The sequence below is a fragment of the Ovis aries genome, chromosome 11 (genome assembly GCF_016772045.2).
Source record: "Ovis aries strain OAR_USU_Benz2616 breed Rambouillet chromosome 11, ARS-UI_Ramb_v3.0, whole genome shotgun sequence".
Taxonomy (NCBI): Eukaryota; Metazoa; Chordata; class Mammalia; order Artiodactyla; family Bovidae; genus Ovis; species Ovis aries.
This window is the reverse complement of record NC_056064.1, coordinates 32,118,778-32,262,956: the sequence shown is the minus strand read 5'-3', so window position 1 is coordinate 32,262,956 and position 144,179 is coordinate 32,118,778. Positions and strand designations below refer to the sequence as shown.

The window sequence follows — 144,179 nt, the reverse complement described above, 5'->3', positions numbered from 1 at the left end:
AAAAGCCAGATAGGACTGAGTAACTGAACAACAAGAAACAGAAGTGTGATTGTTTGCATTACAAAAGGATTCTTCCACTGATGAGCATGTTCACTGTATTTTTAAAAATTTAACTTGTATGTTATAGAAAGAAAGTAGAAAATACTAGTTTTTAAAAAGTAGAATAAACTCCCTATAACCCACCGCTCAGAGATAAACACTGCAAATGTTACCTTCTTTGGCATAGCCAATGACATACTTACTTTGGACAAGAATGAAATCACATTGAACTATTATTTAATAACCTATTTGTTTTCACTTAACTTAGACATGAACATATGTTCATGTGAAGAATATATTTCTCTGAGATCTTTTTTAAATGGCTGTATGGACTTTCATGAAAAGGGTTTACTGAATACTCTCCCAGGAGATTCATTTAGATTACTTTCAATTTTTCACTCTTATAAAGAATGCTGCAGTGTTCTTTTCTTTGAGTACCTACTCACTTTATTTGTCTCTCTAGAATCAACTTATTCATCTGAAATTCTGTTGGAGAACATAGCCATCTAGAGGCTTGTTCCTTGTAGCCAGACTGCTGTCCCCAAGTCTTCCGTTGAAATGTGCAGTTTTTAATGACCACTAACAAGGAGCACAGCTTTGGAAACTCGGTGGTGGCTCTTATCTTTTTCCTTTTTCTAGCATGCCCTTACCTATTTGCAGGCAGGCTGCCAGGTGGTCCAGATATATCAATGGCGATAAAATGGCATTTTTATCACTAACTGGAAAAGCCTTCAGGAGCAATTTCCTGTTCTTTCAGATTTTGATCTTGTTTTCTTTGTCTTAAAAAAGGGAGAAGGCACTATTTTCCTCTAACACAGGCTGATTTTCAGTTGTCCAGCAGATAAGTCAGCTCCTTGGTTCCTGTAACAATCTGGTGAGTAGTTAGTGTTTTTTCACAATCGTGAAATTGAGTGAAATCATGCCATTTTGGGATTTCCTTGAGAAGACCATGATGATGGATGGTCCAAGCTTTGTGGTGGTCCTCATGGAACAGGCAAGGAAGAATATCTCTCTAGTTTGAGGTCAACCCTTTTCCAAAGCCAGTGAGGTTGGGCTAGCCTTTCCCATTTTGGGGAGGGGTAAAATTCCCATTTCATTATAATGTTTGTACACGCTCAGCCATGTCCAACTGTTGGCAATCCCATGGACGTAGCCTGCCAGGCTCCTTGGTCCATGGGATTTCCCAGGCAAGAATACTGGAGCAGGTTGTCATCTTCTGGACACAGGGAGTGAACCTGTGTCTCGTGTGTTCCCTGCATTGGCAGGCAGATTCTTTACCACTGAGCCACCGGGGAAGCTCTTCTTTATCACAAATCCCCCTTTTAAAGAAAGGTTGGATATATTTTTCCATTATTTGAAACAAAAAACACTCAAGATAGATTTAGCTTGCTTAAGGTTTTGCAAACAAAATGTGACTCTGTCCAGGGAATGAAGCAAAAAAATGACTTACTGAGAAACTGAAATGCAGAAAAGACCCTCAAAATCCTTTATCAAAATGTCAGGTGAGAATTAAAATAAATGTCAGATAAAACTCATTTCATTGCTGTCTCTTTTAAAAAAAAATATCCAAAAGACTCTGTTCTTGCTCTCCCTGTTAAAAATTTGATAAACCGATGTCAACAAAAGCCAAAAAAATTTAGTTCTTTTGCAAAGTCTGAAAAAAAATCTGTCTTAGCTCAAGTTTTCAAAGCAGCAAGGTATTTTTTTAAAGTATGTGTGTGTGTGTAGACCATTTTTAAAGTCTTTATTGAATTTGTTACAATGTGGCTTCTGTCTTATGTTTTGATTTTTTGGTTGAGAGGCATGTGGGATCTTAGCTCCCAGACCAGGGATCCAGCCTGCAGGCTCTGCACTGGAAGGTGGAGTCTTAACCACTAGACTACCAGGGAAGTGCCCAAGCTATTGTTCTGATGGTGTTTCCATTTGACGTTGTGGCCCAAAGTAGAGAATTATTATATATTATAAGGCAGAATTATTTCCCTACTTTTCTTCAATCCGGTCTCGTGCATATCTTTTCATAGAAAAAAAAAAAAAGATGGTGCTTTTTGTCACCTTGATGATAATCTAAATAGGTACAAATTCTAGGCTTAAAATTATGCATTGCTTTTGTCAACATTTCGCAGGATGTCAGCAGCAAGGTTGTTTGCAGAATGCTACTGTTTTGCCTGGATGTTGCCTGCTTGCTCAAAGCAGAGAGGACACACAGTTCTAAGGTGAAGAGGAAGTTCTTGATGAATTAAGCATTTGGTCATCTGAGTTCTCAGGTTACCGAAAGTGAGGTCTGTCTGCTCTAGAGCCAATAAGGAGTGAAGAGGCAAGGTTGGTGGAAAGGAAAGTTTGCTTTATTTTAGATGCCAGCAACAGATGTGGGGGAGGCAGTTAGAGGAAGGGGAGGGTGGACTCCTGTCCAAAGGCTGAAACCCACTGCCTGGCACTGACAACCAGTGGGCAAGAGCGTTTACTGGCAGAGTGGGGGCTTCCATCTAGAAACAGCACAGTCAGCTCGACACTCTTTTTGAAATTGGTCATCAGTAGTCCGATCAGCATCATCTTGATTGTTTTTTAAGTGAGTGAAAGATTCAGTTCAGTTCAGTCGCTCAGTCGTGTCCGACTCTTTGAGACCCCATGAATCGCAGCATACCAGGCCTCCCTGTCCATCACCAACTCCCGGAGTTCACTCAAACTCATGTCCATTGAGTCCGTGATGCCATCCAGCCATCTCATCCTCTATCGCCCCCGTTTCCTCCTGCCCCCAATCCCTCCCAGCATCAGAGTCTTTTCCAATGAGTCAACTCTTCGCATGAGGTGGCCAAAGTACTGGAGTTTCAGCTTTCGCATCATTCCTTCCAAAGAACACCCAGGACTGATCTCCTTCAGAATGGACTGATTGGATCTCCTTGCAGTCCCAGGGACCCTCAAGAGTCTTCTCCAACACCACAGTTCAAAAGCATCAATTCTTCGGCGCTCAGCTCTCTTCACAGTCCAACTCTTGCATCCATACATGACCACAGGAAAAACCATAGAATTGACTAGTCAGACCTTTGTTGGCAAAGTAATGTCTCTGCTTTTCAATATGCTATCTAAGTTGGTCACAACTTTTCTTCCAAAGAGTAAGCGTCTTTTAATTCCATGACTGCAATCACCATCTGCAGTGATTTTGGAGCCCCCCAAAATAAAGTCTGACACTGTTTCCACTGTTTCCCCATTTCCCATGAAGTGATGGGACCAGATGCCATGATCTTCATTTTCTGAATGTTGAGTTTTAAGCCAACTTTTTCACTCTCCACTTTCACTTTCATCAAGAGGCTTTTTAGTTACTCTTCACTTTCTGCCATAAGGGTGGTGTCATCTGCATATCTGAGGTTATTGATATTTCTCTCGGCAATCTTGATTCCAGCTTGTGCTTCTTCCAGCTCAGCGTTTCTCCTGATGTACTCTGCATATAAGTTAAATATGCAGAGTGACAATATACAGCCTTGACGTACTCCTTTTCCTATTTGGAGCCAGTCTGTTGTTCCATGTCCAGTTCTAACTGTTGCTTCCTGACCTGCATATAGGTTTCTCAAGAGGCAGGTCAGGTGGTCTGGTATTCCCGAAAGATTAACTGTACTTAAAACAGTCTTCACTCACTCAATGGACATGAATCTGAGCAGACTCTGGGAGATAGTGAAGGACAAGGAAGCCTAGTGTGCTGCAGTCCATGGGGTTACAAAGAGTCGGACGCAACTTAGTGACTGAGAAACAATAACAAATCTTCAGTTCCGGGGTCAATTTGTTTCCATTGCTTTGAGGTCATTTCTCAGAATTGTGGCAGCTTATGTCATGGCTAAAGTCGGTCATCATGTAGTTAACTTCTACCTGATGAGGGCTTGAGTATCTAGAAGGCACTCATAGGATATGGCTCGGAATGTTATTTATATTATATTATGGAACATAGCTAATTAGATGAGTGAGAAAATGCAGAAACAAAGGAAACAATAAACAGGGCAAAACAGTAACAGTTTAGTCAAGATAAGATAATAATCTATATCCCTATAGATATATTATATTAGCTATAGTTAAGAACATTTAGTGCCTCCTCAAGAGCTACAGATAATATAATATAAAATTATATAATAAAGATCCTTGACTTCGCCTAATGACTAAACTATTACTGTTTTGTCCTATTTGATTGTTTTCTTTGTTTCTGCATTTTCTCATTTCTCTAAGTAAATTGTTTTTTGGCTGAGGTTTTCCACAAACCAAAAGGCAGACAGAGGACACGGTGGGGAAGGACTGCAGAGTCCTGCCCCATTTCACTCATGCGATCATGAAGTGACTTTAACATACCAAGTTCTCATACTATGGGAAGAAATGTAGGTCAAAAAGGATGTAATGGTTTTGAAAATCTTTAGTATTTTTTGTGTTAAAAAATTTGCTTCTACAAATTAGGGTTATAGGATTAAGTGATACAAGGTACTATGTATAAAATAGATAAGCAACAAGGATATATTGTATAGCACAGGGAATTATAGCTATTATCTCGTAATAACTTTTAATAGGGTAAAAATCTGTAAAAATACTGAATCACAATGCTGTACACCTGAAACTCATATAACATTGTAAATCAACTGCACCTCAATTAAAAAAAGAAAGAAAGAAATTTGCTCCCAGTGCATGCAAAAACACATGGAACAAAATATACTCAGATTCTATGAATTTAACATTCATAAATTAAGTTTTTTTTTCTTTTGATGCAGACCATTTTTGAAGTCTTTATTGAATTTGTTACAATGTTGTTTCTGTTTTATGTTTGTTTGTTTGTTTGCTGTAAGGCATGTGGGATCTTCGCTTCCTGACCCAGGATCCAACTAGCACCCCCTGCATTGGAAGGCAAAGTGTTAACCACTGGGCCACCAGGGAAGTCCTCCATTCGTAAAATTTTAAATGTGCAAGATACATCTTGCCTCTTCTGTAGCACGTTTCTTAAAGGAAATTTGTGGTAATATTTACTGCCAAGGGCAGAAGTTAACTGCAAAGGCAGTCAGCTGTCCAACCTTCCAATGGCATGTCAGTGATGATGGTCTTCATCTCCATCTGGGCTACAGACTCTGCAGTGGCCCTGCGTTCACCCAGGAGTCCAACTACCTCAAAAAAAAAAAAATGTTACGAAAAGACTTAAAATGAAGAGTAACCTTCTCTGTCTCCATCTCTGTGGGTCTCCTAGTCTTCATCTCCAGAGCCAATCACTTTAAATCCTTTTCATTTAAGGACTCTGGTGGGTAACTCGACATTTCTCAATGACATATTCATATTCTTTTTTTGTGATCTGCCAGTTTTAGACTGAAGCGACTTGGCAGCAGCAGCAGCAGCTTTAGAGATTCTCCTCTGTCTTGATATTCATAGCTGGAAACTTCACCACTTCCTTTGTCTCCCACCTCTGTTCCTCCTGCGTCGTCGTTTCTAGCTCCATTCACTGACTCTCTGTTTACTATTTTGATGTCTTCAGTATTGAACAAAGTAATTTACTGTGATTACATAGTATTATGTGTAGTAAATAACAGCTCGCTCCTTCCTACCCAATACTCAGTGAGGAGGGAAGGGGGAAGACACCGGGAGAAGAGAAGTGATGAGATGCGTAAGCCAGCTTCCTCCTTCTGAACAAAATCCCAGGGGGAGATGGAGGTTGTGCAGGAGGGCAAGGAAACCCAAAGCAGAAGGATATTCACTCGATTTCCACTGGGTCTCTAGGAAGAGAATACACATATCGATTTGTCGGGATTAGGTCAAGAAAATAGGTACTCTTGTATTAGGGGTATGAAGCACCTTTGTATAGAGATTTAGGGTCTTACACAACCACTGGAGGAGCTGGAAGTGTGAATGAAAGATGAGATAACCCCACTGATTCCAGCCCCAAACGTCAATGAGGGAGTTTCTTGGAGCGGACCAGGAGAACACTGTACATTGTCTGTCCATTTATCTGGCTGCAGCTCCACCTGGAGAGGAATGCCTTCCCTTCTCATCCATCTTCCAAATGTCCCATGAGTGTGTCTCACTAGCAGACTCTCCCCTGGACCACCATGGGAAGAGGGATTTTTAGAGGATGTCGTGCCTAGCGTATGCATCTTCAGATTAAATCTTAGGAAGAAGTGGCAGTGATTCCAAATCCAACACAGACAACCCGGCACTGGGAAAATTTCTTCCAGATGTGTGGACTGGCAGCCATGCAGAGGGTCCTCCTAGGCCTCTGGAGGGAGAGGAATAGGTAAGGTAAGCCTGTTGTTGATGGATGTGGGACAGCCCAGGGTACAATTTCACCAGCTGCAGACATTGGAAGTCACAGGCAAAGGACAGCATCACTGCAGAGGTCATGGGGACTAGCCAGTTCTACAGAAGGTGGATCTGAAATCCATCTCCAGGGTAGTCCAAGTCACAAGCCCTTGCCTCCAACACGTGCCAGCATACACAGTACTTTTCCTTGTGGACATTTTTCACTTACATCTCACCTGTCTATTCTTGTCCCTCTGCAGACCGGGTTCCCTGCTCCTTCATCTGACTGTACGTGATGGCCATGCCCCAGACAGCAGCTTCAACCCCAAGGCTACCAAGCCCTCCAGCCCCCCTAGCCCAACACTAACTTCAGTACCCACCTTTCCCATGAGAGACATTGTTGCACTCTCTGCAACTGTGGCTGGACTAACTCCAAACTGATGGTTATTGCCAGAAGATGCTGAAAGAAGGAAGCCGTTTTCTGAGAGTTCCCAGCCTGTATGGTATTTTCCTTTTCTTGAAACAGAAAACTGCAGACTGAGCTAGTTCTTCCTCAGTTTGAAATCAATTAAACATCCCTTCCCTCCACATTGACAAAGGAATTATTAAAAGATACATTTATCAGAAACTCATTGCCCCAAAATGTCACAAACCGGCAACATTCAGATGAGAGAGAACTGAAAGGCTGTAGTTAACATTTTGCTGAAGGTAATAAAGGGAAGCAAAGACTTTGAGAGAATTTGATTACAAAACATTCTGCATTTTTAGTTAAGTCTTGAAGCAAAGATTAAAGCTTTCCAGTAAGGGCCCTATAGCAAGAAGTGGGCATTCCAGACAAAAGAAAAAAGAATAAGAAGGGTGACTAAGCCAAACCTGCACAAGCCATTGGCTTAGCCACCTGGCTGTGGGTTACCACCAGCTCTTTGTGAGAATAGAACTTAGTCTCTGAACCCACCATCTACCCTTCAGAATTCATTGTATATAAACATATAGTAAACCATGTGCAATTCTTTCCAGCATTTATGCCCACTGGTCATTACCAAATCCTTTGATTGTCTCATAAATCCCTGAGATGCTACATCTTCCATGTATTAGATGCTTAGATACTACAGCTGAATAGACTACAGTCCCTTTACGGAAATCTCTTAATAAGCCTTATTTTTCTCCTGAAAGTACAGCAAATTTTTTATGGTAGTATTTGCACTAGGTAGTCAGCTCTTTCAGGATAGAAGCTAAGTTCTGTTGTATTCATGTTCTAAACATATCAGCTTGTGTTTGGCACACGAGCCTAAGAAATACAGTACTTTGAATGTCGTTAGTTGATGTAATCAATGCAGGAGTCTTTTCAGGTAGGTAAGAGTACTAAATGGTATTGACTCACCTCTATATTTTATCAACATTTCTCAATTCCAAGTTGCCTTGTAGCCCAGGACAGGAGCGAGCAGGCTGGATAAAAACATGAATGGAAATTCTGAGTGCTGCATGCTGCTATCAACTGATCATCGATTGTTAGGTGGATTTCCCAATTTTTCTTAGCTTGAGGGCTTCTTGTTTGAAGATCTCTCTGGGTCTGTCTTATGGATTTACATGATGAAATGTAGGGGTCTGGATAACGCGAAGTGCTAAAATGGCAACAGCAGGATGAATGAATTGAGTGTACGTGCTCATGTGGTTTCTTGACGTTAATCTTTCATTCAATTATTTAACCTTTAATTCAGCAACTATTCACTAGAGCAAGAACAGGCCTGGTGTTGAGGACAAGATGCTCTCTTTTTATTATTCTTTTGATTGAAGAATAGTTGATTTACAGCACTGGATTGATTTCTGCTGTACAGCGTGATTCAGTTATACATGAGCACATATACATACATATATGTGAACGTATACATATATATACACATTCTTTTTCTTTATTCTTTTCCATTATTGTTTGCGTTAGTTGCTCAGTCAAGTCCAACTCTTTGTGACCCCATGGGCTGTATCCTGCCAGGCTCCTCTATCCATGGGATTCTCCAAGCAAGGATACTGAAGGTGATAGCCTTTCCTTTCTCCAGGGGATCCTGGCAACCCAGGGATTGAACACAAGTCTCCTGCATTACAGGCAGATTCTTTACCATCTGAGCCACCAAGAAAGCAGGACACTGAATAGAGTTCCCTGTGCTACACAGTACAACATTGTTTATCCATCCTATATATAATAGCTTGCATCTGCGAATCCCAAACTCCCATTCCTCCCTCCCCCCTCTTCCCTTGGTAACCGTGAGTCTGTTCTCTATGTGAATCTGTTTCTGTTTTGTGCACAAGTTCATTTGCGTCCTAGTTTAGATCCCACATGTAAGTGACATCATATAGCATTTGTCTCTCTGACTTACTTTGCTTCGTATAATCTCTAGGTGCGTCGGTGTTGCTGCAGGTGGCATTATTTCGTTCTTTTTATGGCTGAGTCGTATTCCGCTGCATATATGTGCCACCTCTTTATCTGTTCATCTGTTGATGGACATTTAGGATATTTCCACATCTTCATTATTGTGAACAGTGTTCTATGAACATAGAGGTTCTTGTGTCTTCTCAAATGAGAGTTCTGAGGACATGATGCTCTTAAATATGCCCCAGGATAAATAGAATCCAGAATTCATGTCCAGCAATGGCAGGACATTAGAAAAAAAAAAATCCAATGTGAATGGAGTTATAATCAGCAACTGGACAATTTGCTATCAGCAAGAACTGTCTTGTTTAGTGATAAAACAAGAGGGAACAAGAGGAAGCGGTATGTGCTATTTGATACAGCCTATGCCATCTGTGAATTTCCTGGTTACACTAATTTATACAGGGAATATTCTTCATGATAATTCAGCTAGTCTATGTCTCTTCCATCCCTTGCTTATTGATGCTAAAATAAATGTATTGGGGGGAGAAATGACCTTTAAAGGTCAAATAAGGAGTAAGCTCCTTCAAAGATTAAAGATCTCTCCATTTAAAAAAATCTTTCCCTTTGCAGATATCAGTTCAAAGGAGAGATATGTTAACAAAACAGACTCGTAAGAGATATGATTGAGGTGAAACTGCTTGTTCTGTAGGCAGTGGAGCAAGACGAGGATTTCAGATGAAAGAAATTCAGGGGTATTTTGGCAGGTGAGTTTAAAAGAGAGGAAAAAACCAAATTGTTCCTCATTTTAGAAAATGACAAATCTTTTTTGTCTGAGTCTGTAACCTCATTAAGACGAAGAATGTTTTGAATCCTTTCAGGGTGTAGGGGTGTCAGGTCTGGCTTTGGGGACATTTTTGTGGGTACAACCTCATTGTTTGTAACTTACATCATAATCTCTCCCTAATGGTACAAAAGGGGAGGTTTTCTTAGGGTATGTTTTAAAAAAATTAGTTTCTGCTGTACAGCAAAGTGAATCAGTTATATGTATACATACACCTCCCTTTTCAGATTTCCTTCCCATTTAGGCCACCATAGAGCATTGAGTAGAATACCCTGCACTATGCAGTAAGTTCTCATTTGCTATCTACTTCATACACAGTGTTAGTAATTGACATATATATGGTCAATCCCAATCTCCCAATTCATCCCACCGCCAACTTCCCTCCTTGGTATCTGTAAGTTTGTTCTCTACATCTGTGTCTCTATTTCTTCTTCCTTTGTAGAGGTTTTCCTTATAGAGAAATGGAAATGCTTTCAGCACTACTTTTCAGCCTTGGCAAGCCTAGGAAGTCTATTTATCATTGAGATCTCGGTTCCTGTCCTCTGTCAGCCCTGCTCACCATTCCTCACCCCACTGCAGTGGCACCAGCCCCTCCCCATGCCTCCAGCCTAAGCATTTATTAATGCTACAGCATTTTTGAAATTTCTTGCTGCTCTAGACAAGTGTGGTTCCTTTGGGGTGTTACTTTTCTGGGGTGCATGGTGAATTTGGGGATTTATTGGTGGGGAAGAGGTTATTTTTGATTGTCACAGTGATCTGGAGAGTTGGGAGATGTACCTTCTTGTAATGCAAGAAATGAACCCACAAAAAGGATAGTTCCTCATCTCTCAATTTTTTAATGTTCAGCTGGACATTTACATTTGATGAAAGCCCAGTTTAAACTTCTCTGAACTTAGAATCTAACTCCACATTATATACAAGGTAGATTGCCACACCTGCATATATCCTGAATTCTCTAGGGAAAGAGCTACTAGGTAAGTCAAGGAAAGATCATAATTTTCTTTTAAAGAACTAGTTAACTGTTCACTATTTCAGTGACAGCGGTTTTCATGACAATTGATTTAACAACAAAAACTATGAGCCTACCCTTGTAACTGTCATGGCCAAGGTGATTCTATGCAGAGGGCAGGCATCTGATGACTATATTATGGTGGGTCATGCTTGAGTATTTACATATTGAAATGCATATTTCTCATGCAGCACTTTCAGTTTTTTCATTTCTATTACTAAAAGGTGTTCTATTGATTTCTTTGATACATGGGACGATAGATTTTATTACTTGGATAAATAAAATTCAGGAGAGTAATAGGAGTGATTACAAAATTGTTATGAAGAAGAAAGTGCTGGGTCTGATAGAGGTAAGAACTACTATAGCAGACCATAACTTCCTTGAAGATCTTCCTATCATTCAAGGGGAACATCATATTTACATCTATCACTGGTTCATAACAGAAGGCCTCCTGCTAGGAGACACCAATATATTTTAACGTTATTTCTTGTGTGTAACCTGCACTTCCTGTTTCTTGCTAATGGAAAGCCTTCAAATATTAATACAAAGCTACAGTCCTCTGCAAAATCATTTCCTCTCAGCTATTTCAAGGAGTTATTGGGGAGTGCCTAATGGCAAATAAGATCAGCTTTGTAAGATATCAATCACTTTTATAACAAAAACACAGCTACGTGTATCTGGGAGCTTGGTGTATGAGAGCAGTCGCTTGACAATTGGATAAAGAATAAATGACTTAATAAATGTTGTTGAGAAAATTGGCTCTCCATATTGAAAAAAAGTAGATCCCTGCCTCAGACAAGGCACAAAACCCTCTCCAGATGAATAAAGACAAATCTGTAAAGCAAAACATGAAAACAATGAGAAGAACACATAGAAGCATGTTTTTATGAACTTGGAAGAGGGAAGAATTTCCTAAACAAGACCCAAAAAGTACAAATCACAAAGAAGGGACTGAAAAATTTAACCATATTAAATGTTAAGATCTCTGAATTTCAAGAGATCATCAAGTATTGCATTTCTTAATGAAAAAAAAAATTAGCAGTGTATCTAACTCAAGTGTTCAGAATATATTTTTCAAGTTCCTATAAGTCAAGAAAGGATAAAAAAAATGCAAAAGTAGACAAAAATTGTGAACAAATAAAAAAGAGAAAACTCAAATGGCCGGTAGATCCATGAAAATTTCAACTTTGGTAGCAATCAAAAAGTGAAAATGGTAAGCTGTTTAATGGCAAACTCTTTACCTGGAAAAAATAGCACTTCTGAAAAAAAGGTGTTAATGAATATTCAGATTTTCAAGTGTGGTGATGAGCCTGTAAGTTGATACCCCTACTGCAGAGAAAAGCTTGCCATACTTCCTGAGTCACAGTATGTAACTCATCAAATCCATCACTAGGTACTACTGTCAGTGTAGTGAATTTAAAACTGTTTTTAAAAAACCCACAGTAGAAAGTACCCTTTACAGGACAACTTGCACACATACATGCACAGTTGTAAATAAAATAAGACATCATTTCATACAGCATTCGTGACCCTTAATTACGTGTGATACACATTTGTATTTTTTTACTATAGACTCTATCATGTTTCTGCAAAAATTTTGGTAATGACTTGCTAGATTTCTTTCATAATCCCCTAATGAACTGCGACAAATACTCCCCAAGATTAGCTCTCAAACACACGCAAGGAGATGTGTAAAAGGATGACCAAAGAGAATCTCGTTCTCCTTCTTACAACCAGTTTCCACTTGCCGATTATCTACTCTCCTCTTTGAAAACTAGGAAACCATGAAAACATTGATGGTTGTTTCAAAGCCAAATATGTGACTTTTTGGCTGTAATAAAATACTTTTGCCTTGGAGCCTTTGAAGTTCTTTGAACTCCTTGGAATAAAAGTGTCAGCATAGTGAGGTGACATTGGCCCTTTTAAAGCTGAGCTCCACGTTTTAGGTGATAATCTCTGGTCCAGCTTCATGCGGGTTTCAGATCCTCAGTGTTTCTCTTATCATCCATTAGATGTTCTTTCCTACCATAGAGATCTGAACATGTACCTGAGGCCAAGCTGTAGTTGTCACTATAAATTTCTCTTGCAATAGCTCAGTTGAATCACTGGCTAATAAAATGTCTCAGCTGGCAAACTCTAATGGTGATAGAATTACACCATGAAACCAGGTCATGTGCAGCAGTAAATCCAAAGAATCAGTTGAAGAATCTGGATGAAAAGACACAGACACACAAAGCAGACGATCAGCTCAAAAGGAGGGCTGGAAAATAGGTTCAACATATAGTGTTAGAAGACTTGAAGGTGAGCAATGACTTCCTAAAGTAGAAAAGAGAAGAGAGAAGTCACTCAGTCGTGTCCAACTCTTTGCGACCCCATGGACAGTAGCTGACCAGGTTCCTCTGTCCGTGGGATTTTCCAGACAAGAATACTGGAGTAGGTTGCCTTCTCCAGGGGATCTTCCTGATCCAGGATCGAACCTGGGTCTCCTGCACTGCAGGCAGCCTCTTTACCATCTGAACCACTGAGAAGCCCCAGAGTAGGAGAAAAGTGAAAGCGAAAGTGAAGTCGCTCAGTCGTGTCCGACTCTTTGCGACCCCATAGACTGTAGCCTGCCAGGCTCCTCTGTCCATGAGATTTTCCAGGCAATAGTACGGGAGTGGATTGCCATTTCCTTCTCCAGGGGATCTTCCAACCCAGGGCTCGACAGACGCTTTACCCTCTGAGCCAAAGTAGGAGAGGTGAGTTCCAAATCGTTAGGAGTGCACTTCCCAAACTGCTGGGAAGCGCACCACAAACTATGGTTCTATCTATCTCTCTAGCACAAACCATCTAGCATGTCGCTAGATATCTTAACAATAAAATACATTCTGAGTTCAAATAAGGTGAACTTTGTGAACTTTGATTAAGCATTGTTAAACAGATTGCTTTAATAGCTGAGATTCTTAGAAACTCCACATTTTAAAGTATTTATTGTGGTCCCCCCAGATGACCCCTAAATGTTTTCCTGCCTTGTTTCATCATGGAATGTCTAACATATTTTTTTTTCCCCAGAGCATCCATTAGCTTCCCCTCAAACTGTTATTTTGCCCCAGTTGTTTTTGAAAAACATTATACAAGTTGGGGGAGCAGGGAGTACATAAGTAGGAAAATGAGCAACATAGAAAAAAGAAACATAAACAGTGAAAGCATAAAACAAAATAACAGAAGAGATTATGGTATTTGTAGCATCAAATATAGATGAATAAACATCCATATTGACATGTTTCTCATATTAGATACATAAATTAAACAAATTTTAATTTCAGAAGACCCAAGGGAAAAAATAGTAAGTTAGAACAAAAATGAGAAGTGTCTTTATATTACAAAATATAAACTTTGTAGTTTATAAAGAAACTTTAAATAACATTTGAAAAAGGAGGAGTGGAAAGAAGAAAGGAGAAAGAAAAAAGACTGGCAAAACTGACATCAAGAATAACAGGGTTCATAACAAAACTGCATTTTTAAAAAGGAAGAAAGAAATAAGCCACAATAAAGTAATCATGGTTACAAGCCTATATAATCCAAGGAACGTAGAACTGAAATTTACAAATAAAGCTTATTACTAGCTGTACAAATAATATGTATGATCAAAAGCAGAACTGTGATCATTGGACTAAACTGTTGGATTACAAATACATGACAGACACGATTTAAATAATACAACTAATAAGGTTATTTTATCAAATATGTTTATATATCATTTACACCCAAAAGAACACAATTTGTTTAAAAAATCTGTCAAACACTTTACAAAAAGTTTTAAATTTTGTTGTTGTTCAGTTGCTCAGTTGTGTCCAACTCTTTGAGACCCCATGGACTGTAGCACACTAGGCTTCCCTGTCCTTCATTATCTCCCAGAATTTGTTCAAACTCATGTCCACTGAGTTGGTGATGCCATCCAATCATTTCATCCCCTGTTGTCCCCTTCTCCTCCTGCCCTCAATCTTTCCCAGCGTTAGGGTCTTTTCCAATGAGTTGGCTCTATGCATCAGGTGGACAAAGTATTGGAGCTTCTGCTTTAGCACAGTCCTTCCAATGAATATTCAGGGTTGATCTCCTTTAGGATTGATTGGTTTGATCTTCTTGCAGTTCAAGGGACTCTGAAGTGTCTTCTCCAGCACCACAATTCAAAAGCATCAATTCTTTGGCGTTCAGCCTTCTTTATGGTCCAACTCTCACATCTGTGCTTGACTACTGGAAAAACCATAGCTTTGATTATATGGACCTTTGTCCTGGGAAAAGATAGAAAGTTTGCCAATTCAGTTCATCGGTCAACTTCATCTGTCATTTATTAAGGTGAGTTTCAAGAGAACAGGTGCAAAGAACTGTGGGGACAGCTATTATCTAGAAGGAAGAGAATTGAGACAGCACGGCTGATAAAGAGAGGTTGAAAAAGCACATTGTCTGCCATAAAACTTGACTGTGAAGGGAGCCAGTGGGCTTCCCTCGTGACTCAGACAGTAAAGAATCTACCTGCAATACAGGAGACCTAGGTTAGATCCCTGGTGGGGAAGATCCCCTGGAGTAGGAAATGGCAATCCACTCCAGTATTCTTGCCTAAAAAATCTGATGGACAGAGGAGCCTGGTGGGCTACAGTCCATGGGATTGCAGAGTCGGGCATGACTGAGTGACTAACACACAGACACACAGAGGACCAAAACTTTGGGAAGCCTTTCCTGGGTCATAGTTATCATTCATGGGCCCTGTTGACTTAGAGCATTTAGGTCTCCACACACATTTTCTCATTTATAAAAATGTTCCTATACTGAGTTGCAGAGTGTAACTCTCCCTCAAAGTCATGTCCTCCCAGAACCTTGCAGACATCATTAGTTAAGATGAGGCCATACCAGATTAGGGTCAGCCCTCAACACAATGACTGCTGTCCTTATAAGAAGGCCATGTAAGGACATGGACAGCCATAACTCATCAGGGAGAGGGCCAAGCGGCCAGGGGAGGGTGGTGGGGGGCAGAAATGGGAGGGATGTAGCCACCAGCCAAGGAATGCCAGCAACCCCCAGAATCTAGAAGGAAGCAAAGTAGGACTCTTTCTTAGAATCTTCAGAGGGGGAGTGGTCCTGCCCACACCTTGATTTCAGAATTCTAGCCTCCACAACTGGGAGAGACAACATTTCTGTTGTTTAAAGCCACATCATTTTGATTATGGTAAAAATGTGATCATTTTGAAATGGAACAAGAAGACACTATGGTCCTTCCCCCCACTTCCCTGTCCTCCGAGACTTTTGTCTGTAGAAAAACTTCAGTCAAAGAATAAATTTAATCAGAGGAGTGGGAAAATGCAGATGCAAAGGGAAGCAGTCAAATAGGACAAAATAATAATAGTTTAGTCATTAAGCAAAGTCAAAGACCTTTAATTCCTTCTCAAGAGTGGTAGATAATATTCTGAGCCATATCCTGTGAGCTATCAGTATAGATACTAAGACCCCCACCAGGTGGAAGACGTTAACTACATGATGCCCAGGCTGCAGCTCTGACGTTGTTGTTGTTCACTCGCTAAGTCATGTCCGACTCTTTGCGACCCCATGGACTGCAACACGCCGGGCTTCCATGTCCTTCACTGTCTCCCACAGTTTGCCATGACATAAGCTGCCACAGGAGACCCCAGATGAGTTCCTGGGTTGGGAAGATCCCCTGGAGAAGGGATAGGCTACCCATTCCAGTATTCTTGGGTTTCCTTTGTGGCTCAGCTGGTAAACAATCCACCTGCAATTCAGGAGACCTGGGGTTTGATCCCTGGGTTGGAAAGATCTCCTGGAGAAGGGAAAGGCTACCCACTCCAGTATTCTGGCCTGGAGAATTCTATGGACTGTATAATCCATGGGGTCACAAAGAGTCAGACACGACTGAGTGACTTTCACTTTCAAGATGCCACAATTCTGAGAACAGGCCTCAAGGAAATGGGAATGAACTGACCCTGGAACTGAAGACTAACTGTACCTAAAGCAATCAAGATGATGTTGGTCAGACCGCTGATGATCAATTTCAAGATGACTGGCAGAGCTGTCTGTGCTGCTGCTGCATGGAGCCCCCTCCTTCTGTCTATAAAATCTCTTGCCCCCTTGATTTTCATGGGTGGAGTCGGCTTTTGGGCAGGAGTCCTCCAGGGCCTCTGTGCTTTCAGGTCATAGTGCGCTGTGTTTTATTTTTTCCATTTCTAAGTCAGTGTTCTCAAGTGGTCACTGAACTTATAGAAGAGTGATAAATAGCACAATTCCACAGGTTCAAGCATAAAGTGATGCCAAAAGTAACATTTCCCCCAATTGTTGAAGAATTGTTCTTATAAATGATTTCACACATTTGGACTCAATTGACTTTTTAGAGGAATGAAATTAATTGCTCTTAATAAAATTTCAATTTATAGTCAAGTCTTGCCTAATTCATTAAAGGAGAGTAATTCTTGATCTTCCCCTTCCTTCCTCAGTAATCCTTAAAGAGAGAACTTGAAAAGATAAGTCAGCAGCGTAATGAATCCTCTCAGCTCTCTAACTAGCAAGTGTTGTATCGCTGACTTCTGTATTTACTCTCCTCTATTTACTGAATCAATAAAGTTTTCGGAGCTCTTTTTCCTTGTTCAAACAAAACCCACACATTCTCCACCCTCACACCCTCATTTCACGAAGGAATTTGCTTTAATCATAATTAAATGAAAGCTCCTGAAGTTCTTATTCCACGACCCATGTTACAAGGATTCTGAGCAAATAGTTTGCCAAAGCCTGTAATTTGTGTAGTAATGCCATCAGTTCATCTCTGGGATTTGCAGCAATGACTACTTTTTAGCTCAGCCTCATGCCTAAAAAGCATTTTAATGGGCTCAAAATGACCATAAGTGCTATTTGCAAAGGCCAGAAAATTGTGGATAATAATATTCTGTGCAGGAAATCATTCTCTTAAACTAATCCCCACATTCTGCTCATTCCGTCTGCCTAGGTTTCGCACAACTCTGCTTAGAATTGAATAATGTCTCCTGGGGTCACAAGCCAATGACATTGGTGGAATTCTTTGTGTTTTCCTGGAAGATGCTTAATACCATCTCATCAGGTAAGGCCAAGCGGAGAGTGGAATCTCTTTTCTGAATAACTTGAAACAAATGACCCATATTATTATCCTTATGTCCCACTTCACTTTAGGTGTAAAGAGCAAAAAAGATGCCTGCACATCAAACCAGCTGGATCTTGAGCTTGGCGTTGCCTTTCAGACGAGTCCACGGGTAAGTGTAAGTTGTCGAACAGCTTTGATCAGTTATTCTTCTATTAGTCAATATGACTGTTCATAGACTGTGCCAGCCTGCCATGGGATTTACACAAGGCCCCTCTTCCAGGAGATACTGTCATTGGAAAAGCCAAACCAAGCTGGGGAGTCAGAAATATCCCTGGGTGTTCATGTTCCTGCTAATTACAGACGGCAAGTGTCCTGGGCACAGGGCTTAACCTCTACAGTCTGACATGGTCAATTAATTCAAATGAGGTCCATCCAGGGTCCATGTGAAAATATCTTTTTCTTTAAAAGAGTCAACCAGGGAATGACCTTGAGGGATGAGATGGGGAGGGAGGTGGGAAGGAGGTTCAGGATGGGGAACACATGTACACCCATGGCTGATTCATGTGAATGTATGTCAAAAACCATCACAATATTGTAAAGTAATTAGCCTCCAATTAAAAAAAAAAACCAAATACATAATGCATGCTAAAAAAAAAAAAAAAGTCAACCGGGGAAGATTGTGTGTTTGTGGAGGAGTGGGCGAGCATAGCGTGTGGAAGCAAAACCAGTCGAGTTGAGAGTTGAACTGTGAGTCTGAAAGTCTCATAAACCTAGGAAGCGAATGCAGAGTCATCATTTCCCTGCATGTACCCATAACTTAATTCCCTGATTGTTTCAGAGCCTCTTTAAGCAGAGATTAAACCTACAACTAGCTCTAGCCGCAAGAATCAACGAGTTAATTAACTGATTAGGAGGTATGCCGTTTTCTAATTTTTAGCTCATTTTAAAAGGATAAAGGGATCCCTTGGTAAGCTCTGGGACTGGTGAGCGAAGGGTACCCTCTGGCTTGTTTTATTTATTCTTTGATTTTGGCTCAAGACTCTGCAGAGTGGACAGCGGGGCAGGTCTGTGGGTACTGGGGTGCCCAGCTGACCAGTTGACAGGTATCCCCCCACTTCTAAGGCTGTTACCAAGGAGGGCCCAGGAACTGGAAGATGTCAGTCTTATCAAGTAAAGTTTCTGGTGGGGGATGGGGTAGCAGAGAAGGATGAGAATGAAGTAGCGGCATGGAGGCAACGGGATGCAAGCGGTATAAACCACGCTTCTCTTTCTTTCACCAGATTTCTCTTAGGTGATCTTGAAGTTGAAGAGTCCCTGTGAAAGTCACCAAGCCTCTTGAAGATAATAGATTCTCTCTTTCCTCCACGATCACACCCTCTGGTATGGCCATGCACTCAGTTTGAGCAGTGAGGTACCAGTGGAGGCGAGGCAGGCTACCTCCACTCAGAAGCATGAGGAGCCAGCGCACCGTGGGCCATGGTGCCCTCTCCTCCGCCTCTGCGGTCATCGTGTGTGTGTGTGCGTGCGAAGTCACTTCAGTCGTGTCTGACTCTGCAACCTTGTGGACTGTGGCCTGCATCTCTTATGTCCCCTGCGCTGGCAGGCAGATTCTTTTCCACTGCACACCTGGGAAGCCCTTCTGTGGCTATTACCAATTACCAGCCCCACAGTTGCTCCATTGACCTGGGGCCCAGAGTGGGTAAAGGCATGGAGTAGGGTCCCCAGCCAACTTGTACTGGACATATAACCTGAGACAGAATAACCTTTATTTTTTATCCCTGCCCTTAGGTAAATCAATAGGTAATGGTACATTTCAGCCCTAGTTGATTATGATGAGGTGAACTGAGGTCAGTAAAACAACTAGAACTGGAAAGAGAAACATGTCAAAAAAAAGTTAGATTGGAAAGGCCCATTCCTTCATTTTAATATCCTCTGATTACTTTTAAAATCAAAACATTAAAATGTGTTACCAATGGAAGCAGAAATGTATAAAACATGGAAGGAGCACAGGGTTTGCACTCATTGACCAGTGTTCCTTTTGTGATGGGCTTCCCAGGTAGCATAGTGGTGAAGACTCCATCTACCAACACAGGAGACAGAAGAGATGCGGCTTTGATCCCTGGATCAGGAAGATCCCCTGGAAAAGGAAACGGCAACTCACTCTAGTATTCTTGTCTGGAGAATCCCACGGACGGAGGAGCCTGATGGTCTACAGAACAAAGGGCTGCAAAGAGTGGGATATGACTAAGCAACTGAGCACACCTTTTGTGAAGTGATTCAAGGGGCTTGACCTGGGAGTCCAGTCAATCTTCATCATTTCAAATCTCCATGTAACACTGTCTTTTCAGACCCTGAAAATGCTGAGATGCTGGGAGGCAGCTTCACTAAAACTCATTCATTAAAAATCTGAGGGTGGAGGCAGATTTGGTCACCTGTCTAGTCCCCAGAGCTAGTTAGAAACAGAGTCTGATCCACACACACCTCTTCCGACAGCTCTTCAGTGTGTCCATCAGAATGTGCACTTAGAGTAATGAACTTGTGTCGTTAATATTTTGGGCATGTTCCATGGTTGTAAAGAATCCCACAAGGGGAAAGTCATTGCTGAGGACAGCAGTGTTTTATAGCTGCTGCTGATTTACAGGCCGGTAAAGCCAGTTTTCAGTTGCCCTTGAGGATACAAAAGGCCAAAAAAGACAGTATGTGAAATCACCCAGACACATCTTGATCTACCCTGATATGAGGATGGGATTCAAAGCCAGTGAGCACCTTAGGTACACATATTTCTTTCTTAGGTGTCTTTAGTTTACCCACCTTATTCTTTTTTAAAAAATACTTATTTATTGGGTTGCATCATGCAGGATCTCTCATTGTGGCTCGTCGGCTCCAGAGTGTGTGGGTTCAGTAGTTGCAGCTCTTGGGCTTAGTTGCCCTGTGGCATGTTGGATCCTACTTCCCTGCCCTGGAGTTGAACCTGTAGCCTCTGTATTGCAAGGTGGAGTCTTAACCACTGGACCACCAGGGAAGTCCCAACCCATGCCCTTCTAAGAGCTCATTTCTCCTGGTGCCTGCTAGGTGTGGGGTTCTGAGATAGACACAGGGCAAAAAAGGACAATAAGGACCAACATGGCAGACAGAAGAAGTAAGGGACCAGCTAGGGGCCAATGAAAGCAGTCCCATGTGTGAATAAGGTAGGGCTCTGAAAATGATCCAAAAAGGGGGTCATAAAATAGAAAAAATAGATGTTTTCATGTTAAGATAGTGAGAAGGCATTCAGAAGATGATGTGTCCTTGCTTATGCTTGAAGACGGAAATCTAGGCAGGTAGGAACAGCAGGTTTTACTTGGCGAGCAGGGCGAGAAAGGAGCATCTGAATCCCAGAGTCCAGCTGACTAGGAGAGGTAGGTAGACACACTGCAAGGAGTTTGAATCAGAGAAAAGTCATCCCAAGTTAGCAGGGGACTCAAGTCATTAACCCTCCACCTCCGTTCAAACAGCCTGCTTACTGAGTGTCCAGGGCTGGTGGGAACAGAGTCAAACTGGCGGAGAACAAGAAAACACAGAGGACAGTGATGGGAATTAAGAGACAATTCTTCAATGAAGGGACTACGTTTTTTCCCTTCCAGATTGAGTTGGTATAGTATATTCCTGGTTATCAAGATACTCATAGCTTTGGGACTTTGAAATGGTAAATATTCATGATGTGTGAAAAAGCAGGATACATAACTGTATGGTCCTGTGTGTTAGTCGCTCAGTGTCCAACTCTTTGCGCCCCCATGGACTGTGGCCCGCCAGGCTCCTCTGTCCACTGTGGTAAACAATCCACCTGCAGAAATGGCAAGAGACTTGGGTTCAAACCCTGGATTGGGAAGATCCCCTGGAGGAGGAAATGGCAATCCACTCCAGTGTCCTTGCCTGGAGAATCCCATGGACAGAGGAGCTTGGTGGGCTATGGTCCGTGGGGTTGCAAAAGAATCAATCAGACACGATTTAGTGACTAAACAACAACAATTCATGTTTAATCTATAAGATTGTCTAAATAGCATTTGCTGCGGAATCAAGTAGTGGGTTTAGTTTATGAAGTAAACTCTAATCCAGCGTCATTCTGGGTGCTGCCTAAAGGATATGGAGATTGAGCGGTCAAATTGACCTGGGCATTGCGTGTTTTACAAGGTACTATTACAACATTTTCATCCTTTAAGTGAAATCACCCAGCTTGTTCATTTTAGTTTTCATGGGGAATTAAAGTTCTTTTTGGCATTATTCTCAGAGCCCTCGAACTTTCAGCCAGGTTTGGATTGCTTGTTTTTGCAATCTACTACGAACAATTTTTTCTAGAATTTAAAAAATTGTATCCCTGGATTTGTTTTCCCGTCACAGTTTACCAAACTCTTGATCTTACCAGTCTCCAAATTACTTTTGCCAATCTGATGGGCATGAAATTGTTGATGTTTTAATACCCATTTCCCTGATCACCAGTGAAGCAGAGAACTTTTTCATAGGTTTACAGAATGTTTATTCTCCTATTTTTGTTAATTCCTTGTTAATGTCATTTGACTTTTTTTCTTTTGGAGTATCTACCTTTTCCTTTTTCATTTGTAGGAGTTCTCTGTCCTGAATATGACTCCTTTGCTAAAGATTCTTCCCTGAGACTTGATTTTTTACCTGTTTTTGGAATCTTCTGAAGCACATAAAATTGTTAAACTTGGAATTAACTTATTTATTTTATTTTAAAATAAAAGAAACACTTTTAAAATAATGAAATTTGACAAAATCAGATGTATCAACATTTTCCTGGGTGAGTCAGTTTTTATTTCCTGTTGAAGTAATCCCTTCTTCCTTAGCATACATGTGCTGCTCTCCAAGTATCCTTTTGCAATAACAGGAAACATTCCCCTAGAGAAATTGCTGATTCCATATCCAGGGCTGAAAATGTAGAAGATGTTCTTGGAACATCTTAGACCTGAAAGCAAAGAAATTATCAAAGTATAAAGAGAGTGTGAAAAGGACATAGGAACAAACTCGAAGGGACTCTCAAGCCAAAGTGGAGACAATTTGATGATCACGATAGTACTGTGGAAAATAAAAAGCAGTTTGTTGTTGTTCAGTTGCTAAGTCATGTCTGACTCTGCGACCACATGGATTGCAACAGTTAATAGATATAAAACATATATATAAATAAATATATTATAAAAGCAGTTAAATATATAAAAATCCATGAGCCCTTAATAATACAAGCAAGTAAGTGGAATTCATGATACAATTCTCTCAAATTTTATGTATGCTTGAAAATACCCATAGTCAATATTTTTAAAATATCTAAATGGCACAAAGGACAGAAATTCTTGCAATAAATAAACAATGAATTTTTAAAAATTTATGTTACTGAAGTATAGTTGATTCACAATGTGCAGTTAATTTCTGCTGTACATTGCCTTGTTGTATGGCAGAAATCAACACAACATTGTAAACCAATTTCCCTCCCATTAAAAAATGAATTAAAAAATTTCTACTGTACAGTGAAGTGATTCAGTTATACATATCAACACATTCTTTTTCATGTTCTTTTCCATTACAGTTTATCCCAGGATATTGAATGTAGTTCCCTGTGCTATTCAGCAGGACCTTGTTCATCCATCCCATATATGACAGTTTGCATCTGCTTATCCCAAACTCTCCATCTGTCTATCCCTCTCCCATCCTCCATCCTTCTTGGCAACCACAAGTCTCGCACAACAAATTTTAATAATAAAAAGAAATCCTTTCTGACACCGCACCCCTCCTCCCCGACTGCCAATGTTATTCACTCATCAATTGTTTTACATTTTCACATTTAGAGTTTTGCTACTGAAGGAGGAAACAGACAGAGCTGGACTCCATCTTAGGCCAGGCTGCGAACATTAGGCTACATGCAATGGTCACCCTCCCAGTGGACTCTGAACTTTGTGCCGGGTGTCTATAGGAGTGGCATACCAATGGGAAACCAGACCCTCCAGATAAAACAGCTTCAGGACTTGTACCTGGACTCTCCGTTGCCTAAAAGAATATGCTAATTATCTCTGTAACAGAACAAAGTAGTAAACTCCATTATGTTTATCGGGATATGACCACAGTCCTATCTGTTCATCTAGTCTTGTGACACATGAATCATGAGTTAACTTTGATCGTATCTTTTTCTACCTTGTCCAGATTAGTTTCAAGGAATCTGGGGAGGTGGGTTTGAGCAAGTACACTTAGGGTATATAAGGTTTTCACAAAAACTGGTCGGGTCCTTGGCTAAGAGGAGGCTCTGCCTTGGGCCCGCCAGTATAATAAACTGCATTCCACTATCTGCATTGTCCTTCTGAGTGAGTTTGTTTCCCGGAATGCGTGGCTGCAACATTTGGTGCATTGGCCAGGAAACGCCTCACTTTGAGGAGACAAGTCCCATTTGGGACTACAAGGCCTTGCGGCTTGACTCTTCTAGAGGGGGCAAGGCGCCTCGCCCTTCTGGAAGGATTCTGCATCTCAATGCCCAGACCTTTCACGTTAGCAGGTAGTGGACGGCAGCAGGGGAACTGAGTGCTCAGGTGAGAAGGAACCCACCTGGCAGGGTGGAAGAGCAGGCCTGATCACCCCTCAGGAGCGACTAGAAGGAGCAGGGACCCACAGGAGCCTGGAATAGGCAGGCGGCGATTTCTTGGTACACAGGTCGATGAACATCAGGGTTTAGGAAGGAAATTTGTAAAGGTCATTTAGGAGGTGTGTCCACACCATCTCAGGGAAAATTATTACCAAACGATCACCAGGGGATTTTAGGATAGGAAACTGGTCCTTGTATCCTCGTATTCTGTCCTCCCCCAGGAGGTGTCCCATCTGCTATGAAATTCTTGACCCTCTCAGAATTGTTAGGCTAGAAGGAAGGGGATACATAAGTGAGTATGAGCTGGCTTTCCTGGAGATGGCCTGGGACATGGGATATTTAACCCATCTGTGTTTTCATCTGCACCTGATCAAGCCCACCAAGGCAGAACGGATTTTAAGGGAGAAACAGTTTTGGACGACGTGGTGTTCTGGTTCGGCTGTGCTGACCAGCAGGTGAAGACACACCAATCTCCCTTCTCCCTCTGGGATCTGGCAGGTAAGGCTCTTCTCACCCCAGTTAGGAAGGAGGCAGAATGGCAATTTAAGTGCCATTGAGTGGAAATATCAGAAGTACATAGGGTACCGAGAACTTCATAGAACGAAAAGGAAAAGTAGAAGAAGGTCCAAGAAGGTAAGCAAGATGGGGGGAAGTGAACCTAAGGCAACTGTGTTGGAGTGCATGATTAAAAATTTAAAGAAGAGATTAGGAGGAGACAGTGGGGTGAAGATGAAGCCTAACCGCCTCCACATACTCTGTGAGGTTGAATGGCCCTCTGTGGGAGTAGGATGGCCACCAGAGAACACCATGAACTTAAAACTAGGGGAAGCAGTCTATACAGTAGTCACAGGAGAGCCAGGACACATGGATCAATATCCATATATTGACTCATGGCTAGGGTTAGCTCAAGACCCTCCTACCTGGACAAGGTTCTGTATCCATAAGGGAAAAGGAAAAATATGAATGGCACAAAAATTGACTGATGATAAAAAAGGAAATTCTACAGGATTTGGACGGGGATGACCTGACCCCTCCCCCATATTGGATAACGACACGCCTGCCTCCCAGTGCTCCACCAGGACCGGAGGCCGCCTTAATGCCCGATCCAGGGCCAGGTGAAGTTCCTGCAGCAGCCACTCCTATTCTTCCAGCTCTCCCAGAGTTCGTAGAGCTGCCGTTCTGGTGGACTCTGATCCCGGTGACAGAAGCCTCTGGCCAACACTTCCAGGATCTGGCTCCAGCTGAACCGCCCAAGCTATACCCACCTCTCCTGGTGAGTATTGATGAGAAGGGGAGGGAGACTGGAATTAAGCAGAGACTGCACTCTGCCGGAGAGCTGGAGGGAATGAAAGAGAACAGACAAGAGATTTACAATGCTAGCTGCTGCTCTGGGAAAGTCTATCTCGGGCTCTCCAGAAAACCTCCTCTGCCCCAGGGATAGGACAGTCCTTCAACCAGTCCCAACGGAGGCTCTGGGCCCCATTACAGCCAAACCACTGTGCCCAGTGCCAAGCTTTTGGCCACTGGAAGAATGAATGCCCTAAGGCAAGCAAGGAAGAGGACGCTCCCGCAGTTGTGGGGCTTGCTGACTTGGAAATTAAATAGGGTTGCCGGGGCTCAGAGATATCAGGTCCCCGAGAGCCCATGGTAAACTTAAAAGTAGGGGACCAAAACATTGACTTCATGGTGGATACAGGAGCTGAACTGTTGCTAGTAACAAAACCTGTGGCACCACTCTCCAAAAAGACTACCACTGTAACTGGGGTATCGGGAGAAGACATGATTAAATCATTTTGCCAGCCCAGAAAATGTCAGATGGTGGGGGGCACAAGGTGATTCATGAATTCCTCTAGATTCCTGAGTGTCCAGTAGCCATGTTGGGAAGAGACTTGCTCTCCAAACTAGGAGCACAAGTGACTTTCTCCCCTGAGGGGAGGCCCACCTTCCGGATGGACACTCTGACTTATTTGCTCTCTCTCTCAAATCCCCCCAAGATGAGTGGAGGTTGCATGAGCCTCCGAAGGAAGAACCGGGTGGGCTGGAAGAGCATGAGAGAGAGCTAACTCAATTATTCCCTGAGGTCTGGGTAGAAGACAACCCCCTCTCCCCCTAGGCTGGCTAAACATCAAGCCCCAGTGATAATAGAACTCAAATCAGGCACCATCCCGGTTAGAAAGCACCAATACCTGCTACCGATAGAGGCCTGGGCCGGCATACTGCCCCTCATCAATAGACTGAAACAAGCGGGCACTCTGGTAGCGTGCCAGTCGGCTTGGAATACGCTGATCCTGTCAGTCAAAAAGAAAGGAGGACAGGACTATAGGCCTGTACAAGATCTCAGGCTAGTCAACCAGGCTACTGTGACTTTACACCCCAGTGTTCCAAGCCCCTATACCTTACTTAGGCTCCTCCTGCCGAGGACCAAAGTTTATACTCGCCTAGATCTCAAGGATGTCTTCTGCGTGTGCCTCGCCCCAGCATCACAGCCCATCTTTGCCTTTGAATTGGAAGATCCAGTCGGGGGCACCAAGCAACAGCTCATCTGGACTCCCACGCAAGGGTTTAAGAACTCCCCAGCCACTGGGGAAGCCTTGGCTTCTGACCTGGACTCTTTCCATCTGGAAGAGTATGGATGTTGGCTCCCACAATACGGGGATGACCTGCTGCTGACTGCGGAGACCAAGGGAAAATGCTGGAAAGGGACAAAAGCACTGCTCCAGCTGCTGATGGAAGCAGGTTACTGGGTGTCGAAGAAGAAGGCACAGATCTGCAAGGAGGAGGTAAGGTATCTGGGGTTTGTTTTAAAGAAGGACACAAGGTTCCAGACCCTAATTGGGTCTTATATACTGATGGCACTGGCCTGATAAAACAAGGACAACGGCTGTCACGTTAGCCAAAGCAGAAGGGCCATCAAGACTGAAAAGGGATGGTGGGAATTGCCAAGTGGCAAATTATTGGTACCGGAGGAGCTGGCACACATTCTGCTAAGCCAAACACACTGAGCGGCCCACCTAGGCCATGCTGCCTGCTCACAGGTTAATGCTGCCTCTCAGGTGTTCAGGCAAAAACCTCTGGGTATTCAGCTGAAAGGCATGCTGCTCTTTGAACACCTGGGAGTGGACTTCACTGAAATGAAACCTCACCGACACTACTGTTACCTGCTGGTCATGGTATGTATGTTCTCAGGATGGGTAGAAGCTTTCCTACCTGCACTGAAAGAGCATCAGAAGTAGCTCGGTGCCTGCTTAGGGAAATGGTTTCCAGATTTGGACTTCCTACCAGCATTGGTTCAGACAACGGCCTGGCTTTTGTAGCTGATTTAGTACAACAAGTAAGCAAAACTTTAATCATCAAATGGAAACTGCACGCTGCATACAGGCCCAGAGTTCTGAGATGGTGGAGTGAACCAACAGGACCTTAAAGACTCTCCAAGTGGATCACAGAGACTGACTGCTCCTGGGTGGACTTGCTTCTGGCTGCTCTGCTCAGACTCAGGATGACCCACAGTCCCAAGGCTATTCTCCATAAGAAATTGTGTATGGGAGGCCCCTCCCATAATAAAACAGGTGTCAACAAATTTGCCTCAGGTAAGGGGGGATAGGATTTCACAGCAGATGGAACTGGGTAAGGTAATAAATCGGGTAACTAAGTTTGTACAAGAAAGGGTGCCGTTCCCCCTTGGGGAACAGATTCATGAGCTTACACCTGGTGACCAAGTATGGGTCAAAGATTGGAAACATGATTTGCTAGCCCCTTGGTGAAAGGGCCCTTATGTTATTCTAACTACCCTTCTGCAGTTAAAGTTGCAGGTATTGTCCCTTGGATCCATCATATGAGGGTGAAGAGAACATACAACCCAGACCCAAGAAACACTGAGTGGACTGCACAGAGGGACCCTGCTGACCCTCGAGAGACTAAGACCATCCTTAAAAGAAGAAAAGAAGATTCCGGACGAGTCCTTTCAGGATGAAGCCACACAATCAAGTCCTGCCACTTGGCCTCATCAACGTGATTTTGAATTCAACTTCCGTTCAACTCAGGACAGTGTTTTCATCTCATGAGCACATTCCTATGCGGACTTCCACAGCACTCCCAACTGCTGGGTATGCGGGGCTGTGCCTCTGTCAGTGATGAATGGACTTCCTTGGTGGGTGTCACCGCTCTGCCAAGGAGATTTTAAACCACTCTGCTCTTTTCTGGGATGACAAAAAGAGACTTTCCTCTCTCTTGTCAATCATAACCTCTCCTTGCTCTCTTGGTGTAAGACCTACAGTCAATAGACTCGGGTCATGGGGTTACATTTGATATAAATGCCAGTGTAACAAAAGCCTAACCTACAACAAGCCCTGGTAAGTCTACCTTATTTACACGCTAGGTGGACAAGATCTGTGTTTCAATGGTATGAGTATATTGCTGCCTTATTTGTACCCTCTATAGGGACAACAGATATTATGATTAAAGTAGAGGCCTTGACTAATTTCACAAAACAGGCCCTCCTAGATAGAACAAAAGCCATCCAAGCCTTAAATGAAGAGAAAATCCAAATGAGAAAAGTGGTAATTCATGATAGAATGGCTTTGGACATACTCACAGCTGCTCAAGGAGGGACCTGTGCTATAATTAAGGTTGAATGTTGTGTATACATTCCTGACTTATATGGCAATGTATCGACGGCTTTAGATGACATGAAAAACCAGGTAAAAGCAATGTCAAATGAAAACATTCCTTCCTGGACTTTGGTCCTATCTTGGGTGAAGGGTGGCGATTCGTGGAAAACTACATTTACCAGTGTTATAGTTGCCTTGATAGTCCTGCTTTGTGGACCCTGACTTTTACAATGTATTATGAACTTTGTAACCCGACTGCAGCCATGAAATTAAAAGACGCTTACTCCTTGGAAGAAAAGTTATGACCAACCTAGATAGTATATTCAAAAGCAGAGACATTGCTTGGCCGACTAAGGTCCGTCTAGTCAAGGCTATGGTTTTTCCTGTGGTCAGGTATGGATGTGAGAGTTGGACTGTGAAGAAGGCTGAGCGACAAAGAATTGATGCTTTTGAACTGTGGTGTTGGAGAGGACTGTTGAGAGTCACTTGGACTGCAAGAAGATCCAGCCAGTCCATTCTGAAGGAGATCAGCCCTGGGATTTCTTTGGAAGGAATGATGCTAAAGCTGAAGCTCCAGTACTTTGGCCACCTCATGCGAAGAGTTGACTCACTGGAAAAGACTCTGAGCTGGGAGGGATTGGGGGCAGGAGGAGAAGGGGACGACAGAGGATGAGATGGCTAGATGGTCACTGACTCGATGGATGTGAGGCTGAGTGAACTCCGGGAGATGGTGATGGACAGGGAGACCTGGTGTGCTGTGATTCATGGGGTTGCAAAGAGTTGGACACGACTGAGCGACTGAACTGAACTGAACTGAACCTGAAGGTTGATGTCATTCTCCCAAACTGGTGGTTGGAGAGCCAGGGTGCAATATATCCTTATGAATGATGCTCATAATATGAGTTAGAGCATCAAGAGAGGGGAATGAAGGAGGGAACAGACAGAGCTGGACTCCATCTTAGGCCAGGCTGCGAACATTAGGCTACACGCAATGGTCACCCTCCCAATGGACTCTGAACTTTGTGCCCGGTGTCTATAGAAGTGGCATACCAATGGGAAACCAGACCCCCCAGATAAAAGAGTCTCAGGACTGTACTTGGACTTTCTGTTGCCTAAAAGAATATGCTAATTATCTCTGTAACAGAACAAAATAGTAAACTCCATTATGTTTATCGGGATATGACCACAGTCCTATTGATAAATGTCCACTGTTCATCTAGTCTTGTGACACATGAATCATGAGTTAACTTTGATCGTATCTCTTTCTACCTCGTCCAGATTAGTTTCAAGGAATTTGGGGAGGTGGGTTTGAGCAAGTACACTTAGGGTATATAAGGTTTTCACACAAACTGGTCGGGGTCCTTGGCTAAGAGGAGACTCTGCCTCGGGCCCGCCGGTGTAATAAACTGCACTCCACTATCTGCATTGTCCTTCTGAGTGAGTTTGTCTCCCGGAACGCGTGGCTACAACACTACAACTTCGGTTTATTTCTGAGGCAGGGATATATATCTACAAAACATTTATTGATTTGTCCATCGTTTCCTCCATTTAATTATAACATCTCCTCAATCATACAACAATGTCTCATAAAGGTTTAGATCTATTTTATATGCTATCTTTGGCTCCATCGATCTGTTTATCTATCCCTCTGCTGAAATTATAATAGGTCTTAGTAGGAGGTAAGTCAAGCCTCTTCTTTTCCCCCAAATTTCCAGACTATAAGAAGCAGCACCTGGAGATGGATATAGAGGCTATAGACTCTGGACTTTGCTAAGAAGCACAAATAGTTGAAACTTTGTTTTTACCCCCTTGGGGAGGGATGTGAATGTGTTGCGAGCATCATATAACTTTGGTCCATCAGCCAAAATGCTCAACAATGCCAGGAAATCAGTTTCTGTTCTCTCTTTCTTCCTGAGTTTAAAAACCTCAGATTTTGGCTGCGCTTTCATTTCCCAGTTTTCTTATGGTTATGCATAGCATATTTGAATTCTGGTTGATGATATGTGAGTGAAGCAAGTTTCAAGAAATGTCTCTACATGATTGCTGACATGTGATTTTGCCCTTTTTCTTTTTTGTCTATTCTTCCCTCTTCCGGCCTCCCCGCCTATTAAATTATGCTGTAATACTCTATTTTTTTAAATGTTCAGCTGATTTTTTATTTTTCTTTTATTTTTGTCAGTCTACTTTAAAACAAATTATTTACTGTTTTATTGAAGTATGGTTGATTTTTCTCTTCTTCCATTTTGATACCTGGAGCTCAGATATGATGGTTGGAGTTTGGGCCTTTATGTTTGATCATGAGAGCAAGGTCTCATTGAGACAGGCTGGGATCTGAGATAGATCTGGAACACTTTGCTTCAGTAATTGCACATGGACAAATGTGTCCTTGGAGCAATGAAATACAAAATAACTATGAGGGATGAAAAATAACTGCATGCCTGTGCAGTTGGGGCAAATTAGGGACAAAAGATACAAAAAGACCAAAAACCCAACTACCACTTCTGAAAAGCCCAGAGTAAAAGCAGAGAACTGGACATGCCCCCTGCACCCAACACCACCAAAGGGGTGGACTAACCACCAAAACCACCCCACCCCTGGGCACAGCCCTACCCTCATCTGAGTTTTAAAAAACCAGCTCAATCCCTCTTGGTGAACAAGTGAGCAAGGGAACTCGTTCTCACCCCACCCCACCCCATGGATACAGCTGGGGCTCTAATAAAACATTGCTTGAATTTCTTGTCTGGACTCTTCTCAATTTCTATTGATTAAGGAAGGCCCAAGAACCCTGACCAATAACATGATCATAGAAATTATGGACCAAAAACAGGGTCTACTAGTGACTCCCAGGACCTCTCTCAGAGCCCGGAGCTGACTGCCTCATTTACATAAGAAGCTACCTCATTTACATAAGGGATCCCTGGAGGAGCCCTGCCTTATGCAAAGGTGAGTGGGTGGGGAAGGGAAGAGAGGACTTGGGAAGGCTGAAGTGGTGCTGAGGAGTCATTTAATTTGTCCCTGACACCTCGCATCCCCTTAATTAAATCCAGAAAGCCCGGTGCAGAAACACACAAAGCACACCCTCCTCTGCGTAACAAAGTTTGCCCAGATAGACGCCATCTTCTGGGAAACCCGAGGCCAGATGCTTCGCGAAGGCTCACTCTAGAGAATTGAGCGAGGCAGTGACGTAGCCAGTTAGGACATCCAGCTCCAGAGCTGAGCTCCTTCAGTCTGGGGGGTCTCTGGGTGGGCTGGAAGTCGTTTTCTCCAGATGCTGTCTGGTGTTTCAAAGGCACATTTTGAAGCCTCAGCAAGTGATCAAAATGACTACTGAATATTATTGTCCATGTGTGGAAACTACAGTCGGGTGGAGAGCTGCAGGAAGCGCTCTGTTGACTTCTGAAGTTGGTCTTACACACAGCTTTCCTTCTGGGACTCTCTTTTCTAATTGCAGCCTCCTTCCTTCCTCCTTCCTTATCCACCTAACAACACCACCCCCCTCAACTCTCCCCCGCACCCGCCCCTATCAGTTCTCCCCCAAACTTGAAGCTCTGGTTCTGGTTTCCCTTGGTAGTAAAAGATTCAGAACTTCTCACTGAATACTGGTCAGAGACGGAAACAAATTCAAAATGAATGCTTGTTTGCTGAGTGTTTAAGGGGAAGAAAAACAAAAGCGTGAAAGCAGCTAGCATTGTTTGCCCTGGACTGGTCTGTAAATTATCTAGATTGTTGTCCAATTTAATATGAATTTGAGTCCCAGCTGGAGAAGGGAGACTTGCACAATGAATCCAGTATCATCAGACCATTTCAATGAAGTGTCTGAAGATTCCTCTCATCCCCACACCAGTCCTCATTCTCCAATCCCCTTGTTTATTGACTTTAATGGGAAAGGCCTGAGGATGGAATTCTATTGAGAAAGTACAGAATTTCCCATCAAACTCTCATCCAGTGGCTGAATTGCTAAGAGACCTTCCGAACTGGAGCATTCTCCAGCGTCACCGGACTTTTGGTCCATCCTCCTCAGTTCTGCTGAAATGACCTTTTCAAAATCATATATATGATCAAGTGGTTCCCTAACCTATAAGAGAATCTCTCTGCTGCCTTCTGTGGTCAAAAACACCTTCTAAGGAGTAAACCCCACCTGCTTTGTCAGGGGCATCTCCACCCAAGGAAATCTGCACTGTAATCCACAGAATTTCTTGTCTCTCCTAAAATAAGCATACTTCTTCATGGCTCCATTTTGGAAAAAAATGCTTTCAAAGATCAACTAATGTGTCCAAAGCCACATAGCTTGGAAGGGATAGAGTTGGGATTCAAATACAGGCAATGACAGTAGATCTCACACACTTTTCCACCAGTATTTTTATTTTTTAAGCTGTGTATTGAAATGTCTTCTTTAAAAATTGAGACATTCAAGGAAGGAAATAAATGGACATAAAAGGAAATAAACATCTTCTGACTTTTAGCTTTGATGCCATAGCCATAGACGTGACTCTTCTAACCTACAGTTCCACATTCTTCCTCCACGATCCTGCACAGTTTAATCCCCAACAAAGAATTTCTCGATGATCCTCACCTGGTTTTACCACTTCTCCTTTGAACAGAAATTCCGTTTAAGTAATTCTGTGTTACAATCTTTGGTACCTCTCTTTCTTTGGCTGTGTAAGAAGTAAATGAGGACTAAATCTTGGTTAAATGAATAAAAAGATGAATGTCTTTCATGAATTTCCCCTTTCCTCCCCTCCTATAGGGAAGGCAGCAAATTAATTTTTTTCCTTCCTCCTCACAGTAACTGAGGCTGTAACTAACACTCAATAAATGCTTTTTATCAAACTTGACCCGATCAGTGATGGAAGAGCGTCTAAATAATCCGCAATTCTATCATCAAACTGTCAGGCCCAATAAGTGCCAATAAAATGGGGAAGAGGAATTCAATTCCATGGCTGAGTCCCAATGACATTTTCTCACAAAGATTCATAATAATAATCATCGCTGGGAGCCTTGGCGATTCATTTCCTATTGTTCTTTGTCGGGGGGCTGTTAGCTTTGGGTTTTGCTTTGTTTTGTTTTGTTTTTTCAAAAACAAAGAATAATACTCTGTGACTTTTGAGAAAAGCACAGAGTTAATGAAATGGTACCAAAAAGGATAGAAGAGAGGAACTACAAACGACAAATTAAATTCTGTCCTTTTGAAACTTCAAGGGTGCCAAGTTTTGTATTTTAACAAGCATAAACCATCCTTTGTCATGTCCAAAGCAGGGAGAGGCTCACGGCAGAAGGAAAACAAAGTGATTCTTGTGGCAGAACTGAGCTCCCCTTCTCTCTTAAAAAGAGATCTGTGATCCTTGTGAAATATTAGAAAATGTATATGTGAAAAAGGGAGGAAATTTCCATAATCTTGGACAAATAGGAAAGAGGGGAAATACATATTATTTTAGATTTGGGTGGTCTCTTTTGTATTTGCGGAGAGTGGGGGGAAATGGTCTTAACAGGGGAGAGGGATTTATCCAAGGGGCTAAGAAGTTGGGCAGCTAGGGTGTTCCAGGAAATGTATTACTAAACTGAGTGATATTTAGCTGAGATGATACCATTCGTCTCCCTTTTGAGGGTGTACACTGCCATGTGCCCCTGATTTCTCTGAGCTGGTCCTTATCCTGCCAAGGCTGAAGGTTCTGCCTTCTGACCCAGTGTGCACACAGTGATTAATGCAGATTAATCTTATCAATAGATGCCCTAGGAATGGAGGTGACACAAAGGCTCTCTTAGTGTTGGGGGTCCATGTGCCCACGTTTTTCCTGCCTTCAGAAGAATATCCTTGCTTTCTTACAATTTCATCTTTGAATTTAAAAGGTTCCTAATAAATATTTTCTCTAGAGTTTGTATTTGGCAATGAGAGGATTTCAGGATTGCTCGTCTTTCATATTTCCAAAAACGAAAGCATTACTAGATTTCTAGAAATCACATACTTGATGCTTGAATGTCTGTCTTGTTTCCCTCATGCCTCAGTGGTAAAGAATCTGCCTGCAATGCAGGAGACACAGGAGATGCGGGTTTGGTCCCTGGGTCGACATGATCCCTTGGAGAAGGAAATGGCAACCCACTCCTGTATTCCTTACCTGAAAAATCCCATGGACAGAGGAGCCTGATGGCCTACAGTCCAAAGGGTAGCAAAGAGCCAGACATCCTGAATGACTAAGCACAGCACTTCTTCCCCAACTACTCTCAAAACCAAACAGAGGAGATCGACCCAAAAAATGCCCTTTTGGAGATCAAGACTCTTTACCATTTCCACAAAAGTATCTTTCTTCTGGAAAACAAGTGGATTTATAGACAAGGTTTTGTATTATTATTAAGTGAGCTGGGCAAACTCTGAGTCCCCTTAACAGAAAATGGGCTTCATAGCCGCAACCAAGGAGAAGAATAGGTCGTATCTGTAATTTCCATATTTAAAGTCTTTGGAAATCGTGCTTGCATGGTCTCATGAGCTCTTCCCTGCTCCCAAGTAAGTGAAGAGATGTAATTGTTTATAGCCACAATTTCTGCCCCAAGTAAGAAAATTGAATGAGTCAGAACATCTCCCAACTTTCAGAACAATTGCCCAGTTTCCCCCAGAAAGATCAACTATGTGGTTGCAGGAGAAAGTTCTCTGTGTCTCTGGCCCTGTCACTGAGAACTCCAAACCATCCCCAAAGCCTGATCCATTCCTGTTATGTGGTCTCCCTTTTGGCTGAAAGCTGAACGTGTAGTTGATTTCTGAATTGAATGTTGAGTAGCATTTCACAGGAGTTGACAAAGGGAATTTTAATAAGTAATAAAGGGTACCTGCTGACCAGTTAGAGACTAGTCGATGGTTTTCTCTTAGAATTCTGAATTTTCCCAACTTTTTAAGATGGAAGAGTTTAAAAAAAAAAAAGATTTAATCCTAGAGAGGAGGATTATCCCTAATTTTTAAGGTACTGCATTCACTCCTGTCCTTTAAATAACATGCACGTGACTTTGTGCTTGTTGATTTGTTTGTGTCTGACTCCTTGAGACCCCGTGAATTGTAGCCCACCAGACTCCTATGTCTATGGGGTTTCCCAGGCAAGAATACTAGAGCGGGTTGCCGTTTCTTCTTCAGGGGATCTTCCTGACCCAGGAATCAAACTTGTGTCTCTTCTATCTGCTGCACTGGTAGGCAAGTTCTTTACCACTAAGGCCACTATACACACCAACACAAAGTAATGATCATCAGTTGCCTTATCTTCATGCCGAGATTCGTGACAAAAGGTCCAAACCCACATAAACATGTGTCTCTGGATCTGTTCCACAGCTTATGCTGCTGCTAAGTCGCTTCAGTTGTGTTCAACTCTGTGCGACCCCATAGATGGCAGCCCACCAGGCCCCCTCGTCCCTGGGATTCTCCAGGCAAGAACACTGGAGTGGGTTGCCATTTCCTTCTCCAGTGCATGAAAGTAAAAAGTGAAAGGGAAGTCGCTCAGTTGTGTCCGATTCTTAGCGACCTCATGGACTGCAGCCTACCAGGCTCCTCTGTCCATGGGATTTGCCAGCAAGAGTACTGGAGTGGGGTGCCAAACATGTCTCATATGGTGCATTTTTCTCATTACAAGGGGATAATCCTGTCATTATCATTTCATCTGATCATTATGTGTAGAACATCCATGTTCCCAGTCCCTCTCTTTTCTGCAGATTTGGTTGTTAGGACAAAAGCAGTTCTCAGAATGTTTCCTCTTGTTCACCTCTGACCTGCAGTATTCTCATGTATGTCCTGGGTCCTGAGGTCTCTGCCACTGTCAGTATGCAATGCCATCACTGGCATTTTTATAATAAATGTTCCCATCTGCATGGGATAGTTATTGTTCTCTTTGGCTACCCAACATCCAAACCCCATTCTTGTCTCTATAGAATTTTGCTCCATATGAGTCTTGGTTATAAGTAATTTGCAACTAGGATTCAGATCTATGACTCAGATTCTGTGTCTTAGAAATATGACCTTCTTAGACCAAAGAAAGGATGACCTATCTCTGTAGCCAGCTCAACACTTCACAAGTGTTGGGAGCCTTCCTATTTTGTTTAGTCAAAGGACAAATGCATGTTGAAGTCAGATGTCCGGAGTTGCTTTCTGTATGGCCTTAAAATGACAGATATTCCACAGCTGATCCTTGACATCCACTGGGCTAAGTGGCTGCCATATGCTTCAGCTCAGTTCAGTTCAGTCGCTCAGTTGTGTCCGACTCTTTGTGACCCCATGAATCGCAGCACGCCAGGCCTCCCTGTCCATCACCAACTCCCAGAGTTCACTCAGATTCACGTCCATCAAGTCAGTGATGCCATATATGCTTATCATTCTCCAAAGATCCAATGATTCCAATCCCTCATATCCGTCAACCTTTTTCTTCCTCCTGATACTCAGTTTATCAAGTGATCCATGAAGGGCTTTGTTCCGGAGATATTACAGAGAAGGATAAGAACCAACTGAAATCTTTAGGAAGGTTAGATGTCTTTGAGTGAAGCTGTAAGATGGAAGGATGTGAATTAAAAACAGAAAGAACTGCTGCTTCCAGATCTATCGAACATGAGAAGCTGGGAGGAGTGGTATTCGACAGAGGAGATACTCAGAAATCACTGCATCACTTTGTAAGAGCTGCCTTCCTTCTTTGGGACCTCTGGGTCCACCTAGGAATGATGGCTGAACATTCAGATCTTTCTTAAAGATCCCTGTCCAGCTCTGACACTGCACTTTCAGAAAAAGCAAAAACAAAAGTCAACCCATGATTTGTCTTTCACCCAGTGAAAAATCCTTGAACAGAAACCAAACAACAGGGCACAGGCAAGTATGGAGCCCTGTGATCATGGCTGGGGAGCTGGGCCAAAACCAGCTAAGGATTCAGCTGCTGGAACCCTATTAGCAGCAGCTCAGATTTCCTGGTTCCAATGGTTGCAACACACTCAGGATTAGCTTTGCCCGCAGCCTGTGGTTAATGACTGTTTGTACAGTAACCGTCTGCTGTTATGCCGACAAAATGCCTGTAAAGATGATGCTCGGAGTTTTAGGAGAGGCCACATATTTCCCCATGGATGGCAAAGCCGTATAGAGAATGAAAAGCCTCTGGAATACATCGCCTAGCACCCAATCCCACATCAGGCTCTGAGTATCCATTGTGACAATGCTAGAGGCAGTTGGCACCCAGCACCGTGAAACAGAACGTTCGTACCCACCAGGAAGGCCTGGTTCTACTCTCTCTGCCCATCACTGATCTCTTTTTTAATTTACTATTTTTTGATTGAAGCATAGTTGATTTACAATGTTGTGTAATTTCTGCTGTACAGCAAAGCGATTCAATTATACACACACACACAGAGACACACACACACATGCAAATATAAATATAATATACAGTCTTTTAAAGGTATTATTTTTCACTACGGTTTATCATAGGATGCTGAGTGTAGCTTTCTGCGCTGTACAGTAGGACCTTGTTGTTTAACCATTCTATACGTAATAGTTTCTACCTGCTCATCCTCAACTCTCATTCTACCGCTCCCCCTACTCAAGCTTAAAAAGGCCTCCTCCATCCTCAGAGGGAAGGAGCCAATCATATTCTGACAAGATTCTACACCAGAGGTGATATGGAACCTTTGATTGCCAATGAATTGCTACCAAATTGCTTCTGAAAATTTCAGTGGCTTCTTACTGACAAAACAGAAAGTTCAAAGTACATCATTCGAGTCCCCCTTTAAATGACTCCAAGCTAGGTTTTTAGATTCATCCTTCCCTCCTGGACTTCATTCCAATCTTGCTCCAGTGAAATAGAATGTTTTAACTCTTTTAGACCATGACTGGGATTTTTAGGTCTTGATCATCTTCACATTTCTGCTGCAGCCAGAATGCCTGTCCATCACTTCTGTTCACTGACGTCTCTGTGGTTTCATGTACAGACTAAATCTGCTTTCTTTGCTGAGTTCCCCCCAGTCTTTTACCTATTTCCTTTACATTCTGCTTGGTAACTCAATGATTTGGGTTTCACTGCAAGGAGATCCAACCAGTCCATTCTGAAGGCGATCAGCCCTGGGATTTCTTTGGAAGGAATGATGCTAAAGCTGAAACTCCAGTACTTTGGCCACCTCATGAGAAGAGCTGACTCATTGGAAAAAACTCGGATGCTGGGAGGGATTGGGGGCAGGAGGAGAAGGGGACGACAGAGGATGAGATGGCTGGATGGCATCACGGACTCGATGGACGTGAGTCTGAGTGAACTCCAGGAGATGGTGATGAACAGGGAGGCCTGGTGTGCTGCGATTCATTGGGTCACAAAGAGTCGGACACGACTGAGTGACTGAGGGGATCTTCCTGACCCAGGGACTGAACCTGGGTCTCCCACATTGCAGGCAGCTTCTGAACCACCAGGGAAGGCCTCGAATGTTATTGAACTCTGTTATGTTTACGTTTCTTTTCCTTCTGATGCCAACGACAGGACCTCAGAGAGTTGCACTCAATTTCTGTTGAATCATCACTGTTTGCTTTTTTAAAATATAAAATCTGATACTGATTGAAGAAACCAAAGAGAATTTAATGTAAACCTCTCTTGGCAGATTTGTAACTCAGGGATGCTAAAAATATATGGAATTCACTTTCATTCTTTTGACTGATACTGTGTGGGCAAACACCTCAACTTCCTTTTTTAGTACCTGTATGTATATTCAGACTAAATAAGCTTTAAAAGTAATTATGTTATTGTAGGCTTACAGTTTAGTAAGTTAGTACCTTAACGCGGTTGAGTCAGAAGCAAGTTGTGAATTTTAGAGGGGGCTTAGGTGTAAAGAAAATTACTCCTTTCTGATTGAGAATATAATTATAAATATTCACACACTGATACAGAAAAAAAGACCATGATCTTCAGTCTACTGGGGCTTCTGCCAAGCTCCATGAAAGAGAAAAGCTGACACAGTAGATGGATGCTCCTGAGGAATCAGAGAGGAAAAGAGAACCGGAGAGAGACAACAATATGTGATTCTGACTGAGAGGAACCAGAGGGACCCAGGGTGGCCACAAAAGAATTTTAACACTAATGCAGGCCACTTAAAGATCAAGGAGAAAGCTCCCTATTTGTACCTGGATATCCTCATTTCTCTACAACTGGCCTAGGAATGTGTCTTTTTCAAAACAATGTCCTTTCATTTTTATTGGTAGCCTTCTTACGAATGTTCTTTTTTCTTACCTATTGGAAAATCTCTCCTAAAATTCACCTCCCAAGAATATAAGTTTAAATGACTTGGCTGTTTCTAGAATTTGGATGAATGCAGAAATGAGAAAGGGGCTTCCCTGGTGGCTCGGTGGTAAAGAGACCCAGGTTTGATCTCTGGGTTGGTAAGATCCCCTTTAGAAGGGCATGGCAACGCACTCCAGTATTCTTGCCTGGAAAATTCCATGGACAGAGAAGCCTGGCGGGCTACAGTACACAGAAATGACAAAAGGAGAAGAGCCATCTGTGATAATATTTTGAAGATCTATATTTCCCTTTCCCCTGTAATTATGTATCAAGTGTTTAACGGAAGTGGAATTAGAACTGCCTGGTATATACAAACACATACTGGGAACCCTGTTATGGAAACATGGTGACACCCCTTACTAACAGAGATGTGTAGATGACAAAAACAAAAAAGATTAAAAAAACTCAAAAAATCCTTATGAGCCAAAATAATGATTCTAAAGGTAGAAATACTAAAGGAGGTATGTGGATCCTTTCCAGAATATCAGAAAAGGAAATACACTATGCTTCCAAGTCTTTGAGGTGAACCCAGCTGCTTTAATGTCTAATACACCTCCCAGGATACCATTACACGTGTAGGCAGCCCCTTACATCAGAGCCAATACCTCTCTCTCTCTCTGTGCTCAGTTTCTCGGTTGTGTCCAACTCTTTGTGACCCCAGGGACTGTAGCCCGCCAAGCTCCTCTGTCCATGAGATTATCCAGGCAAAAATGCTGCAGGGAGTTGCTATTTCCTCCTCTAGGGGATCTTCCTGACTCAGGAATCAAACCCAAATCTCCTGCATTGGTAGGCAGGTTCTTTACCACTGGGGTACCTAGGAAGTCTGGCCACCAGGGAAACTCCTCAAATTACCCTCAATCTTTCAGTTCAGTTCAGTTCAGTTCAGTTCAGTTGCTCAGTGGTGTCTGACTCTGCGACCCCATGAATCGCAGCATGCCAGGCCTCCCTGTCCATCACCATCTCCCGGAGTTCACTCAAACTCACATCCATCGAGTTGGTGATACCATCCAGCCATCTCATCCTCTGTCGTCCCCTTCTCCTCCTGCCCCCAATCCCTCCTAGCATCAGAGTCTTTTCCAATAGTTAACTCTTCGCATGAGGTGGCCAAAGTACTGGAGTTTCAGCTGGTGTCCTTCCAAAGAACACCCAGGGCTGATCTCCTTTAGAATGGACTGGTTGGATCTCCTTGCAGTCCAAGGGACTCTCAAGAGTCTTCTCCAACACCACAGTTCAAAAGCATCAATTCTTTGGCGCTCAGCTTTCTTCATAGTCCAACTCTCACATCCATACATGACCACTGGAAAACCATAGCCTTGACTAGACGGACCTTTGTTGGCAAAGTAATGTCTCTGCTTTTCAATATGCTATCTAGGTTGGTCATAACTTTTCTTCCAAGGAGTAAGTGTCTTTTAATTTCATGACTGCAATCACCATCTGCAGTGATTTTGGAGCCCCCCAAAATAAAGTCTGACACTGTTTCCACTGTTTCCCCATCTATTTCCCATGAAGTGATGGGACCAGATGCTATGATCTTCGTTTTCTGAATGTTGAGCTTTAAGCCAACTTTTTCACTCTCCTCTTTCACTTTCATCCAAGAGGCTCTTTAGTTCCTCTTCACTTTCTGCCATAAGGGTGGTATCATCTGCATATCTGAGGTGATTGATATTTCTCCTGGCAATCTTGATTCCAGCTTGTGCTTCTTCCAGCCCAGTGTTTCTCATGATGTATTCTGCATATAAGTTAAATAAGCAGGATGACAATATATAGCCTTGACATACTCCTTTGCCTATTTGAAACCAGTCTGTTGCTCCATGTCCACTTCTAACTGTTGCTTCTTGACCTGCATACAGATTTCTCAAGAGGCAGGTCAGGCGGCCTGGTATTCCCATCTCTTTCAGAATTTTCCACAGTTTATTGTGATCCACACAGTCAAAGGCTTTGGCATAGTCAATAAAGCAGAAATAGACGTTTTTCTGGAACTGTCTTGCTTTTTCCATGATCCAGCAGATGTTGGCAATTTGATCTCTGGTTCCTCTGCCTTTTCTAAAACCAGCTTGAACATCTGGAAGTTCATGTTTCACGTATTGCTGAAGCCTGGCTTGGAGAATTTTGAGCATTACTTTACTAGCGTGTGAGATGAGTGCAATTGTGTGGTAGTTTGAGCATTCTTTGGCATTGCCTTTCTTTGGGATTGGAATGAAAACTGACCTTTTCCAGTCCTGTGGTCACTGCTGAGTTTTCCCAATTTGCTGGCATATTGAGTGCAGCACTTTCACAGCATCATCTTTCAGGATTTGAAATAGCTCAACTGGAATTCCATCACCTCCACTAGCTTTGTTCATAATGATACTTTCTAAGGCCCACTTGACTTCACATTCCAGGATGTCTGGCTCTAGATGAGTAATCAAACCGTCGTGATTATCTTTAGATAAGCACAATAACCTTGCCGATTAGCAGTGATGCTTCTTTAACCAACAGGAGCTCCTTCCAACATTTTCAAATGTCTCAGGATATGGAGGATATACACTTATGATCACATACACCAATTCTTTCAACTGTCTCTGGACCCTCTAGACATCAATTCCCATAACCAGGAATGCCTATAGGGTCAAGTCATGGAAAGATGGCCTGTAGAAGCTTACAGTTGATTTTAAGAAAGGAAGATTTTATTAAGATATTTATTTGGTGTGAAAAGTGAAAGTGAAGTCACTTAGTCCTGCCCGACTCTTTGCGACCCCTTGGACTGTAGCCCACTAGGCTCCTCTGTCCATGGGATTTTCCAGGCAAGAATACTGGAGTGGGTTGCCATTTCCTTCTCCAGGGGATCTTCCCAACCCAGGGATTGAACCCAGGTCTCCCACATTGCAGGCAGATGCTTTTACCTCTGAGCCACCAGAGAAGGCAAGTGTATTCAGTGTAGCAGTTGCTAATTTTACAATGGGAGTGAGAGCCAGGCAGCAATGGTGTTAGAAATGAACCATGAAAAGTTGCATGGAAAAACCACTAGGATTGGACTTCCCTAGTGGTCCAGTGGTTAAGAGTCCACCTGCCAATGCAGAGGACATGGGATCCAATCCTGGTCCAGGAAGAACCCACATGTCACACATGGGGCCACTGAGCCCACGCACCACAACTACTGAGTTTGTGCTCCAGAGCCTGAGAGCTGCAACTGCTGAAGCCCGTGTGCCCTGGAGCCTACACTCTGCAACAAGAGAAGCCACTACCAGGAGAAGCCCTCGAACCACAAAGAAAAGTAGCCCCCATTCGCTGCAACTAGAGAAAGCCTGCATAAAGCAATGAAGACTCAGCACAGCCAAGAAACAAATAAATAAATTAAATTAAAAAACCATGAGGACCACAGCACATCAAGTCAGAGGCTGAGGATGGAGAGCGTCAAGGGAGAGAGCACCCTCATGAGTTAAGAGTGATGTGAAAACGTTGGTGATGAGATCTTTGGTGACCTTGGGGAGAATGGTTTCTGTCAAGAGATGTGGACAGAAACTGGATTTTATGAGATTAGGGAGAAAGTGGGTGGTAAGGAAATGGGGGCTCTGGGGGTGCAGACCACTTAATTAAGAAGTTTATAGTGAAGGGAAGCAAAGAATGGGATAGTAGCTTGAGGGGGACAGCTTAAACTCTTACCGCTTCCATGGATATAGACATTTTAACAGGGATCAACGCCTTAAACTAAAGGGATTAAGTACTGTGGGTGGAATTTCAGGCAGCCAGAGGTGGGGGGGGGGGCAATTTTCTTTTTCGAACTTGGGGCAGTTTTCCAAAATCCCAGGAATCACGCTACCAGTAGGCATCTGCCTGCTCTGCTAAAGGTAAAGCAGATCCTGTAAGCCTGCAGGATTTGGGCTTTCCCCCATTCTCTGTTCTTGTTATTTCACGTCTTCACACCCCTTTGAGAGTACTTCCAGATGCAATGCTTTGCTTGAAATGATGATGCTATGGGGCAGACCCCGCAGGGATGCGAATCAAAGCCCACTGGTCTAAAAGTTCGACTTTGGTTATTTTCAGCTTCCACAAATACAAAACTGTATTAGGAAGTAACAAAAGAAAAGTATTTTGAGTTGTAAATAGCTGTCACCACGTTCACAAAATTTTAGTCCATGAAAAAAAAGAGGTGGCACTTGCCTTCGACCTCTTGGACAAAACATTTTATGTAAAATAAGGCAGTCAGCTTTACTTTCAAGTTCCCTGTAACCTTGGGTCTAGATCACCAAGCAGTACCATCTTCCCTCTGTCTTCATCTGCCCCAATGTCCCCCCTAATGCACACCAGCCCGTTGTCTTCTCTGCACCTGTGGCCACCCTGCCTACCCGGTAATGACTTCTTCAGCCCCTCCCCCACCTGCCCCATCCCATTTTTCTCCATCTGGAAGGCTTGCTTCAATTCTCAGTTACTTGCAAAAGCTGTCTTGCCAACTCTCCCACATCTTCTCTAAAACCCTGCAGGTTAATAGTCTGTGCCATAGAAGTCAGTCTTGACTCACGTAGTGTGTGTGTATACTCAGTCATGGCCAACTTTTGTGACCCCCTGAACTTCTGCAGGGTTTCAGCTGAAATGTCCGAATTGTTTTCTGCCTGGTAGCCTTACTCTTTTTTTCTTTTTAAGATTTTTTTTTTTTCTTGAAGTATAGTTGATTTACAATGCTGTGCTTAATTTCTGCTAGATAACAAAATGACTCAGTTATACACATATGTATTCCTTTTCATATTCTTTTCCATTCTGGCTTATCACAGGATATTAAATATAGTTCCCTGTGCTCTACAGTAGGACCTTGTTGTTTATCCATCTTGTATATAATAGTTTGAATCTGCTAATTCCGAACTCCTAATCCTTGCCTTCCCCACCCATCTTCCCCCTTGGCAGTCACAAGTTGTTCTTTGTATAGGTCACTTCTTACAGCTTTTTATCTCCTACCGTCCTAACTTGTGCGCATTTAGTAACTGCATTTTTATGCATTCATTTAACAATTGAAGGTTAAATTAATTTCACTGTGGTAAATTTAAAGACAGGTTTAAATTAAACACCGGGGCCTCAAGCAAAGTTTCTAAAGGTGTTGACTTGATGACAATGAACTCACTGTCTCCTAAAGATGCCCCTTAGTGACAATGCTTGTCATGGAAGGATTAGCGGGGAGTGTGGCAGGAGGGCGGTGATGGTGACCAAGGACAGGAAGACGGGTTGACAAATAATGAGCAGCAGTGTCACTCTGAATCCGGAGATCTCGGAGAACCTGGCTTGAATCAGGAAGGCTGGAATTGCTTAGTCTGTCTCCTCTCCTGTTGCCTTTCCTGCTGGAAATACTACCTATTGATTTCTGGCATGCAAACCTGTAAAAGGAGTCCGTTGTTTGAAGTGGAACACAGAAATCCTGGGTCCCTCCAGCCTTCCTTGAGAGCCCACTTCTTCCTCCTTCTCCCGCCCCTTCCACTCCTCCCCATAGCCCTGGAGGGAAACTAAAGTTCAAGGCTGCGCATCATGCTTCCTAGTTTTCTACTTGTTTTATAAGGCATAGCATTAGTGGTTCCTTGAGAACACTCCCATTACAAGGTGAGGTGGTGCTCTTAAACCCCTTCCACTTGATGGCTCTGGAAGCAGAGACTCAGAAAGGTTAAGTGGTTTGGCAAGACTGCCCAGCAATTTGCTGACTGAGATGTGCTTTTAACTCCTGGCTGACGGATCTTACAGAGAACGTTTGGTGTCCACGATCCGGGACATTTCAAATAACCCAAGGAGGCAGCACCATGCACGTACTGTGCAACCGGCAATCAGCTATAAATGATTAGTGTTTACATCTCCAATCGAGGAAGGGGATGGAATCATAAGGAAAAGGAAGTTTTAAGTCTGAATTGGAAAGCAGGAAGCTTGTGAATGGGTGGCCCCACAGCCAGCTCTCAATAAATGGCACAGCACTGCAGCAAAGGGCTTCAGAGGGAAAGGTGCATGTTCCCCGTCAGGAGATGTTGGGTCCATGAGGCTTTGCAATGCACCGGCGTTAGACGTGTTAGCATTCTAACGCCATCTCCTCCTTTACGGCTCTTCACGACTCTCTCTGATGACAAAGCAGCTGTTTGCCATTTAAAGGTCGAATGCCAGTAATAGCGGGATGGCATTTTATCATCCGAAGAGCGCAAGCAGACGGGAGATGAAAACTTGGAGGCTTGAGCCAAGTGCAATCAAGTCCCTGGGTTGAGAATCCGTGAAAATATGGAATGTACCTTCAATTAACCTCTCACAAATACCTGGTCACCGGGACCGATTCATCTGAAGGTTGTTGCCTGGGCTAGCGAGCGTGTGCCTCCTGCCGAGAAGGAAGCAGCCTCTGATCTTATTCTCGGTTAGTCCCACAAATTAGAAATCCTCCCCCCGCCAAATCTCCCAGTGATAAAGACCCCTCTGATATTCCTGAGTAAAGAGGCTGCCAGGGAGTCATGGAGGTGCTACTGACAAGCGATTTTCAAAAGGTTTTTAAGTATTAGTCTCTTTAAGGAAATTTAGAGAGAAATGTATGTTGTTGAATAGAGTCTTAATAATGACAACAGCAGAGATAATACAGCTTTATGTTAGAGGCTGCTGTCTACTTTAAAAATCTTTTTCTTTTTTTTTAATGTCTGGCCTCCTTTCAATTCTTTCAACACCAGGAAGGAGGCAGAAAAGGTAGTATTTACATGACTCAGCGGCCAAGTGAACGTCTCAGGGTCACACAGATATTAAGTGGTGGAGTTGAGATTTTGAACCACAAGGATTTTTTTTTTTTTTTTTTTTTAAATCCAGCGTTCTTTCTGCTGTTGTATTTACCTCCCTGGATCATTAACACGGGGCAGGATTTGGCTTTGCAGAAAAAGGAGAGACCTTCCTTCCGCCGCGGAGGAAATTCCAACCTACGCTACCCTGATCTCGGTGAGCCTGTTCTAGCTCTCATCTTTATTCTTTAAAAAAAAAAAAAAAAGTGAGAAATCTAGTTGTTCATTAAGATAAACTCACGTGCTCCCCTGTGGGCTGGGAGCTGGGGTATACCACAAACACAGCCAGGGAGAAGCAACTTGCCTTATGTGAAGGGTGAGGGATGAAAAATTTGAAGTGGGGAATAATCTCTCTTGAGATCATTGCGCTGGGAGATGATCTGGGTTCAAACCTGAATTGGCCACGTCTCAAAAGTCTGCTGAGTCAGCAGGCAGGGCAGGGCAGGAAGGTCTGGGAGGGTGAGCCAAGCTCTGGGGACCCTATTAGCCCCCTTGGCCAGTGGCCTTCCCGGATGCCCAGACTGGCTTGAGCCTCAGGGTGCCTCCTGCCTTCGTGGGCCTGGAGAGTCTTTTTAAAGAGGGGTCTGGAACTATTTTGGCAAGGCTAGGGAATTCTGTCTTTGGAAAATAATAGGAGACACTTGTACCAAGTTCAAGTTGGGAAAAAGAAAGAGTAAATTTATATTCAAGGAACAGAGTGCCTCAGTTTCTCCACGTATAAGATGGGAGTAAGTATCCTGCAGAGAGCTGGAGTTGGATGAAAATTTACCAATAATGAAAGGTCTCTGAAACATGATTGAATTGTGTTATTATTCCCCATTGCCTTTGTGCCTTTTCAGCCCTGCTCGACTCTGTGACCCCATTGCCCGTCAGACTCCTCTGTCCATGGGATTTTCCAGGCAAAAATACTGGAGTGGGGTGCCATTTCCTCTTCCACAGGATCTTCCCAACCCAGAGATCAAGCCTTCATCTCTTGGGTCTCTGGCATTGGCAGGTGGATTCTTTACCAACTGTCCTACCTGGAAAGCCCCCATCCCTCTCATTAAAAACTCACAAATCTGCCCCCCCACCTTTTCTATCATTCGTTTGTAGTCAGTGTTAGGAGAGCAGGAAAAGGGTGCTTGGAGCCCAAAAGTGTTATTGGAAACGCTCTTCTTGTGTGAAACGCTAGTGGGGACAGTATTTCCTCTCTGCTGAGTTCCCTGTAACTCCAAAGCCCTCACCGCCTTAGGAAGCTTTGTTCACGGCAAACCCTCAACACTGAAGTCATTAGGCCTGTAATTTACCCCCCACTAGAACATGAGAAAATGTAATCGAATAAATATTATTGTTTTTCCTTCCTTTCTTAGCAAATTACCACCTTCCGCTCCTTGCTCCCCGTGAGCTCTAATAGTCGGGCAAGTCTGGAACTGATCTCTTGGCAGAAAATTCTTTCAAATCCAAGTGCTGCCATCTGGGAGAGGTCCCCCATCCTCAAGCCCAGAAACCCCTTCAGAAAGCAGGAAATAAATGCCAATTTGGCTCCGAGGGAAGGTGCTCAGTTGGGGTCTTAAATTCCACATAGGAAACTCACATGTGTGCTCTAAAATATAAATTACCCAAACAAAATGCAACATGATATCCCTGGAACAAAGACTGAATAATTTCCTTTTCCCTAAGGGGATTCTCCACGATGGCACCCTGCGAGTAGCAGTAGCGAGCAGAGTCTGGAGGTTTGGGAGGGAGGTAAGAAGGGAAAGGGGTGATCCAGATGGCTCAGTAAGTAAAGAATCCAGCTGCCATGCAGGAGCTATAGGAGACGTGGGTTCAGTTCCTGGGTTGGGAAGATCTCCTGGAGGAGGGCATGGCAACCCACTCAGTATTCCTGCTTGGAGAATCCCATGAATAGAGGAGCCTGGTGGGCTATAATCCAGGGGGTTGCAAAGAGGCAGACACAGCTGAGCACGTGTGCACGGTCAGTCAAGGAGGGAAAGGAAAGAAGAGAGAGGAAAGAGGGAAAAGATAGAGGCAGGCGAGAACACCGATCATGGAGGGTCTGTCTTTCCTGCACACAGGAAATAATCTGTTCTTGTGAGTGTTTCCTAAACAGAGGCCGGGGATGCTCCATTATGGTGATTAGTCACATACCTGATGCCCTAGAGACATCGGTGCTTCCTGTTTTTTAATATTTATTCCTTTGGCTCCAGGAGACAGTGAAGGACAGGGAAGCCTGGTGCGCTGCAGTCCATGGCATCACAAAGAGGCGGACATGACTGAGTGAATGAACAGCAACAATAGATTGGTCTGGCTGCACTGGATCTCAGTTGGAGCATGTGAGGTTTTTGCTGTGGCACATGGGGGCTTCTCTAGTTATGGCACACAGGCTTAATTGTCCCATGGCCTGTCCCATGGGATCTTGGGGCTTCCCAGGTAAAGAATAGCTTGCCAATGGAGACGTGGATTCGAACCCTGGGTTGGGAAGATACCCTGGAGAAGAAAATGACAATCCACTCCAGTATTTTTGCCTGGAAAATTCCATAGGCAGAGCAGCCTGGCCATGGGGTGGCAAAGAGTCAGAAATGACGGAGTGCGCACACACACACACATACATAAGAGTAAATTTATATTCAAGGAACCGAAAGTTTCAGTTTCTCCACGTATAAGATGGGAGTAAGAGTCCTGCAGAGAGCTGGAGTTGGATGAAAATTTACAGAGCTGGAGTTGGATCTTAGTTCCTTGCCCCAGGGGTTAAACTGGGGTCCTCTGCATTGGAAGGCAGATTCTCAACCTCTGGATCCCCAGGGAAGTCCCTCTGCTATTTGTTTAATCTGTCGCTCGCCTTATTTCAACTATTTCATTTTCACATTGAATATTTCTTCTTAGCTCCTTTCTATGTTCTCTTGTTCCTTTTTTTTGTTGTTGCTAACATGTAGCTAGGAGTGATCACCTAACACTTAAAAAAGATTTTTTTTTTAATAGTTTTGGCTGAATTCCTGTGGTTGTGAACTAGCACGCATCTGTTCTTCTTGGTCTTTCATGAGTACTGGACTTAAATGTTTCCCTAATTTGACTCCTGAGGACTCCTAGAGCAGAAATCAAGATACAGCAGGTGAGAGGAAGGTACTTGTCTGTCCCAAGGCAAAGGCAAAAAAAGAAGGGAAAGAACTTTAGTAATTATTTCCTGTTTTAGTCTTTTCCCGCCAACTTGCTACACAAACACACACACACACACCCCTTAGCTCCCCAGAATTTATGACAGCTTCCTCTTCATCTTTGTATTCTCCTTTTTTGTTCTCTTCAAGATTACTCTTGGCACAGTGATCCTGCAGTCGTTCGAGCCCAGCGTCTTGGCTAGATACAGAACTGAAGCCTCAGAACAACGGCCTCCAATCCCTTCACTTTGCAGGTGAGAACCCTAGAGCATAGAGAAGCTAAGTGATGGCACACAGCCTGTCAGTGGTGGGTGTCCGTGCCTCCTGCTCCAGAAGTCCTCTGAGGACCAAATGCCTACATTCACATGGATGCTTAGAATTCAGTGTTCAATCCATTGTTACAGCAAGTTCCGTACTGTAAAAACATTAATAAGCTATTATTAAGTGATTCACTTGGGCTTCCCCAGTGGCTCAGCCGTAAAGAATCCACCTGCAATGCAGAAGCCACAGGAGACGCGGGTTCAGTCCCCAGGTCAGGAAGATCCCCTGGAGGAGGACATGGCAACCCACTCCAGTATTCTTGCCTGGAGAAGCTCATGGACAGAGGAGCCTGGCGGACTACAGTCCATGGGGTCACAAAGAGTCAGACACGACTGAAGCGACTTAACATGCACAATTCATTTTGTCCATTCTGAAGGTGCATTAAAAAAATATTTTACGACTCTCAAGGGTATTAACCACAGCCAAAAAAAAAAAAAAAACTGGAAAAACTGCAGATACCACAGACACAGCTTTCTATGAAATTTCCCGAGATGTAATAACATACTGAAGAGTAGCCCACAGACTGGGTGAAATTCCAGTAACCACAGCAAGGACTTCTGACCCTCAGAAGCAGCCAAGCCCCACAAAATGCAGGCTCTGCTGTCCACAAGGATGCAACCACCTCTGAGGCTTAGAGTCTATAGACTCTGTGTTTCTGTGTATGTGTGTGTGTGTGTGTGTGTGCACGTGCATGCTCACTTGCTCAGTCCTGTCCAACTCTTTTTGGCCCCCTGGACTGTAACCTACTGGGCTCCTCTGTCCGTGGGATTTTCTAGGCAAGAATACTGGAGGGGGTGCCATTTCCTCCTCCAGGGGATCTTCCCAACCCAGGGATCGAACTTTGTTGAATCTCCTGAAGTGGCAAGCGGATTCTTTACCACTAGCGCCACCTGGGAAGCCCTGACAGGCTCTTTGAGACCAAATCACAATTTTTTTTTTCCCCTCTTGGGAAGGAAACCAGTGCTGGAATTAGATAAGTACTAATTGAAATGGCAGGAATGACCCCTTGTTACTAAGATCCTCCCGTAAGCCCTTGGAATGTTACCTGAGAGGTAACAAGGCACAGAGGAAAAAGTGTCCTGTTGTCTCAATTTCAATCAGATTTAAATACAGTTCCCATAATAAACACCTGAATTTGCCAGAGGCTTTTATTAGCGTCCACTTCCAATAATGGATGTTCTATAAAACTGAGAAATGAGGACTAGGGATCAGATACTGCTGTTTGTTAAGGGAAAAACCTAATTCTCATCAGACAGAACGGAACAGAATGTAAACTAGCCAGATAATTTCTGTGTCTTGCAATCACCCTCTTTCTGCACCTCTGCAGAAACAAACTCTCCCTGAATCTGAGATAGGAGTCTGCCTACCTGGCCCACTCTCCTGTGTCCCGACCTATGGACTCTGACCTCCAGTTTTGACCCAACATTGCCCAGCACTGAACATCTCCCCTCACCCAACCCAATGCCAGATGAATAACAGCCCAGGGTCAGAGCCTCAGACAGAGACCCTAAGATCAGGAATCTTGGGACATGCCCACTAAAACCAACTCCTTTCAAAAGAAACAGTCATCCTTGTCCTGTTGTTAGAGCTTTGAAAGTATATGGTCAGTTTCTTTTTCTTGTTTATCCATATAAAGTAAGTTTTATAGCATCTTAGAACTGGAGGGACTCTAAGAGTTCATCTCGTCCAATCTTCTGTGTTTATATAGGAGTAAGTGGAGTTCTGTGGTGACTAAGTCACTCATTCAAGGTGACATGAGTATGAAGAATTGGATCTGAGACTTGGGCTTACATCTACAATGATTTCCTTCATCAGATGCTCCCTCTGGTTTTTATCTCATTCCCTTATTTCCACCAATTCATCTCATCTCTCCCCACATTTCCTTCCTGCACCCCAGATTCTAACTCAGGAAAAGGCTAGGTCCATGTGAGGGCTCTGCCCAAGAGGAGAAGAAATATCAACAGTTACACCCACCTGGCATTGTCTCTGTGGACTGCTGTTTTCTAGATCCACCTCTTCTGTGCATCTCCACAGTTGTGACGAATAGAGATGCAGACCATTGTCCCCTAAGCTGTCCCCATTTCCATTCATTCATTTGTTCAAAACACATTTACTGAGCAATCACTATATTCTGTGCACAAGGTGAGGGGCAATGGCTGCCTTTGGGGAGCTCACAAATGTAGAAGACATTCCTATGTTCTCTAAGTTTGTAAATAAAGTAAATTTAAAAGTGTCAGTAAATAAATAATGTAAACAATGAGTGGCATATTCACACAATGAACATTGGAGTCTGGAGTCTAGTGTGCGTGCTAAGTCCCTTCAGTTGTGTCCAACTCTTTGCGACCCTATGGACTGTAGCCCATCAGCCTCCCCAGGGATTGAACCCGGATCTCTTAGGTCTCCTGCGTTGGCAGCCAGGTTCTTTACCACGAGCGCCACATGGGAAGCCCAGTGGAACATTACCTGGCAGGAACAGAAGGGGTAACAATAAAGAAAACAGCATGAATGATTGCCCCCCAAACCCACACAGAACCAGGGAGCAGACACCCACATATGCCCAAGGGTAAATATACTGTATCAGTCTCCTTAAATCAAGTTCTGTAACAGAAGAGGCAAACTACAGCTATAATGACCTGCAGCAGATCATGGCTGTCTTGGGAGAAGAGTGAGGGGTACCTAGGATACTGACTTGGAATGAACATGAAGAAAACTTTATAGAAAAATGGAATAGTCTCTATCTTTATTGAGTTGGTGGTTGTGCTCTAAGTTGCTTTGCATGCTTCGTCACTCGGTCGTGTCCGACTCTTGTGACCCCTTGGACTGTAGCCCATCAGACTCCTCTGTCCACGGGATTCTCCAGGCAAGAAATACTGGAGTGGGCTGCCATTTCCTTCTCCAGGGGATCTTCCTGACCCAGGGATCGAACCTGCATCTCTTATGTCTCCTGCGTTGGCAGATGCTACCACAGGCACCACCTGGGAAGCCTGGTGGTTACATAAGTGTAAACATTTGTCAAAACTCAGTGGGGAGTTTTGATATGGTCTCATCTTCCCAACTGATGTGAAACTAACCACAGGGAGGTGAAGGGATTAGCACAGTCATTAGCAATGACTCAGAGAAGAAGCCAAAATGTCTTAAGTGTCCCGTTTACACAGGGTTCCTTGGCACTTGATGCCTGCAGGTCCTCAGATGAAGAAATGGAGCTCACTTGATTTAACATCACTCTCCTTGCCTAGGGTGCTGTTGAAACCGGCAGACCTTAATGCCTCAGAAACAACGTGTGACATTAAAAAAGACCGCAGTGGAGAGATGGTCTATGTGGGGGCTCATTGTCATCCTCATGATCTTTGTTTTTTCAGCAAATAGAATAAAAACTCCAACTAGTGTCAACTGGGGTTTTCACCATATAGACAGGAAGAGCCAACACAAATACACAATCTGTTCTATTAGAACTCCCTTTTAAATGTCATCCAAGGAATTAGTGAAGCAAGTGTTCCCATGCTAAAGTAGACTTGCAGCTTCAGAGAACAAGGTCTTAGAAAATAGTAATTAAAAAAAAAATGTATAAGAAGACAGCCGCACAGAGACCCTCTGGTAAAAGTCCTTATTTCAAGAATGATAGGATAGGGACTTCCCTGATTGTTCAGTGAATAAGAAACCACCTGCCAGCGTAGAGGACACAGGTTTCATCCCTGGTTTCGGAAGATTCAGCGTGTCGTGGAGCTACTAAGCCCATGAGCCGCAACTGCGGAAGCCCGTGCACGCTAGAGCTGTGCTCTGAAACAAGAGAAGCCACCGCAATGAGAAGCTCATGTACACGATGAAGAAAAGCCCCCAGCCCCCGCAACTGGAGAAAGGCTGCACAAAGCAAGGAGGATCCACCACAGCAAAAATAATAATAATAATAATTTAAAAAAAAAAGAATGGTAGGATACTACCTCCAGGATCTAGAGAGGGAAAAAAATCTACAGAGGAAAAGTGATTATTATAAAAGTTTTCCTCCCCTGTGCTGTATTCCATAAGGTAGTGAGGTTGAGACAGTAACTAAAGAATTGTTTCATCAATTAAATCTATCATCCATGTGGAGGAAATGAGACATCGAAGCAATGGAAGCCCTCAAAGGCACTCTGTACTCTTCCCTACTCTACCTGCCCATCCTCCAAATCTGGGGAGAAAAATTATCCAGATAAATTAATAATGAATAAAAACAAGTCAATTTGGGGAAGGCATGGCATAAAATAAATCATACAGAGAAATCAAACCGGGAAAATAGCACGTGATTAAGAGAAATATTCTGTAATAATAAAAGAGTAAATTTATCAGGAAAACATGACTCATTAATGAGTATGTACCTAATGACTGAGCTTGAAGTTACAAAAATAACGTGATAGAATCAAAGGAGAAACAGATAATTCCATAGTCATGCCTAGGAAGTTTTAATATCCTCTGCTCTCAGCAACAGATGGGATTGCTGTTGTTCAGTTGCTAGGTTGTGTCCGACTCTTTGTGACCCCGTGGACTACAGCACACGGGGCTTCCCTGTCCTTCACCAACTCCCAGAGTTTGCTCAAACTCATGTCCATTGAGTCGGTGATGCCATCCAACCATCTCATCTCTGTCATCCCCTTGTCCTCCGGCCTTCAATCTTATGTCCTTCAGGGACATAACTGTTGATGGGATAACTAGACAAAAATCAGTGAAGTCAGAGAAAACCTGAACAACTCCTTCTTGGCTGGAAGTCTGACATTTGTTAGTGGCCTTGTGCTGAACAGGATGGGAGTCATGAGCTCAGAAGAAAGAGTGTTTCTGTTGGTGATGTCTGCTGTGGACGCAGAGCAGGAGAAAGAAAAGCCCCTGGACCAGTCACCTCCTTAACCCTGGCTGTGCATGAGAATTGCATAGTGAGAGCCTTTTATGAATATGGATGCTAAGACCCCTCACCTGGAGACTTTGCTCTAATTCCTCTGTGGTACAGCCCAGGCATTTGTCATTTTTCTGAAGTCTCCCCAGATGATTTCAATGAGTAATGAGGATTAAAAACCACCGTCCTAAACAGTGAGAAAGGGGACACTCGTACTCTGATGAAGAGCAGGTAAAAGATGTAGAATACATTAAGGGCCTTCAATGCATCATTTTATCTAGAAATCTCATTTCTAGGGAAATAGTAATGATGTGCCTGTATAATTTATGTTCAAGAATGCTTTTTGCAGCTCAATTTATAATAGCAATAGAAATAGACAGATGATAGATAGAAGTTAAGTGGGGCTTCCCAGGTGGCTCAGCGGTAAAGAATACCAATGCAGGTGACACAGCTTTGATCCCTGGGTTGGGAAGATTCCCTAGAGGAAGAAACAGCAACCCACTCCCGTATTCTTGCCTGGAGAATCCCATGGACAGAGGAGGCTGGTGGGTTATAGTCCATGGGGTCTCAGAAGAGTCGGACACAGCTTAGCGACTGAACAACAAGATAATAGATAGATACACAGGTAGGTAGATACATAAATAGATAGCTGGAAAGAGGGAAGGAAGGAAAGGCGGGAGGAAGAGAAGAAGAGAAAGGAAACCTACTTTTTCAGCAGTATGGGTAGGTAGGTAAGTTTAGTCACTCAGTTTTGTCCAACTCTTGCGACCCCATGGACTGTAGCTCTCCAGGCTCCTCTGTTCACGGGGTTTCCCAGGCAAGAATACTGGAGCGGGTTGCCGTTTCCTTCTCCAGGGGATCTTCCTGATGCAGGGATTGAAGCCCAGGTCTTCTGCATTGCAGGCAGACTCTTTACTGACTGAGCCTCCAGGGAAGCCCCACGCAGCAGTATGGAACTGGTTAAATACATTAAATCAAGGTACAATAGATACCTTTAATAAGATGATGTTGATATGTATTTCACATCAAATATGTCCATAAAAAGCTGAGAGAATGATGTTGCAAAGTAATTTATAAACCATTCCGTTCTGAGACAATGTATGTGTGCCTAGAAAAATAGTCTTTAAAGTTTTGCTTCAAAATGTCAATCATATTTATCTCAAGGTGATGGTATTTTCGTCCATTTAGCTGACGTTCATTTCATTCCTAATGTGTGTAAAGTGAATACATGTGTCTTAGGTAGTAAAACTAAACCAAGAATGAAACCAATCTCCCTGATGACAACTCATTCTGAAATGCGGAGAGCCTTTCATCTCATCGGTTCTAATCCTTAAAAGGGGGTCAAATGGATGATTATCTGAGCTGGTGAAGGAGTTAAGAATTCAGAATAGCTCTGGGAAAGGGTGTGGGAACTGCTCCATTACCTTAGGTGAAAACAAACAAGGGAGGTTCCCTTTGATCCACAGGGGCCCATTCCTTTCAACATTTTCTGGGTGGATCTGGACCCAGCCTGTAGAGAGGATGAGGCCAGCTGGAACCTGCCCGCAGTCCTTCCCGAGGTGTGGCTGGGAAAGTGGGAGCTGCCCAGGTCTCCACCCAGTTCTCCTTCCAGCCCTAGAAGGTCACACCTGTCCATCCATCTTCTTCCAAATGGAAGGAATGTGGGGGGCTCAGCCAAAGGAATGGAAACAAAACCTCATTCCTTTGGAGAGCTCCACCCCCTCCTTCCCCCCGACACCTTCCCTCCATCTTCACGTTTATTGCTTTCCAGACCTCAGATTCCTCGAATCTGCCTGCCAATGCAGGTTTGAACCTGCCAGATTAGGTTCGATCCCTGGGTCGGGAAGATCCCCTGGAGGAGGAAATGGCAATCCACTCCCGTATTCTTGCCTGGAGAATCCGGTGGTCAGAGGAGCCTGGCAGGCTACAGTCCATGGGGTCGCAAAGAGTCGAACACGACTGAGCAACAGAGCACGCTTGCTTTAAGGAAAGGGGTCTGAAAACTTCCTTCTTGTTAAATTATTAATATTTGCATTTTGAGAGAAGATCAGAGAAATGATATTCACAAATAAATGACTTTTGGAAACATTTTAATTTTATTGGAGTATAAAATTTTGTTGAAGTGTTTATAGTTGATTTACAGTGTTGTACAGCAAAGTGATTCAGTTATACATAAACATATAGTTGTTCTTTTTCGGATTCTTTTCTCATATAGGCTATTGAGTAGAGTTCCCTGTACTATATAGCACGTCCTTGTTGGTTACCTGTCTTACATATAGTAATGTGTGGGTATGTTTACCCCAAGCTCCTGATTTATTTCCTCCCAACATTTCCCCTTTCGTAACCGTAAGTTTGTTTTTGAACAAATGACTTTTTCATGGAAGAATCTCAAGCACCAACCAAGTATAGAAAGGGTGATGTTGTAGATTAAAAAAGCCTGAAACACTTGTGATTCTGGACCACATTCCCAGCAGAAAGAATTGGGAAGTACAATACCCGTGAAGCCAGCTGGCATTGGGACAGCACCCTTTAAGAAAACTCATACCTCCAGGGAGTATCTCCTAATGGTTTTGAGAAACTAAGTGAACAAGACATTTTCTAAACAGGCAGCCCAGAACCCCTGCTCTCTGTCTGATAAACCCACCTCCTCACAGTCAGGCGAAGAAGCCAGATGTTTTCAGCCCTATTCCTAACTTGTGTAACCAACTCCTTGTGGTGGTAGGATGTATCACGGGATGTATTTTCCACAAACAGGCTAAGAAACATTCCTTGATGTCAGGTCACCCAGCAAGTTTCCAAAGTGGTGGTGGTTACTCTTATCTCCTCTACTTCCATCACAAGGTAATGGTCTGTTCTTAAAAGGAGTAGTAAAGCACAGGTTACTTTAGCCCTCTCCCTGCTTCAGGGTGATGGGCGCCTGTCAATACCTCTCCAGTGACTGACTGGTTCCGTCTGCCACGGCTGTGTGGTGATCACTTATCGCGGGGCAATCTCGTAGGACACAAAATATAGCGCCCTGGTGTCTCTTCATTCTCCAGCACTTGCTGACAGCGAATGAAAATTACACTGCCTTCCAGCACCAGTCATAACTCAACCTCATTTTCCAGAAAACCTTTGTGGGGCACTACAAAATAATGAGATGTGCTCTGCCTAGAGGTTACAGCACCGCCTCGCTGCAGTACGTTCAGCTAAATCAGCCCAACACATGAGCAATCCTCCAGAAATAAAAATCACTGTTTTCCTACAGATTTTACTGTGTAATTTAAGTGAATGATACAATGGATAACTAATGAGAGCCTGCTATATAGCACATGAATCTCTACTCAATGCTCTTTGGTGACCTAAATGGGAAGGAAATCCAAAAAAGAGGGGATATGTGTATATGTACAGTTGATTCACTTTGCTGTACAGTAGAAACAGACAACATTGTAAAGCAACTGTGGGTGGTGGTGAAGTCGCTAAGTTGTGTCTGAATCTTTGTGACCCCATGGACTGTAGCCTGCTAGGCTCCTCTGTCCGTGGGATTTCGCAGGCAAGAATACTGGCTTGGATCTCCATTTCCTCCTCCAGGGGATCTTACCAACCCAGGTATCGGAACCTGCATATCCTGCGTTGCAGGCAGATTCTTTACTGCTGAGCCACCGAAGCAACTATACCCCAGTAAATATTTTTTTAAAAATTAAGTAAATGAGTTCAGTCCAATGTTCCTCTTTAGCCATAACCAAGAAGGTAATAACCAAAAATGGTTTGAGAAACGAGAGAAAATAATTTTCTTTCCTAATCTTATTCTCTACCACCCTGCTTGAATAACTGAAAGGGATTTGAATCTTAAAAAACCCCCAAAAAAACCCAAATCACAGAATCCATGAAAAATCCACAGAGGACATTCCTACCTGTAATGGTTCTTCCACATGCTAGTCTGAGGAGGTTGTTTGGTTTTTAAAATAGTGCAAGACCTAGTTATGTGTGTTTACTCTGTGCACTTAAATAATTGAGTATCTTGTTTCACTAAACTGTAGGTTCTGTGTTATCTACCTGTTATCCCCAACAACTAGCTTAATGCCTGGCACATAATAATATTTTAAAAATTGGTGTATATAATTCGCATATTATGAAATTCATGTTTGAACATGTACAAACCAGTGGTTTTAATAAGGCATATATTCACAAATTATGCAACAGTCACCACTATCCAAATTTCAAAACATTTCCATAACCCCTTAAAGAAACCTGGGGGCTTCCCTGGTGACCCAGTCAGTAAAGAGTCTGCCTGCAATGCAGGAGACCCAGCTTTGATCCTTGGGTTAAGAAGATCCTCTAGAGGAGGAAATGGGAACCCAAGCCAATATTCTTGCCTGGGAATTCCCATGGACAGAGGAGACTGGCGGGCTACAGTCCATGAGATTGCAAGAGTCGGACATGAGTGAGGATTAAACTTACCTGCTATCAGTTCAGTTCAGTCGCTCAGTCGTGTCCAACTCTTTGCGACCCCATGAATCGCAGCATGCCAGGCCTCCCTGTCCATCACCATCTCCTGGAGTTCACTCAGACTCACGTCCATCGAGTCCGTGATGCCATCCAGCCATCTCATCCTCTGTCGTCCCCTTCTCCTCCTGCTCCCAATCCCTCCCAGCATCAGAGTCTTTTCCAATGAGTCAGCTCTTCGCATGAGGTGGCCAGAGTACCAGAGTTTCAGCTTTAGCGTCATTCCTTCCAAAGAACACCCAGGACTGATCTCCTTCAGAATGGACTGGTTGGATCTCCTTGCAGTTTAAGGGACTCTCAAGAATCTTCTCCAGCACCACAGCTCAAAAGCATTAGTTCTTCGGCGCTCAGCCTTCTTCACAGTCCAACTCTCATGTCCATACATGACCACTGGAAAAACCATAGCCTTGACTAGATGGACCTTTGTTGGCAAAGTAATGTCTCTGCTTTTGAATATGCTATTGATCATAACTTTTCTTCCAAGGAGTAAGCGTCTTTTAATTTCATGGCTGCAATTACCATCTGCAGTGATTTTGGAGCCCAAAAAATAAAGTCTGACACTGTTTCCACTGTTTCCCCATCTATTTCCCATGAAGTGATGGGACCAGATGCCATGATCTTTGTTTTCTGAATGTTGAGCTTTAAGCCAACTTTTTCACTCTCCTCTTTCACTTTCATCAAGAGGCTCTTTAGTTCCTCTTCACTTTCTGCCATAAGGGTGGTGTCATCTGCATATCTGAGGTGATTGATATTTCTCCTGGCAATCTTGATTCCAGCTTGTGCTTCTTCCAGCCCAGTGTTTCTCCTGATGTACTCTGCATAGAAGTTAAATAAGCAGGGTGACAATATACAGCCTTGATGTACTCCTTTTCCTATTTGGAACCAGTCTGTTGTTCCATGTCCAGTTCTAACTATTGCTTCCTGACCTGCATATAGATTTCTAAAGAGGCAGGTCAGGTGGTCTGTATTCCCATCTCTTTCAGAATTTTCCACAGTTTATTGTGATCCACACATTAGTTCTTCGGCGCTCAGCCTTCTTCACAGTCCAACTCTCATGTCCATACATGACCACTGGAAAAACCATAGCCTTGACTAGATGGACCTTTGTTGGCAAAGTAATGTCTCTGCTTGGCATAGTCAATAAAGCAGAAATAGATGTTTTTCTGGAATTCTCTTGCTTTTTCCGTGATCCAGCGGATGTTGGCAATTTGATCTCTGGTTCCTCTGCCTTTTCTAAAACCAGCTTGAACATCTGGAAGTTCACGGTTCACGTATTGCTGAAGCCTGGCTTGGAGAATTGTGAACATTACTTTACTAGCGTGTGAGATGAGTGCAATTGTGTGGTAGTTTGAGCATTCTTTGGCATTGCCTTTCTTTGGGATTGGAATGAAAACTGACCTTTTCCAGTCCTGTGGCCACTGCTGAATTTTCCCAATTTGCTGGCATATTGAGTGCAGCACTTTCACAGCATCATCTTTCAGGATAAAGCAACCTATATCCACTTTCTGTAACTTCCCATTCCTCTCTTCCCCCTAGCCCACGGACGTTACTAGTTTACAATCTGTGTCTATGGATTGAACCATTCTGCATATTTCCTGTAAATAGAATCATTTGGTATGTGACCTTTTGTTGCTGGCTTTTCCATTTGGCATGATGTTTACAATACCCACCCATGTTTTAGCGTATATCAATACCTCATTCCTTTTTATGAATGAATGATAATGTTCTATTGTATGGATAAAGCATGTTTTGTTTATTCAGATCCATTCATGGACATTTACATTGTTCTTCTTTTTGGCTATCAGAGTAACATTTTCATTCACACCTGTTGAACAAATTGGTGACCTTCTAAATGATAGCAGCATATGTGAGATGGCCAATAAACTATCAAACTTCATTCATCTAGCTCATCAGACCTCATTCTACTAGTTCATTCAACTACTTCATCAGAGAACTATAAACTCTAAACAATGCAAAACCATTTTCCAGTTATCAAATTTGCCAAGACTTCTTTTAAATTAAAAAAAAAAAGTCTTTATTTATTTTGGTCATGCTGCAAGTCATGTGGGCTCTTAGTTCTCTGACCAGAGACCAAACCTGCACCCCTTGCAGGTAGAAACAAGAAGTCTTAATTTCTGGACCACCAGGGAAGCCCCAGTCAAGACTTTTCTACTCTAATAGCTGTTGCCTGTGAGGATGTGGTATCCATCGTGCACTTTCACTTACAGAAGTGAATATTGCTGTAAGCATTTACAGCAAGTTGGTATGCATGCCAACAGCCTTGATGTGCTCAGACAGTTTGAGTCCCCTAATTATATCTCTGAGATACGAGACTAAAGATATAACATAAAACACAGAAATACTATATTGTGAAGATGAAAAGTGAAAGTGAAAGTTGCTCAGTTATGTCTGACTCTTTGTGATTCATTGCAAGTGGATTCTTTACCAGCTGAGCCACAAGGGAAGCCCCCAGATAATGGAGTGGGTAGCCTATCCCTTCTCCAGTGGATTTTCCTGACCCAGGAATTGAACGGGGGTCTTCTGCATTGCAGAAGATCCTTATGAATAATAATGAAATCTAGAAAACAAACCTAAATACTCAATATAGTGAAATATTTAAAGAAGATCTGGTAGACACATATAATTAAATGGCATATAGTCATTAAAAATCACATTTGAAAGAGTTTCAATTGCATCAGAAAGTGAGTATTCAGTGAAAGTAGGCATAATATGGTTGATCTGAAATATTGATATATGAAAATTTCACAGAAAAATGGGAATTTGAGGAAATCTACAAAAACATGAACTTTTAGCAATGGGTATGAAGAAAAAAGGAAAATCTTACATACAACTTCATCTATTATGTCTTAGGTTCAACAATGTTTATATTTATATGACTTAACTTTTATTTTTTTATGAGTGAGAATTTTTATTATTATTTTTGTTATTGCCCTAATTTACATGAAGACATGCTATGCTCAGAAAAATTAAATAAGTCACAAAACTAAATAAGTGGTTAGTTCCTCTTTTAAATAGTAAGTTTTGAGAGGACAAAAAATCTATCTTTAAGTAGCATCATTTCTGTACTAAGTATACAACAGATTTTTTTATTAAAAAAAGAAATTACTTATATTAGACCTCACTTAACCCATTCAGCCACATATATGTAGAAGAGGTATTTCTGGTAATTATAATAGTCAGAACAAGGTAATGGACATATAGCAAACTGAACGATGTAAGTTTCTATAATTCTTTCAACAGGGTCATTCCAAAAGTAGGTAAAGGACTGGTGACCTGTGTTACCTATTAGACTGCCCGCCTCAGAGAACCTGCCAGAATAAAGGGTACATGGGAATATTAAAAGCTCAGCAGAAAGTAGATGATCCAAGGACAGAAGCAAGTGTCTGATGAGTTACTTACAGGGTGAAATATGTCATGCTTTGTTCTTCCACCAACGTAGCAAGTGTGTTTTTGTTGTGTCTGCATGAGCAAAGTGGCAGGTGGGGCAGCACATTCTAGTCACTGGTAGGGAAATTGAACAGTACTGGCCTTTATGCAACTGTGACAAGTTGTGAATATCTCAAAGCCTTCAATGCATGTGCCCCACGCATCTTTTTTCCATTATATTTAAACATTCAGATCCCTTTTACGAAAAATATACTCCCACATGGTCCTAATTCACTTCTACTCAACTTATCAAAACATTATCCTGTAAGATTCATTTTAAGTCCAGAAAATTATCTGAGCTTCTGGTATGAGACTGGTATTAGTTCTTCTTATAAACAAGTTCTTTCAATGACTGGTTTTGCATGCCCTTCAACTCTGCATGTGTTTGCGTGACTTGAGTTTAAGTCAAACTGGAATACCCTTTGAATTTGAGCTGCAGATGTTATCCAGATAATTCAGATGTAAGTATCTGAATAGTTCAAATGATCTCAAGAAAAGAATAGTCTGAAATCATGCACTTTAGTTTTTGTTTGTGGACAAAGCAAAGAGTTAATACCTTAACTCTTTCTATATACAGAGTAAAGTCATGATTTAGTTACCTGTAAAACAATAATAGATAAAATTAATTGTCAGAATTGATTATGTGCTGAGGCTCATGTTATGGCTTCACATGCACGTTTTCATTTTATCCTTGGAAGATGCTAAGAGGTTAGATATTACTAAAGGTAAAATTATATATTCACCAAAAATGTTTACACTGAAATATTCTTAGAAGCTTATTTATAGCAGCCCCAAACTGGAAATAATCCAGATGTCTACCAACAGATGGATAAATTGTGGTATATTCATGCAAGGGAATATTACTCAATGATAAAAAAAAAAAAAGGATGAGCCACTACTATGTATTACAACATAGATGAATCTCAAAAACATTGAGAAAAAATATATAAATATGAAATATAAAAATCAGTGTATGATCTATTTATATAAAGTTCTAAAACAAGTAAAACTAACTTACACTGGTATAAATTTTTTAAAAGGTAGCTGTTTATTGGAAAGGAACAGGAGGGAATTTTTACTTTGTTGTTGTTCAGTTGCTCAGTCGTGTCCAACTCTTTGCGATGGTAGCATGTCCTTCCCTGTCCTTCACGGTCTTTCAGAGTTTGCTCAAACTCATGTCCTTTTCGGAGAAAGCAATGGCAACCCACTCCAGTACTCTTGCCTGGAAAATCGCATGGACAGAGGAGCCTGGTAGGCTGCGGTCCATGGGGTCGCTGAGAGTCGGATATGACTGAGCGACTTCACTTTGACTTTTCACTTTCATGCATTGGAGAAGGAAATGGCAACCCACTCCAGTGTTCTTGCCTGGAGAATCCCAGGGGCGGGGGAGCCTGGTGGGCTGCCATCTCTGGGGTCGCACAGAGTCAGACACGACTGAAGCAACTTAGCAGCAGCAGCAGCAGCAGCAGCAGCATGTCCATTGAGTCGGTAATGCCATTCAACTATCTCATCCGTTTTGCCCCCTTCTCCTCCTGCCCTCAGTCTTTCCTAGCATCAGGGTCTTTTCCAGCAAGTTGGCTCTTCATATCAGGTGGCCAAAGTATTAGAGCTTCAGCTTGAGCATCAGCCCTTCCAATGATTGACTGGTTTGATCTCCTTACAGTCCAAGGGACTCTCAAGAGTCTTCTCCAGCACCACAGTTTGAAAGCATCAGTTCTTCGGGGCTCAGCCTTCTTTATGGTCCAACTCTCCAACCTGACTCCTTGCCAAATAGTTCGTGAACTCATCCACAATTACATTTGGCAGCAGCCACATGCAGTACATTTTCCTAGCTGCTGCGGGGAATAAAGAAGTTCAACTAAATGAGTCAGTACATGTAAAGTGCTTGTTATGGTGCCTGGCATATGGTAAGAGCTCTAAAGTGTTAACTACCGTTATTATAAGATACGAACCTTGGCCTCAAGGTAATTATAGGGTCCCTGGGGAAACAAGCCATTAATTCATAAATCATTAAACAACAATACACGAATCATAGTTCAAGCTAAGAAATAGCACAAGGAACTATTATACTGAGAGCCACAGACAGACACTCAGTGTCCATAGAAGCCAAAGAGCTTTACAAAAGTGGCGGGGGAGGGGGGCGGGTATGGGGTACCCAAGGACACAGATCTTGTCCATTGGCACAGTCATGCAGCTGTGCAACAACCTATTGTTGCCATGTGGGGATACTCACCCCATATTGTCAAATCTGTTTTTAAAGAATCCAGAAATTTAGGTGTTTATGTGAAATCTCCCAGTTTTTACATGTTGGCTACTAATTCAATGCTTTTAAAAAGGGCATGATCTTTGGGTTATGGCTACTAAATATGTCCTAAATGCACAGTCTTAAGAAGACTCTAGAGGCCGCTGAAACATCTTTCCTACTCAGTTTTAACAAGGAAATCCAGCCTCGTGAGGGGAGGCACTTGACGAAGGTCACCCAAGAGTGGGAAGAGAATTGGACTTAGAATTGGGACTTTAAGGAATTGCCAAATTTAAAGACTTTATGGAGGAGGTTTAGTCTGGGAAGGAAACTGGGAGAGAGCAGCCAGAATTCCGTTAGTTTCAGGATCAAGTCCCTTGTAGGTTTATCAGGTGCTTCTATTCTGATGTCTGATGTGATGGAGATAAATGATAGTTGGAGGTGAGTAAAGAGAGGGAAAGGAGAAGAAACAGAGACGATGAGTATGGACCACACTTTCAAAAAGTCTGGCCAAGATAGATAGAAATATGGGACTCCAAAAGCCGTCTGGTTTGTGTTTGTTTTTTTTGTTTTTTTTTTAAGTGGGAGAGATATTAAGATGGTTTAAAGCAAAAACAAAGATAATAGCCCAAGTTGAGAAAGAGAACCTTAAGAAGCAAGAGAAATAGGAGAGTTGTGAAGGGAGGTTAGGAAAGCCACAGGAAGAGGTACCAGAACCTATGGAAAAAGATGATGCGATGAGTACTGCTTGGTTGAGACTGATACCTTTCACACTGGAGACCTACAAGAGTTCCCATCTGGTGGCAAGACTTATAGACTGATTTGTTACACTCTTCCCCCATGGGGTGGACTTAGACTAAACACCCTCTCTGGTTTCCCGCCAAAACATGTATTTGAATCCATAATTTAGACTGTATGGAAGTTGAATTTCTCTGATCTTGAGGATCTCAGAACCTCAGAAGCAGAAATTAATGATCTTATCCACCCCTCTTCATTTCAACACATTCCTTGAAAATGTATTGGGCATTTGCATTGCCAGGCACTCAGTTAAGCCCTGGGTATTCAAATATAAATAAAACAGCCTCAGACCTAGAAGAGGTAATGGAATAAAAATGTTTATATGATTAACTATCACTGCAAACACAGCAATAGAAGGGTGGACAAAACTGCAGGTCCCCAGAGGATGAGCCAGTTGAGAAAATGATTCAGGTCTCTCAGCTCCAAGTACGATGCCTTCCTTAGGGTCAATATAGATAATATTACTGTAACTATTCTAAAAAAAGATTAGCTGTGTAAATCTATTTATGTAACCCACAGAGATAGTATGATCTTCAGCCTTCTTGTTAATATACCAGCGTCACTAATCCAAGATCAACATGTGTATGTACCATTGGCCGAGATTCTGGTCCAAACCACTCTTTTCCTTCTAAGCATTAGTTTGGAAACCATTAAACAGTAGATGGTCATCACCCACCAACCATCATTCACTAGAACAATTCTACTCAGCTGTGTCTATATAAGGCCACAGAATCAACCACATTTTGTTAGTTTATTTTCTCAATACTGCCATTGTTATGATTCTAACCTACTAGCTTAAAGTAGCCAAAATGACCATTTTTCAGTTGTGTCTTTTATCCTCTAGATTGAACCTATACTAATAGTTAAGTGAAATTTTAGTCATTGATATGTTGGCTTCATATAGAGTGAAATATGCATTAAAATGAATTCTTCCCTTCATTTTTTGGGAAACTTCATCAAATATTTACAGAAGACCCACAGTTGCCTGAGATGAGGCCAAATGCATCAGGGGGAAGAAGAGACAGTTTTGGTTCTCTAAGAGCTTGTAGTATAAATCCAGAGATTCTACTTTGACCCTTTTCAAAACTTACATGTTGATTTTAAAGCAGATAATGGCACTTTCAGTGGAAGCAAAAAAAAAAAAAAAAAAAAGCTTTCTGGAAGGAAGACTAGCAAGTTCATCCTGTTGAAACTCACTTAAATGGAAACGACTCTGAAGGGTTGAGTATCTAACGTATTCCTTCTCTTTAGAGTTTCCTCCTGCTCTGACGCAGGTCCATAGTTTTTGCTTCAGTCCAACAGGGAGAAGCAAAGAAACAGGGCTTCCCAGGTTGCACTAGGGGTAAAGAACCTGCCTGCTGATGCAGCGGACTCAAGAGACATGGCCTCCCTCCCTGGGTCGCAAAGATCCCCTGGAGATGAAAATGGTAACCTACTCCGGTATTCTTGCCTGGGAAATCACATGGACGGGGGAGCCTGGTGCGCTACAGTCCTTGGGGTCGCAAAGAGTCGGACACGACTGAGCGCACTCACACTGAACAGGGGAAGAACGGGGCAGTGTGGTGGGTTTGTTCATATTTTCTCCTCAAATAATCCACCACCTGCCACTGAAGAGGCCTCATATCAAGGACCCTGGGAGGAATATAAAGATGAAAATGCTGTTGAGAAATGTGCAATCTTGTGGGGAAGACTAGGCTTGAAAGAGCACAGGCATGATGAAATGTATGCTAAACAGTCAACACGCTGTGGAAATGCTGGGAGGGATGAGATTTCCTCCTACTGGGAGTCGAGGAGGACTCCTCTGTAGTGTTGAGGACTACAGAATTCAGATGCTTGGAAAAGACAGAAGGACATTGCAAGCTAGAGCTTCTTCTGTCTTTGCAGAAGTTATGGAGTTGGGTGGCAAATACCACCACATAAACCCAGATAAGAATTTCACTTGCTTTCCTTCCATTTGGGAACCACTGAAGTGTGCCCATATGGATGACTGGGTTTAGGAGAGGCGAAGATTATGGTTGTGTGTGTGTGTTAGTCACTTAGTCATGTCTGACTATTTGTGACCCCATGGACTGTAGCCTGCCTAGTTCCTCTGTCCATGGAATTCGTCAGGCAAGAATACTGGAGTGGATGCCTTTCTCCAGGGAATCTTCCCAACCCATGGATAGAATCTGAGTCTCCTACATCGCAGGCAGATTCTTTACCGTCAGAACAACCAAAGAAGCCAAAAATATTTAATTAGGAGGGCAACCTCCTTTTGGCAGCACTTTGAAATTCACGTCTTTTTTTTTTTTGGAGTATAATTGCTTTACAATTATAAAGTGTTAGTTTCTGCTGTGCAGCAAAGGGAATCAGTTATATGCATACACATATTCCCTCCCTCTTGAATCAATTCAAGTCTTGAAATCGCTAAATTTTGATGATTGGCATCTAGTGAAGTAACTGAGACGAAAACAACATAAAATTTAGCCATAGTTGAGATGCTGGTTTGACGTGAAACTGAAGACATTACGCTGAAGTACACACTCAGGTATTACCCCTTCTTGATCTACTTATTTAGAGGCCCAGAGGGAAAGGAGGGAGAAGCTTTCATTGTGCCGATTTTGCAGGTAAAGTTGGATAACCCTCTGTACCAATGTCACAGTCATGAGCTCCAGCAAAACAATAACTCTTTTAGTTTTTCTACAGAGGAACTTGATAAAGCTGTCAACCTCCCATTCGGATTCAGTTCAGTCAGTTCAGCCACTCAGTCGTGTCTGACTCTTTGTGATCCCATGGACTGCAGCACCCCAGTCTGCAACCATTCGGATGATGGTAGAAAAATGGAACCATTCCATCTCTTGAAGTTGGTTCTAGTTTGCGTATAATCACTTTTGGAAAATACCCAGCCTGGCCACAGTGATCTGGTGTCAGGAGTTGATGGGAGGAGAGTGTCTCCAAAATGCCCCCATCCATCTTAGCCCATCCAGGAAGACCAGGCTAACTCGAGTCCTCCCATCTGGGCTTTGTGCATGGTCCCCGGTCCCACCACAAGCACGACTGAGTGTCTTCACCTCTCCAGTGCCAGCTCCGCTCTATATGACCTTATCCCAACAGTGAGGGGGCAGGAAACTCTCACATCCCTTGATGTCACCAGAGACTCAGAGGGGAGTATTTACATGGGATGCTCTCTTCCTAAGGAAGCCACCACTTCATAATTCCTGTTTCATGAGATTTGGTTGCACAAGCTTGGAGAAGATCCACTGGAGGGCTCCTAGCTTCTTGGACTCTGCCTGAAACATAAGGAGTTAGCTGCTTTTCTCTGTGGTTTGGGAGCATTCTCTCAGGATTCTGGGTTCTCCTCTGGGGCTTGATTCAGCTCAGAGGCTTACCTGTGATCCCTTCCTGGAGCTGACCAGCACTCATCTGCCCATCACACACTCTGCTGCCCCCTTCTGCCACTACCCCGTGTTTGCGTTAGGTCTGGGAAAGTTCTTTTACATCACCGTGAACTGTGGTTGATGGAAGAAACTCTATCCTCCAACTTTACCAGATCCTGAGTCTTTCAGGGCTCAAGAGGCACTCCCTTAAAAAGCCCAGCTCTTGCCACAGAGCGCCCCTACTTCCAAGACCGTGTCTCTATTACTGATTTGTATAAATACTCTGAAACTAAACAGACTTCTTTATTCTGGGCTGTGTCTGCCTTTCGCCTGAGGGAAGGAGGCTTCTGACTCAAGATAGAGGGTCCTGAGATGCGTGACAGTTGCAGGAGGGAAGACCTAAGTTGTGGAGGGAAGTTACATCTGGATACGGGTGTCATGAGAGCTGACTGATTGATTCTGGAGCATGGGTTTCATGCTCAGTTACCTGTCTTGCAACAAAATGTCCCAGTGTGTGACAGAGGGACTCATTTAGTGTCCTGGTGGGAAACATTCACCCCAAATGGTTCAGAGGGAGTGTCATGAAGGTCTAGGTTCAGAGGTGTGAGCAGGGAGGAGGGACCAGAAACAGATGTCAAGAGGCCAGCCACAGGGAAACTGGTATCACCCTAGGGCCACCCCAGAAGAGCCTTGATCAGGAAGAAATGCCACCAGTCACTTCCAGACACTGACCACAAAGCAGGGAGCAGGCAGAGGAGGAATTCATGGGTCTCACCCTCTTCTTGTCTTCCATCTCCCCTGCCTCCTGTGGACCAAACCCAGCCAGGCGCCAGTCCGCAAGCAAGCCTGGTGCGATTTCTCAGGCTCAGAATCCCAGGGTGCAGAGAAGAGTGGAGACTGGGTCTTGCAGGGCGTGAGAGGAAAGGAGAAAAACACAGCTGGTGAGAACAGCATTTAATGCTCTATTTTTGAAAATTTTTTACTGGACTATAGTTGCTTTACAATGCTGTGTTAGTTTCTGCTGTACAATGAAGTGAATCAGCTATACGTATACACCCTGTCCATCCTGAACCTCCCACCTACTGCCCCACCCCACCCCTCTAGGTCATCACAGAGCGCCCGGTAATATATAGCAGCATCCCACTAGCCAGCTATCTCACACACAGTAGTGCGTGTCTGTCAGTCCTACTCTCCCAATTCATCCCACCCTCCCCTTCTACCTCTCTGTGTCCAGAAGTTGGTTCTTTATGTCTGTGTCTCTATTCCTGCCCTGCAAATGGGTTTGTCAGTACCATTTTTCTAGTTTCCATACATATGCTTTAATAGATGATATTTGTTTTTCTCTTTCTGACTTACTTCACTCTGTATGACAAACTCTAGGTCCATCCATGTTTCTACAAATGACCCAGTTAATGCTCCATCTTAAATCCCTCTCTTCCTGCCTCTACTTTTCGCCAAGTTGACTGAAGTGGCTTAAAGGGGAAAGGCTGTGAACAGTCACCACTGAGCCTTCTTTCAGAATCCCTGCTTTTGGTGAGTTACTACCACCAAGACAATTTTTTAAAATATGTATTTGGCCAAGTGCTGAGAAAACCATACTTGCCACACCAAACACTTATGCTGTCAAAGATTCCTGAAGCCCTTGAATCCCATCTGTGGGTCCCCAGGGCTCCTGGATCTGTCCTCAAGGACCTCTGCTCCAATAAGACTTACTCTAGAGATGCCTTCCCTCAAAAGGCTCGTGGAATGATTACATATTTGTCCCTGAGAGCCCAGGACCAGCTGAGTACCCTTCCCTGGTGCCTTCTTAAGATTAAGCAGAGAAGACAGTGACTGAAAATGAGAAAAAAAGCGAATCCTAGTCGATCAGTCATGTCCGACTCTTTGCAACCTTATGGACTGTAGCCCATCAGGCTCCTCTGTCCTTGGAATTTCCCAGGCAGAATACTGGAGTGGGTTGCATTCCTTTCTCCAGGGGAGCTTTCCAACCCAGGGATCAAACTCAGTCTCTTGCACTCCAGATAGATTCTTTACTGTCTGAGCTATGAATATAACAAACGTTTCATGTAAAGGCTACATGTTGTATAATTCCTAATCTATGGCATTCTGAGAAAGCAAAACTCTGCAGACATTGAAAAGATTGGTGGTTGCTAGGGATTAAGGGGGAGAGAGAGATAAATGGGTGGAGCACAGATGATTTTTTTGGGCAGCAAAACTATTCTGTGTGGTACCAAAAAGTGCCATCATTTATTTGTCAAAATCCACAGAATACGTAACACTGAGCATGAACCCCAATGTAAGCCTGGACTCGAGGCGATTACGATGTGTCAGTAATGATGTGTCATGGACTCTAGGCTCATCACTTGTAACAGATGGACCACTCCGGTGGGGGAAGCTGGTGGGGAGACTGTGTGCGGTGCTGGGGGCGGGTGGTATATAGGAACTCTCTGTTCAGTGTTGCTTGTGAGCCTAAAAAGGCTCTAAAAAAATAAATAAAGTCTGTTTTTTAAAAAAGAAGACGTGGTGAGAAAGAGGAGGAAAGAAAAACAAACCAGAAAGTTAGAAGCTGACAGAACTTTTACGATAATCTTGCATCAGAAAATCCAGCCGGGGCTGAGTGTTCTGCTTCTACTACAAACAGGGCCTTTCCACTGTGACTTTGGTTTTCACCCTCCAAACAGAGCCACTAGCCTGTGTCTAATTGTGTTTGTTTTTCCCCCTGCAGGGATGTTTAACAGTCCTCTAACCACTGAGATGGTCCCATAAAATTTTATGACAACTATTTCTTAAGTGAAATTTCCATTCCGTCTGTTTGTGGGACCTTCAAAAAAGCCAGAGAAAGCCAGATAGATATAACTCAGGACATTTTTTCTGAGGTCTAATTTAATTATAAATCATGACTTTATGAGCCTACCATTCAAAGCTCAAACGGTTGCTCTGCGGCACAAAAATAATTTACGGCTCCTGCAAGACAGCGAGCTCTTGCCTGGAACCAGAGGGCACCCTGAACGTCATTCCTTTGAGAAACTTTACGAGTTACGTTCTGAGAATGTGACATGTGACGCGGAGAACTGGCGAGCTCAGTCCCCCACCCCTCGCCATCAGGCCAGTGTCTATGGGCCCAGGAGAGAGTGATGCCAAGAGGCCCTGAGTGTTTATTTAATCCAAAGAGGAGAATCAATACCCACAAATGGCTGTTCCTCTCCTTCCAGGGATGGCCTATTCTTTGCATTTTTCCAGCGTTCACACCCGTGGCAGTCAGGCAAATGCTGGGCTGAACAGTTACACGACTTCATTTAAGGCAGAGGTTTTTAGAGATGGTGTCTGAAACTACTGGGCGTGAGATGCAAATAGATTTAGCAGATTTGCCACTATTTATGCAGTCTTCAGCAAGGCCTGTTGAAGCGGAGTTTTCTTGTTTTCTCTGTACATCTGCACATTTGTGAAGGACACTGGGAGCTGTGAAAGCTGGCCTCGTGGTAGAGACAGCTCAGGGCTCTCATGAAGGCAAGCCAGAATCATACTCATTCTGGGAGGAAGGGGTGGGACTTGTTACTAAGATTTATTCAGAGTTAAAAACAACTCAAAGCAGTGATTCTGGATGTTGGCAGATCCTAAGTCCTCGATCAAATGACTTACTTAACAAAAGCAAGAAACAGTAAGCTTTCTGAATTTTGTTTTCTCTTTGGCAAACAACAATAACAAAAATAATGGTGAGGATTTTAATAATTCCCAGCTATGGCACAGGGCTGTTGCAACTCAGGTTAATGAAAGAAATAAATACATTCAAGGTGGCAAAGTCTTCAACCCCGACCTGTTCCTGCAGCCTGGGAAAGGGTTTGCTGTGGAGGGTGATCACTTCTGTACAGAGCAGCAAACTCCGACATTGCAGGGGCTTATCCCAGCAAAGGTTTGTTTCTTGTTCTTTCAAAGTCGGAAATGGGGCAAGCATCCTGCCTCCTCCTTAATTCTGTGGCTTCTGGTGGTCTGTCACAGCATGAAAAGAAACAGTGGAAACACACCTGCTCTCACTCAGCCTTATCACCCTCAAGGTGTAATTGGCCCCAAATAGTCACGTGATCCAAAAGAACCATGAGAGAGTGGGATGGAATATTTGATCTACGAAAGGGAGAGGAGATGGGTGTCTGTACTCATGTTTTCCCCCACCTCACACTGGAGCCTCAGAAAAAGGAAACAGTAGAAAAACCTAGACAGGTGTGGGCAAACCCAAGAGCATCAGGAGAGCCAGGCTGTAGCCTGGAGATGCTGCTATGAATGTGGCCAGGGTGGATGTTCAGCTGAGGGGATGCGGAGATAGGGGAAAGGCGGGTGGAACTACCAAGATGCAGGAGCAAGACAGAGATGCTGCAGTGAGCAGGGTGTCTGCAACCAGAAGCCAGTGGTCCAGACCATCGATTCTAGATGCAGCTGCAGACATGACACCCATCATCTCTCATCCAGAGGCAGGCCTGCACTGCCCGCCCCTCCAACCTCAACTCTGCACAGCTCTCTTGGCACACAGAGACATCATTCAGGAAAAAGAGTCAGTGAGATGAAGAAAAACATACAAAAGGCAGCATTTTCTCAAAAGAGACTGAGTCCCCTGAAAGCCTCCTTAGATTGGAAGCCTCTGTGATATAGAGCTTAGTTTCTCAGTCATGTCTGATTCTTTGTGGTCTCATCAACTGTAGCCCTCCAGTCTCCTCTCTCCACGGGATTTCCCAGGCAAGGATACTGGAGTGGGTTGCCATTTCCTCCTCCCGGGATCTTCCCCGACTCAGGGATCGAACCCTTGTGTCCTGTGGCTCCTGCTTTAGCAGGCAGATTCTTTATCAATGAGCCACCTAGGAAATCCACTATGATACCAAACCCCAGCAAAATGAAAGTTAAATTTTTCCTCTTCTTCCCGGCATGCTGAGGGGATTCTGAGAAAAAGCAGATACATAACAGAAAATAGAAAAGTTAAAATGTCTGTGCATGGCTAAGTACAGTGCAAATAAATTTGCAAGTTCACCACACATGCTAATTGAATTACTTTCCATGGAAAATTTAGAGTTAGTCATATGCATTCACAGAGAAAACCCAGTTCCCTTGCGTTCCTTAACTAGAAGGCAGAATAGCTGCACCATTTTCCTGGTTTCATCTGGGAGGGCTGTGTAACTTCATTTTTTCAAATGAGAAATGGAATATTTCCTGCCATATCAGTAAACAAGGATGTCACAGCCATCAGCAATTTCAGCCCTCCAAGGCTCTCAGGAAAGAAAATACCTGTGATCTAACTGAACTGAACAGCCATCAGATTGCAGCCACTTCCTGTGATGAGCCCAAGGGAGTTCAGGATGTGAACACACAAGACACTGACTCCAGACAGCTGAGATGCATGTGAAAGGAGTGATTTTAGTGAGCCCAGACTCTTGTACCTTCCCATACACAGAAAAGCGCTAAATGCCTTAACTTGAGATACCTGGTTTTCTTTAACTAACAATCCTCTTTTGATGTTCAGACTACCTGTCCTTTGTTGTAAAACTCCTAGATAACCTGGCTCCTCCCCTCGCTTGCCTCTTCCGAGCAGTTCTTTCAGGGTCACTTGAGATGCTGCCTCCTGGGTTTGTGGTCCTAAAAATTCCCACTGAATAAAACCTAACTTTCAGCTTTTAGGTTGTGATGATTTTTAAGTAGATAACTATTTTCCTGGTTTTATCTGTGATGGCTCTGTAACTTATCTTTTTTTTCAACATGCAGGGATTCATCAGGGAGTAATGTGAGCTATTAACTATTTGGTGGCAGGACAGGTATCTGAGAGCTGAGAAGGGCTCACTGGGCAGGAAGAGATGTTAGGACAGGTCCCTGCCTTCCCCCTCCCCGTCCCTCCCTCCTGCCACCCTGCCTCATGCCAGTGTGTGCTCAGTTGCTCAGACACATCCAGCTCTTTTGCAGCCCCATGGATTGTAGCCCACCATGCTCCTCTGTCCATGGGATTTTCCAGGCAGGAAGACTGGAGTAGGTTGCTCTTCCTTCAAAAAACAGTCTGGAAGCAGGGCTCCTCCAAGCAGATTGTCTTCATGGGTTTGCATCTTTCATCTAAACTAACCAAATAAGAGAGAGGCAATACATGCAAGGTGGCTTCCCAGGGGGTGCTAGTGGTAAAGAACCCATCTGCCAATGCGAGAGATGCAAGAGGCATGAGTTCGATCCCTGTGTCGGGAAGATCCCCTGGAGGAGAAAATAGCAGCCCACTCCAGTATTCATGCCTGGGAAATCCCATGGACAGAGGAGTCTGGAGGGCTACAGTTCAAGGGGCTGCAAACGGTCAGACACAACTGAGCAACTGAGCACAAACACAAATTACATGCAGGGTACCACAGATAGGCACCCCCAACTCATCAAATACAGACGGTAGTTTGTTCACATACAAGTGGACAAAGACTTTGGCTATCAGAGCCGAAAGTTGGCCATCAGGTTTTGATGTGTATCCAATTTTAAAGGGTTCAAAGATATATTCAGCTGCTTCAAAATAAAAAACAGAAAAACAAGGAACTTCCCTGGTGGTCCAGTGGTTAACACTCTTTACTTCCATTGCAGGGGCCACAGGTTCTAGCCCCAGCCAGGGAACTAGATCCCATGTAGTATGACCAATAAAAAGAATAAAAGAAGAATCCTAGACTCTTAACCAAGGGCTTCCCTTGTGGCTCAGCTGGTAAAGAATCTGCCTGCAATGGGGGAGACCTGGTTTTGATTCCTGGGTTGGGTAGATCCCCTGGAGAACTAACAGAATACACTAACAGTATTCTGGCCTGAAGAAGTCCACAGATTATATAGTCCCTGGGGTCTCTAAGAGTTGGACATGACTGAGTGAGTTTCGCTTTCAGACTCTTAACAAAGACAGTAAGTGTTTATGATAATTTATGCTTATCAGAATATACCTGTTAATAAAACACTAATCATGGACAGGAGATACCCAGCTTCTTCACCCATAGGTGAGGAAGCTCTGAGAGTCATTTCTAGATTGTATCCAGGAGATTAAAAGCAGAAAAGACTCCCCTGTTGCCTACCCAGTAATACGCTTATTCCCACCTGCATTTCTCTCTCTCTCTCTTTTTTAATTAGCATTCTTTTTTAAGATGGAAACAATTTGTCTGCCAAAGCAGGAGACACAGGAGACTCAGGCTGGATCTCTGGGTTGAAAAAATCCCCTGGAGAAGGAAATGGCAACCCACTCCAGTATTCTTGCCTGGAGAATCCCATGGACAGAGAAACATGGTGGGCTGCAGTCCATGGGGTTGCAAAGAGTCAGACAGGACTGAGTGACTGAGCATACACACACAGTTAATTTACGAGTTACTTTAAGTGATTCAGTAAAGTGATTTAGTCATATACCTGAATAGATACGTATACTTTTTTTCAGATTCTTTGCCATTATAAGATATTGAATATATTTCCCTGTGCTATATTCCACCTGCATTTCAGTCTTCATCCGAGGGTCTGCTTCTGGGAACGCCCAGCCTAAGACACCACCGTGTGGAATTGCAGGTACTGCAGGGGATGGAGGATATTGACGGGGAGAGGTTGCATCCAGTTGGAGAGACACAGAGAAAAATGGGGACTGGAAGTGATTTCGTAAGAACAGCAATGAAAGAGACAAGGGACATTTAACCTTAGGAAATGACTTAAGGCATACAAAGATTTTTAAGTACCTGAAATCCTGGTAGGCGGAAGAGAGGATGGCTTGGTGAGTGTTGATCCAGGGGGTGATGGTGAACAGTGGAGATTTGGCATCTATATAGAGGCAAGCTGGGTGTCTCAGCCCTAGGAAATGGATATAGCTTGGAGATGGCAAAAAAAAAAAAAAAAAAAAAAAAAAGGCTAACAAAGCCAAGGCCTTAACAGATTTAGACTCTTCAGAGTGGAGATTAGTGTTGAGATAAAGGTTTATAAAATGTTGATGCTTTTAAGGCCAGATTGCTGATCAGGTGGCAGTTCCAAGTCTGATTTTCTTCCTGCATCACGGAGGACTCTCCCCCTCGACCTTCTGGATGGCGATTCCTAATGAATTTGGTGTGTCCCAACATTTTCAAGGGGACCACTGTCTGCTTTGCCGCCTCTCAAGCAGAGGTTGTGGGGGTGAGTGAGATAATCACCTTTCTTTCCAGAGGCCTGGAATAAAGAGGCTGCACTTAAAAGGAAAAGAGGCCTGGGCATCTAGACACACTGAAAGCAGCATTCTTAAGAACTACTGCAAACATTGGAATGTGAATCCCTTATTTGTTGCTGACATTTAATGTGTACTATGCATGAGTTTTGCTGTTGTTTAATTGTGTCCGACTCTTTTGCAACCCCATGGACTTCACGGGGAACCCTGCCAGGCTTCTCTGTCCATGGGATTCTCCAGGTAAGAATACTGGAGTGGGTTGCCATTTCCTTCTTCAGGAGATCTTCTTGATCCAGGGATCAAACCCATGTCTCCTGAATTGGCAGGTGGATTCTTTACCCCTGAGCCACCAGGGAAGCCCATGCACGAATACTGCCTATGAAAATGTAGAGTAAAATGTGAAATGTGACTCACATTCTACAGAAATTCAAGGAAATTTTTACTTCAAAAATTTAATGTTAAAGTCTTTTTTCTACCTAAAAGGATAAATTAAAATGTGCTACAGAAACTGAAATACCCCAGGTGAATAAAGCATGTCATGGGTTAGCTCCTTTCAGTGCTTTAGCAACACACAGCTCATAGAAAATTCAACTCATAGTGGTTTATTTCATGGAGACACTTAGTGCTAACTTAGCAAAGAGTCCTAGGATTGGCCCACTGGCTCAAACACATCGTTAGGATACCACTTTTCCCTTTCCTTCCACTTTTGTTCTCAGCATCTTTGCTTTCTTTCTCATTTGTCACCTCCTGGTGGAAAGATGGCTGCCACTGCACCAACCTTCACCTTCTCACAAAAGGACACCACAGACTGCACCCAAATATTTGTAGTGGCAATGAGGGAGACCAGGGTTCAATCCCTGGGTCGGGAAGATCCCCTGGAGAAGGAAGTGGCAACCCACTCCAGTATTCTTGCCTGGAGAATCCCATAGAGGGAGGAGCCTGGTAGGCTGCAGTCCATGGCGTCGCAAAGAGTCGGACATGACTGAGCTACTTCACTTTGTTCATTATTACCTAAAGCTGAGAGCAATTAAAGTGTCCTTCAATAGGCAAATGGATGAACAAACTGTGGTGTATCCATACAATGGAATATTGTTCAGTGATGAAATGAGCTATGAAGCTAAGAAAGGACACAGAGGAACTGGAATGCATGTTGTTCAGTGAAAAGAGCCAGTCCATAAAGGCTACATGTGGTATAATTCTAACTATGTGACGTTCTGAAACAGGCAAGACTATGGCAACAGTTGAAAGTTTGGCGGGGGTCAAGAGTTACAGATAGGTGGAGACGGGGGCCTTCTGCATCAGGGGAAATATTCTGTATGATGATGCAGTGGTGGAGACGAGACATTATGCATTAGTCAAAATCCATGGAATGTGCAACACCAAGAGTGAACCCTGATGTACACTGTGGGCTTTAATAAAACTCTCTCAATATTAGCCCATCAAGTATAATATAGGTACCCCACTAATGTAAGATATTAATAATAAGGGAAAGTGTATGTCAAGGTTGGTGATTGGGTGAGTACATGGAATTCTTTGTACTGAGCTCAATTTTTCCATACATCTAAATCTACACTTAAAAAAATAAAGTATATTATTTTTTTAAAAAGAAACTCCAATGCAGAAATTGAGGGAAGAAGATCAGAAATTCCTCTCTGTATTTCTCTCCTCTTATTACAGAGAAGAATCTTCACCAGAACCCCTAATATCAAATTCCTCTGATATTTCATTGTCCAGATTTGGGTTAAATCTAGCTGCAGGGGAGTTTGGGAAAGTAACCCCCCCCCCAAAAAAAAATTAAGGGTTTTGGAGAAGACTAGGGATGGCTGTTGGGTTGGAAACCAATGGAATCTGGCACCAAACCTGTTCCTCAAGATAGTTAAGTGATGTGGTAAGAATTCTAAGACTCGGCTATTAATAACATTCATTTGAAGAGTGGGTTTGGAACTTCTAGTTTCAGTTGAAATCAGAAAAAACGTTCATAACTGAGAGTCATCTATTTTTAAATGTATGATCTGAAATGTCTTCTCTATAATATTAAACAGTAGAAGAAAATGAGGGTAACGTTCTCAGATTTTTCTGGAGGAAAGCTTGTGACCTGAGAATTAATCATGCGGACTAGATGTTAACAGCAGATACTGGAGGACAGGAAGAAAGTATCATCCACACACTATTGCTTTAAAAACCCACCCAGACTCGTGTAAATCAATAATTTGTTGATGCGCCAAAATATAGAATTCAGGAATGGGAACTCTGTGGTGTTACAGCCCTGGTGGGAGAATTTTGAAACCAGTAAAATGAGAACTAAAACTAGACTACAAATGCAAAATGATTTACAAATGAACACATCAGGCTTACACCTTGTTACACAATGATTTAAGAGTAAGTCTCGGTGCTGAAAGTCATAAAATCTGACCTCAAAAGTCAGGGAAGAACTGCAGACAAGATAAGGCTGAGTGAAAGCATTCGACAAGCCCATTTTTCATTAGAGGGTAATGAGAAATGTTGCCATTTTGATACAGATCATTAGAAAAATATAAACTGAAGAAGGGTTTACATAAAATACCCTCTAGGAGAAATAGGAACAGGATGTGACATAAACAATTCAGCAAAAATAGAAAGAAAAAAAAACAGGAAAGAGTGAGGAAAGGAAAAAGAGGACAGAATAAAATCAGATATGAGTGGGACAATAAATGGCCATGTATTGGTTAAATGGAAACAGGAGTACTCCACATGACCCAGAGCTAAGAGCAGACGAAGTTGATCTGAAGGCGAAAGGCTAGAGAGATAGCAGATGAATAAGAAAGTCAGTTCCATACAAGTCAGTTCCAAAACATCTCTTCCAGGTTTTTCCAAAGCATATGAAAACAGTGTTAATGAAGCTATAAAAATTGAAATTTTTCATAAATTACATAAAATGTTTATAAAATTTTTAAAAGGATTCACAAATATGCTCTACCCTCATTGAAAGTTACATGTTAGAGGAAATATACACTGAGTAGAAAGTAATCAGTTAACTTGGGAAGCCACATCTGAACAATCTTTGCCACAACCAATGAATCCACAGACGGCAAAGGAAAATGAAGAACGCAGAAATGTAGGACACGTATTTTGATTCACTCACTGAAATACTGTTAAACGTCTAGCATGTCCAAGACACTGCGGAGGAAGACAAAGAGTTTCTGAGTTAGGACTTTAAAGGGCTGCTTGGAAGTTGCGATGAAGTCAGGCATCTGTTTATTATTTTATGTGAGCAACCTCTTCCATCCAACAGGATTAGCTTTTTTTTCTTCTTCTTCTTTTCCATTTTCTGCTACATCTCAATGTACTTATTTTCTAGAAGGAACTCAAGACCCAAACAGCCACAAACGTTTACTGGGCTCACTGGTTAAAAATGGTTGGTGGTTTGCAAAATATAAATAGAAGAAACTATAACCAATTTCAGGCAGTCTGACGCCACTGAAAACTGATGAATAAATAATGAGAGTGTGCGGCATCTTTCATTAGCTCAGATCTGGAGCCCTCAACTGGGGTCCATCACTCCCAAATCAGACGCAGGAAACTCATGCTGTCTCTGTTTGAGGCTTTGGGGGAATTCAGTGTTTCAAAATGGTGCCCTCCTGAGAAAGAACTCCCAGAAGATGCCATCCTTCCTCAGTGGGAATTGTTCGCAGGCGCTTAATGCTGATAAATCAGCAGAGTCTCCTTTTTGTGTTCTATCCCGTCTTGTGCACCCTCTCCCTTGGAGAGCGGGTTTGCTCCTGATTGCAACTTTCAATGTAGTCCCGATGGTCCTGGCCCTTGAACGGCTCCATGGCTGAAACTTCAGTTATAGACCAGAGTTGTTGTTGTTTAGTCGCTAAGTCATGTCCAACTCTTTGTGATCCCGTGGACACAGCAGACAATAGCCCAACAGACACCTCTGTCCATGGGATTTCCCAGGCAAGAATACTGGAGTGGATTGCCATTTCCTTCTACAGGGGATCTTTCCGACCCAGGAAACCGTGTCTCCTGCGTTGCAGACAGACTCTACCTCTGACTCACCAGAGAAGTCCCTATAGGCCAGACAGATCTGCTTTCTTTGCTATCAGAGACGGTCGTTCGGGCAAACTACATTGTTCACCTGTTCTAGAACTGAGCGTATGCCTTGCCACTTAGCTTGGTAGGGCATTTTCACGTCTTTTAGCCAGCCTAAACCTCACAGAAACCCCGAAGGGAAGGAGGCAAGTCATGTTCTTATTACCATTTTGCAAGACTTTGAGGAACTTTCTCAAGGCCGCACAGCTTAGTAAATGCCAGAGACAGTAATAAAATCCATAATGTTTATTCTGAAATTCGGTGGCATTCCCATTCTCTCATGCACAGCTGAAATTCTGTCCCCGTTGAATACTAACCCTCATCCGTTCTCCCCACCCCAGCAATCACCACTCTATTCTCTGTCTCTGTGAATCTGACAATTCTGGGAACCTTGAGCGAAACCATATAGTTTTTGTCCTTTTATGTCTGGCTTATTTTTTTCCTTATATATGTCATTCTTTAAAAAAAAAATGCTTTGGAGCCTAGTTGATTTACGATATTATGTTAGTTTCAGGTATACAGCAAAGTGAATCAGTTATTCATATACATGTAGCCACTTTTTTTAGATTATTTTCCCATTTCGGTCGTTACAGAGTAGAGTTCCTGTGCTATACAGTAGGTCCTTATTAGTTCTCTATTTTGCCTGAATTATTAGTCTTTGAGCAGAATGTCCTCAAGTTCCATCTGTGCTGCAGCATGGGTCAGATTTCCATCCTTTTGAAGGCTGAATAATATTCTGTTGTGAGTATATATTGGGCTTCCTGGTTGGCTTAATGGTAGAAAACCAACCTGCAATGCAAGAGACCTGGGTTTGATCCCTGGGTCAGGAAGACCCACTGGAGAAGGAAATGACAATCCACTCCAGTATTCTTGCCTGGACAATTCCATGGACAGAGAAGCCTGGTGGGCTACAGTGCATGGGGTTGCAAAGAGTCACATATGACTTAGTGATCAAACAGTAACACCAGTGTATATACTAAGAGAGCTGTCTTTCATCTGGATTTTAAAACAAGGCTTGACTCATAACCTTGGCAGGATTTTAGGTACCACACAGGGGAAACTCAGGAGTTGGCACATTTTCCCAAAGTCCTGCTGGAGAAATAAGATGGGATGGAATCCATGGGCCTCACTAGGAACCCCAAGCAGTTTCCAGGCTGACCCCATTTCCTTGGTTTCAGAAAGTTAACTCTTTGCAACCCCATGGACCGTAGTTCACCAGGCTCCCCTATCCTGGGTCTCCCACACTGCAGGCAATTCTTTGCCATTTTAGCCACCAGGGAAGCCCTCCTTGGTTTCAAGCTCACCCTAAATGTTCTCCCAGTCTCGGCTTTGGTAGCCTTCACTCTCAGGGTTTTTTCTACATCCTTGTTCTTCAGAGGGGCTGTATACAATTCCTTGGGTGAGCTTCTTCTCCAGGCTAGAGCCCTGCCCCTCTTGGAGCCTGGAACCCTGCCTTCTGGGCACTAGGCTAAGAGCAGAGGAGCCTAGCCCCAAGCCACCAACTCCATGCTGCAGGGGAACACGGCTTTGGGACAACTCTCCTCACTGTCTGGAAAAACTTAGTGGGAACTTTGTGGAAGAATCAGTCCCATTGTTCATGGAACACTTTGAAGATGAAGACAAGACAAAATATACATATTGGAAGTGCCAAGTTAAACCAATTAGTAAGGTAGTTTCCATGCAAATGACCCCAGGAATGGGGGGAAAAAGTGATTTCTGCTTATCTCATCCCTTTCTGGGTTCCTAAATTGCTCTAAACAGACTCCCTTTGAATGTTTTCCATGGCATGTCATCCTCAACTTCTGAAGTTTCTACTCTTGTTTTTCTTGAAGGCAATTTCTGATTCAACTAAAAGGTGTCACAATGAACAACAGCAGGAAAACAAAAGAATACTAAGACTTTGTTTTGTATGTTTAAAGCCAATTGATTATGAAATGTGAAATGCTAGTGGCTTTTGGAAGGGAAATTGGATGCAAAATGAAGATACCATAAATTATCACTTCTTAATTGGATACACATTATTATTTTCCAGTCCTTTCAAGTCCCTGGCTTAGGGCAGCAGCTCTACACTTGCAGTGTCCAAACAGGCAAATGCATCTTCTTCCCTCACTGACCTGGGTATGAGAGGTGAGCATGGGAACTCTGGTGCCATGTGACCTCAGGGCTGCCCTCTCATCCCACTGTGTTTTCCGCTGCAAAAGGAGCCCTGAAAACCTCCACTGAGTGTCCAGGATGAGATTCCAGCAGCATCTTCAGCTCTCATAAAGCGTCTTTTGTTGATTCATTCTTTGGTTATTTCAGGGATAATAAAGAACCTATTGACTAATGTTGTACGAAGTTAGTTTTATTTATACGTTATACATTATATACGTGCATACGTGTGCGTGTATGTAACTGAAACACTTTGCGGTATAGCAGAAATTAACACTGCAAATTAACTAGACTTCAGTTAAAAAAAGGAAACTGCCATCTATCAATCTCTGAACTTTCAGGGTTTGTTACTGCTGCATTCTTTAATTCCTGTTCATAAAAGTGCCTACTATGTACAAGGTGGCTCCGATAGAGAATCCTCCTGCTGATGCAGGAGACAAAACTTCAACCCCTGGGTCGAGAAGATCCCCTGGAGGAGGAAATGGCAATCCACCCCAGTATTCTTGCCTGGGAAATCCCATGAACAGAAGAGACTAGGGGGCCACAGTCCATGGGGTCGCAAAGAGTCGGACATGACTGAGAGACTATACAACAACAAAAAGCAACAAATGTACCAGAAAGTCCAAAAACCTGGCTAGCAAAAACAGTTTATGGAGCAAAAATGATGTTTGTAAGAAAAATGATAAAGTCTAAGGCTATGTATATGTGAAATATAAATACTTAAATGTTATATATACAGTAGCATATATGATTTTTATATCTATAATTAATGTGTTGAGAGCCGACCGAGTTGCAGTAGCTATCACTCTGGTCTCAATTCTTCCCCAGTCTAATTAATCCACCCTCAACAGCATTATCAGTGGGCAATTTCTAAAAAAGAAACAAAAATAAGTTGGACTTCGTTAAATTCCTGTAAAATCATCCATAGCCTGCAGGATAAATGACTGGTTTCTTAGCATGAATGCATTGTACTTATTTATCTAACTCCATCTCATTTCTTAAAAGAATTGAGGCAGCATCTCTGATAAATACTGTGGAACTGAAGTGCGTTAAAGAATCCTCCTCCAATTTGGGAGACCCAGGTCCCGTCCTTAAGTCAGGAAGATCTCCTGGAAAAGGAAATGGCAATCCACTCCAGTATTCTTGCCTGGGAAATCCCATGAACAGAGGAGACTGGGGGGCCACAGTGCATGGGGTCCCAAAGAATCAGACACAACTGAGGGGGTAACACTTTTCACTTCATGAACAAGCACAGGGAACCAGCCTTTATTGTGCTGGGTGAGCACTTTGGGGACTACAGGGAAGAATACAGCTGCTAAGCTTGGTTTTCAGATGCCACTGAGAGAATGAAACATCACGAGGAAAATGAGTGGGGTGGGCCAAAATGAACACAGGTCACGAAAAGAGAGGCCATCCACAGCAGCGGCTGGAGTCCACTCTGATGCCCCCTCTGCATTTATGGTTTTCTTCTCTGTGAAAAGGGGTGATGATAATAGGACCTAGCTCAGCAGATAGTTAGGGAGCTTACATGAGAGAAGACGACAGGGAAAGCTCTTAGCGTGGTGCCTGCATTCCATGGCACTCAATAAATAGCAGTATTGTTTTGTTTAATTAATTATCATGGTCCTTTAGAAGGCAAAACTGAAAGTACATCATCATCAGAAATGTCAACAAAGATCCAGCTGACAAAACAGGCCTTGAGCTGGGCCAGCTGGGGCCGGGAGAATCCGTGTGGCTCTCTGCTTCGCTAGGAACATAATCGGAGAGCATCTCCCAGAGGTGATATGGCTGATGGGGCTGGCGGGGTTGGGAGATAAGGCCTCAGGAGACCAGCTGGCCTCAGCCGGTTTGGAGCTGATCAGGGGAGGAGAGGGCTCGTAGGTCAGAGGGAGTCTGATGGGAACTCACTTTACAAAGCCATAAACCTATGCGTGGGTAAGCTGAGTGCTCTCACTGGAAATAGATGGACACATATTTTGCCTGAGAAGCAGAGGCACTTTGAATGGTTCTATGATGAGGAAGGCCTAGGGAAGGATTTGGGACAACAGGTGGAGAGAATGTGCCGCAATGGGCAGGTTCCAGGTTTGAGAAGGACAAGGGGAGTGGACTAGTTACAAAATTTCTCAAAATCCAGCATGAACCAGGTAGAGGCTTTGAAGGAGACAGAGGTGTTGGGAATGAGGAGGAACAGACAAACGTGAAGACAGATGACAGTGAAGAAGAGACACAGGGAATAAGGAAATAGAGAACTCAAAGGGTTTTTAGGGATCCAGCTTGTGATAATCATAGCCGGTCCTGAACAGAAGTGCAAGCTAGCCCTTTCTCTCTCTTCACACAGAAACAGACTCACACCCTCTCAACATCCTTATCTCTGCTTTGTGGGTGCTGACCCCTGCCCTCTGCTCCATCTTCAGCCCCAGTCTCCAAAGGAGCCAGCAATTCTATTTACCTCCTGGGGACCCACCCTTAAGGCACAATCTAGGAACTCCCCACTGCCATCCCCAGACAATAGAACCTGCTAGAGAAATAGACAAAACTGACCCTTCTGGTAACCCCTTCCCTCGGGCCCCCTCTCTGCTAGGTAACAGGGAGTCAATCTAATAAAGGTAATTCCGTTAATGCATTAATGATCCTGGCAGGTTCACAAGTTCTCTCTCTAATGTTACTCATTTGCTTGCTAATTGGGTGCCCTGAGACTGTCCCTCACCCCAAAGATGCTAGGGGCTTTGCTATGCCTATAATAACGTCATGATGTTGCTATTTTTTCTCAAGACCTGGTTTCTTCATTGGTTAGAAAGAACCTGCTATATGTGTAAAAATCCATACATGTCTGACACTGGATAATTCTACTGTACATTCTGTGTAAGACGGGCCATTTCTGGCACCTGCTTCCTGCATGGGATGTGAGGATGTCACCAAAAAGATGAGGATGGTCACTCTGGGCTGCAGGGGAGGCCACATGAAGGCCCCCAAGCATCAGGTCCAATGACCTGGAGAGTTTGCACCTGACCTTGAGTTACCAGCAGAGACCCACTTAGATGGGTGAGAAGTTTGGGAGAAAATAAAACATGTATATTATGGTTCTACAACCCCTGAGCCCAAGGGAGGCTGTCAAAGAGAAAGTCATAAACCCCAAAAAGTTCAGCGTTGATAATCTTCAGTGAATTTGTTTGTTTTTTGTTTTTAATTTCTGTTTTTAAATACTATTTAAATTGCCAGCTCATACCAAGATATTCAGGCTTGCCAGGTGGCTCAGTGGTAAAGAATCCACATGTAATGCAGGAGATATGGGCTCCATCCCTGGGTCAGGAAGATCCCTTGGTGAAAGAAATGGCAACCTACTCCAGTATTCTTGTCTAGAGAATCCCATGAACAGCAGAGCTTGGTGAGCTACAGTAAATGGGCTCACAAAAGTCAGACTCAACTGAGCACACTATAGCACAAAAATATTTTCTATTTTATTTCAAAGAGTGGTGAGACGAAAACGAAACAAACAAAAAAAAAACAAACAAAAACAAACAAACAAAAAAACACCCCACCCCCAAATGAATTAAACACCTTGAGGCTACTGGATATATTGTGATGTGTTCACACAGTGAAATAAAATGCAGAGAAAATGAATGAATAAAGCTAAGTGATCTGAGAAGGAGGCAGTAATTGAGAAGAAGCAAATCCCAGAACTGTCTGGCCTCTGGGATATAAAGCTTGATAAGAAGGAACAATTAAAAAAAAAACACATACATACACATAAAGAAGAAGTATCAGAATAAGTTCAAAATCTAGGATGGGGGAACCTCTCTTTTTGTGCCACATCTTGGGGCAAAATGTGGAGTTTCTTATAATTGCCATTTACCACAATGTTGCTGCTGCTGCTGCTAAGTTGCTTCAGTCGTGTCGGACTCTGTGCGACCCCATAGACGGCAGCCCACCAGGCTCTGCCGTCCCTGGGATCCTCCAGGCAAGAACACTGGAGTGGGTTGCCATTTCCTTCTCCAGTGAATGAAAGTGAAAAGTGAAGTCACTCAGTCGTGCCCGACTCTTAGCGACCCCACGGACTACAGCCTACCAGGCTCCTTTGTCCATGGGATTCTCCAGGCACGAGTACTGGAGTGGGTTGCCATTGCCTTCTCCAACCACAGTGTTAGCTGTTGGCTATTCATGGTTACTCACTGTCAGGGTAAGTTGCTTTCTATTCTTAGTATGCTGAGAGTTTCTATCATGCGTGGGTTTGACATTGTATTTAATCTTTTCTGAGTGGATGAGTTGATCATGAAACGTTTTCCTTTGTTACTGCAGTGAAATACACTAGTTTGTGAATGGTAAACCAGTTTCGCATTCTTAAGGATAAAAAAACCCTCCCTGTCTCATGATATTTTATCATTTTTATTGATATATGTTTTTCTGAATTCAATTTGTTGATATTTTGTTAAGGATATTGATGTCTGTTCAAGAGCGATATTGGTCTGTGGTCAGGATAATGTTCTTATCTGGTTTGGGAATCACAGTTAGACTGGCCTCTCGTTTTTGGACAGAGTTTATAGAAAATTGCTCTTATTTCTTTCTTAACTATTTCATAGAATTTCCTAGGAAACCCATCTTTCATGGAATTTTCTTTGAGTGAACATTTTATTATGAATTAAACTAATTAGACATATTTTGAGCTATTCACTTTTCCGTTTCTTTGTGTGTCTGTTTTGGCAAGTTGTGTCTTTCTAGGAATTTTTCCACATCAGTTAAATTGCTACACTTAAGGATATAAACTTACTCACAGTATTCCCTTATTATCTTTTTAATAACTGTAGAATCAAGACTAATGTTCCTCTTAATACCTGAGTTAGTCATTTGTATTTGCTTTCACCTTTATCAATATTAATTTAAAAGTTGTTCAACCAGAATTTTTTCAGTTTTATTGATCTTTCAAAGAACCAGCCTTTGGTATTACTGATCTTGCTCTATTGTTTGTTCATTTTGTATTTCACTGGTTTCTGCTCTTATCTTTATTATTTCCTTCATTCCTGTTAATCTGGTTCTAATTTGCTCTTTTTTCCCCCTAATACTTTAACATGGAAGCTTAGGTGATTGATTTTAAAACCATTCTTCTTTCATCATGTAAGCATTCAGAGCTTGTATGATTATACGTAGCAGTATTAAAATGTCTACATCCCTCGACTTTTAATATATTGTGTTAGCCTTTATCATTCAGTTGGAAATGTTTCCCTTATGCCTTCTCTTTCTAAGGATTATTCAGGAGTTTGTCTATTTTCTAAATAACTGATAATTTTCCAGATATCTTTTTATTTCTAATTTAATTCCACTGTAGTCAGAGAAGATATTCTGCATGATCAAATACTTTGATATTTACTAAGACTTGCTTTATGGCCGAGCATCTGGCCTATCTTGGTGAATGTTCCACATCCACCAGAAAAGAATGTGTATTCTACTTGGTTGTATGTGTTTGATGAAGTTGAATGATTGCTGTTCTTTAGTCTATAATTTGTGTCCAACTCTTTGAGACCCCATGGACTATAGCCCTCTAGGCTACTCTGTCCATGGGATTCTCCAGGCAAGAATACTGGAGTGGGTTGCCATTTCCTTCTCCAGGGGATCTTCCTGACCCAGGGATGGAACCCTTGTCTCCTACATTGGCAGGTGGATTCTTTACCATTGAGCCACCAAGGAAGCCCAAGCTGAATGATAGTGTTGTTCAAATCTTCTGTATTCAATTCTTGTACCATCTACTTATTCTATCAATTATTGAAAGAATAATATATTAAATATTAAAATTGCCAGCTAAAATTGTGCATGTGTCTATTTCTGTCTTTAATTCTATCAGATTTTATCATTACAAAATTATCTCTGATAACTCTCCTTGTCTTGAAGCTTCTTTTTTCTTTTTGATTTCAAGATTTTTATTTTTTTAAATCTTCTTGTTTTGTATTGGAGTCTGGCCAGTGGTTAACAAACAATGTTATGATAGTTTCAGGTGAACAGTGAAAGCACTCAGCCATACATATGAATGAAGCTTATTTTTATCCATTTGAAGCTTATTTTTTCTGAGGCTGATAAAGTGACTCATGCTTTCTTACGATTACTGGTTGCATGGGTTATATTTTTTAAGAGGCTTCCAGAAGGTTCCACTTTATTTATTTATTTTAATCTAACCCAATATTGTATATTTTATTTATTTTAATTTTGGCTACATTGGGGTTTAGTTATGGTGTGCAGGATCCTTTGTTGTGTCTCAGGGACTTCATTGCCCCCAGGCATGTGGGATCCCAGTTCCCTGACCAGGGATCCAACCCATGTCCCCCGCAATGGAAGATGGATTCTTAACCACTGGGCCACCAAGGAAGTTCCCCAAAGGTTATATGTAATGTGCATCTCTTACAAGCAGTATACAGTTGGGTCTGTAGCTATCCAATTTAGAGGCAATTGTATCTCATTGGTCCTAAGAACATTGACAAAGATAAATTTTCAGTTTAAAAATGCAACGAAGTTGGCCTTCTTTTCCTACTTAGGATCTCTCAGTGGAGAGCTGCCAAAAAGCTTTATCAGCACAAAGAAATGATGTAAGATTGGATCCACATCGGACCAAAATAATAATCTGTCGTACTCATCAGTGTCCAGCATGAACTAAAAATAAACTATAGACTCTACTGTTCAGCTGAAATGATACACCATTTCATAAATAAAATTAGCCAAGAATTCAATGCAGGCTAGATGTATCAAAGCAAAATATTTAGCCATCATATGAAAACTCAGTCAGCAGCTCAGCTAGATGGTTAGACACCATTTAATGACTTTTCTGAATGAACTGATAGCTTTGGAAGAATCTCAGACTTGTTCTTATTTGAACTGGAAATTTATCTCTAGACAGTGAACTACATCCAAGGGTGAACAGACCACTCAATTGTAAATTCTGTTTTAACTCTCACATAGACACCACTGACAGACTGTCTTATAATTATTTCAAAAATATAACTGGGGTGAAGGTCATGTACATGACAGAGAGCAGTGATTTATTTTTCCCCAATGGCCAGATTAGATTACTGCAGCTCTGGTCCCCTGGATCTTTGTGCTAACCCTCAAAGGAGTGCATTTGAAACAATGTTCCCATGAACTATGATCCGCTTTAAATGGTCTTCCAGGGTAGAAAAAGTGGTGAGGCAACCCCAAGCCAAGGAGACCTCCTTGAGGATTACACATCTACCTCTGAATTTAGGAGAACCTTCTTAACAATCTCAGTTCAACTGGATAGGAAACTAAAAAGCCCAAATCCTTGTAAAGCCTCTGGGGGAAATGATTGGTAAAAATCACTCTGAATCTTTGATATTCCCAAGGAGGGAATAAATCATGAACCCCTACATACAGTTTGAGGGTCAGATAGAAGGAACATGAGGAAACAGACTCTTCCGAGCAAAAGCTGATGTCAGTGGATATTTTAATCTCTATCTGAGATCTGTGGACACCAATAGGAATCTACCTAGATAATCTAATGCAGTCTTTGATTTCCTATTCTGATGCTTCCTAAAACTGGCAGAAAACCCTTGGCTGGTGGCTGTTTAGGGCATCCATTCAGCTTCCAGCTTGGCCTAAAATCCTAGAGTGGATATAAAAGAAGAATGTTATCTGTCACAATTTTTGAAGACAACTAGATGTAGGAAGACAACTTACAAGATATATAGAAACCTTCAGGGAGTGAATAGAATTTTTGTCCATTGGTCCTTCATTCCTCAGATTTTAAACTCAATCTCAAACAGATTGAGCTAAGCCATCTTCCATTGTTAGTTGCTCAGTTGTGTCCAACTCTTTGCAATCCCAAGGACTGTAGCCCACCAAGCTCCTCTGTCCATGGGATTCTCTAGGCAAGAATACTAGAGTGGGTTGCCATGCCCTCCTCCATGGGATCTTCCTGAACCAATGATTGAATCAGAGTCTCTTGTATATCTTTCACTGGTAGGTGGGTTCTTTACCACTAGCACCACCTGGAAAGCCCCTTTTCCCCAATAAATAGGAGTAATTTAGAGCAGGCTGTAATGCCTGTTAGGCTAAAGCTGATCTGATAAGGCAGGTGCACGAGATGATACAGAGAAAAAGCCCTAAATTTGGAAATCAGGACCTAGATCAGCTTCCACTTTTAATTGCATTCAATCCATATTCTACAGAGCAATGAGCCTGATCCCTTTCAATCACAAATCAGAGAGGACACCACCCGTCTGCCCGAGGGACTTCCAGCTGCTTTTATAATCCAGTCTTTCTCTTAATCTCTCTTTCTTGTCCTTGCCCCATCTGGTTCCATTTCCTTGGGATGCTCTACCTGGACTAACCAAAGGACTTTTTCTTTCTCATCACTCAAATGTCACCTTCTCAAAGAGAAAGTCCTTGAAATATACCTTGGCACTGTCACCATCATATCCTGTTGGTTTGACTCTGTGTCTGTCTGGAATTCCAATGTATTTCTTTCTACATTGTCCTAAGCTCCATCAAGGCAAGAATGTTACTGTCCTGTTCTCCTAGGCCTAGAACAATACCATCATACAATGGGTGCTCAATTAACATGGGATGCCTGAATGAACACAATAATATTTAGATCTCATTCCCAGCTAGGTCTTGTCACGCCAGTGTATGTTCCTCGATTCTTTGTCTCGTCACAACAAAGATTTGGAGTGACGGACATTAAAGCCCCCTCGGCGTGTCGCAGTTCTCAGGTCTCGGATAGACTGTGTTATAGCTCTCAGGTCTCAAATGGACCATGTTATAGCTCTTAGACAAATCAGTGTTACAGCTCAGTGTTACAGCTCTATTTCATTTAGAAGATAGCAGGAAAATCCATCTTCGAGGCGTGAGGGCACATCGATCCAAAGACAGGAGGAGAAGAGTGCCCCAGTGCATGGGAGAGAGAGAGAGAGCTGGCTCTGGCTCCTCTATTTATATGCTTATCTCTCCCTGGGCCTGTCCTATGTAAACTGGGCCAGCCAGGAGTGTTGTTTGTTTTACCTGAGGTCCTCACTCCGGTCCTCGGACTTTCTCTTGTTCCATTTTTGCGGGCTTTTCCCTTCCTTGTCTTGTAGCCACCGCCATTTTGGACTCCTTTTCCCTGTTCTACCTACCTAACAGTCTCAAACTATCTGACTGTAATTGTGTAATTGTATCTTTTTTCTTCTCTGGAAATAAGAACAAATGTACCCTGTCTTGGGAATTACAATAAGTTTTTATTCCCTCTTCTTCACGACCCTCCCTCCAAAAGGCCATCCCGCCTTCCCCCCTCCTCCCCCTCCCCCCAAAAAAACCAATCAGGAAGTGAAGGAAATAAGTTTCCTGTGAGGATCACATCTTAAGATTAACACACAATGGATTGATTCCCAGATGCAATATCTTCTAGGGCAGAGAGAATAGCTTCTAGCAATTCATAATTTGTTTGAATATATTCCCATGTGTAAATGGTGTCCAAGGTGCAGTGTTGTTGGTCAGCCTTAAAAATACAGCGAAAGGAGAGACCTGTAGGTGTATACTGGCCTTGCCCATGGCAGCACTGGATAATCAGATGCCTTTAAGATCTGACTCATCAGCTTCCCTGGTTTGGGCTCCGCACTGGGCAAGCAGCTTTCTGATTAGTTGTTGTTGTTCAGCCCCTCGGTTGTGTCTGACTCTTTGAGACCCAATGGACTGCAGCATGCAGGCTTCCCTGTTCTTCACCATCTTCCAGATTTTGCTCAGACTCATGTCCATTGAGTCAGTGGTGCCATCCAACCATCTCATCCTCTGTCACCCCCTTCTTTTGCTGCCTCCAATCTTTCCCAGCATCAGGTCTTTTCCAATGAGTTGGTATTTTGAATCAAATGGCCAAAGTATTGGAGCTTCAGCTTCAGCGCCAGTCCTTCCAATGAATATTCAGGGTTGATTTCCTCTAGGGTAGACTGGTTTCTTCGGATTGATCAGACAACTTGATCTGATTGCATTTGGCTTTTCTTACAAGGAGATAAGGTGCTGATTAAACAAACTTTGAGTTTTTCAGCCTTTGTGACAACAGTCTGTCTCTGTAAATTACTAGATTTGCATTCTGGGGTGTGTTTCTGAGTCTTGTGTGCTTTTTAGTTCCAACAAGTCAGTCCCTCAGAGCTCATCACCTCCAGTCACCCAGAGAAGGAGGACTTCCCTGGGCTTTGGTTACTTGGTTTATGGATGGCTTGATTCCCTCCCATCCACCTGCCCAGGAAAGGGGGTAGTGTAGAATATGAGGTAAAGAATATTTAGTTGTATGGTTAGAACAGGGTTGGGGAATATTTATTGCTATTAAAAATGCATTAATAAAGAAAAAAGACTCTATCAGCTCTCAGAGATGTGGGTTTGATCCCTGGACTGGGAAGATCCCCTGGAGAAGGGAATGTCTACCCACTCCAGTGTTCTTGCCTGGAAAATCCCATGGACAGAGGAGCCTGGCGGCCTACAGTCTACAGGGTCACAAACAGTCAGGCATGACTGAAGTGACTTAGTGCACAGGCATGCATGCAACTCTACGATAACAAATCAGCTATGTATCTAAAAAATCAGTTGTCAATTAATGCTTTATGAAAACAGTTTACATGGGGCAAAAAAGAATTAGCAGGGGGTTTCAGACTGACATTAACATTTTATATAGGAATTTCAATAATAAAGGATTTAAAAAAATAAAAAAAATTCTAGTATATCTATTGAGCAACCTGAGTATGTACTTGAAAGTGGTAGCTGTTCAGTCTTGTCTGACCCCACAGACTGTAGCCCACCAGGCTTTTCTGTCCTTGGAGGAGGAGGAGACAAGAGTATTGGAGTGTTTAGCCACTCCTTTCTCCAGGGAATCTTCCCGACCCAGGGATCAAACATGGGTCTCCTGCATTACAGGCAAATTCTTTACCATCTGAGCCATTAGGTTCCCAGCAAAGGGACTCAGCAAAGTGAGGGATCACAAACAACAACAGTAACAATAATAGTGGAAGTAATTACATATTTTACAATGTGCTTCAAACATTCCTCATCAAAAAATTAAATTGCTAACTGTTGAAATTTTCTGCAATTGTCTTACAGTTTAGAACACTTTGCATTTTGAGTGGGTTCAAGGTGCAGAAGGGCTGGGAAAAAGCGTGGCTCCATGATAATTTTCGTGTTTATACCTTCCAAAGATTCTGTCCAGCCTCAGGAGCATCATTTCAGCGTGGTGCCTGTGAGCCCAGCAGCCTTTCTGGAGCAGAGGAGAGTGAGGCTTAGCTACTCACGGTCACACAAAACCAAAGGCAGAAACTTAATGTCTGCCCTTGGAGTTCAGGACTCTCAATCTACTGACCACACACCTGACACATCCTAGGACCTAGTTGTCCCCTCCCTTGTCCCCTCTCTCCAACTTTCTTCAGGGGCCTCTTCTGGGGGAACTCTGAGGCAGCTTCCATGTCCTGCATTCAGTCACTCAGGGAAAAAGCAATGGAGCGCATCAAGTCTATCAAATCTGACTGTCAGAGGAGAAGGTAAGCTTCCATTTTCCCCTGCTCCTCTCTGGTCCTGGACTGCACTCTTCACTCGCCTGGGGACAGGGATGAATCAGGCTGGAAAACATGAATACTTTGTAAATTTTCAGGACGTGTTGCAGCTGCACAGTTGGGTGCTACTAAGCTGCTTTTAGAGCAACCTGAATCCCTACATTATTTAGGGCCCCTGCAGGGAAACTCCTAAAGGCAGAGTGATTAGTGATTGATCCGATTAGAGAAGAGACTCAATCGATGAAGATGCCTTTGGGGAGCCCCTTGTATGCCTGGAGTGCTGATGAAAATGATGGGAGTAGGAAAGGCAGGGAGAAAGGGGATGGGATCAAGCAAACAGAACTCCAGATGAACGCAGAGATCAGCATTCCTCTTGCTGCACCACCCAGGAGTTGGTTGAATGTGTTCGCAGCTTGGCTCAGTGCAGGCACGTGTCAGGTACCTGAAGAACATTCATTACAGGGCTAAATGGGGAAAGTGGGATTGAGCCAAGGAGTGAACACATGGTTCCTTGTTAAGGACAACACCAGGGGTTTCTTTTTCTTTGTTTATTTTTGGCTGTACCACATGTGACATGTGGGATCTCAGCTCCCCAACTGGGGATTGAGCCTGCACCCTCTGCACTGGAGTGCTAAGTCATCACCACTGGACCGCCAGGGAAGTCCCTAGTGGTTTCTTGATGAAAAAAGGCAAACAAAACTAAAAAACCCTCTCATAGCTGGATCCTTTTGCTGAGCTTTTCAGACAATATCTCCTAAATAATTGACAAATGTGAAAGTCACAAACAAATAGAACTTGGATCTTTTCCACCACGATTGTGAGTCCACTGGCCAGGCTGAGTGTGAGATAAAACTCCAGTGTCGCTGGAAACATGCACTTTGGGTCCCAGTCTCTTAAGAACACAGATGCTACCTGCAGGAAAAGGCACCTATCCACAGTCCTTCACACCAGATGATCAAAATTACCCGGACAGACAGAACTTCTGAGGAAGAGAGGAGGACCACATTGACAGGCACCTTGGAAAATCAAGTTTCTTTATGAACTGCGTGTGTGCTCAGTCGTGTTGCAATACCACGGACTATGGTCCTCCAGGCTCCTTTGTCCATAGGATTCCCCAGGCAAGAATATTGGAGTGGGTTGTCGTTCCCTTCTCCAGGGAGCCTTCCCGACCCAGGGATAGAACCTGTGTCTCCTGCTTGGCAGGCAGGTTCTTTACCAGTGGGCCACCTGGAAAGCCCATGTATATGCTTAGAACTCATCAAAACTGCATTTTCCTTCTAAAGCCAAATGCTGTGAGAGAGAAAAGCTGTTGTGTGCAATGATGCTAAAATAATCACTTCATTCAATGGTCAAGAAAATTAAAATTTTCACCTGATATGGACAGCTATGAGGGTCTCAGAGCAGGACTAATAAATCCAGGCTTCAAATCACTCACCACAACCCTCCATGAAACCCCTTAACCCACTAGGCTACAAGTCTGGGTTTCTATTTCTGTTTGCCTTTAGTGAGTGTCTTGGAAGAAAAAATCACATCTCATTCATTTTTACATCATTGGAAACAAATTTATTAATAGATCTGGATATGGAAAGGCAATCAACAAGTGTTTGTGACAATAAGTGTCAGAAAATATGGAGGGACATGGATGACTGGAGGAAGAAATGATGAGAGGAATGTGTGGGTAAGAGTGTGGATAAAGGGATGAGTCACCATGAACCAATGTGTTGCAACAGCTGACTGTGCCATGGAATCATTCTGAATCTGGAAAACATCTCCACTCATAGACCCCAGGGGAAGAGGCAGAAGAGTGGAGAAAGGGGATGCACTGATTTCGTTTTTGCCTTTCAGACTCACTTGTCCCCCCAAGAAACCCACCCCACCTGGAACTAAATTCCATGTTTTGAGGTTAACATTTCAGTAATATTCTGGGCTACCCTGCCAGCTCTCCTCCAACGAAGGGCTGTGGGGAAGTTGCCAGAAAGGCTGTTATAGTGAGATGTCGAGCTGTATTGTGCAAACAAGAGCCAGTGCTCCTCAGGGTGGGGGTGGAGGGGGAAGGGCTGTTCTCAGGCTCTGTCCAGGTAGCACAAAGCAAAGACTTGGCAACTGGCCGATTGTCAACAATATACGTTGGAGGGTCCAACTGTTATTTCAGAGTGGTATTAAAATCTAATGCATTGGGACTTCCCTGGTGGGCCAGTGGTTAAGAAGTCACCGTCCAGAAGTTCGATCAGGGAGCTAAGATTCCACATGCCTAGTGGCCAAAAAAACCAAAACATCAAACATCAGCAATATTGTATCTGATTCAATAAAGACTTTAAAAATGGTGCGCACCAAAAAAAAAAAAATCTTAAAGATAAATAATTTAAAATATTTAAAAAATCGAATCAATTTATGTATATTTACAGAGCTCCAATAGATGACTCATTGCATCTCATGTTGGATGGTGAGACCTGGATCCCATCTTTACTGATGTCCATCAGTGCTGGGAAAGACTGAAGGCAAAAGGAGAAGGGGGTGGTAGAGGATAAGATGGATAGATAGCATCATGACTCAGTGGACATGAATCTGAGTAAACTCCAGGAGACAGTGAAGGACAGGGGAGCCTGGTGCGCTGCAGTCCAAGAGTCCGACATGATTTAGCAACTGAACAACAACAATCAGTGCTCCTTCCCATTGTCAGTGTGAAAACCAGCTCTGAGAACCACATGTCTGGCCAACTCATGTCCATTTTCGGAGGGTTTCCTTGACACACGAGGTGTCTGAGGTCTGTTCTGTTGTCACCTGGTTTGCTGGTTCATGAAAGAGCAGAAACACCGTGACAAGACCACTTGTCTTCACCATCCGTTTGCACTCCAGAATTCCTTGCCCTTTTAAAATGCTCTACTAAGATACTTCTCTTTGTTGGCATTTCCTCCTATTTTGCAATGAGGATATTATAAATGCCACTGTTTTTGGACAGAACTTCCCTTTTAAAGATTAAGTCAAACCAACAGATTAGAAATTCAGCCCAAGGGCAGCAAATGACAATCGCTTCTCCATTGTCCTCCTACTCGTACCAAAGGCTGATTCGAGAAGGAAGCAGAGTGATGTCCTGTGGTCATAGTGTACATCCCCGTCAAGTTTTAGGTGTTTTTTTTTTCTTTATCAAATTCTTTTCAGGTCTATTATTTCATTTAATCTTGTGCTATGCCTGTGAGTTAGCTAGAGTTCTCACCAGTTAAATATGATTTATGTTTGTCCTTGGGCACAGGAGAAACTAGAAAATTGGCTCTAGGATTTGTTTATAACCATTTATAAAGCATGAATCATGGCATTAGAGGAATGTTACAACTCAACAGGCCTTCGAGAGCCAGACATCATCCTTCATTCTCCACATGTGGCACCCGAGTCCGCAGAAGGTGAAATGATTTACCCAAAGTCACACAGCCAGTGAAGGTCAAAGCCTTTTCTAATTCCAGACAGGCAGTCTTTCTACCTGGAGATTCAATGACTCTGGACGAAGTTGGAAGACGGCTGCTAGGAATGACAGAGAGGATAAAAGCAAATCCGAGGGCCTCTCTGCTGCTGTATTGGGTTGGCTGTGGTATAGCCTCTGCTTCTTGGAGCCACATGGGACCATGTTCACCGTGCATCCCGCCATCTTGCTTCCCATGAAGTTTCTCAATCTATTCCTGCTGTGGCTAAGTCGCTTCAGTCGTGTCTGACTCTGTGCGACCCCACAGACGGCAGCCCACCAGGCTCCGCCATCCCTGGGATTCTGCCATGGCCTTCTCCAATGCATGAAAGTGAAAAGTGAAAGTGAAGTCACTCAGTCGTGTCCGATTCTTTGCAACCCCATGGACTGCAGCCCACCAGGCTCCTCTGCCCATGGGATTTTCCAGGCAAGAGTACTGGAGTGGGTTGCCATTGCCCTCTCTGAATCTATTCCTAGTCAGCCCTTTAAAAAGTCTCTTGTCTTGGTTTCACACTAGACTTTATTTTTGGGGGTAGGGCTATTAATGTTTTTTTTTTTTTTTGACTGCACCTCCAGGCATGCAGAATCTTAGTCCTCTGACCAGGGACTCAGTTTGTGTCCCCTGCAGTGGAAGTGTGGAGTCTTAACCATTGGACCACCAGGGAAGTCCCAAATTTTATTTTTTTAAATCATTTTATTGGAAGTGTATGTTACCTATCATAAAATCCACCCATTTCAAGTGTACAAGTTTATGATTTCTTAGCAACATTTCTGATAGGTGTAACCATCACCACAGTCAGTTTTAGGGCATTTTCATCCCAAAGATCCCTCACGTGCCTTTTGAGTTAATCCCCATCCCAGATCCTGAGGAGGGCTTGGATTTTTCTAATCCAGCTAAAAAAAGATAAGTAAAACAGAAGCAGCTATTTTTTTTTAATACATATATTTTGCAAGAGTTTTGACCTGCGACATTCTCTTCCTCCAAAGAACATTTTTGCGCCCGTGAAGGTAATTTGCTTACCATGTTGGTTTATCTCCCAGGGAGTGGGGCATGGGTCGTTCGCCCTGGGATAGTGACTCCACTTAACCTTTGAGATGCAAGTGAGTCTTCTTCCTGACTTCCCAGGGCCAGGTGGGCAAGACCACTAATGCTTCTGGCTGTGTCCCTTCTCTCATTCCATCTCCAGGACAACCCTATCTATCCTGCCAAGGAATTAAGATATAACATGAAAAGTTGTTCCAAACCTCCTTTCCCACTCAAAGAGCTATTCCTCTTGCCCCCCCTGACTGGCTCCATACCGAACAATCCCCATTTTTCTGGCGAGTAAGAACACAGAACGTGGGAAGTAAATTTCCATCAGATCTTCTCTAGATGGTTTCTTCAGGTCACCTTTTGCATCCTGTCCCTTACTCTGTTGTATTTTCATAACCACACAGCTCTGAAACCACCCATAGACTCAATTATAAGAAAATGGCTAAACACATCATCAAATATTTATTTCTATAAAACCATTAAAAGATACACTGCAGTAGATGATCTCAGACCTGGAAAAGTCAGTGTGCTAGCACGTTAAGGAAAAAAGAGGACACACAATTTTATTTATTTATTTTTTAAATTTAACGGTTCAATTAATTTTTTTATTGAAGTATAAAGCCGATGTAACATGTTGTATTCATTTCGGGTGTGTAGCGAAGGGATTCAGTCATGCCTATACATACTCCAGTACTTTGACCACCTCACGCGAAAAGTTGACTCATTGGAAAAGACTCTGATGCTGGGAGGGATTGGGGACAGGAGGAGAAGGGGACGACAGAGGATGAGATGGCTGGATGGCATCACTGACTCGATGGACGTGAGTTTGAGTGAACTCTGGGAGTTGGTGATGGACAGGGAGGCCTGGTGTGCTGCAGTTCATGGGGTTGCAAAGAGTCAGACACGACTGAGCGACTGAACTGAACTGAACTGATACATATATTTATTCATTTTCCGATTCTTTTCCCATATAGGTTATTACAGAATATTGAATAGAGTTCCCTGTGCTATACAATAGGTCCTTTTGGTTATCTCCTTTCTGGTTATCTATTTTATATATAGCAGAGTGTGTATGTTTATCTCAATCTCTTAATTTATCCTTCCCTCTTCCCACATTTGACCTTTGGTGCCGCACAGTTTCATGCACAGCATGAAACCTGCCTCTAGCAACGTATTTACATGTGTGAACTTCAGAGTGTGTGTATCAAACAAATCTGGACCAAAAACACCCACATATTAACAGCGGTTACCTCTTCGAGGCAGGAGTATGGGTAGCATATCTTGAATTATTTCTGTCTTCCTGGGTTTTGCACACTTCGCACAGTGAACACAGATCACTGTTGGAATGAGAGGAAGAACCGGAAGTGTTACAATAAAGAGAATGAAGCTGGGCTCCTGGGGCTGAAAGAGCATCTTCCCCGTGTTTGCTGAAGCCCAGGTGTTCTGTCAGCACTAGGCTCTTGTTCTTATTAGCACTGCTGTTTGTTATTGCTGCTCTAATTGCAGTGTACAGAGCTCCTTCCTCCGTGCTGATCACCCACCACACCTGGAGGCTGATCTCGGTCAAGGAGACGTGGAACCCTGAGGAGACAGACAGTTTGGACCGAGTTCAGAGGCGAGTTTGCCTGACGATCAAGAGAGCAGGGAGGGTTGTTGCTGGCGAAGAGATGAAAGGGTCTCTGCTTTTATAGCTCTGCTGAACAGAGGCTGGGGGTGAGGGCCTTGAGAACAGCCCCCAAACACCTGAAAACTGTGAGCAATGGAGAAGGGGGAGGGGCCTGGTCCACACTGGTGGTCGGATGCCTCAGTGACCAGGAACTCACAACCAGGACATCCATGGTCTTCCCTGGACACATCCCGCCGGGTCCAAAGCAGATCCCCAGGGCAAGAGAAAATCTCCCATTCAGTAAGTAGCACACAAGACTGCCCTGTCCTGGGAAAGCCCTGGCCTCACGGAGCAGTGGGAACCTTTGATTCTACATTCCGCAAGGTGAGGAGCGGCCCTTCTGGTTAGAAGCCCAGATGCACACTACATCCATCAATCACAGACCAGGCACTTCTTCAGCCAAGCTCCTGGCAGTGTCTGTAGCCCCAGAGACCCGCCCAGCTCTGCTGCTTCAGCCTAGGGGCCTCTGCTGTTTACTTATCCTCCTCACACCAGTTCTTTGAGAAGGATTTCCTCAGAGGCCCCTGAGGCCCCATGTTGCACTGAAACAGCTGAGAAGTAAACGCAGCTCAACAAAGGAGTTGATCTTTGCCCTTCGTGAGCTTGCACAATAATCATGAGGTCAAGACGATGACCTCTCTCTCGTAGGCATGGCCGGCCAAGCTCTGGCACCTCCTGATAAACTTGGGGACCTGGGGCCTGAGGACTGTGATGACACAGGGCAATCCCTGAGAAGCTGATCAGGGTCTGTCGAACCCAGCAAATCAAGCTGAACAAACTGCAGCGTCACTCCACTTCCCAGGCTCCCAGCCAATATCCATTCCCATCCCGAAAGGAGGAGACCTTGAATGCAAGAGGAGGGGCTTTCAACCAAGAGAATTGTGCCAATCAATCCTTCTCTCAAGACCATTCTGCAGAAAGATGGTTAGCTGAGCAGGAGACCGGAAGCGAGGAAGACCTGTCAGGACACCGCCACAAGGATGGGTGAAAGACCCCAAGATCTTGTGTGGAGCGATGGCAGAAATGCACGGAAAACAAGGGGTGAGAAACGCCGCTCCAGCATGGACCCACACACATGACATGGCCCAGGTCTCTAGAATTATTGGCCAATAGGTGCTGCTTCTAATTTGTGCTGGGGACATCAGAAAGCAAGAAGCATGGGACCAGGGGAGGCAGAGGTGTCGTTTTAGACATATTGGCTTTAGAGTTTGAGCAAAGTTTCTATTTGCTGTGGTGGGAAGTTATATATATAGCTCTGAGATCAATGGAAGGATTGAGCCAAGGAAGGTAGAATTATGAGATGACCCACACAAAAAGACCAAAACAATCCAACTGCAGTGTTTGAGGAGCCTGGAGTGAAAATAAGTAACAGGACAAACTCGAGAAGGGAACATAGCAAGAATAAAGGAAAGTGGAGAAGAAAATCCTGGAGAAATTCCACTTGGGGGAGTATATTTGGTACATGAGGGGTATTCAGAGGAAGAGCTGACAATAAAATATCCCGAATTCAAGACTTGGGCTCTAAAGAGAAGCCATAGAGTTGATACACGTCCTTTCATGATGCATTCCAAGCACTCCCTCTGTGTATGGACTACTGGGTGCATCTGGGGCTAGAGAAATAAATATGAGAGGGACCCTGACATTAGGTGCTCATGATCCAGGACAGGAGACAAGGGAGGAGAAGATGCAGGGAGAGAATGCCCTGTGATGATGCAGTCGGAGGCGGGAGTGATGGAGCTGCAGGCAAAGAGCGCCAAGTGACACAGGCTGGGACCCAGAACCCTGTACTGCAGTGCTGCCATGCCTGCACCTAGACACACCTCTCCTCCAGCAACAAAATACGGAGAAACTGTAAGGGACTATAAGGAGCTGTGTGCATGCACATTTGGGGCAAATTCTGGAGCAAAGATGCAAAGAGACCAAAATACCCAAAGTCAATTTTGAAGAGCCTGGAGCAAAATCAGGGTGTGGGGAACAAAAGCAGGGTGCTGAGCATGTCCCCTGCACCCAGCATACCAGAAGGGTGGGCCAGCCATCTAAGCCACCTCCCTGGCCCAACCCCTGGACTCACCCCTACCTACCCTCACCCCATATAAGAAACAAGCTCACCCCTCCTGCCCCACCTCCACCTCCATCCAGGAGCAAGAAAGGAACCTGTTGTTTGTTCTCACACCCTCCTGCTGCAGCAGAGGCCCAGTAAAGCTTTGTCTGGCCTTTGTGAATTGAAAGGTTTTCAGTCATATCCAACTCTTTGTGAGCCCATGAACTGCAGCCTGACAGGCTCCTCTGTCTGTGGAATTCTCCAGGCAAGAATACTGGATTGGGTAACCATTCCCTTCTCTAGGGTATCTTCCCAACTCAGGGATTGAACCCGGGTCTCCCACATGGCAGGTGGATTCTTTACCATCTGAGCCACCAGGGAAGCCCTGTGTGGTCTTCATTTTATTTCTATTGATTGGGGGAAAGTCAAGAGCCCTGGTCGGTGATGCAAGGAGCTGCAACCACCACTGACTGCTGGGAAGAGGTGAGCAAGGAGCCTACTCGGGGTCCCGAGAGGAGCATGGCCCCAATGACACCTTGATGGAGAACTTCTAGCCTTCAGAACTGAGAGAGATTTAATGTCCGTTGTTTGAAGCTAATTGGCAGCTCTTCGTTGGGCTTCCCAAGTGACGTTAGTGGTAAAGAACCCTCCTGCCAATGCAGGAGACACATGTAAGAGACATGGGTTCAATCCCTGGGCTGGGAAGGTCCCCTGGAGAAGGAAGTGGCACTCCACTCCAGTACTCTTGGCTGGAGAATCCCATGGACCAAAGAGCTTGGCAAGCTATAGTTCGTGGGCTCGCAGAGAGTCAGACGTGACTGAAGAGACTTGGCACACACGCACGGTGGCTCTTTGTTACAGCCAGAGGAAAGCCGCAAGCCCTGGTACAAGAACCCAGTTTCTGGCTATAGGTTCCACGTGCCTTAAAGATACAAGCTTTACAGGAAGGAAGATGGTGGTTGTGCCCCACGTGGCAGGGACTTGGCAGGCATGTGGACACACAGAGTAGAACCAAACAGATGAGCAGTCATTTTGTCACAGCCCGGCTTGCAGGGCCACCTGACCCCACGCTCCTCCACGCTGAGCCTCATCCTGCTGGACCACGGGTGCTTTTCTTCTGAGAGTGAAAAAGGAAGAGGAATGTCAGGTATGAGAGAGAACTCAGGAGCAGCCTAGTCCAAACCCATCTTGGGCATGAACCTCTGTGCAGGAGACTGTTACAGGGCAAACAGCCTCTGATTAAACAGAAAGAGATGCTTTGTTCTTACCCAGCAACCTGTGATTTGTTTACTAACCCAGCTGCTATTAGATTGAAAGGAACATTTTTTCTTTTTTTAATTAAAAAAATTTTTTTAAATAAAAAATTAAAGATAGTTGATTTATACTGTTGTGTTAATTTCTGCTGTACAGCAAAGTGATTCAGTTAGACATACATACTCTTTTTTTTAATACTCTTTTCCATTATGGTTTACCATAGAAAACCAAATATAGTTCTCTGTGCTATACAGAAGGACCTTGTTGTTATACGTTGAAAATATTCAACATATGAGAGAAAACAAGGAGTTGCTATAATTATTATATAAAAATTAAATTAGCTAATTTTAAATTACATCTTACTGGGATGTAACATAATATGGATATAATGGCAGTATTTTATATAAAAATATTTAAGCTCATTAATAACCAAATAAAAATAATGAGCTATTATTTTGTAGCTATCAGGATTTTTAATTAAAATATCCAAAATTTATATGAGGAAACAGCTATACCTTGCTGGTGGGTGTGCAAAATGATTTAATCTTTCTGGAAGGCAGTTTGGCAATACGTACTCAAAGGCCTTACAATTTTGCTTCTTCTTTGACCCAGCAATTTCTCTTCCAGAAATGCCTCATAAGGAAAGACATGTTCTAGGCATAAATATTTTGATCCAAGGATGTTTTTTATGGTAGAAAAAAAAATTATGCAGACTAGAATATAACCCTACATCTTAACCAGAAAAAGATCCTATTTAGGGATAACTTCTAACATGGAAAAAGTAAGTTATAAAGCATAATGTCTCATATGATTTCAATTTTTAGTTTTTTCAAGAAAGAAAGAATATGAGAAAAAAACAGAGGTAAAATACTAGACAATTATACACGTGATTTATCATTAAATTACTAGATATTTATTCATTCCATTTCTCCATGTAATGAGGTTTGAGTGATTTTAAATTTTCTTCCTTTTGCTTCTTTTTAAAAAAATGTTTCCAGAATGAACTTGTGTGACTTTTGTAATCGAAAGAATAACAGTTGTGTGGGGAAAAAAAAAAAGTATAGACTAGTGTATGTTACAGGAAATACCTGATTTTCAGCACCTAAAATTAATAGTTTTCCAGCATAATATTCTGTTTAACAGAGTGAAGGAAATTTTCTTCTCTCTTATTCATGGAAGTTAGCGATAGGCAAGAAACCTTGGCCACGTCCACATTCAGCTTTCATTTGATTTAAAACCTCCATTGCTTTATCCTGCCACCATTTTTTAAAATGAGATCTAGGAGCTATAAAAAAGGTGCCAAATAAAAGGCAAGTTTCCCAGTTGCCTTATTTCTGTGGATTACACAGAATATTCCAGTTAAACTAAAATTCAACCTACTTTCAGATGTTTCAATTAATAAGATTGTCTTAGCAGAGTCTTACCAAGGATGGCTGAATGAAGGAAAGAGATTCAGAATTCTCCCAAGCTGCAGAGAAAGGGTGGGCTCCAAGAGTTACCTTGGGAAGTATTGCTCAGAAACCCCCTAAAGTTGGAACTCAGAGGGAAATCGGTGTTAGCGGATTGAATTTGCTTTCTATCGCAAAGGAAGCCCCTCAGGAAAGAAAACTAGAGGTTGCCGTTGTTCATCGGTCTGTTACTCACTCCCGCACTACTCTTTGGAACCCACGGACTGCAGTACCCCATGCTCCTGAGTCCTTCACTATCTCCTGGAGTTTGCTCAAACTCATTTCCATTGAGTCAGTGATGCCATCCAACCATCTCATCCTCTGTCACCCTTTTCTCCTCCTGCCCTCAATTTTTCCCAGCATCAGGATCTTTTCCAATGAGTTGGCTGTTTGCATCAGGTGGCCAAAATATTGGAGTTTCAGCTTCAGCATCAGTCCTTCCAATGAATATTCAGAGTTGATTTCCTTAGGATTGACTGGTTTGATCTTCTTGCAGTCCAAAGGAAGTTCAAGAGTCTTATCCAGCACTACAGTTCAAAAGCATCAGTTCTTGGGGGCTTGGCCTTCTCCATGTCCAACTCTCACATCCATACGTGACTACTGGAAAAACCACAGCTTTGACTATATGGACCTTTGTGAGCAAATTGATGTCTCTTTTTAAATATACTCTCTAGGTTTGTCATAGCTTTCCTTCCAAGGAGCAATAGAGGAAACTGAAAAAAAAAAAGATGACAATGTTAGAAAATTATAACTGGGAGAAAGACAATTATGGTGACTTAAGCCCTTTAAAAGAGAAGACTTCAACATTTCAGATTTCAGATATTCAAAGAATTATGATGCAGAAGAAGAGCCAGTGGGATCTGAAGAGATTTCAAGAAAGAAGCAAACCTCCTGGCAACTTGAGGTTTATGGAACTCTAAAGCAGACTACCAATGGATGAATTACTCTTCATTCTTTTCAGAATGCAAAGTGTAAGACAGAAAAGTATCTGTTCACCGTCAACCCTGATGGTGGAAAAAGATAAATAAGGGTATTTACAATTAATAGCTGTTCCCAGTACCCACCTGGGCTGTCCATTTTCCACCCTTAGGTTTCCTTGATTTGTTTACATGTGTTGTGTGGCTGCGGGGATTGTCTGAGGATGGACAGGTGCATCCATGGAGCTCTGGAATAGCCAAGAGGTCACAAAAAGGTTGAGCCATTTTGCAAATGTCTTGGGGATTAGCAAGAAGTCTTTTGACTATTTTTCAAGTGTTTTCAGATCTGCTAAAATCCAACTGTGGTTTGCCCCTGAGAACTTTCTCGTCTAAATGCTTTATGTTTGTTTATTTTAAGAAAAACATAGGTTTGGTGTTTCTGGGTCCGTGGACGCTTCACTCGTTCAGTGAGTTTGTAAGTCTGTTCAGTGTCCAAGATGCCTTGTGGGATTCAAAGGAAGTTGTCTCTCCACCGAGGGTTTGCCTTCAGTCGGCATGAAACAGAAGCCAGGCTGCAAAAGGCCTTGGTTCAGTCCTGTCCTCGACCCAGGAAATGAGACCAGAGACTGCACCCTGCAAGGGTTCTTAAGCAGCATTTGTATTAAAGCATCAGTGCTTCCTTCTCATTGTCTGGGCTGAAACCCATAGGTTTGTTTGAACATAGGAAAGTATGTTAGAGCTGATGTCAGATAAATGATCTTTGCTAAAAAATATGCAGAAGTCTCAAGTTCAGAACATAAGCTTGGATAAGCCCTCATTGATAGGCTTCTGGTCTCATTTGCATCTAGTGCTAAATTGAATGGCCTAAATGTTTGTCTGGAAAGTGTCAGTCATTCAACATTTATGCCTTTGTTCCTTCCGTGTGCATGGAATTGTGCTGCCTAGAAAGTTTATGAAACAGATATAGTCTATGGTCCAAGTAACTTTAGAAGGCAGGGTTTGTAGGTGTGAAGCCATAAATATCTAATCAATTTTTGATTGTGTGGCACAAATTTCAAGAGTAATAGGAATCCACTGGAAATAAAGATCTGATTAAAGGACTCACTAAATGTAAGCTACCTTCAAGATAGCCTTAAATATACTGGAACGGGGATGCGAGAGACATACACACAGACAGACAAAGAGGTATAAACAGAAAGAACATTAATTATAGGCTCATGGCAGGATGTGGCATGGCCTATGGTCAGAATGAAGTCTAGTTTGAGTGGAATGGAGGGTTCTTCTATTTGGGAGTTGTGGAAAATAAGATTAGAAAAGCTTATTGGAGGAAGGCCAGGCAAATGTGTTTATCCTTGACACAGAAAGCCCTAAAGCACCATTGTTGGTTTTGAAACGCAAGTGTGGAAAATGCAGTGTTGAAGCAAAATTAATACACAGTGTGCTGCTGTGCTGTGCTAAGTCGCCGGGCTAAGTGAAGGTCAAGGACCCTAGCTGTGTAGCTATTTGAAAGGTCAAGGTGCATAGTGAAGAGCTGATGTGGATACGAAAGGTTAGGAGTCTCATCTCAGAGAATTTCTTGGGATGTGCTTGCTTCCTTGTGTCTTAGGATGATAGGTACTGGCAATTTCATATGCTTCAACATAAAAAACCAAAAGCCTGGTGGTATGTGGACTTCAGGTACTGACTGATCCAGCAGCTCAGCAATGTCATCTAGATTCCAGCTTCTATTTATCTCTCACTTCTCTTTGCTTTTTACCAAGTCATCTTCCCTCAGAGGTTGGCTCCCCTCTTATGGGGAAAACCGTGGATTGCAACCCCTTTGAGGAAAACAAAAGAACGTTCTTTCCCAGATGGTCCTAGCAATTGTTCCTTTCAGTTCCTTGGCCTAAAATGAGTTGTTCATCACTGAACCAAATACAGCAGCCAGAACTGGATGAGGGGATTGCATTAAGCCAATTAGGAGCCACCTGAGTGCTGAGGGTGGATCAAGCCCACCTGAAGTCATATGGCTTTGAAATTTGAGGTCCCAATAGGAAGGGGGCAAGAGGCAATGGAGGAAGTGATGTCCACTAGGAAACTTCTCCTGCTACAGTGTTACTTCCGTAGGCACAGGGCAGGGAGGATCTGGTACCCGGAGACCTTCTAGCCAAGACCCAGACAATCCTTGGAAACAAAGAGGGGAAAAGGTCAGCTCTGTGTCCAGACTGTGGGGAGGGGAGCTGACTTCTACCCTCTGCTGATTGAGAAGGGTTGGTTACAATGTAGTTCAGAAAGAGGCACAGATGTAAAGTTACTGCTTGCTGACTCAAGACAAGAGTTATTCACATCACTGGAGAGTGAGGTCTTCGTGGAAATGGTGCAAATACAGCTGCCCACAGCATTGTAGCTCTTAAGGGCAGAATAAGATTCTCCACCTTGCTGCCAATACTCATCTTGATGTCGGCCAATATTTTCACGATAGTCCCTACGGCGCATTGTAGATCATTTCTAAAACCCCAGCCTGATACTGCCAGACCGCTTTCTCAGGCTGTAACCAATACCCGGAGTCCATCTGCCTGCCACGAGTGGATTCTTTCTGCCTTATTTCATTACCAGACACTTCACCTCATTGAAACTCATCCACCGCCTTCCCACCCATTAACGCAGACTCCGAAGCTTTGCCTGCACTGAATCCCCCCATCAGCCTGACCAGGCACTTTCTGGGGAGCTTTGTGCCATCTGCCAGTGAAGAGATTTCATGGTGCCTGTTTGTCTGGATCATTTATTTGGTGGGTGGGAGGAATTAAAGACTGGTGCCCACAACCCACCCGTCTCTGGGAAGAATCTCTATTTTTCCACCCGCTGGGCATCGAAGTCAGTCTTCAGTAACTGATAGCTGTTCTGTCTCTGGTGCTGTATTCAGATCCTTTCAGTGCCTTTGCACCTGGAGGTGTGGCAAATGATGCTTTTGTTTTTAAGTGCAACAGTCGCAGGCAGCTAATACTAAACAAGACAGGTGTTTGCATCATAAAATGAATCAGTGGCCTCCAGAGGGGGCTTGGTAGCCTCCCTTATATATTTTTTTTTTTTCTGATTTCTTCAGATGTGTCCGCCCCACCAGGCACCACATGCTCCACCAGGGGGACAGCTGGCTGAACAGGACTAAAGGGAGCCTCAGCTGGACGCTGATTTTATGATGACTCCACAGCTCAGCAATAAATAATAAAAAGTCAACTTTAACCACTTTTTCCAAATGCACACTCCAGCTTGGGAGTGCCTCGCACTGTTTTCATATGAGTGTGTGGATCCCAAGGCAGGCTTTTCCTGCAAATGCCCCAAGAGCAATTAAAGCCTAAATAGGGTTGACAGATGCTGGTAATATGCAAGCCAGTCAGGGAAACACTCCTCTCACCAGATGTGTGGGTGGAAGGTGAGCGACCTTAGCATCTGTAAGATTGAATAGATTAACGTCTAAAAAGGGGGTAGGGTGGCCAGGAAGTGGGAGGCGGGCAATGATGGGAGGAAGCTGAGTTCTGTAGGGTTCCAGCTCCATCACTGGGCATTTGGAGGTCCAGGAGGATGGAAGAGTACCCCACACTAAGGAAAATCAGCATCTTATTTGCAATGTCATTCCAAGTACTTCTGTCACTATAGAGGAGGTGGTTTTTCACCCCAAAGAATCTGCTATTAATTCTTGTAATGGACCACCTTAAGCTTACTTCCTGCTAAGATCTGAGCTATAGCCTGACCCAAATTTGTTTATTTAATCTTTTCAAAAAAAATTTCTTTTTAGCTGTGCTGGGTGTTTGATGTTTCGCAGGGTTCTCTATAAGTGCTGGTGTACAGGGACTGTTCTTTAATTGTGGCTCTCAGTTTTCTCTTTACAGTGGCTCCTCTTGTGGAGAACGGGCTCTAGGGCATGTGAGCTTTAGTAGCTGCGGCAAGTGGCCTCAGTAGTGGTTCCCTGGCTCTAGAGCTTAGTTGCTCCAAGGCATGTGGGATCCTCCCAGACCAGGGATTGAACCCGTGTCTCCTGCATTGGCAGGTGGATTCTTTACCACTGAGCCACCAGAGAAGCCCTGTTTACTTATTCTTGATGGAAACTCTAATAAGGAAAGCATTCTTTCTTCCTAATAACAAAGAAATGCAAAATTACACAGTAATAGACCTTGTTTCACCTGCTAAAGAGGCTCCTTTTTTAATAGCATCATTCAATGCCAAGTGAAATTGCTCAGTCATGTCCGACTCTGCTACTGCATGGACTGTAGCCTATGAGGCTCCTCTGTCCATGGGATTTTCCAGGCAAGAGTACTGGAGTGGGCTGCCACTTCCTTCTCCACATTCAATGCCAGAAAGGAGATAAATTGAAACTGTCTCTGGGAGACAATTTGGCAAAACTTAGCAGAAGTTTAATTCCAGTAACACGACACTGCTGAACAGAATAAAACCTTTATGTAGATTTCAGCTTGTGAACCTCCTCCAAAACCTGCATCAATGACATTTAACAAGTACTTCCTTACTGTGGACCAGACAATGCTGAAAGGAAGGAAAGATGCATGAGATGACCCTTGAAGAGCTGCTGAGAAAGTTATGGTGTCCGCCTAGTCAATCGGATCAAAGAAGCCAACAGCATCTCTTTCCCTTTTTCACTGTTTCCCTTGAAAACTGTTATAGTTCTTAGAAGAGTGATGAGAAAAATCAAGGTGAAAAGAAGACCCCATTGCTCAGTCCTTACTAAGAGCCGGGCTCTGGACTGGGCACTTTATGTACATTATTACTGCTACTGCTGCTACTGCTAAGTCACTTCAGTCGTGTCCGACTCTGTGTGACCCCATAGATGGCAGCCTACCAGGCTCCCTTGTCCCTGGGATTCTCCAGGCTATAGTCTGCTGTTCCCCAGGTTTGTCTATCTGTAGGTGTGTGCATGAATGCTCACTCATGTTCGACTCTTTGTGACCTTCTGGACTCCAGCCAGCCAGGCTCTTCTGTCCATGGGATTCTCCAAGTAAGATCACTGGAGTGGGTTGCCGTTCCCTCCTCCAGGGCATCTTCACCACCCAGGGATCAAACCCTCATCTCCTGCATCTCCTGCATTGGCAGGTGGATTCTCTACCACTGAGCCACCAGAGAAGCCATCTATAGGTGACTGGGGGCTCTTCATAGCCTAGTTACAGGCTTTAATGGCAGAAGAGGATGCTGACCTTTTCTCTATTCCCACAGTTCCTTCCTCTGCAAGGCTATCTTCTGAGCGTGGAACAAGGGAGGAAGAAAAGATGATGGCCACTGTCGCTGCTGCTGCTGCGTCGCTTCAGTCGTGTCTGACTCTGTGTGACCCCATAGATGGCAGCCCACCAGGCTCCCCCGTCCCTGGGATTCTCCAGGCAAGAACACTGGAGTGGGTTGCCATTTCCTTCTCCAATGCATGAAAGTGAAAAGTGAAAGTGAAGTCGTTCAGTTGTGCCCGACTCTTAGCGACCCCATGGACTGCAGCCTACCAGGCTCCTCTGTCCATGGATTTTCCAGGCAAGAGTACTGGAGTGGGGTGCCATCGCCTTCTCCATGATGGCCACTAAAAGTCTTTATTGCTGGACACCAGTTAACCCTCTGTTCCTCTCTTCTGGCGACCGCAGGGAGCGACACAGCCTCTTTGTCGTCGACTGTGTTTTGTCGGTTCGTTGGGTAACCTCCCCCAGAGAACCTACAGACTTCCTGGTGCAGGTAAATGCACCTCCTTCAGCTGGTCCCTGGATGGATACTTGGTGACATGTCCAGCCTCCTTCTGAGACCTGCTGTCATCCACAAATGTCCCCCCTCGGGCAGAGCCCAGTAGTCAGCCCAGCAGAGACCTTATTTCAAATCATCTGCTCACAACACCTACAGGGCAGGTGGCAGTATTTCCATTGGAAGAAAGTTAGAAGCTGCGGCTGAGCAGTGGAGAGCCACTTTTTGAGCACCTACTGTGAGGCAACTTTGGGCCAAGATGTTCACAGGCATCGGTTCGCTGATTTTACAGAGCACCTGACACGTGAGGCCAAAGCAATCCTTACACCCTCCTTAAAAATGAAGAAATGGAATCTTGGAGACTCTAAGTAAATTACTGGGTAGGTGGGGGGATCAACCCAAATCTGATTCCTGAAGGTCCTGCTCCAGCCTCTCGATTTCCTGGTTTGGCAGGAAGGGAGGCCCATGACCTCCACCTTCCTAAAGACAAAGGAGGCTTTAAATCAGAGACAGTATGACCATTAGGAGTATCCTGATTTATTGTTGGCAGGTTTCTGCTAGGAGAAACAAGTCAACAAAAACTCAGTTCTCAAGGATCTGGTATACATTTATCTCAACTGCAATTATTATCCGTTCAGATTTTTTAGGGGACTTTTTTCAGTTAATCATTCCAGCAGTCTTTTTAGAATAAAGCCTCTCTTAACACTAAATATCCTGTGCAAGCCAAATTTAAAATTTTCCTTAATTAGATGCCAATACCACCATCCAGGATGCTCAGACTGAGATCTTCATGTGCCACCAGAACTTGGGCGGGGTGCACCATGAGGGGAAGAAATCCTTTTTGCCTCTGTGTTCTCAGCACTCAGCATCGAGGCCAGTATACAGTAGGTGCTTAATGCATACCTGTTGCATGCACTGGGAAAGAACTTGCCCCAGGACTTAGTTCCTCAGTTCTCTCTCCTACTTCTGGGATGGATGGAAGTGATCAGTCTCACTCAGAGATATTTAGTAAGTTGTAGGCGGTCACGTGGGTGATATAGCTGGCAGCCCCTGTTCCTACTCTGGCCCCCAGCTTGCACTAAAGACCCATCATAAATATCTCAGCAGAAAGAAGGCCTTGCCCCTCTGGGGCTGGCAGCTAAAACAGGCTGTCCTCCCCCTCAGCAAGACGCTGGCACAGCTATTGAGGAATTCTTCACTGTGATGGCCCAGCCCTTGCCACATGTGCACTTAGGCTGCTTGTTATTTGGGAGACGGTAGTTTGATGGGGTGAACGTGCTGTGTGACTCCCTGCTGCCCTCAGGAAGAAAAGCAGGGACCGCGCTGCCTGCCGCTCACACCACACACTCTGGGTTTGGGCATTGATGCGGAGCCGATACCGTAAAACTCGACCCTCAAAAATCTCAGAGAAGCTAAGTGAGCAGCTGAGGGTCACCCAGTCCAGGGATCATAGCCCTCCCAAAGGGACTTTGTGTAACCTTGGGGCTTGATGAGGGCCTCTCAGGGACTTGGGGGGATTTTGGGGATCCCCTGGTGGCTCAAACTTTGGTAAAGAATCCACTTGCAATGCAGGGCTGCAAGAGACAGGGGTTCAATCACTGGGTCAGGAAGATCCCATGAAGGAGGAAATGGCAACCCAATCCAGAATTCTTGCCTGGAGAATCCCATGGGCAGAGGAGCCTGGTGGGCAACAGTCCATGGGGTCGCAAACAACTGGACACGACTCAGCACACGCACTACTTCTTTGCATTCTTCACCAAGAAAAGAAGAAGTAAGATTTTCCCCAAGGCTCAGAAATGTGACAAAAAGCATCTTGCAACTGTGTAAATTTTGAAGCAAATCATTGTGTAGAAATCTTTAACTTTTAATTTTGTATTGGGGTATAGCCAATCAACAATGTTGTGATAGTTTCAAGTGGACAGTGAAGGCACTCAGCCATATTTGTACAAGTATCCATTCTCCCCCAAACTCCTCTCCTACCCAAGTCACCATATAACATAGGACAATTTATAGAAATGTAGCAAAAGGCACTATTCCCATTCCCAAACTGGGACCCGGGAAATTAGAAACAGTGAAGTTAGCGAATTATTAACACGAATATTCAGAAAACAGTAGAGCATCCACAAATGCCTTGGGGAATTGACCAGTGCTGACAGTCCTGCATTCTGTTTTCTTTAAATAAAGGCTTTCTTTTTCTTAAATAAGTATGCTAACCCCAGAAAGGGGAAACAACACCAGACAGTAATGGTTTCCAAGGCTGAGTGTTGGGGAAAGGCCTAAAGAAAAAGCAGATGGCAGCCTCTTTCGCAGGAGCCATGTAATTTCATGGTGCATTTTCTGTTCATGGCTTCACTGAAATTCAAGCCCTGGGGGCCAGTTCTTTCTGGGAGAGGGGATAGGCTTAGGGGGAAAGGAGAAAGCAGTGAGGAGGCAGAAAGCTTCACAAAAGGCAGGCAGTTGGGTTGCTGCTTCTGGGTGAGTGTCTACTATTTCCTCAACCGGGAGCTTTCTGGATTTCAGCCCAGTCACACCAGCACCATCTCTGCCGGTCAACTGCCCTCCACGTCACCTCATTCAAATTCCCAAAAGGGTTGATGGTCACCCATGTCAAAGGTCAGTGGCTAGATTACTGATGGATGACCTCTTAGGTCAACACCTGGTCCTTTAGGACCACAAGGACTGTGCATGGTTGGATTCCCCCTGAGAGTATGTGGGTGGGTAACGGGCCCTGCAATACATGGTAAGCAGCAGTTGCAAAAGAAATGAGCTGAATCTCCAGAAGAGTCGTTATCCAAAGTGTGGTCCCTGAACCAGCATTATCTGCACCAACTGAGAACTGGTTAGAAATGCAAATTCCCAGGTGCCTCCACTGCACCCCGCCCCTGCCCCCGCACCTAACTGAATCAGAAGCTCAATTAGTTTGAGTGGATGAGGCCCAGTAATCTGTGTTTTAATTAGCCCTTCTGGGGATACACAGTGATGTTTGAGAACCTCTGGTATAGAATAATCTCCAAGTGTCTTCAAGCTCCACGCTGTAAGGACTGAAGGAAAATGCAAGTTTTAGGCTCTTAAAAAGACTGTGGATCAAGTAAGAATGAAATGATGCCATCTACAGCAACATGGATGGACCTAGAGGTTATCATACTAAATGAACTAAATAAGAAAGAGACAAATATATGCTATCACTTATATGTGGAATCTAAATTTTTAAAAAATGGTGCTGCCTATGCGTGCTCAGTCACTAAGTTGTGTCCAGCTGACTCTTTGAGACCCCTTGCACTGTGGCCCACCAGGCTCCTCTGTCCGTGGAATTCTCCAGGCATGAACACTGGAGTGGGTGGCCATTCCTGACCCAGGGATTGAACCTGGGTCTCTTGCATTATGGGCAGATTCTTTACCATCTGAGCCACTGGGGAAGCCACAGTTTGAGTGGATGAAAATGTTCTGGAGATGAATGGTGGTAAAGATGGTGCAGAAATGTGAATGAAATTAATGCTACTAAAAATATATTTTAAATAGTAAATTTTATGCCATATACACACACACACACACACACACAACTGTAGACAAGGTGACTCTCCCAGTCTGTCCTTGGTGAGTGGTGAGGACGATGTGCAGAAATATGACCAGAGCAACTTCTAAGAAGGGAGGCTGTGCCCATCAGAGGATGAAGCAGTGACTCAGTAACCAGAGGGGACCACACTACACCCAGAAAGGAAGCGTTCATCACAGCTGGGCACCACTGTCTCTGAGTGCATCACTCCCCACTTCCTGCAGCCTGGGGAACTCACACACCTGAATGAAAGATTCTTACAGCTGCAGGTGAAGGTCCAAGCCTGATGTTAAGAAAGTTGTGGGCAAGTGAGCCAGCGCTGACCCACGGCAAAGCTGCCCACATACTCAGCACCCAACTGAAGAAATGTGACCCAGACCACAGACACCCCCTGCCACAGACCACTTTCCAACACTCTGCCCTCCTCTCCCCAGGCTTAACCATCTGGTAATAATATTAAATTTTGATTGCCCAATCTTTAAACAGTGAGGTGGCAGGAAATAGATCGTATACTCTTGGAACTCAAGAAATACTTGCCAAGAAAATAGATGGTGATTTGTTGTAGTATTTTCATACTTTATAGCAAAGTTTAACCCATTTCCGAAGATTTTAAAAGATGCTTCTTGTCCAAGTAAAATTTACTTCAGGAATGCAATTTATATCTTTTGTTAAAAACTCTATAAAATTTCATAATGTTTATAGGTCCAAGAAGCCAAAATATTCATCATTCAAAGTGCCCCCAAGAAATATGATCAAATTTAACATCCATTTCTCACTAAAGGAATACCCATCATAAATCACCAGGCAGAGTATTCTTTTGTGCTGAAATATGGTTATAGGAAGATCTCTTGACAGAATTCTGAAGCACCAGTCGATGCAGTAAACGAAAAAATGTTATAAGAAATCTAATCTGATTTGTAGACAGCAAGAACCCAGGAAATCTAAGAGAATACACTAAAAATCATGAAAACTAGAAAAGAATTCAGTAAGATGAACAAAGGTAAAAGAAATACACAAAATGTAATAATTTTACCACGTATCAACCATGGTGAAATAGAAAGTTTAGTTAAATATAGCTTAAAATATGAAGTGAGAATTAAAAGCTACAACTTCCTAAAAATAATTTTTTAAATGGCATGGTGCTATTGAAATACATTTAAAAATGAGAATATAGAAACATAATAAGGACTTAAAAATAAGTCTCACACTTTTAAAAACATCCAGTTCTTACTAAGTAATAGAAGATCTTGATAAAATCTCAATGGTCTAGCTATTTAGTAGGGCATGAAATATTCACCTTCTGATTCACCTTTTGAGGTCATGTGACCTCTTGTGTCTAAGCCTGGATGAGGACAAAGGTGAAAGAGGGTGACCTGGTGGGAGAAGAAAACGGCATCACTTATTGGGTGGTCAGTTCAGTTCAGTCGCTCAGTCGTGTCCTACTCTTTTCAACCCCATGAATCAAAGCACGCCAGGCCTCCCTGTCCATCACCAACTCCCAGAGTTCACCCAAACTCATGTGCATTGAGTCCGTGATCCCGTCCAACCATCTCATCCTCTATTGTTCGCATCTCCTCCTGCCCCCAATCCCTCCCAGCTCAGGGTCATTTCCAATGAGTCAGCTCTTCACGTGAGGTGACGAAAATATTGGAGTTTCAGCCTCAGCATCAGTCCTTCCAATGAACACCCAGGACTGATCTTCTTCAGAATGGACTGGTTGGATCTCCTTGCAGTCCAAGGGATTCTCAAGAGTCCTCTCCAACACCACAGTTGAAAAGCATCAATTCTTTGGCGCTCAGCTTTCTTCACAGTCCAACTCTCACATCCATACATGCCCACTGGAAAAACCATAGCCTTGACTAGACAGACCTTTGTTGGCAAAGTAATGTCTCTGCTTTTTAATATGCTGTCTAGGTTGGTCGTAACTTTCCTTCCAAAGAGTAAGCGTCTTTTAATTTCATGGCTGCAGTCACCATCTGCAGTGATTTTGGAGCCCAGAAAAATAAAGTCTGACTCTGTTTCCACTGTTTCCCCATCTATTTCCCATGAAGTGATGGGACCAGATGCCATGATCTTCGTTTTCTGCATGTTGAGCTTTAAGCCAACTTTTTCACTCTCCTCTTTCACTTTCATCAAGAGACTTTTTAGTTTCTCTTCACTTTCTGCCATAAGGGTGGTATCATTTGCATATCTGAGGTTATTGATATTTCTCCTGGCAATCTTGATTCCAGCTTGTTCTTCTTCCAGCCCAGCGTTTCTCATGATGTACTCTGCATATAAGTTAAATAAGCAGGGTGACAATATACAGCCTTCACATACTCCTTTTCCTATTTGGAACCATTCTGTTTTTCCATGTCCAGTTCTAAGTGTTTAACAGAAACTGTTTAACTGTTTAACTAACACCCTTCAGCTCAGTTCAGTTCAGTTCATTTCAGTTGCTCAGTCGTGATCACAGTCAAGTGGGCCTTAGAAAGCATCACTACGAACAAAGCTAGTGGAGGTGATGGAATTCCAGTGGAGCTATTTCAAATCCTGAAAGATGATGCTCTGAAAGTGCTGCACTCAATATGGCAAATTTGGAAAACTCAGCAGTGGCCACAGGACTGGAAAAGGTCAGTTTTCATTCCAATCCCAAAGAAAGGCAATGCCAATGTATGCTCGAACTAACACCCTTAGTTCCTCAATAAATTGGCGGGACTGTCCTTATAGTTTATGTTCCTGCCATATATATCTATTGGGAATAGAGAAACAGAGAGGGCTCTGAGGGTTGGGCTCAAGGTCAAGGTGGCTACAGACTTTGTGTGCCCTAGATATACCTTCCGGAGAAGGCAATGGCACCCCACTCCAGTATTCTTGCCTGGAAAATCCCATGGACGGAGGAGCCTGGTAGGCTGCAGTCCATGGGGTCGCTAGGAGTCGGATACGACTGAGGGACTTCACTTTCACTTTTCACTTTCACGCATTGGAGAAGGAAATGGCAACCCACTCCAGTGTTCTTGCTTGGAGAATCCCAGGGCCGGGGGAGCCTGGTGGGCTGCCGTCTCTGGGGTCACACAGAGTCGGACACGACTGAAGCAACTTAGCAGCAGCAGCAGCAGCAGCAGCAGCAGCAGATATACCTTCAGACGATCTCTACCATTTTTAAGAGGCCCAGCAAGAAACTCTGGGCTGGGTGAGGAGAATGCCACACCACGCCCTGCAGGTGCCAGAGACACCAACCAAGATCACTCTCAGGAAGGCTTATGGAATCTTGCCCAGATACATCGCAAATATCACCCCCAGGAGAAAACTGCAGTCTACCTAGAACACCAAACTTGCCAGAGTCTGCAGAAGACTTGCGGATAAACCAAAGCTAAAATCTAATATCAAAAGCCACAAACCTTTTTCCTTCCCTCAAGCTAGATGACATGGTAATTTACCTTTTTGGACATTTCACTTGTAGCTGTCTATTCATCTCACTGTCTCTTATCAAAATATTTCATCGGAGTTTCCCATACAGTAATTTAAATAACCCTTATCTGAACATCGTTGTAAAGTACATTATGCAGCACACCCTCTATAACATTCCAGGTTAAAAAAAGCTCCATCTGCTAAAAGCCTTCCTGGTGCTACTTAATCCAAAAGTACCAAATTCTTCCTTTCCTCCCTTTTAAAAGTCTTCCTCGGGGTCCTGCTCACTTTCCAAGGTTACTTCCAAACAAATAGCTTTGAGCCAGCACGTCTACCTTAAAATGCAATTTACCTCTTCTGCAAAACTGTGCCACAGTTGAATTCCTCGACTCAGTTATTTAATTTATTCTGGTATGTGTTTGGGCTTAACTCGCTCACTTTCCTAAGCTCTTAGGTTCTAGCAGGAATGTATTTTTCAAAGCAGGATGAGAGGCTCGTGGTAGTGAGTAAGCAGTAGTTTGAGGCTGTTCCAAACATGTGATTTGCCTGAGAAACAGTTTTGCTTTTTTTCTAGTTATAATGCTTTGCTCTTTGAGGGACCAAAAGGTGGTCTTTGGAGTTGAGGGCGGAGGGGAGGAGTCATGATCTCTTTAAGAAACAAAGAAAAGAGCCCAAAGGAAGGAGGAGGGAGAGAATGAAAGGAAGCGGAAGAAAGGAAGAGAGAGACAGATGGGGGGAGGAAGGGAAGAAGAAGAAAAGAAAACAGAGCTGAAATTATTCTACTTGGTTTGCTCATTCTGGTTGGTGTTCAGCCAAGGGGTAGATAAAAGGTGTCATCTCCTTATCAATTAAATATCAGCCTGGATATTTTCTATTGCATCACTGAGTCTAGGGTTCATGGTGCCAAAAAAATACTCAGTCCAGCTTGGTTTCCCATTTTCTCTCTCCCTTCTCTGCTCCATCCCTTTTAATTGATGCTTTTAAACAATATGGTGGACATTGTGTTTAATTCCCCAACATGCTTTCCGCTCTCCCTCCTTTTTGTAGCATCCATGGTGCTTTAGGAAGTAACTCCAGCTCCGGGAATGAGATGAGTCTTGATTCCTCAAAGCCAAACATGTTAACCCCATCAGATTCTTTGAAGAGCCTGCCCTGAAACCAATCAGTGTATGGCAATCTCCTAGTAACAGTTATTGGTGCAGAGCCCACACATGACCATCAGAAGGAAGAGAGGAATTTTATTTCATGACTTGGGAGTAGGCTCTTTTTTTCCTCTACCACTTGATCTTACAATTATTGGGAGGGGGTGGGGGGTGGGGCTCTGGCTTCAGCCTGAGGCAGAATCCAGAACTATGGATGACAAACGAAAGGGTCTGAAAGATTCCTTGGAGTAGGAAATGGCAACCCATTCCAATATTCTTGCTAGAAAAATTCCATGGACAGAGGAGCCTCATGGGCTTCAGTCCACTGGGGTCACAGAATCGGATGTGACTTAGTAACTAAACCCTCAAGGAAAGGGACCATCAGAACCTGTGCTCCTGATGACATTGCTGAACTTCTGGATTTACCCGATCCTAAATGCCATTCCCTGCTGTGAGGTTTACAGTCACGTGACCTCTACATTTCTTGTCACGTAGGCCAAATCGAGTGGCATCTTGCATTACTACTAAAAGTCCCATAATTGTACAAAACCAACATAAATGTTTACTTCTGATTATTCAGTGGGGGAAAAGATGTCCGTTGGAATGAGATAGTTCAGTGTCAGTTGCATAAATAGTTTGGCAACATATAGACAGAAACTGGGAGATGTATTTTGTCTATCGAGGAACTGAACCTCGAAAATGTCACTTTGTACATGGGTTAAATTAGTGTGTTTGTTTCTCTGGCCACTGGCCAACTCTAGGTTCTGTGGTCTGCTGGGACCACCAGGGGGAGTGACCAGCCATTGAGCTGTAGGCTGGAGTCCATCACTCACTGACCATGGTGTTTTGATGGTCTGTCTGGAATTTCCTTATTTTTTACCAACAATAAAAAATAGAAATGAGACACGATGCAAGCCCCTCAGTAAGATGAGCAAGGATGACTTTATGGGGAGTGAGACCGCTCACTCACTGCTCATCAATTCTACCATAAGCACCTCCTCCCCGGGTTAAGCTTTTCCTTGTTAGAGGGCGAGTGTGAAAACACAGCGTGGGTTCTGCCCTCTTTTAGTCATTTGCGTCCTGCTAAGTCAGCAGTGATTTAGAGTTAAGAGTATTTTACTAGGAGAGATTTACAGGTAAACAGCTAAGTCACAGGGCTTAACCTACCCTCCCTCTGGCTTTGCACTCCCATCCTGCTTAATGCCAGCTAGCCTGCCTGGATCCTCATCCTTCAGCTAAACACAAGGCAGTACCACTCGAAAATGCTCTTCTCGGAGGCCACTTACAGTTTATGGCTCTGAGTCTGCCAAACCCCAGACCGAGGAGCAGACCGTCTTCTTTGGCATCTTCCCTCAGCCAGCTTTCACATGTTCCCTCTTCATCCCCAAGTCTTCATCCACATGACCTCACACTCAATTTGACTCAGTAAATACATCTTGAGCACCTGCCAGCCTCACTCTGAGCTCCATGTTGGGATATTTGAGAGAAACACATGTCTCTTCCCTTCCAGAGGTTATATGTCAGTTACAAGGACATACACACAAAGGTTTAAGTGTAACAAATGTATGTGAATGAGCTGCGAGGCATCTTATCAAGTTTGATTTGTTGTTGTTCAGTTGCTAGTCATGTCCTAATCTTTGCAACCCCACGGACTGTAGCCCACCAGGCTCCTCTATTCATGGGATTCTCCAGGCAAGAATATTGGAGTGGGTTGCCATTTCCTTCTCCACGACTGAACTTGATACTAGGTAAGTAAAAGAGGAAAGAAGCTGCAGGAAAGAAATAGCAAGGAAAGGTTTCTAGGGAGAGAAAGCATCTGAGATAAGTCTTGGGAAAAAGAAGAGTGAAGAAGCAGAAGAAAGAAAGGGCGTGCCAGGCAGAAAGACTGGGTGATGGGAGGTGTAGTGAGCAGAGATTCTGTGATCCAAGTAGTAAGACGCTAGGTCATGATTCCAAATAATTTTGAAGTTCTTTTTAAGGAAATGTTATGATTTGATCAAAATCACAGTCAAGGTTACACTAGCTGATGAACCAAATAATCCCTGAGTTTTCAGTGGATTAACACAACCAAAGTGAAAGTGAAAGTTGTTCAGTCGTGTCCGTCTCTTTGTGACCCCATGGAACAGTCCATGGAATTCTCCAGGCCAGAATACTGGAGTGGGCGGCCGTTCCCTTCCCCAGGGGATCTTCCCAACCCAGGGATCGAACACAGGTCTCCCAACTCTCTTTCTAATTTCTGGTCCAATCCATTGAGGGTGCTTTTGGTTGGATGGTTTCCTCCCAGATGATCCTGGAATCCAGACTCTGGAAACCTTGTGAACTCATCCTGAGAAGGATGCTGTCTGGGAAAATTTCCCAGCACTTAACACTTCAACCCAGAAAGACATACACACACCACTTCCCTGATTCTTCACTGCTGCTGCTGCTGCTGCTGCTGCTGCTAAGTCGCTTCAGTCGTGTCCAACTCTGTGAGACCCCAGAGATGGCAGCCCACCAGGCTCCCCCGTCCCTGGGATTCTCCAGGCAAGAACACTGGAGCGGGTTGCCATTTCCTTCTCCAATGCATGATTCTTCACTGGCCAGTACTAATTATAGGGCTCAACCTAAATGTAATGGAGGTGCTTGCCCGGTGGGCAGCTAGAGAGAGAGACCAGTGATGAGGCTGTGGTCCCCACCCAGGTGACGGATGATGGGGCTCACCTACTATAACCACGGATCTGTGGTGGTCAGGATGAAAGAGAGGGAGGGGGTCAAGAAAGGTAGGTGATGCATCACAGGGATTTGGCACCCAAATTCAGAGTCATAGAATGAGAAGCACAGAAGAGGGTGGGTTGACTTTCAAGCTTGGGATATGATCAACGGGCTGGCAGAGGCACCATGTTAGGGGGTTTAGGAGGAAGAACAGTTTTGGAAGTGGTGAGAAGAGAAGGCAGAATACTGAATCAGCTTTCCCCCCACTTCTGGGATTAAGGATAAAACTTGCTCAGTCCTAAAAGGAGATCAATAAATCTCTATCCACTGGCTCAGCATCTGGACCTGGAAATGAGCCACACCCCACAGCATAGATTGACACAGAGTTACCTGCAGGGAGCTGACTCTGGGCTATGCCAACACAGAGACTGGAGTTTGAACTTTTTGCGCTGTGAAACCACTTACACATGGGTGTGGACCTAGTGACCTCCCCAAGACTGAAGTAGACAACTTTGTAACACTTCCTGAAACCCCATAACCCACCATATCTTGGTAATCTAGTTCACAGGTTGGACTTCTGCTGAAGATGAGCACATGATCAAAAACACACAAGGAAACACTCAATCCTAAAGGACAGGCAATGGAGAAGAAAGCAAATCATATACTCTAGGAACTAGAAACAATCCAAACAAAATATTGGAGCAATACATTAAAACTGTTGAAAGCAATAAAGAAGTAAATTTTCCATGCAATGGTAAGAAATGACTATTTGAGAAATAGTTTTAAATAAACAAAGTAGTAATCCTGCAAATAAAAAAGATAACCGATATAATTTAAAACTCAGTAGAATTTTACCTAATAGAATATAACATACCTGAAGGCAGAGTTTCTGAGGTTTTGTTTGTTTATTGTTTAAGCCCTAGTACTTTGAATAGTATCTTGTACACATAGGAAAACAATAAATATTTGTATATGAATGAGTGAATAAACAAATAAGTGGGCAAAATAGAAATGGCAGAGGGAAATTAGTGAGTTAAAAGATAGAACTAAAAAAAATCATACAGAAGACATACAAAGAGAGAAGACACTGAAAAGAAAGTTGGGGGAACTGGACAAGAGAAAGCAATAATACAGTATACATTTACTCTAAAAAACACATGAGAAATAATGAGACAGAAGCAATATTCAGAGAGATGCTCTCCAGGAAGTTCCCAGTACTTAAAATGTATAAAGAACTCCTAAAAATGAATAAAATATAAAGAAGCAAAAGGGAAAAAATTGGGCTATGGCTACTGAGAGGCAGCTCACAAAAAAAAAAAAGATCCAAAGGATTAATTAACATATGGGAAGATATTGAAGCCCATTAGTAATCAAGAAAAATCAGTTGAAAACAGTAATTAGATATTATATCTTACTCATTAGATGGGGAATAATTAAATCCACTGATAACATCAAGTGTCAGAAAATGGCAACTTTTATACATTTCAGGTAAGAGTATAATTTGGAACAATTAATTCTGACATTAACTGATCTAACTACTGATATGCACCCTGCAGTACACAAAAATTGCTTGTAGTTTCTACCCTAAATAAAGAAATGGTAGGGACCTAACAGAAGCAGAAGATATTAAGAAGAGGTGGCAAAAATACACAGAAGAAGGAAGTGACTACTGGCTAGCTTGCTCTCTTCTCTTTTGATCTCACCGCATCTCATTCCAGTTACCTCTAACTACCTCCTCCATCTTCTCTTCTCCTTATAACCCAGTGAACCTCTCTGAGTGTCCCTCAATGTGGAGAAACTTTTCATCTTTAACCTAGATGTTTTATCATCGGTGCTGTATAGATGGAGAAGTCTAGAGGCTACTGTAAAAATAAAACTGAAAACCGGAAGCAGGAGGCTTAAATCCAAAGCCTGAAAACATTAGAGAACTCTTGAATTCAGGGAACATTAAGCAATAGGAGCCCATCTAATGCCTTCATACCTACACCGAAACCAAGCTCCACCCAAGGGCCAACAAGTTCCAAAACAAGGCATACCACGCAAATTCTCCAGCAACACAGGAACACACCCCTGAGCTTCAATATACAGGCAGCTCAAAATTATCCCCAAACCTTTGATGTCTCGTAACCCATTACGGGTTACTCCACTGCACTGCAGAGAGAAGAAACCCAGCTCCACCCACCAAAACTCCAACACAAGCCTCCCTAACCAGGAAACCTTGACAAGCCACTGATAGAACCCCACCCAAAGTGAGGAAGCTCCATAATAAAGAGAACTCCACAAATTACCAGAATATAAAAAGGCCACCCCAAACGCAGCAACATAACCAAGATGAAGAGACAGAGGAATACACAGCAGGTAAAGGAACAGGAGAGTTGCCCACCAAACCAAACAAAAGAGGAAGAAGTAGGGAATCTACTGGAGAAGGAATTCCGAATATTGATAGTGAAAATGATCCAAAATCTTGAAATCAAAATGGAATCACAGATAAATAGGCTAGAGACAAAGATTGAGAAGATGCAAGAAAGGTTTAACAAGGACCTAGAAGAAATAAAAAAGAGTCAAAATATAATGAATAACGCAATAAATGAGATCAGAAACACTCTGGAGACAACAATTAGTAGAATAACGGAGGCAGAAGATAGGATTAGTGAAATAGAAGATGGAATGGTAGAAATAAATGAATCAGAGAGGAAACAAGAAAAACGAATTAAAAGAAATGAGGACAATCTCAGAGACCTCCAGGACAATATGAAACGCTCCAACATTCGAATTATAGGAGTCCCAGAAGAAGAAGACAGAAAGAAAGATCATGAGAAAATCCTTGAGGAGATACTAGTTGAAAACTTCCCTAAAATGGGGAAGGAAATAATCACCCAAGTCCAAGAAACACAGAGAATTCCAAATAGGATAAACCCAAGGCGAAACACCCCAAGACACATATTAATCAAATTAACAAAGATCAAACACAAAGAACAAATATTAAAAGCAGCAAGGGAAAAACAACAAATAACACACAAGGGGATTTCCATAAGGATAACAGCTGATCTGTCAATAGAAACTCTTCAGGCCAGGAGGGAATGGCAAGACATACTTAAAGTGATGAAAGACAATAACCTACAGCACAGATTACTGTACCCAGCAAGGATCTCATTCAAATACGAAGGAGAAATCAAAAGCTTTACAGACAAGCAAAAGCTGAGAGAATTCAGCACCACCAAACCAGCTCTCCAACAAATTCTAAAGGATATTCTCTAGACAGGAAACACGAAAGGGTGTATAAACCCGAACCCAAAACAATAAAGTAAATGGTAACAGGATCATACTTATCAATAATTACCTTAAACGTAAATGGGTTGAACGCCCCAACCAAAAGGCAAAGACTGGCCGAATGGATACAAAAACAAGACCCCTCTATATGCTGCTTACAAGAGACCCACCTCAAAACAAGGGACACATACAGACTGAAAGTGAAGGGCTGGAAAAAGATATACCACGCAAATAGAGACCAAAAGAAAGCAGGAGTGGCAATACTCATATCCGATAAAATAGACTTTAAAACAAAGGCTGTGAAAAGAGACAAAGAAGGCCACTACATAATGATCAAAGGAACAATCCAAGAAGAAGATAAAACAATTATAAATATATATGCACCCAATATAGGAGCACCGCAATATGTAAGACAAATGCTAACAAGTATGAAAGGGGAAATCAACAATAACACAATAATAGTGGGAGACTTTAATACCCCACTCACACCTATGGACAGATCAACTAACCAGAAAACAAAGAAACGCAAACTTTAAACGATACATTAGATCAGTTAGACCTAATTGATATCTATAGGACATTTCACCCCAAAACAATGAATTTCACCTTTTTTCAAGTGCTCATGGAACCTTCTCCAGGATAGATCACATCCTGGGCCATAAATCTAAACTTGATAAATTCAAAAAAATCGAAATCATTCCAAGCATCTTTTCTGACCATAATGCATTAAGATTAGATCTCAATTACAGGAGAAAAACTATTAAAAATTCCAACATATGGAGGTTGAACAACACACTTCTGAATAATGAACAAATCACAGAAGAAATCAAAAAGAAATCAAAATATGCATAGAAACTAATGAAAATGAAAACACAACAACCCAAAACCTGTGGGACACTATAAAAGCAGTGCTAAGAGGAAAGTTCATAGCAATACAGGCATACTTCAAGAAACAAGAAAAAAGTCAAATAAATAACCTAACTCTGCAACTAAAGCAACTAGAAAAGGAAGAGTTGGAGAACCCCAGAGTTAGTAGAAGGAAAGAAATCTTAAAAATTAGGGCAGAAATAAATGCAAAAGAAACAAAAGTGACCATAGCAAAAATCAACAAAGCCAAAAGCTGGTTCTTTGAAAGGATAAATAAAATTGACAAACCATTAGCCAGACTCATCAAGAAGCAAAGAGAGAAAAATCAAATCAATAAAATTAGAAATGAAAATGGAGAGATCACAACAGACAACACAGAAATACAAAGGATCATAAGAGACTACTATCAGCAGTTGTATGCCAATAAAATGGACAACGTGGAAGAAATGGACAAATTCTTAGAAAAGTACACTTTTCCAAAACTGAACCAGGAAGAAATAGAAAATCTTAACAGACCCATCACAAGCACGGAAATTGAAACTGTAATCAGAAATCTTCCAGCAAACAAAAGCCCAGGTCCAGATGACTTCACAGCTGAATTCTACCAAAAATTTCGAGAAGAGCTAACACCTATCCTACTCAAACTCTTCCAGAAAATTGCAGAGGAAGGTAAACTTCCAAACTCATTCTATGAGGCCACCATCACCCTAATACCAAAACCTGACAAAGATGTCACAAAAAAAGAAAACTACAGTCCAATATCACTGATGAACATAGATGTAAAAATCCTCAACAAAATTCTAGCAATCAGAATCCAACAACACATTAAAAAGATCATACACCATGACCAAGTGGGCTTTATCCCAGGGATGCAAAGATTCTTCAATATCCGCAAATCAATCAATGTAATTCACCACATTAACAAATTGAAAAATAAAAACCATATGATTATCTCAATAGATGCAGAGAAGGCCTTTGACAAAATTCAACATCCATTTATGATAAAAACTCTCCAGAAAGCAGGAATAGAAGGAACATACCTCAACATAATAAAAGCTATCTATGACAAACCCACAGCAAACATTATCCTCAATGGTGAAAAATTGAAAGCATTTCCCCTAAAGTCAGGAACAAGACAAGGGTGTCCACTTTCACCGCTACTATTCAACATAGTTCTGGAAGTTTTGGCCACAGCAATCAGAACAGAAAAAGAAATAAAAGGAATCCAAATTGGAAAAGAAGAAGTAAAACTCTCACTGTTTGCAGATGACATGATCCTCTACATGGAAAACCCTAAAGACTCCACCAGAAAATTACTAGAGCTCAATCAATGAATATAGTAAAGTTGCAGGATATAAAATCAACACACAGAAATCCCTTGCATTCCTATACACGAATAATGAGAAAGTAGAAAAAGAAATTAAGGAAACAATTCCATTCACCATTGCAACGAAAAGAATAAAATACTTAGGAATATATCTACCTAAAGAAACTAAAGACCTATATATAGAAAACTATAAAACACTGATGAAAGAAATCAAAGAGGATACTAATAGATGGAGAAATATACCATGTTCATGGATTGGAAGAATCAATATAGTGAAAATAAGTATACTACCCAAAGCAATTTACAAATTCAATGCAATCCCTGTCAAGCTACCAGCCACATTTTTCACAGAACTAGAATAAATAATTTCAAGATTTGTATGGAAATACAAAAACCTCGAATAGCCAAAAGCAATCTTGAGAAAGAAGAATGGAACTGGAGGAATCAACTTGCCTGACTTCAGGCTCTACTACAAAGCCACAGTCATCAAGACAGTATGGTACTGGCACAAAGACAGACACATAGATCAGTGGAACAAAATAGAAAGCCCAGAGATAAATCCACACACATATGGACACCTTATCTTTGACAAAGGAGGCAAGAATATACAATGGAGTAAAGACAATCTCTTTAACAAGTGGTGCTGGGAAAACTGGTCAACCACTTGTAAAAAGAATGAAACTAGATCACTTTCTAACACCGTACACAAAAATAAACTCAAAATGGATTAAAGATCTAAATGTAAGATCAGAAACTATAAAACTCCTAGAGGAGAACATAGGCAAAACACTCTCAGACATAAATCACAGCAGGATCCTCTATGATCCACCTCCCAGAATTCTGGAAATAAAAGCAAAAATAAACAAATGGGATCTAATTAAAATTAAAAGCTTCTGCACAACAAAGGAAAATATAAGCAAGGTGAAAAGACAGCCTTCTGAATGGGAGAAAATAATAGCAAATGAAGCAACTGACAAACAACTAATCTCAAAAATATACAAGCAACGTATGCAGCTCAATTCCAGAAAAATAAACGACCCAATCAAAAAATGGGCCAAAGAACTAAATAGACATTTCTCCAAAGAAGACATACGGATGGCTAACAAACACATGAAAAGATGCTCAACATCACTCATTATTAGAGAAATGCAAATCAAAACCACAATGAGGTACCACTTCACACCAGTCAGAATGGCTGCGATCCAAAAATCTGCAAGCAATAAATGCTGGAGAGGGTGTGGAGAAAAGGGAACCCTCCTACACTGTTGGTGGGAATGCAAACTAGTACAGCCACTATGGAGAACAGTGTGGAGATTCCTTAAAAAATTGCAAATAGAACTGCCTTATGACCCAGCAATCCCACTGCTGGGCATACACACCGAGGAAACCAGAATGGAAAGAGACACATGTACCCCAATGTTCATCGCAGCACTTTTTATAATAGCCAGGACATGGAAACAACCTAGATGTCCATCAGCAGATGAATGGATAAGCAAGCTGTGGTACATATACACAATGGAGTATTACTCAGCCGTTAAAAAGAATTCATTTGAATCAGTTCTGATGAGATGGATGAAACTGGAGCCGATTATACAGAGTGAAGTAAGCCAGAAAGAAAAACACCAATACAGTATACTAACACATATATATGGAATTTAGGAAGAAGGCAATGACAACCCTGTATGCAAGACAGGAAAAAAGACACAGATGTGTATAACGGACTTTTGGACTCAGAGGGAGAGGGAGAGGGTGGGATGATTTGGGAGAATGGGAATTCTAACATGTATACCATCATGTAAGAATTGAATCGCCAGTCCATGTCTGACGTAGGGTGCAGCATGCTTGGGGCTGGTGCATGGGGATGACCCAGAGAGATGTTGTGGGGAGGGAGGTGGGAGGGGGGATCATGTTTGGGAACGCATGTAAGAATTAAAGATTTTAAAATTTAAAAAATAAAAAAATAAAAAATAAAATAAAATAAAATAAATAAAATTTGCTTTTCAAAACTGGAAAAAAAATACACAGAAGAACTGTACAAAAAAGATTTTCATGACCCAGATAATCATGATGGTGTGATTACTTACCTAGAGCCAGACGTCCTGGAATGTGAAGTCAAGTGAGTCTTAGGAAGCATCACTACGAACAAAGCTAGTGGAGGTGATGGAATTCCAGTTGAGCTATTTCATATCCTGAAAGATGATGCTCTGAAAGTGCTGCACTCAATATGCCAGCAAATTGGGAAAACTCAGCAGTGGCCACAGGACTGGAAAAGGTCAGTTTTCATTCCAGTCCCAAAGAAAGGCAATGCCAAAGAATGCTCAAACTACCACACAATTGCACTCATCTCACATGCTAGCAAAGTAATGCTCAAAATTCTCCAAGCCAGGCTTCAGCAATATGTGAACCATGAACTTCCAGATGTTCAAGCTGGTTTTAGAAAAGGCAGAGGAACCAGAGATCAAATTGTCAACATCCACTGGATCATCAAAAAAGCAAGAGAGTTCCAGAAAAACATCTACTTCTGCTTTATTGACTATGCCAAAACATTTGACTGTGTGGATCACAATAAACTGTGGAAAATTCTGAAAGAGATGGGAATACCAGACCACCTGACCTGCCTCTTGAGAAATCTGTATGCAGATCAGGAAGCAACAGTTAGAACTGGATATGGAACAACAGACTGGTTCCAAATAGGAAAAGGAGTACATCAAGGCTGTATATTGTCACCCTGCTTACTTAATTCATATGCAGAGTACATCATGAGAAATGCTGGGCTGGAGAAAGCACAAGCTAGAATCAAGATTGCCAGGAGAAATATCGATACCTCAGATATTCAGATGACACCACCCTTATGGCAGAAAGTGAAGAGGAACTAAAGAGCCTCTTGATGAAAGTGAAAGAGGAGAGTGAAAAAGTTGGCTTAAAGCTCAACATTCAGAAAATGAAGATCATGGCCTCTGGTCCCATCACGTCATGAAAAAAAGATGAGGAAACAATGGAAACAGTGCCAAACTTTATTTTTCTGGGCTCCAAAATCACTGCAGATGGTGACTGCAGCCATGAAATTAAAAGATGCTTACTCCTTGGAAGAAGAGTTATGACCAACCTAGAAAGCGTATTGAAAAGCAGAGACATTAGTTTGCCAAGAAAGGTCCATCTAGTCAAGGCTATGGTTTTTTCAGTGGTCATGTATGGATGTGAGGGTTGGACTATAAAGAAAACTGAGTGCTGAAGAATTGATGCTTTTGAACTGTGGTATTGGAGAAGACTCTTGAGAGTCCCTTGGACTGCAAGGAGATCCAACCAGTCCATCCTAAAGGAGATCAGTCCTGGGTGTTCATTGGAAGGACTGATGTTGAAGCTGAAACTGCAATACTTTGGCCACCTCATATGAAGAGCTAACTCATTGGAAAACTCATTGGAATCTTTCCCTGATTCTGGGAAAGACTGAGGGCAGGAGGAGAAGGGGATGACAGAGGATGAGATGGTTGGATGGCATCACCAACTCAATGGACATGGGTTTGGGTGGACTCCGGGAGTTGGTGATGGACAAGGAGGCCTGGTGTGCTGCGATTCATGGGGTCACAAAGAGTCGGACATGATTGAGCAACTGAACTGATAATGATCTACCCTAAAGAAATTGTCAGTTACATGTCCAAGGAAACACAACAAAATGGGCTGCCATGTTATTGTAATAATGAAAAGTGCAAACAGGCAAGCTGCCTTTCATTGAAACAAATCTGATTAAATGGTGGTTTATTTATATCATGATTTTATTATACAGCAAGTAAAATAAATAAACTAGACCTGTGTGTGTCAACAGGGAAAATTTCAAAGACATGTGAATGAAAAAAATGCAACAAGGTTAGACATATTAGGACACAAAACAATACTATACATTGTTTAAGGAAACACAGATATGTAGTAAATGTATAAAAATATGACATATGTTCATATCAAAATAGTGGTTATCCTTAGAGAGAAAATGGAAAGTGAGATTTTCAATCTATTTTACAGACTTTTAAAATTTATGAAGCAAAAATGACAGAATGTTAACTCTTAAATTCAGTTATATTATTGTTTGTACTTCTCTGCATCTTTAATATTTTTCATAATCCAAAATTGCTTTGAAAAGAATGAGAGCAGAATAAAGACATTTTTTCCAGTCTACAAACATTGAGAATTTATAATCTAGAGACCCTCGTTGACATACGTGGACTTATGCCCTTTAGTTTAAAAAAAAATGAGGGAAAGAGTAAAATATGAATTCAATGGTGAATAAAAAACACTACAAATCAAGTTAAAAATTTAAATAATCATGGACAGGAAAATGTACATAGAGATATATTATTACTATATGGAATGTTACTGTTAATTATTTGTTATAAAACAAACTAGAAATAAAGTACTAGATAACAATTATATGAAAGATGGGAGGATGAAAGTTGGAAACAAATTAAAGCACGTTAACTTCTTAATGTGCTGGGAAAGGGAAGTGGTCTCTATGATTTCAAGTTTAGTGTTTGTTAGCCAAACATAAAGTTCAGTATAAGTGGAAATCAGTAGAAATTTTAGGGTGACGGCAAAAGGCATATAAATATAAGGTCTGATTTCCAATTGAGAAAAAAGAACAAAAAAGGAGTTACAAAAGACTTTATCAAGTCAACAGAGGCAGAAAGTATCAAAAACAAACCAAAGAAAAAGCATATTAAAAAATGCAAAATAAAAATGTAAATCAGCAAAAAAAACCACAGTCAGATTTAATTCACTCATTAGCTAGAAATTCTCATATACAATAAAGGGAAAAATGGGTATTATGCTATTTATGAGAGACATTCAGTCAGTTCAGTTCAGTCGCTCAGTCATGTCCGACTCTTTGCAACCCCATGAATCACAGCACGCCAGGCCTCCCTGTCCATCACCATCTCCCGGAGTTTACCCAGACTCATGTCCATCGAGTCAGTGATGCCATCCAGTCATCTCATCCTCTGTCATCCCCTTCTCCTCCTGCCCCCAATCCCTCCCAGCATCAGAGTCTTTTCCAATGAGTCACCTGTTCCCGTGAGGTGGCCAAAGTACTGGAGTTTCAGCTTTAGCATCATTCCTTCCAAAGAAATCCCAGGGCTGATCTGCTTCAGAATGGACTGGTTGGATCTCCTTGCAGTCCAAGGGACTCTCAAGAGTCTTCTCCAACACCACAGTTGAAAAGCATCAATTCTTCGTCGCTCAGCCTTCTTCACAGTCCATTACACCCCTATTAAAAAGCTGTATCTGAAGTTCTCAAGCAAGAGTGAAAGGATATACCACACAAAGAGAAATTAAATAAAGCAAACAAATGACAATGAAAACTCCACCATCAACAGCAACAATACAACAGAAAGATACCAAAGAAAAGGAAACTATTAAGCAGTAGCAACATCAACAAACTGGAAAGCAAACAACGCTAAGAATTATAGAAAGGAAAATAAAACTCATGTATACTCCAAATACTGGCAATAAGCACTAATATTACTGACACACATTTTTCCAAAATTGGAATTCTGTTCAATATGTTTTTATTATTTGTCTGAGACAAATAATAAAATTATTGGTATACTAGCATTTCATCCAGAGAAGGCGATGGCACCCCACTCCAGTACTCTTGCCTGGAAAATCCCATGGATGGAGGAGCCTGGAAGGCTGCAGTCTATGGGGTCGCTGAGGGTCGGACACAACTGAGTGACTTCACTTTCACTTTTCACTTTCATGCATTGGAGAAGGAAATGGCAACCCACTCCAGTGTTCTTGCCTGGAGAATCCCAGGGATGGGAGAGCCTGGTGGGCTGCCGTCTATGGGGTCACACAGAGTAAGACACGACTGAAGCGACTTAGCAGCAGCAGCAGCAGCATTTCATCATTCCTGAAAATTCTTCAGTATCATCATGTCTCTTTTCCACCTCATGAATGGTCTATAATTTATTTATTATTTTTTATTGCTGGACATTAAGGACATTTCTAAATTTTTTCTGGTATAAATAACACTGCAATGAACTTGCCTACATCTGTAAGTTGTTTCCTGCATGGTTTTATGTCTGTCTTTTAAAAATATTTTTTATATATTTATTTATTTGGCTTCATCATATCTTAGTTGCTCTGGGCCATGTGGGAGCTCTGTTCCAAGACTGTAACTGAACCCTTGTGGCCTGCATTGCAAGGTGAATTCTTAACTACTGTACTACCAGAGAAGTCCCTATACTTGTTTTCAGCAGACAGAGTATAAGGAGCTAAATATATGAGGGTGGAAACTTATTTATTCTTTGCCGTCTTCAGGTTAGCAAGTGTGATGGCTGGCATGAGAGAGTTTGACATATTTAGATTATGTGGATAAATTGATTTAACAAATGTTCCCCTAAATTCATGGCAAGACCCAGAAGGAACAAGAAAAAAATCATACTGGCTCTTTCTCCTGGCACCTGGGTGAGTGTTTGCTTTGGTTTAGCTCTGAAGTCACGGAGAAGGCAATGGCACCCCATTCCAGTACTCTTGCCTGGAAAATCCCATGGATGGAGGAGCCTAGTAGGCTGCAGTCCATGGGGTCACTGAGGGTCGGACATGACTGAACGACTTCACTTTGACTTTTCACTTTCGTGCTTTGGAGAAGGAAATGGCAACTCACTCCAGTGTTCTTGCCTGGAGAATCTCAGGGATGGGGGAGCCTGGTGGGCTGCCATCTAGAGGGTCGCACACAGTCAGACATGACTGAAGTGACTTAACAGCAGCAGCAGCAGCAGCTCTGAAGTCAAGATCTCTGCAGACACAGAGATGGAAAGACAGAAACCCTGTCCCCCTGGAGCCCATGCACTTCTCAGAAGACAACATGTAAACGTGCGGACAATTGCTGTAAGGGAGGAGCCAAACCCATATGACAAATCAATCTATTAGTACAATACAGGATTCTAAGTATCAGAAGTATATTTAGAATTCTTACCATGTACTTGCATTCTCTAGAAGCTTTGTTGATGTTCTCAGATGCTCACTTGTGTCTGACTCTTTGCAACTCCATGGATTGTAGCCCAACAGGCTCCTCTGTCTTTGAGATTCTCCAGGCAAGAATACTGGAGTGGGTTTCAATTTCCTCCTCCAGGGAATCTTCCTGACCCAGGGAACAAACCCACATCTCCTGCGTTGGCAGCTGGATTCTTTATCACTTGAGCCACCTGGGAAGCCCAAAACCTTGCCCAGTGTGGGACTCGAACCCACAACCCTGAGATTCAGAATCTCATGCTCTACAGACTGAGCTAGCTTTATTTCCATTTAAATGTCTCTGGGATTAGCGTGGTTTCTCAGATGTCAATCTGACTCTAATCTCTGACTTCCTGAGTCTAATTCCTCTGCACAGAACATAAGGGGTCAAGGGCAGCATGGCCCTAGGATTTGGTATTTCACTAATGAACTAATTCCAGGAAGTGCTAAGACCAAAGCAGGACGGGAAGAAAAGATCAAACTTTTTTGTTTCACCCTAGTGAACTTTTACAGCAATCGCATGGCCTAAAAACAAAGCAGATCCTGGAAACAAGAAGCAGTGCCAACCAACAATGGCTTCACCATAAAACACCCCCTAAAATGTGGTCCCCACGCTCGTACACCTGCCGGCCAGAGGCAGCTCCAGCCACATGTCAGAGGAGACATCGACACACAAGCAGAGCTGAATTAACTGTAACTTAATCCCGTCACTCGGGGCGTTTTTGACTCATGGAGCAGTGATTAAAACTGGCGAGCAGATGTCAGAGGATCTCAAGGAAGTGGTAATATTCAAATAATGTTCTGTAAGTGAAAAACAAGTCAGTGATCAACCAACAGGGATTTATGAGTTTTGGCTATGGTCAGCTGAGAAAAAAGCACATGTAGGGCAATACTGGGTTATCAGGTTTGTTGGGTAAGGTTAGGAAATTTTTGAAAATCAGTGTAGTTGAATAACAGAAGACCAAAAGATAACTTATATTGAGGCTGAATCCATTCACTTGCCAGGCAAGGAGAGCTACATCACTTGGGGGAAAATTCAGTAAATTTCCCTGTATGTGTAGAGAGGGGGGTGGAGAGGGGTGATGTAGATAAAGTGGATTCTTTTCTCTAATTTTTATTTTTATTGGAGTACAGTTGATTGGCATCATTAGTGTTGGTGTCAGTTATTCATGTACATTACTTATTCTTTTTCATGTGTAAAGAGGATTCTGAAAGGTCCTCTTTGGTGGGAGAGGGAATCGAAAAGTATCCATTGGAACTGATGGTTCTGGCAGGTCCAGGTCACTGGGGCATCCAGGTCACAGGTGTGGCTCTCACGAGGTGTGGAGTGAGCTATGTAAGGTTCAGGCTGTCTTAGGGCCATACTATCTTCGATCCCCAATGCTCTGTGCAGGGATGGAGCCAAGATTTCCCTTATCTGCAAGAGGCCATAGGGAGTTACTGAAGATTCTTGAGAAGGAGAGTAAATGATAGAGATGCTGCTTTAGAAATATGACTCACCTGATAATCCACTTTGTCATAAAGATATGACCCGTATGATGCTAATGTCAATGTCAGGAATGACTCGGGTTTGCTTTACGCCGTTTCCATCTTTTAGTCGTACTTTTGATCACTCAGTATTGCATATCTGGGATGACATTTGAAAACAGGTCCTAGTCACTATACACAGTATTCTAGAATTTCAATTTGGAAACAGAGGCATCTAGTCCACCTTCAGCATCCGTCCATTCCTGTCCTTGTCCAGGGGAGGGAGAGCCTGTGAGCTGGCTGGTCTGGCTGGGGCAGGGGCATGTCTGTGCCTGGGAGAAATGGGGTGTTGGAGCCAGGAGGGCTGAGGCAGGTTGGGGGGTAGCGCCTGGGCTTTATGAAACCCCCGAGGGCTCCAGCTCCACCTAAGAGGCCTACAGCAGGGTTGAATCATGGTTACTGTACAGACTTCTCTTTAGACAAGACCCTGAACTTCCTCCAAGAAAACTTTCGCATCCCTGAGCATCTGGTACATCGATTTACAAACCTGGATCCTTGGTGCATATCACTTACATTTTATTAAAGAGCCTCTTTCTTCCACAGTCAGAAACCAACAGAGATTCAAGGTCAAGGCAGTATTTGCAGCATCAAAAGGACCACGGTAACTGCCTTCTCGCTTCCCCTTGCCATTGCCTCAATCCCCAGTCTCAGGGAATTTCAGTCCTTATGGGGATCTCTCCACCTTCCTGAGATATACACCCCGAATTTGCCTGCTGTTGGGTCCACCCAGTCTCCTCTTGGAGCGTATACTCCCTGAAGAGCTCGCTTCCTTTAAAATGAAATCTAAATCAGAATAGAACGTGGATTTATAAACACATCTCGGGTGAGCTGAACAAGGCTTTCCACATGAGATAAATGTGGCAAAGTGATTTTTCCACTTCCTCCCTGGCTTGGGGCCAGCTCTAGTCTAAGGGATGTGTGAAAGTGGTGGCCAGGCTGGGTCTGGAGGGCGTGGGGGCCTGTGAGGACAACAAGGAGAGCAGGACATGTCATCCAGTCTCCCTGTCGCCTGCCCTGTGACAATAGGAAATCATTGTTTTACTTTGACAACTTTATTGAGGTATAATTTACAAAGAATAAAATATCCCATGTTGGGACTTCCCTGATGGTCAGTGGCTAAAACTCCATGCTCCCAAAGCAGAGGGCCCAGGTTCCATCCCACAAGCTACAACTAAGACCCAGCACAGCCAAACAACTCAATAGTTTAAAATAAATAAAAAGAATATACCTATGTTCAGTATACTGACTCAATGGACATGAATCTGAGCAAACTTCAGGAGATGGTGAAGGACAGGGGAGCCTGGCATGTTGCAGTCCATGGGGTCACAGAGAGTCGGAAATGACTTAGTGACTGAACAACAACAAGAACAAATGTTAAGAATGCAATGGGGTGAGTTTTGACAAATGTATGCCTGTGTTACCAGCCCCATAATCCAGGTAGAGGACATTTACAGGGCCCACATGATGCCTCATGCCCTTTCCTGTCCTCCCAGCTCAGCTCCGGCCCTGAGCAATCATGATCTGCCTTTTCTAAAAATTCATGCAATGAGGATGCTCCAGTATGTACTGCTTAATGTCTAACTTTTTAAACTTATTATATTCATGACTATATTATTACTATATTACATTATTAATTACTATTATATTTACCTGTGTTCTTGCTTGTAACAGTATGTTTTCCATTTTATTTTTTAGTTTTTGGCTGTACAAGACAGCACGTGGAACTTTCCTGATCAGGGATCAAACCTGTATCCTCTGCAGTGGAGTCTTAACCACTGGACCACCAGGGAAGCACCTGTTTGCTTCCTGTTTTAATCCTAAGTAGTTTTTCATGGGATGGGTGTACCAGAATTTTTGCCCGTTGATGTCTATTTAGGATGTTTCCAGTCTGGACATCTTATTGAATATGTTTAGTCACTCAGTCATGTCTGACTCTTTGTGACCCCATGGACTGTAGCCCAGCAGGCTTCTCTTCTCCATGGGGATTCTCCAGGCAAGAATAGTTGAGTGAGTTGCTATGCCCTCCTCCAGGGGATCTTCCCAACCCAGGGATCGAACCCAAGTTTCTCACATTGCAGGCAGATTCTTTACTGTCTGAGCCACCAGGGGAACCTGAGAATACTGGAATGGTTTGCCATGCCTTCCTCCAGGGGATCGTCCTGATCCAGGACTCGAACCAGGGTCTCCTGCATTGCAGGTGGGTTCTTTACCAGCTGAGCCACCAGGGAAGCCCAGCTGTTACTGAATACAGCCGCTCTGATCATTCACATGCAAGTCTCACTGTGCACATTCTCACATTTCCTGGATAACCACCTAAACGGAATTGCTGGGTCATACACGAAGTGCACGTTTGACTTTGTAAGAACTGATGACTCTTCTCCACGATGGCTATACCAGGTACATCCCCACCAGCAACAGAGGAGCATTCCAGTTGCTCCCTCTGGTCATCAACATTTGGTATTGTCTTTTCTTTCTTTTAGCTGGTTTAAAGTTATGTTTTCTTGATGCCTAATGATGCTGAGCACTTAAAAAATGATTTTACTGATTATTCAGATAGTTTCTTTTGTGAAGTGTCAGTTTAAATCTTTTAGACAAGGCACTTTTAAAAAGCTTGGAATATAATGGGAAGATTCTGTGTTAAAGGCCAGAGGATGTGGGTGTGCGTCTCAGGTCTATAAGTGGCTGTGACTTTAAGAAGAGATTCACAGATGCTGGGACTCATGTCTTACTGTTACAATAAGAAAAAATGAATAGAATAGATTATGTTTAAAGTTCTTATTCTGCTCTGGAGACCAGGATTAGAATCTCCATTTCTTTATTATAAGGCGGACACTTTGCTAAGGCCCAAAGAAATACATAGTCATAGAATGTGAAAACAAACAGGGAAATTGGCCATCTCACCCAGCTCCTGCCCAAATTCAGATATCAAGAGTTAGCCAACATTGCACAATTACTTAATGGCACCTGTCTTGGTTGATCAGTCATGTCCAACTCTTTGTGACCCTATGGACTATAGCCTGCCAGGCTCCTCTGTCCATGGGATTTCCCAGGCAAGAATACTGGAATGGGTAGCTATTGCCTTCTCCAGGAGATCTTTCAGACCCAGGGGTTGAAAGCGGGTCTCCTGCATTTGTGGGCAGATTCTTTACCATCTGGGCCACCAGGGAAGCCCATTTAATGGCGTAGATGTGACTCAACTGGAGTCATCTGACTCTGGTAAGTATAATACAAAAATTTGAGAAATAGGCATGTATCTTGCCTCTGACTTCAGAGGAAATAAGAGTTGGGCAACATGATTTTGCCTTCGGTTTTTTTTTCACCCAAAGTAGGATGTTTTTTATTTGCATCCCTGGCATTCATGTGAGCAACAGGGGAAAGATAATACAAAGGGTCTGCAGGGGTCCTGAGGCCCGGGATCTGTCTGGGGAAGCTTCTTCACCCTGGTTCTGCAGGTGCATGCCCACTAAGACACAAACCCAGTGTCCTCGGCCCAAGCAGCCTGTTTACAGAACTGTGACTGCAATAAACATTGCAACGAAAATTACATTTGCACTCCAGCCTGTAGAGTGCCTTCTGTAAACTGCCAAGTACTTAGGGGCCAGGGTAATCACGGCACGCCATTCCCATGGGTGTTAATGTTTATAGAAGGCTAGTTAACCTTGCACAGGATCTGGGATCACAAGGCTGTGTGCACTATTCAGCTGCAAATTTAAAGAACGCTAGTCCCTGCCGGCACGTATACTGGGGTTAGGTGGACAATCACAGCTTGTTCCCGGGCTGGACAAAGCCCCTGGACCTGGCTTGCATGGCCTTGAGTCCCTTGATTACTCAACCAAGGCCCGTGACGTCCCTTTTCCCTGAACAACTCAGACTTAATGGACTGTGATGATTGGCCTTACACGGTAACTCTGTTCTGTTACTTGAGCAAACCATGTAGTTACACATTCGTTTGTAACTTTTTGAGACCCCCTAGGAAAGAAGGGGCCATTGTAAACCTTTGAAACAGAACCCAGACATGCTGAGAGCCTCAAAGATTGTTTCCAGTAACACGAAACTCCTTTTCATCGTGCTCTCGAGGGGCGACAAAGACGGGCAAGACATGGTGCTTTTGTTCCAAAAGTTTACAATCTATAGTTTTTGGATAGACAAGGCAGGCATACATGAAATAGTCAGTGAAACACAAGGGGCTATGTGCTGAAACTCAGCTGGAGGGTGTAGAGGTTAGCTCACGAAAGATTCTAATTGCTGTGGCCTCCTGGCTAAATGGAGGAAAAAGTCAGGGAGGAGATGGGATTGGAAACAGCACCACATAGATGCTGGGCTTTGGGTAGAGAGTAGATTAAGGTGTGGAAATATACAGTGTCCAGGTTGGAGGGAAGAGAGAGGTCTGCTTAAAGCAGAGTATTAAAGCCAGGGATGGAACACGTGGGTCATGGTGGTAGGTCACCTTCACATGGCGAAAGTCCTTGAAAACCAACAGATGCTGGTGCAGAAGAGAAACATACAGGTAACCATGTGTCGTTTGCCTGTAGTACCCTGCAATGTTTTCCCAGCTCACTCACAGTAAAAACAACAACAACAACAAAATCCTACCAATGATCCTAGCTTGTCTGCTGCAAATACCCTATTACTTACTTATCTCAGCACCTACCACTTTCTCCTTTGCTCATTCCACTCCATCTAGATGAGTTTTCTTGTCCCTCCAATACTGGAGGCAACATTTCATCAGGACAATTTTGCATTATCTGTTCCTTCCACCAAAAATGCTCTTCCTGGGCTTCCCTGGTGGTCCAGTGGTTAAGAATCTATCCGCTTTGCAAGACAAGGTTTGATCCTTGGGCCAAGAAGATCCCACAAGTAGTGGAGCAACTAAACCCATGTGCCACAGCTACTAAACCCCCACTCTAAAGCCTGAGAGTGGCAACTACGGAAGCCGGCATGCCTAGAGTCTGTGTTCCCCAAGAGAACCCCATGCACCACAGCGGGAGACTGGATCTACCTGTTGCCACAATGAGAGAAAGCCTTTGTGCAGCAACGAAGACCCAGCACAACCAAAACTAAAATAAAGAGATAAATAAAAGATTTTAAAACACAGTGTGTGATACATCAAAACATACTTTAAAAAAGAAATGCCCTTCCTGCTGATATCCACTGGCTTTCTATCTCTCTACTATGTCTTTCACATAAACGTCCTCTGTCAGTCAGCCTTCCCTAATACCTTAAAATTGCAACTGCTCCTCATCTTGGCTTCTTTCTGTCCTCTTTCTCAAGTTCATTATTTTCCTGAGGCATTTCATTATCTGACTATACATGCATACACACACACACACACACACACACACACACACACACACACACATTGTGTTTATTGTTGTCACCGAATGCACATTTGTGTGCCCGACATACAGTGAGGCCAAATAAATTGAGTCTTGAAGTTGGAGCAGAGAAAGGTTTATTGCAGGGCCATGCAAGGAGAACTGGAGTACCTTGTGCCACGCAAAAACTCCAAATTCCTCAAAGGGTTTCAGTAAAGCACTTTTAAAGGCCAGGTGAGGGAGGGTCGTGGTGAATTGTTGCAAACTTCTCCATGTTGGAATCCTTTGTTCTTGTAGCTGTCCATGCAGGTCAGATCCCAGGGATCCTGTAAACTTCCAGCAAGACAAATGCTATTCTCTGTTCTGAAATTTTTTATCTCTCTATGAATGGACTCTTAGAGGTCAGAGCCCTGGGAATAGGCTATCCTGTACATTTCAGGATGCAGACCACATTCTTTTACAAAAGGTGCAGAGCAAACATGACTCAGCACGGGCAATAGGGCCATTAATAATATGGAGTCAGATTTGTTCTTCCTTATTCTTCCGTCTTCCCCTGTGAGGATGTAAACTCATGAGGGCACAGGATTTTGCCTAGTTTTTTCAGTGATGTATCCCCAGCACCCCAAACAATGCCTAGACATTCAGTTAATATTTGATGGAAGAATGAATAACCAATTTCTAAGATGCTGATCTGGTAAAGGAGCGGTTGTAAGAGCCACAGGGGCTCACGCGCACAGCAGAACACACGGGGCATGGAAGGGGTTGGAGAAAGATAAGGTATTTTGGTGCACCCTTATAAGACAGGGTAGGGCAGGTATCAGTTAGAGCTCCTGTGTTGCAAGCAACAGAAATTAATCTGACTTAGGCTAAAAGTAATTTATTGGAAAGGATCAAGAGCTTCCCAAATAGACAAGAGGGCAGGAGAGCAGGCTGGGAGATGAAGGAGAGAGAGCAGTCCTAGAAGGACCAGGGTTCAGAGACCATGATGTCTGCCTGTAGCAGGGGCTCAGTGCTCAGGAGGCTGCAGTGGATGGAACGTGACTGTTTCCAATTTCCTTGTTCCTCTACCCGAGAATTAAATTCCACTGAAGGAGCCTCCAGTTTGGCCTAGTCTGGATCACATGCCTGCCCTCATCCCTCCTCATAAAGATTTACTGTGTTTTGTGGTCCGGCATCCACATCTCTTCCTAACATCATCACCATCAAGAAT

The 144,179-nt window shown here is 43.1% G+C and overlaps 2 long non-coding RNA genes across 2 annotated transcripts in view; one reads left to right on the top strand and one right to left on the bottom strand.

Annotated features, from left to right (window-relative positions):
- Positions 1–46,766: 46,766 nt before the first annotated feature.
- LOC132657342 (uncharacterized) lies at positions 46,767–113,639 on the top strand. The gene is made up of 4 exons (XR_009595338.1): positions 46,767–47,007; positions 49,037–49,162; positions 50,132–50,235; positions 112,385–113,639. It is a non-coding gene; the product is annotated as an uncharacterized LOC132657342 (long non-coding RNA).
- Positions 113,640–143,089: 29,450 nt separating this feature from the next.
- The window catches only part of LOC132657341 (uncharacterized), a 3,535-nt gene continuing 2,445 nt past the window's right edge, over positions 143,090–144,179 (bottom strand). The window contains exon 2 of the long non-coding RNA XR_009595337.1: positions 143,090–143,295. This is a non-coding gene — a long non-coding RNA (uncharacterized LOC132657341). The remainder of the gene's footprint in view (positions 143,296–144,179) is intronic.